We start from the raw sequence: 144,179 nt of genomic DNA, 5'->3' as shown, positions 1-144,179 counted from the left end.
AAATGTTAACTTGATATATCATCATCTTCTTCCTGGCGTTATCCCGGCATTTGCCACGGCTCATGGGAGCCTGGGGTCCGCTTTTACAACTAATCCCGAGATTTGGCGTAGGCACTAGTTTTTACGAAAGCGACTGCCATCTGACCTTCCAACCCGAAGGGTAACTAGGCCTTATTGGAATTAGTCCGGTTTCCTCACGATGTTTTCCTTCACCGTAAAGCGACTGCCAAATATCAAATGACATTTCGCACATAAGTTCAGAAAAACTCATTGGTACGAGCAAGGTTCGAACCCGCGACCTCCGGATCGAAAGTCGCACGCTCTTACCGCTAGGCCACCAGCGCGTTAACTTGATATATTCTAAGCTTTATCCTCATAGGCACCAAAGCTCTGAATAAAGAAGTGTATTGTCTAATAATGATTTCTTAAATGTAACACTTGCGCTCGCGACGCTCTAAAGGCCAGGGGGCCGATTTTTGAGTCTCACGGCGTTCGAATTCAGAAAATTGTCACTGAAAATAATAGGCAATTCACCGTTTTCAACCGGTATTTTAGTGACAGTGAGACTCAAAAATCGGCCCCCCAGGGTAAATAGTAAATACCCGGTGTCACACGCTTCGAACGTATCGTAGTTAGCTCTCCCCGCTCTTCTGTAGTGGCGTGACAGAGCCAGACAGCGTACGATCGCCACTTAGTGTCAACGATTGTCACTTCAGTTGGTCAGCGATGACCCTGGTGGTTGGAGCTTCAATACCGTGTTGACATCATATTGCGCAATAATAGGCTAGTTTCCTATACTTAAAATAAAATATTTTATGCAGTGTTCAAATCAAGAGTGAACAGGCATCTTCTGGGCGAGCTCACTCCATCGTAGGCCACGTCTTTGCCTTTGGCTAGTCTGTGGTCAAGAGTAAGCCCATTTATAATTTAAAAAAAAAAGTGTACGAAATAAAACACCACATAATTAATAAGAAGAATATGGACAGTACTTATTTTTAAACACAATTTCTATTTAATAAGTCAAAGATTAAAGTGAATGAATTGACCGTGACGCCACTCCTCAGTATTTCATAGTAATTCGATATTAGCAAATCGTTTTGACAGTTCTTAAAAAGAAGCTGATTTGACTAGTGAAACTAGTCTATTGTTGTAATTGCATGAAACAAAAGCACACCGTGAGCTTTTGTTTCCATGAATTACAAAAAATTAACGGCCGATCTGCAAAAATACAAAAGACTGATTTATTGGGAAATATATTTAAGCTTTAGTAGTTTCATGTGCTCTGCCTACCCCTTTATGGGATACAGGCGTGATTGTATGTTTGTATGTTGTTGTTATTTAAGTTCGCATCTGTAGGCATTCCCTAAGGGAAAGGCAGAGCACATAAAACTTCTCAAGTTTCAGTGAGTGTAATAATATATATGTTAGGTTGTTGAAAACAGGTCACTCCAAAATACAATGTAACCATTGTATATATGAAACAAAAATAATCACATTCTACTGTCCGATTAAGAATATCTTGTCCGCTTTGTAATCGACTGACATAATCGCTCCAAATCGATTGCAATCGCAGTTGTAAACATTATCGATCCACCTGTTCAAGACAACAATCAGAAGTCCGCCCACAGAATCCTTTCAAAACATATCTGAAGAGTCACAACTCAAAATTGATATTCGAAAATGATACCTATATTGTTTGCTTTTAAGCCAATAGTTTCCTAGTCTATTCAGTATCTTAATGCATTGTAAGGTTAGTAGATACTTATATAGATAGCAAAATCTAGTCTTTATTATTGTTCCAATTATGACAATGTATTGCATAATAGACCATACTTTCGTGAATAATAACGTTCTGCCGCTCACTAGATAGCCATCATGAGAGCAATAGAAATTCGGAAACAATTAAATGTCATAACGTTATTGTTTGAGGTAACATTTTGATCCTTAGCTTATCTGCAAATGGGGTGGTGAAATTCTTAACCCGTCACTACACCGACGCATGTTGTGTGTTTAAGATTCATAATATATATTATCTACAGTCAGCTGCAGAGAAAAGGACACTCCCTTGCATACAAATTTGTATGTAGGGGTGTATACTTTTCTCTGCAGCTGACTGTACTTAGCACAGTTAGGAAATTAGTGCCTAAATTAGTATAACCTAACCGCAAAATTAAAATTTTGAAAAAACCCCCGACCGCGACATAGTAGACCGATTTTCATGAAACTCCCGACTAACAGCTTTCAGACAAAAAAAAAGTAAATCTAAATCGGTTCATCCGTTCGGGAGCTACGATGCCACAGACAGACACACAGACAGACAGACAGACAGACAGACAGACAGAATAAAATAAAAACCTGTCATCTGATCTGACCTCCTTCAGTCTCTAGTACCTAGCCCAAGAAGACGGTACATCACAATGTAATTTGACCTAGATACGTCCGGGCCATTAAAACATACAAAACAATTAAGAACTTGTATAGCAATTAATTATTGTACATCTCAATGAACGTTATGTTATGTTATGACGTTACATAAGTTCATAGCGTCAGGATCTCATAGCATTTATATTGAATATAATGATAATGAGATATTCGATAGAATCGAGTTGTGCTTAAGAGGCCACAGTACTGGCTGTTGAAGGAATACTGTCATATTTTGTATTTGGTATAGCAACCGATTCTTTGATATGTTTGTTTACGTTTTGTAAGTCAGTCGGTCAATAACAGTTCTCATGTAAACATTGAATAAATTCCTGGTGTACACTTTCTTGGTTTCCTTGTGCTATAGAGATAAAATTAAAGGATATTCATGCTTCCAAAGGACCTGCGAAAAAGGCTACACTGTTGAAAGAGTTGTTGCTGCGTAAATTGGATGAAAACGGCGATTTGAGGGAACATGTTATGAGATTTTTCGAAGTAATAAGCCAATTATCTGACATGGACATTGAAATGCCTGACGATTTGACATCTATAATGCTTCTGTATAGTTTACCGTCCAGTTTTGACAATTTTAGATGTGCAATAGAATCTAGAGATGCATTGCCAAAGCCAGACGCACTGAAAGTGAAGATTTTAGAAGAGGAACATTCCAGAAATCAGAAAGAATGTGTAGATAAGGCACTTCTTGTAAGAGGAAAGAGATCTTCTAAGCCAAAGAGTGGCATAGAGCAACGTCAACGCGCATGTGATGCCCCAGAGCAGGCTAGTTCGAAATTCAATTATAAATGTTTCAAATGCCATTTACACGGACATAAAGCCTCGGATTGTACTCAAAAGAAGAAGGAACAACGTAATGACAGTGCAAAGTATGTGTCGAACTCAAGTGATTTACATGATGTTGATTCCAATTTTGTAACATTCAATTGTGTTTCAGATGTTAATGCTGTTGGGAACGAGAATGGAAATTGGATCGTTGACAGTGGGTGTACGTCACATTTGTGTAACGATGCAGATAAATTTGGTACTTCATTACTACCGTTGTCCGGTAAGCTAAATTTAGCAACGAATTCGAGCACAGACGTACAAGGTAAGGGGACAGTTAGATTTTCTTCATGTGATAATGGTTCTAAAACTGAAGTGCAATTGCCAAATACATTATTTGTTCCGGATTTGCGATGTAACCTGATTTCAGTAGCAAAAATTACCGATCAAGGTTATAGCATTACGTTTAACAAAAATATAGCTAGTGTTCAAGATAGCTATGGTAATACTAAACTGGTCGCAAATCGTAAAGGTAATTTATATTACGTCGAGGAACATTGTGGTGTAGTGTCAGCGATTTCTGAGCGAAAGGTTGACGTATGGTCGTGGCACGAACGTCTTGGTCATTTAAATGCGAAAGATCTTGTCCGAGTTTTAAATAAATCTGGCATGAATTTAAAGATGTCAGATGTAACAGAATTGTATGATTGTAAAATTTGTGCGAAAGGAAAAATAAGCAGGTTGCCATTTTCTAGCTCGAGTGGACTATGCAATGAAAAGTTAAAAATCAAACATAACGTGAAGATAAACGTGAAGAAAAGAAACGGATCGAGTTTTGAAATCGATAACAAAAGATCGGCAAATACTACAAATCAACCTTTATCGGTAGATGTAGAGTTCCATCCGGCTCAGACTAGTGGAAATCCGGTAGAACAGATCTCTGATCACGAGGATGTGAACATAAGGTCATCGAGTGGTCGTGATCCTGAACCCGAGAGAGAAGAGGATGTTCCTTTTGAAGCCCGTCAAATGACAGATGATCCAGGTACTGTCGCAGAACCATCTCAACATGATCATCATCAAGATGAAGTTCATGTTGATGGGGGGAGGATAGTGAAGAGAGGTCCAGGGCGACCGCGGCTGGAGAGAGGTCATGTTGGGCGTCCTCGGAAGATATACAACACAGTTATCGTAGAACCGGATCCTGTTATCGTAGAGCCAGAGGTTGTCGTAGAGCCAGAGATTGTCGCAGAGCCAGAAGTTGCCATAGAACCAGAGGTTTCTGCGGAAGAAGGCTTTGAGTCAACTGAGGAGTATGAAGACTGCGAAGATTTCGTTGGAGTTGCCGAAATTAGTCTGAAAGAGGCCTTATCAGGTAACGAGCGAAAAGGATGGAAGGATGCAATAATGTCAGAAGTCAAAAGTTTAATTAAAAACGACACTTTTGATATCGTCAAGAAACCTATGGGCCGAAACGTCGTTGGTTGCCGATATATTTTAACAACGAAGTTAAATGTCGACAAGACTGAGAAGAAGAAAGCTAGATTGGTGGCGAAAGGCTTTAGCCAACGTTACGGCGTAGATTACCAGAAAACCTTTGCGCCAGTCGCTAGGCTTGATTCGGTAAGATTATTAGTTGCACTTGCAGTGGAACTGGATCTTGAAATTCATCAGTTGGATATAAATACGGCATATTTAAATGGATTATTAGAAGAAGAGATATACATGAAGGTACCAGATCTTCTTGACGAATGTTTGCAAGATTTAACAAGATTGGAGCAGCCAGGTTCATTCATATATGAAAGAGCTAGCAAGTTGTTATGCGACCTGAGGTCTGGAGGCAATGTATGCAAGCTCAAGAGGTCGCTGTACGGCCTTAAACAAGCTGGTAGACAGTGGAACATCAGACTGGATGAACAGCTGAAGTGCATGGGATTGCAAGCATCTTTAAATGAGCCATGCCTTTATTTTAAAAATATAGACTCGCAAACTAAACTCTTTGTATTAATTTATGTGGATGACATACTCGTCGCATCGCAAAGAGGTGAATGCATCGAACATTTCAAAAAGGAACTGGCCGAAAAGTTTGAATTGAAAGATTATGGCATTGCGAAGTATATGTTAGGCATAGAGTTTGACAGATTTGACAATGGAATGAAATTGTCACAACAAAAATATATTGACGATTTGTTAATTAAATTTAATATGAATGAAAGTAAACCGATATCTACGCCTATGGAATTTAAGCAAAAGATAGAAAAACCGGTGAATAAGTGCAGTGCGCGTGAACAATACCCATATCGCGAAATTATAGGTTCGTTGATGTATCTTTCTACGGGAACGAGACCTGATATTACGAATACGGTGGCTGTATTGAGTCAATTCCTGGATTGCCCTAACGAGGAATGTTGGAATGCAGCAAAGCGTGTCTTGAGATACCTGAAGCATACGAAACAATATGGACTTATTTACAAAAAGACAGGTAAATCATTGCATGGTTATTCGGATGCTGATTGGGGAGGTTGTTTGATAGATAGGCGTTCTTATTCTGGTTATGTTTTTATGTTAGGAGCTGGTTGTGTAAGCTGGAGATCAGAAAAACAGAGATGTGTGAGCACTTCATCTTGTCAATCGGAGTATATAAGCTTGGCATCGGCAATGAAGGAAGCTATATACCTGAACAGTTTGCTTACTGAAATTGGGTTACGTAAGTATGCACCATTATCTTTACATGTAGATAATCAGGGGGCAATATGTCTTGCGAGCGATCCAATGTTTCATTCTCGGTCCAAACATATTGATATAAAGTATCACTTTGTGCGAAGTATATTAAAGGACAATAAGAGTATTGAGTTAAAGTACTTACCGACCGACTCAATGCTCGCCGACATATTAACGAAGGCTTTGCCTAGAGAAAAGCATTATACGTGCATGCGCGGTTTGGGCATTGCTTGTTAATTGTTTACATTTTTAATAGTTGTTCTTTGATATCACTTTGTTTGTATGTTTTATTGTGTTACAATTTATTTTGAATATGCACATTAAGGGGGCGTATTGAATATAATGATAATGAGATATTCGATAGAATCGAGTTGTGCTTAAGAGGCCACAGTACTGGCTGTTGAAGGAATACTGTCATATTTTGTATTTGGTATAGCAACCGATTCTTTGATATGTTTGTTTACGTTTTGTAAGTCAGTCGGTCAATAACAGTTCTCATGTAAACATTGAATAAATTCCTGGTGTACACTTTCTTGGTTTCCTTGTGCTATAGATCTCTGCTATATAGTGTTAGACCTGTGGGATATCCCCCACAATTTATGCATACTTAATAGTGGCGTAAATTATCATTCTTTGTTTTCACTCCTTACTTCAATTGCAAATTTTGCAATACCGTAAGCAGCAATATTGTTCTTATCAATATGTGGCTGATTAACACAGAAAGATTCTTATTCTGATTATATTGAAAATACCCGATATAGTGGATTGATTTTCATGAAACACGGCTTAGACCATTCCCGACTAACTCAGCTTTCAAACAAAACAACTAAATCTAAATCGGTTCAGCCGTTCCGGAGCTACGATGCCACAGACAGACACACACACAGACAGACAGACAGACATACAAACAGACAGACAAGCACGTCAAACTTATAACACCCCGTCGTTTTTGCGTCGGGGCTTAAAAATAGAAATACTAGTACTTACAATGGACTTTATTCTTTAAAGCTAAGCATAGGCATCAATTCTACATAGTGTGCCACATGTCCCGGTCTTGAAGTAATCTCTACAGATGCGACCCGAAATTTTCCAGGCATCGTCTACCCAACGAGCCAACGGATGCCAATTTTATCACTTATCCACGTGGATAAGACATCTGTCACTCTCACACTGACGTACTTGCTAAAGCGTGACGGATGCTTTATCCACGTGGATAAGTGATAAAATTGGCAGCATGATACGCCGGCAGGAGCTTCTTACATCCGAAATCAGCCACCATACTGTTAACATTTTAGTCCACCGAACACCTGCCATCACTCTGTTTGCCAACTTGTTCTGCCCCACTCCCATCTACAGTGGTACGACAACGGATCTCGGCACTTCTCAGTCGATCTTGAAATTTTATACCAAGTATGGCACGCTCTTTGACTCTAGAATTTTATGCACTGATTTCTTATGGACTAAGAGCCCAGAGCCACCAGACCTTCCTCATTTTCTCAAGGATGAAACTTTGGGTATCGACGTGTAATGTCTGCATATTACCTAGTTCGGCCCGTCGGCCATTTTTATGCCATAAGGTTTTTCTTAAGCACTAATTTGCCTTAAATTCTCAAAGCTGATTTTTATATAGGTATGTGTTAGAAAAGACTGTAATTGATAATCATCATTTCCTTACCATTTGCGCCGGCCTTAGCTTGAGAAATTGGGTTAAGTTAGAGAGACTTTCAAGCGTCTTCTGGTATATGGTATGCAAATAAAGAATTAAAAGTTCACTGAGAGAAATTTGCATTGTGAATTTAACAAGTTCGACTTGTTGCAGTTTATCCGTTTGAATCAGCCAAACGTATGTTTAAAACAATATGTGTCAGGTTGTTTTTATAAAATTGATTTGTTGATTCAAATATATTGCCGATTCAAATGACAAGTAGCTTGTAACTTTGCCGTTATTAATAAAATTCTGTATCTGTATCTGTATCTGTTGTTTGAACCAAAGAGCACGTAGGCGCTATTTTAACCAAAAAACTTGTTGAACGAACATGAAAACTGGTTGTATTTTCTCTCAGTGTTACGGCCGGACTAGGTAATATGCAGACATTAAAATTCGATACGCACTGCATTACCCCAAAGTTTCAACCTTGAGAAAATGAGAAAGGCCTGGCGTCTCTGGGCTCTTAGTCCATTGTTGTTATTGCTAATGAATCTCAGAGTACTATTAAATCATATAGGCAAAGGTCTTATGCGACCGATTATCATAATTATGAGACGTTTTCACTTTTCGCTTTGATTACCGTGAAAAATAAAACACGTAATAAAGGGAGGGCTAAAATAATATAATTACTGATTACGAAATTTAACTTACCTAATATGTATAATATTTAAAATTAATGAAAACGCATTCCTTCTTTTATTGTTATTTTACTATCTGTTTTTTTATTCTTATTTTTATAGTTTTTCACATATTCGTACTGCTTAATATAAATAATAATTATAATGTTGGTTCTTTCTAGGCCATTTCTTGTGAGGTCGAAACTTCAAAGGGCCATATGTACTGAAAAATGTCTATACCATACACGTGCGAAGAGCAATTTCGTAACTCGTGTAGATTTAAAACGCTCCCTTCGGTCGTGTTTCAATTTATCGCCACTCGCTTCGAACTTCCTCCTTTTCGCACGTGTATCGTACGACGTTTTTCAGTACAGATGAGCCTCCGAAGTTTCGACCTGGCATATAATGAACCACTTCTCGAACTAGTGCGTAAAAAAACGACCATGTGTACTGAAAATGTAATTTATTTACCAAAATTAACCGATTTCGAGTATTGTAAGCACAGTGAAAAGTTGTAAGGGAAAGATTGAAGGGCTTGAGGGAGAAGATGAAATATGTTCCGTATAATGAAGCACCACGGGCGTCTTTCCATGTTACCCCGCAAGAAAAACCCTTCAATCTTCTCCCACCTTACCTTACGACATCTCAGGCCGTATGTAGGCAGCACGACCAGAGTTTCAGCGGTTCAATTTTTATGGGAGCACCAAGTGATCATCGGTCACCTGTCATAAAAAATAAGCGTTCCTAGTTGACTATGGAACCCTAAAAAAATAATAAATGACAGTGATGACGTCACTCTAATGATGTTAACATTGGCAATAAGTGCGAGCGCGACACCGGCCCGAACTTTGCCCTCTCATGTGGACAAACTTTTTGGCCAATGTAGTCGATCTGGGGATCGATTTTTGAATATCGAACGCACGAATTCGCCGTTCGAAAGTCTGTGGAAAACGGCGTTGCTATTTTTGAAAAATGACGGCTAGTAATTTTAAAACTAGTGGTAATGACCACTCGTTTTCGATTCTGTTAGTAGAATTTAAATCGCTAGAGTGGAGATATTATTGAACGATTTCACGAAATCGAATCTAATGAAATAAAAGGCATATTATTTATGTTTGCGTTTTATTATTGATAAATACATGTTTTAGACATACACCGAAGCACGGAACGTTATAATATGCCACTTTATTTAATGAGTATTTCCGCAACACTACACGTTTCACATGAAAGCTTAACTACATCTCCCATGGATCTTCCAATTGTTAATTTACTATTTACTTCACAGTTTTAGTTCTAGCTAGATTAGCATGACACCTTTCCTCAGCGAAGCGAACCTTCAACAACCATTGACACATTGTATTGTGTAATAATGTGGAATTTACAGATTTACTGTGACCTCTTATTATAATTTTCACATGAAAAGAAGAAATACACAGCGATAATAACAATTTTCAATAAATTTTCAGATATCGATATTGACACATATGAATCAAAATATCAGTGGCCAGAAAGCTAGAAATAGGTTGCACAAAGGAGGTTATTAGCTAAAGCCGGGAGGCCGGACTTAAGTAACAGTTAGGAGAAAAAAAAAATTGTTATTCCTGGTATACACGGATTAGCAACCGATTACTACATGCGCATTACAAGGGGTCTCATCTTACTAAGAGAGTTAACAGGCCTTGATCTAACTCCACCTGACTTAATAACTCTTTCTGAAAAAAAGGATCGTTGATGTCTTTTGTACTATAAATTAGTTTTATCCGTTCACAACTTCACAAGAAAATTATCAACTTTAAAAAAAATATCCCGAAATTAATGTTGAGGAACAAATTAACTTAATAATTTACGATGTTATAGAGAAACTAGCTTTTTCCCGCGGCTTCGCTCCCATTAGAAAGAGACAAAAAGTAGCCTATGTCACTCTCCATCCCTTCAACTATCTCCACTTAAAAAATCACGTCAATTCGTCGCTCCGTTTTGCCGTGAAAGACGGACAAACAAACAGACACACACACTTTCCCATTTATAATATTAAGTATGGATTGCACTACGAGTAACCCGCAGTTACAATTAATTTAACCAAATTACCGTTTAACTGGTTATTTACATACATTCATCTCAGCTCCGGTCTGGTGGCTACGGCTGCTCTCATAAATATGTACACACATTCTATACTCATCGTTTGGAAGAAGTTAGAAAAGCGTATACATGTTTACGGTGCGGTGCGGTACCTTTCTAAACATTTGGACTTGAATAATCTCGCTGACATAATATTTAGGCCCATCTTGATATCAAGAATGTTTGTGTAGTGGTAGGCCTAGTACTGATAAAAAAATAAACTTATGAAAATAAGCGGACACTGAAGAACTAAATATGATAAGTACCTTTTAAGAATAAATTATATTTGCGATGAATAAAGTGTTTGGCAAATTTATGTATTTTCTCCACACCAACTGATAAAGGCGTTCTTTGCTATTCGAAAACTGATAGCAAAATTGCATTTTATCCACAAGAGTGCAAAGTAATTTCATACAAATTTTAACTTGATGTCTAAAGCTGGGTGTTGGTATTCACGTATAAATGATGATTTTGAATCATAAATGTTAAATAAATTGAAGTACTTTAATTATTTATTTTGATGTTTTACAGTTCATATTTTCATAATGTTGGTGTGGTGAAAAATTTTGTGTTTCTCTCGGTGGCAAAGTTTGTTTAACCTTCGTGCCTTGAAACCCTCGCAACGCTCAAGATTCCACTTTTTGAATAAAATATTGGAATCTTTCGCTTGCTCGGGTATCAACATTGGCACGTGCGGTTAAACAACAACTTTGCCCCCTTTTAAAACAAATAACTATTGACAAAAGAACTGGCCGCTTCCGCGCTCAACGAATAAGCATTGCGATTCAGCGAGGAAAAGCTACCAGGACCAGGATCATAGACTACATGCCTCAGGGGCCCTCATGACATTCAGATTTTTCATTGTTATATATTATGTACTTAATTACTTATTGTATGAAAATGTTATATATGAGTTATGCTAAATTTCATCGACATCTAACGGCTCAGCCACGACATTGGTCTAAGCGCGACAGCGGCGAGCGGCGGCCATACATTGAAGCGAGACACAGCGATGGGACTTTTCATTCGCACGTATGGCTGCCGCTCGCCGCTGTCGCGCTTAGACCAATGTCGTGGCTGGGCCGTAAGTCGTTTTCACATTATCCGATCCGATATCGGATGTAGGACCGATATCCCATATATTTAAGCCGCCATCTTTGATTTTTGCCTTTAAAATCTGATAACATATCGGATAATGTGAAAACGCACTAAGGCTAAATTTGCAAAAAGAAGATGGCTCGAAGAAAGGAGTTTAGCCATTATTAGATTAGGTAATTTCTTCCTTTTGTTTCCTCATCTCCTTATATCTAAGCGCACGGTAGTGCACAGGCCAAGTTCCAGCAACAGGCCGCGCGCATGCCGTGCACTTTTTACACGAACCGTTTCGACCCACTTTTAACCCCCCTGTAGCTCAGTGCCTATTACAAGTACAGAGGTAAAATTATACCTACGTAATCATATTCTAGTACTAAAATAGTAAGTACCAAATTTCATAGATATAGCTTCAGTAGATCCTGAAATATGACCCTGTGAAAACATTTAATTTTGGCACTGACTATTTTTAACCAAGTACCTACATTTTCACAACTATACCATATTTTTAGTTGAATCTAAACTTGGCATTGGATTGGATTTCAACACTTTTTTAGGGGAACAATTAGCGATAGGAACTTGGCCCCCTTTTTAACAGGTATATTTTTGGTGGGATAACAGTTTATACTCAATTGTTTTTCTTTTAAAAGTACATGTTGAAGGGTAAAATTAGGCAATAGGTGCTCACTGCTTACCAATGTCATGGTTATGGATGTAAGTTCAGATTATTATATTATTGAATATAATGAATTTGTTATAATTTTGCTTTTCTTTTAATTTAATATTAAATAAAACGGGTCACCCGTGTCCCGCATGTCCGTGGAAAAAAGCCGGGAACATAAACAATATGAGAATAATGTCTAAAAATGCTAGAAAACCAACGTAAGTATAATGAAAAAAAAAACACAGGACCTTTATTCGACTCGCATTAACTGTCAATGTCGCATCATTTTAAAATCAACGGTGGATATGATCGCATATTTATTCTTGATTCGATCAACTGTACAAACAAAACGTATTAATTAAAATGAATGTAACAAAATTCAACTTCGTTTTATTCATACTACATACTTATACGGGTTATTCCTAGTAAGTACTATAGGTACATAGTATGGTTTGGTTGTCACACTTGTCAGCTAATAATTGTGGATTGAAAATACCAAATTTTAACATTAACTTGCGATTTTATCCACATCGACGGAGAATCAACATGAAACGTCAATTTCAGCAAGTCATAATAAAGCTCCTATTAGAGAGCTCCTGAGAAAAGAGTAGGTAGTATATGTTATGTTATTGTCTTTTGAGTTACGGGTTCATACTTAGGCCGTTTTCACATTATCCGATCCGATATTGGATGTCGGACCGACAACCTACATCCGATAAACGCTTCCGATAATGTCTGATGTAGGTCCGATAAAACGCATTGTTCCAAATCAATGAAGTATGATTTTGTTTCAAAAAATATTTAAAAAATAATTTATATTTAATAATTATAAGCACTATATTCCAAATATTATATTGTAAAATTAAAATAACGAACACATGGCGCATCTTGCCATTAAACGTAACAGTTTGGCAAGTTAATTCATGTACAAAATTAGTTTAAGTTGTTTTTTTTTTTTTCAAAATAAATAAAAATAATAAAAAATATTCAGAGTGTCAGGCAAAATAAATAATTTTACATTCAACAAGCATTCAACTATATCTACTAAAAGATGAAAAAACTAGTATCCGCAATTCGGACCGATGCATTACAACCTTTTTTTTTTCAATGGAAATTGTCAACTAATTTGAATTTCGATCAATTAACAGCTGTTTAATAGACGCCATTTTTGTCACGCACACTACTACAAACGTATACCTACATTATATACGCACACAAACAAATATTATCGGCCGACAACTGGCGGGGGGTCCGGCATGCCAAAAATAGTCGGAAGCGTCCTGCCGATATCGGCAGTTCGATGGTGCCTCGGACAAAAACTGTTGTAGGAGAGTGCCATCGGCATTAAATCCGCAATTTTTGCGTTTTATATCGTTTTTTTAGTAATAATTATCTATTAAATACATAAATGAAGACCTGGAAGCGCATAAATCTTACATTTTACGTCCTTCCTACATCCGATATCGGATCGGATAATGTGAAAACGGCCTAGGCCGACAATGTATGTAGATGTGTGTCATAACACAACAATGTGTCACACAACAGTCAAACTGTAGCTACTTATAGCAATCCTCATTTTAAATCAAGAGACAACAGATACAATCGTGCTAACTTGCTAAATTACTGTGTGCTTTTAGTTTAGTAACCGACAATCTCTAATAGCCCAAACCCTGAACCGCAATTGACACCTCAAACTTAATTAAAGTCCAAGCTGAGATTAAGTTTTCCGTCCCATTGTCTTGTTCACCCAAAATCCTCTAATTGTTGCTTCTTCATTAATTCGCGTCATCACCCCCAAAAGACGCTCAAACTAACCATAATCAAAAGACCCCTTTCTATTCACTCACGATGTCTATACTAGAGGTCATGTCAAAACGGTACGCGCGCCATCTTAAGTAAAGCTACCGTAGATGTAGCGATGTTTGGGTGAGCGGGCCTATCTATGGTGGTGGTAGACGTAGCGAAAAGGTTAAAAGCGTGGTCTATGGTTCGCAATCGAGCACTTCAGTACCACACGCTGGCTGGATACTGTGTTCCTTTTTTAAACTTTTTTTTTCGGAAGTTGCAAAATTTGGTGACTAGTGTTGTGAATTGACGGCTTGTTTCTTCCGTGCTTTGAGTTTTGAAATAATAAGGTAAGTTTAGTGATTTTAGTTATGACCTTATGACTTAAGAATTACGTTATATGGATAGGTGAATAATTAATATTAATTTCTGCCAATATTTTTGTGCAATATTTGACATTTTATTGCATTATACGTTGGTAGGTAATTTAATCTTAATTGTTACTCATAATTTATTTTCCTAAAATGCAACTCTTTTATTCAATTTTAATAAATAATAAAAGAATCTAAAAACTTAATAATAAATTTACATTTTTTCCAATTTATTTTTGCAACTCGGATCGTACGAATGACATCTAAATTTGTTTATACGTAATTTAAACGTAAATATAAATACATAGCCTACTTATATCCTTATATTATATTTAAAATAAATTGTGTGTCGAAATGTTATTGTAGCACACATTTGTAGGTACTCGGATCTTTTTAGAACACCTTATATTGTTATTTTCTTATGCATAAATTATGTAAGTACCTGTTCAATGGTCATATTATGTACCTATGCAATAAACAGGATAACTGCTTACCACCACACAGATCGTATGCCTGTTAGCCACCAACGACGTAAAATATCTTGGTACCCAATAATACCGATTGATTTACGAGTGTATCGAGAATGCAATTAAAATCCACAATTACATAAATGTGTCTTCGGTACCATGAGAATGATAGCAACGAGGGCATGAGACACACACTTTTTGCCGTCCCGATCCCGGCCTAGCTGAATGACAATCGTTACGCTAGACGCCGATCAAAACGCAGTCTGGCTTTGTCGCCAATACAGAACTGCGATAGAGATAGCTACTACATTTAGACAGAACTTCCTTCAAAAAAGGAGTGTACAAGTTTCTAATGGGTCAGCAACGCGCGCGTGACACCCCTTAAGTTGCGGGCGTCCATAGGTTACGGTGACCGCTTTCCATCAGGCGGGCCGTATACCTGTTTGCCATCGACGTGGTATAAAAAAAAAACTAACTGTACAACACCGAGCGTCAACGATCTCACTCTTGGCTAGGTCCTGCGTGCGTAGCCGAATGCACAAACGCTCACGAAACGAAACGCGTGTATATCTATCTCTATCGCTCTTGCGTATTGGCGCGACAGAGCCAGACTACCTTTCACGGCATTTCGTTTTAGTTTCGCGTCGTGGAAATGCCATTCGGCTACGGGACCTTTTTATATTGAGTCGATCCGATAATTATCATAATCAGGCTTCGTCTTTCCCTATAATTAATTATAGTTTTCCAGTACCTATGTAACAACAATTTATTCTGTGGCAGAATTGACAAAAAAATAACATTTTTACAAAGGAGTACTTAATAAGTCGGGTATAAAACATACTAGAAGTTTTCTTCATCAAAAACAAATTTTAGATCAAAAGTTCAACATTGCCAAGATGTGAGTCTATAATATTTATAATCTTTCGTCAACTCCTCATTTTCATTGTGATACTTAATTTTGCAATCTAAGATTATTATATTATTTGAACATCTTATCTGTGTATGAATAATAAATAAATAATTCTTTATTTGCCAGACAAGAAGCCCAAAAATACAATAAAATGATCATAAGATACAAATAAAAAAATAGTAAAATATTTGCAAACTTATTCACTACAGATGGCCGTTCTAAGACCGATGCAATTTTCGCCAATGTATATTAAATTCGTCACTGTAGTCCCTATATGTCCCTATATGTGTGTATGTATGTATATACCAGTATATAGGCCCTATATACCAGTATGATATATATACTAACGATCCTGGCCGAATTTATGTTTTTGATGTTATTATTTTTCTATTCAGGGCGACCGTGGATTACCTACCACACCTACTTAATTGACATTTAAAAATAGCTAGTTATTTAAATTTTTACTACCTATTTCCCGATTAAATCTTCATTTTTGTTGTCACTATATTACTATTCGGACGACAGCGGATTACCATACCTACCTAATTGACATTTAATAACAACTAGTTATTTTACTTCCTACTATTTCCCGATTAAGACTTCAGTGTCACAGAAAACTTTAGAAAACGCAACTGTTCAAATTAAATATGTAAGGTACAGCGGGACAATTACGACTACTTCAACTACTCAATTATTTTCCATGTTTTACATTTTTTGGCTTATTAAATAAGTGTCCAATTGTCATGATGTTATTTTCCATGTTTTACTTTTTTTTTATTATTAAATAAGTGTCAACTATGGGCGTGTCATATGGCACGCGTTTTCAGTGGATACATATGGAGCTCAATAGTGTAAAACATGGAAAAAATAGTTGAGAATTGCCCCCCAGTCTTAATTGCCTAGCTGTTCCTTATAAAGTTAGGAATTATATTTTATTCGTTTTTTAAATCATGTTCATTTATTTTAAAACCAAAAACGGAGATGTTCTTGAGACTTTAGAAATGTGAATTATGTTTAAATGGAATGGTTGCACGTTTATCTAATAGTACAAACTATCGTATAAATGTCAACCGTTTTCCCCAACTCCCCAGAACCGTTTTAAAGCGACTCCATACATTACTTCAGTCACATATGCCTTTTCGTAAAACTGCAGAGATGGGGGTCATCCTAACGTCATTACCGTTGTCGCTAGACGCCGACCGGGGCCAGCTCTGTCGCGCCGATACAGAAGACCGATAGAGTTAGCTAGCTGAGCATTTCTTTTTTTTTTGCCAATAATTTTTTTTTATTGTTTTAGGGAATTTTAGGTCAATTGTACTCAGAATCACGAGTACGTTCAATCTCACTGGGAGACAAAAAGTGTCCCAGAATTTCCATATATTTTTTTTACTTCCCTCTTTTGTTACCGATTCAGATTCAGATTCAGATATATTTATTGATAAATGTACATCTCATTTACATGTCAAAAATAAGTTATTATAATTAAATTAAAATTAAAATAACAACAATATTACAATTAGAAATAAAATACAGTTATAAATACATTACATTTTTGTATCAACATTGTGATTATTATTTTTCCTCCTTTTACCCCATACAACACGTACGGAAAATGGTAACAAAATAAGAAAAAATCGTACCCCGGGACAATTTTTTTAACTACTAGGATTGAAAAGGCTAGTAATTCTGAGTAGAAATAGCATTTTTTTTTTCAAAAATATCACACTTCATAAAAGTGGCAAAAAAAAATGCTCAGCTACGATACTGAGGATAACGATATTATCGTGTTTGTGCATTTGGCTACGTAGGTACCAAGAGATGGGGGTCATTACTTCTGTGCAACACGCGCTTGCTAAGTTGCTACGACCACTTACGATTTCATTGAAGATTCACTGCCGATTATAGAAAATTATCGAATCGAAGAAAGTGAGATTGATAACCATGACTATTATCTACACCATTAGTAACTTATTGGTTATATTAAATACTAGCTTTTGCCCGCGGTTTTGCTCGCGTTAGAAAGAGACAAAAAGTAGCCTACGTCACAGTCCATCACTTCAACTATCTTCACTTAAAAAATCACGTCAATCCGTAGCTCCGTTTTGCCGTGAAACACGATCAAACAAACAGACACACTCTCTTTCCCATTTATAATATTAGTATGGATTGCATATTTAGGTAATCTAATGAGATTACTTAACTGCAAACGTCATCCACTTTTAGCTCCCAAGCTCCCATTGTTTTTTTATAGTTTTTTTATAGGGCATCGGAGGCAAATGTTCTAACTGTTTCTGTCCCATAGATAGTGGGACACCCGCAACACAAGAATAAGTTATTTGTTATACAGTCAAGTGTAAAAATATGGGTGTACACATCTTACTCAAAAATATGTCCCATAGCATCTTAGTCCGGTGTAATAAGAGCGTAGTACCATATTTATGAGACGATTATTTCGATACGTATTTTTGCACTTGACTGTACAAGGGGGCAAAGTTGTATTTTAACGCCGAGTGTGGAATTGAAAAACGAGCAAGTGAAAGGGTTCTATAGTTGAACCACGAGCGAAGCGAGTGGTTCGAGAATAGAATCCTGAACTTGCGAGTTTTTTAACACACGAGAAGTAAAATACATTTGCACCCGAGTGTAACACAAAACTTTTCCCCTCACTATAGCGAGGAAACTATAACGCAAAAAATGCGTTTATCACTGCTTCCAGTAGTTCCACAGGTGGTAAATCATCTTTATTACTAGATTCACCTACTTTTATCAATTTTTAAGCAGTTAATTTGACTTTATTCAAGGTCAAATTACTTTACCCACTAGTGGATAAAATGCGTTTTGTACCCGCTGGTATTAAAGGACAAAACACGTGTTTCCGAGCTAGTGAGGGGAAAAAGTTGTAAATGCAATGTCGACATTTCAAATCCTTTCTCGAAGGTTTGAAGATCAGTTTTGATATATCACAACAAAGGCATATAAAAGTATAGACCTTGCTTTCTAAATACCCACCCATACGAAAGAATATTTTTTACAGACAACAGAGACGGACGAACGGACTACCAATAAGAAATAGTATGGCACCAGACCGTTACCTTGCTTTATAACTCGGAAGTATTTCCATCAAATCGTAAAACGACTCATTTAACCCGTTTCTACCACGCGACTAGACGGAAAAACACGTCCTTCGCATTAAAGCATTATAAATTGCATAGTGCATCACGGATCAGCACTGCGGCTCCAGGTTTGCTTTCGCTGACCTCTCAACCCGACCCCACTTTCGATTTCACCTGGACTTACTCGGAAGGAAGCGCTGGTAGGTTGTTTCTAGCTCTGTGACTACAACTCGCACCAGGGTACGTACACTGAAAGAAAATACAACATTGTTCAAACAACAAGCTACTTGTCATTTGAATCGGCAATATATTTAAATCAACAAGTCGATTTTATAAAAACAACCTGACACATATTGTTTTAAACATACGTTTGGCTGATTCAAACGGATAAACCGCAACAAGTCGAACTTGTTAAATTCACAATGCAAATTTCTCTCAGTGTATCTATGTAAATGCACAAATTCTCGATAATATGTATGTATGTATGTATAAGCTTTATTGTACATAAAGGAAACAAAAGAGACACAGTTACAGAGTCAGTAATATACAATGTAGGCGGACTTATCCCTTAATGGGATCTCTTCCAGTCAACCTTTGAGGAAATGAGTAGAAGCGAATTAACGATGAGTGACCAATTTAAAAATGTACAACCACTAAAATAATTAAATGCAAATTTTGTATACACATGGTAACAAATATATACATATACAATTATACATATTACATTAATACACCTATATATACATATATAATAATAAATAAACAAATACTCATAAAATATATATTTATATACAGAGTGTATCAAAAATGGTGGTGATCCGTTTAAGGGCGTACTCAGTATCGTATTCTTATCAGGAAAAAGTAGAAGAAAATTTTTTTTTCGCTAAAAAAATTTTCACTTTTGTATGAGCCGGGCCGCGCGAATCGGTCGAATCCCCATACAAAAATAAAAAAAAATTTTTGCAAAAAAAAAATTTTATCCTACTTTTTCCTGATTGATTAAATTTTAATTGTAATAAAATAAATAAATATTGGAGACACCTGACACAGATCAACCTAGCCCCAAACTAAGCAAAACTTGTACTATGGGTGCTAAGCGACAATATAAATAAAATACTTAAATACATAGAAAACATCCATGACCCAAGAACAAAATATCTATGCTCATCACACAAATAAATGCCCTTACCGGGATTCGATCCCAGGACCGCGGCTTAGCAGGCAGGGTCACTACCGACTGAGCCAGACAGGTCGTCTGCATAATTAATTTTTCGTTATTAGCTAGTTTCCGCATATTGACTTACCATAACCCATTGTAAATTACGAATGACCTTCCCAGAGAATGCAGATTGGTTATTTAATAATCATAACAATAACAAAATACGCATTGTTACGAAACTTAATTTACGATTATCATTCATACTTCCATATCCATACTAATATTATAAATGGGGAAGTGTGTGTGTCTGTTTGTTTGTCTTTCACGGCAAAACGGAGCGACGGATTGTCGTGATTTTTTAAGTGGAGATACTTGAAGGGATGAAGCCTGACATAAACTAATTTTTGTCTCTTTCTGACCCGCCACTTCCCTAAGGGGGGGGGGGGGGGCATTTAGCAATTTTCGAATTTCATTCTTTCAATCCGATCCATAACAACTCAAACCCAGACCTCAAACCTTACACGATTGTGTTAAGTTTTTTTATCGAATAGTATTTCACCCATGTGCGAGATGAATTTATGATGATCTGTCGTAGGATGATAATGTACAAATTGCATAATGATCATGATGATTTGAGGTAATGATATACGAACTAACCTAACGTTTACTTCATTTGTTTGTTCTGAAGGCCAAGATATTGGGTCAAACGTGACACATTATAAAACACTTTCGACCAAGGATAATTTATATAGGATTTACGATCTTTATACTAAGAATCGTACCTCGGTTTTTTAGCGCCACCTATTAAATACTATCATAACTACACTGATGATGCCTACAAAATTATTTTTTTGAAAATGTTTATTGTATTGACATGATATCATGATATTAAGATACTGAAACTTTAGCAGTTTCATGTGCTCTTCCTACCCCTTTAAAAAATAAAAACAAGCAAAAATATTTGGGGAAAGTATGATTTTGGCCACTTCCAGGCTCCGAAACAGCGCCATCTAGTTTTAAGCCTAAAAGGCCAAAACTGTGTCAAAATTGTATGCAGCCTTCCGGTGACTGTAGGTACTTTAATATGGTATTATATTTTCGGTCTTTAATTTTTATGCCGAGAGGTGTTTTCGTCATCATCATTCTCTTGCCCTGTTCCCAATGTTCCCATTATTTGGGGTCGCAGCAGATTTTCTTTCTCCATTCCTCTCTATCAGCCGTCATTTCCATACTAACACCTTTCACTCTCATATCATTGTTCGCACATTCCATCCATCTTTTCTTAGGCCTTCCACTACCCTTGTAACCGTCCACCTTCATCTTTATGTCGTTTTATAACATTTATTTCATCCCTCCGCATTGTGTTGCTAATCTGCTTTCTCTCACCTTCTCTGTCACTAGCGCTACTCCCAGGCTTCCCCTTGCATACTCATTCCGAATTCTATCCCGTCTTATCACACCACACATCCATCGCATCCACACGGCCTGTGTGGTGACGGGTTAAGAATTTCACCACCCCCTTTCTTCCCGTGGGTGTCGTAGAAGGCGACTATGGGATATGGTTTAAATTGTGGCGTAGGCGAGAGGCTGGCAACCTGTCACTGCAATGTCACAGTTTCGTTTTTTTTTCAACCCCTTATATGCCAAGAGTGGTACTGAAGCTTTAGTAGTTTCATGTGTTCTGCCTACTCCTTTATGGGATACAGGCGTGATTGTATGTATGTATGTACATCCATCGCAACATTCTCATTGTATCGTAAAAAAAATGTCAAAATCACGTGTCAAGGTTCAAGGTTTTACCAACAGTTTCCTAAATGTCTTGCAGTCGATTTATATTATTGTGATGAGGTGAAGCAACTCAGAACTGTGGTCCAATGGGTACAATTATTAATGACCATTCTGATTGAGCAAGTGAGGCATTGTGATATTAAAGTTTTTTTTTTATGAATATCGTTATACCTGTTATATTGTTAATGATCAGACATGGTCTTTTATAAAGTATTTATTAAATATAAAATACAGAGAGCACGGACCGATTACATAGCGAGTCGGCATCCAAAGACAAGAGAGCAATTCAGTGTTGTTATATCTAATATCTTCCCTTTTTTGAAAAGAAGACTATAATCTATGAATCTAAGGTAAGAAACATTTTTTATTTATTTTTCGAAATATCGATCAAAACGGAACGCTTCTGTCAGTGACGGTGTACTAACAAAACGCATATTGACTGACAACTATGATAGCTTGTCATAATGAAATTAAATGAAATATTATAAGGCATATACATAAGATATTGTAAAGGCCAGGCTGTTGAGTGTCAGTTCTATACCGGGATAGGATATTATTTTATTAAAACGAAAACGATTTAATACTGGACTGACAAAGCCCATACAAAAAAGCGTACCCCTTAAATGTATGGGCCTTATAGGCTTAAAAGTAGATGGCGCTGTTCGCAGCCTGGAAATAGCCAAAATCATATTTTCCCCAAATATATTTTTTGCGTATTTTTATGTTTTATAAGAACAAATGACATATTGTTTTATTTTAAAATTATGATATCACGTCAATACTCATTTTGAAAAGTAAATAATTTTGTAGGCATCATCAGAGTAGTTATAGATAGTATTTAAGAGGTGGCGCTAAAAAATCGAGGTACCTAAGATTCTTAATATGAAGTATGTAAATTCATACTAATATTATAAATGGGAAAGTGTGTGTGTCTGTTTGTTTGTCCGTCTGTCACGACAAAACGGAGCGACGTATTGATGTGATTTTTTAAGTCGAGATAGTTGAAGGGATGGAGAGTGACATTAGGCTACTTTTTGTCTCTTTCTAAAGCGAGAGAAAGCCGCGGGCAAAAGCTAGTCCTATATAAATAATCCTTGATTGAAGACAGATTATTTATTTTCGAGACAAAGTGAGGGATACGTTTGTAATATGGCTATAGTTAAAAAAAATATACGGACTTTATTGACATTTTGCCTAAACTTCCGTTTCCATTATAGTTATCTGAATAACGCGATTCCCGAGAAAAAAAAAATATTTTTTATTATTTTGGGTGTACGTTAAGTAATAAGTAATCAACAGTAATAGCAAAGAGGATCGAGTATCATAGAGAGTTACTGTCGAAGTAAAATGTGTAATCACAGTGCATAGACTGCGTTTTGACAATTTGGCCCATATTCTTAGCTTGATGTGTTAAAATGTCAAATATTAATATTAGCGCCATCTAGCCGAGCGTTCCCAAAAGGTGTAACGCTATCTAGGCCACCGTACCTTTTTCTCTAGGGCTTTGAGGTACGTTTTTTCTTAGACTTTATCCGTCTATACGGAGTTATATATGTCTTTGGTAATAGTAAGTAGTCAATAAGTAATCAACAATCTTTACTAGGTCTAAGTCTTTGCAATTTTGACGTGTTGGGCTCTTAACGTTAATTTAGGTACTATTAAAGGCCTAAGGCTATTAATATTAAGTATAATATGCGTCTTACTGTAATGATACTTTTGATGTCTCTATACAGTAAGGTAAAACCAGTGTTCGACAGTGTACCAGTAGATGCATTATCAATCTTAAGTCGTTGTTAATAAAGGTGTAATCTATTGGGTAGCGTGACGAGCACTGGTACTTACCCGATGGCATTTCGTGCGCGTTAACAAGCTTTTACGTCTGACATTTTGTACATTACATCGTGCTAGAATTACTTTCCATATTGTGACATTAATGTTTCATTGTTATTGTCGAAGGTACACATTAATGGATAGAAAATAGTGTTTAGTACTTACTAAAATAGTACTTACTTAGCTAACAAAAAATATAAACTAAAAACCCTTTTAACTGAAATGCGTATCCTATAACTACATTACAAAATAGGTAGTACCTACATTGCAATACAAGTACGGAAAAGAGGAAGTTTCGAATTCCAGATGAATTAACAGGACTGAAGGGAGAATAAATGTGAACATTCGCGGTCAGAAATATCAAAGGTAATTTTTTTGGCATTTTCGCGAGAATAATCGCTAAAAAAGTGTCTTCTAATCATAGCTGTGCACCGTTAATCAAATAGTTAACTTCGTTAATCGCTAATCCGTTACTAAAAAAGTTAACTTCGTTAATCGTTAAAGCGATACATTTCGACAAATTTAACGTAAGTTAAAGTTAATCGTTAATCCGTTAACACGTGAAAAAAAAAACTTTTCTTTAAATATTTAGTTGCATCAGTATCCACTATAACGTATTATATTTCTGTAAAAGGCCGAAGTACAGCTAGCCTATTGAACTCTAGGCTGCACGTGGAAGGCAGTGATCGCCTGAGCTACTGCCAAGAGCTGTGTCAGGAGAGATGCTGGCGGTGACGGGACTATTGTGCCACTTTGGGCGGTAGAGGCTAGGGAAGCGAATGTGGTCGTAAATAGGGCTCGAATTTGCTGCCCTATCACTACAACAGTCGCCATGGTAAAGCTTAGGATTCACCGAATCAAAGTTAGTAAAAGCAAATCCACGTGAAGAATACTTTTTTAGGTAATATTTCGGACTTTTAGCAATCGACATCGGTAAAACCTAGGATTTACCGGCAAATCATAGGATTTGCCGTACTTCGGGCTTTTATAGTTCAGAACGTGTTTTTCGCAGCGCAGATGGCGCCTGTGCCCTACTAGATTAACGATTAACGGACTCGGAGAAATTTAACGGAAGTTAACGAGTCCGTTAACATTTTTTCAAGTTAACTTAAAAGTTAATCCGTAAATCGAAATGTTAACTTCGTTAATTAACGATTAACGGATTAACGAGTTAATGCCCAGCTATGCTTCTAATGTAGCTAAATTTTGTGTTTTCCTTTTCAGATGAGCCCTTTCAATCTTGGACAAAATACAGAGACAAAAAAATGGTTCCAAAATGTTCTATTCTTGTGTATACTGTTCACTTGGTACCCGCTGTACAAAATGTTTGAAAAATGCTAACGAAGTGGAAAAATTAAATTTGAGACGCCTTTTTTCCACCTAATAAGATCGAAAGGGCTCGTGATTCTGAGTAGGAAAAACATTAAATGTAGGTACAGTCAGCTGCAGAGAAAAGAAGACCCCCTTGCATACAAATTTGTATTCAGGGGGGTCTACTTTTCTCTGCAGCTGACTGTACCTACTTATTTTAGAAAAAAAGTTTTTGCATCTTCTCTTGCGAAAATGCCCTTTTTGTTAAACCGTTAAGGGATGGTCACTATAAAGCGTTATTTGATTCACTAATTTTGATGTTCTGTACGTTGACATACTTATGCGACCGTTTGTACCTCAACATTGCAGCAATGAGATAAAGTGGCCATCTCTTGTCAGCACATTGGATCATAAGGAAGAGTAACCATAACATAATATATCACATTGTGCACGCAAACATTATGTCACCGCCTGTTATGTTTTGAGTTATTACGATATGGAAGATGTGTACATTTGTTTGTTGTGCGGATAGTCATTATGGTCTATATTTGACCCACAGATTCGTAAATATGCTATTGCTGATCAGGTATACACCCTGTTTTTATATTTTCTGGTAATTTTAAGAAGCTTTTGACTCGAAGCTTCCCTCTTTTAGTTAAATTACAATTAATTTCTCTAATAGACACTATAGTGTCTTAATCTTTTTGAGTTGATTGTAAAAAAAATAATAGTAGTAGTAGTAGTAGTAACTCTTTATTGTACAAAAACACATTAAAAAAAAAACCGGCCAAGAGCGTGTCGGGCCACGCTCAGTGTAGGGTTCCGTAGTTTTCCGTATTTTTCTCAAAAACTACTGAACCTATCAAGTTCAAAACAATTTTCCTAGAAAGTCCTTATAAAGTTCTACTTTTGTGATTTTTTTTATATTTTTTAAACATATGGTTCAAAAGTTAGAGGGGGGGGACGCACTTTTTTTTCCTTTAGGAGCGATTATTTCCAAAAATATTAATATTATCAAAAAACGATCTTAGTAAACCCTTATTCATTTTTAAATACCTATCCAACAATATATCACACGTTGGGGTTGGAATGAAAAAAAATATCAGCCCCCACTTTACATGTAGGGGAGGTACCCTAATAAAACATTTTTTTCAATTTTTTATTTTTGCACTTTGTTGGCGTGATTGATTTACATATTGGTACCAAATTTTAGCTTTCTAGTGCTAACGGTTACTGAGATTATCCGCGGACGGACGGACGGACGGACGGACGGACGGACGGACGGACGGACAGACAGACATGGCGAAACTATAAGGGTTCCTAGTTGACTACGGAACCCTAAAAAGCATACATTGAGATGTGAAGTACAAAGGCGAACTTATCCCTTTGAGGGATAATTATGCCTGAACAAGTTGTACGTTATTACATTACATTCTAATATATATTATTATGTATTTTGATATTTGTCGTCAGACAATGACGCTAACTTAACTATTATGTTATTTTTAAAGCTTCTTACACACTTATTAATTCATTATTTACTTATAAAAACCATAAAAAAAAATCCCCATTTTAATAAAAATCGAATATAACAGGAAGCTTCTGTTAATGAGCTCGAATTTAACGAAAATAAAAACAGACACGGTGTATACTAGTCGTGTAACTATGCCAATAAACCCACAATTGCATGCGCAAGAGCATCTTAGATGAGTGGTTGTCTAACCTAATTTCCGATTGGACTGATTTCGAGTTGTTTGTGATTTCGCAACTTGGTACTTGGGTGGTCTATTGGGAATAAGGATCTGTGATTATGCAAGCTAATGCATATAAAGTGCATCGCTCTCGGATATGCAAACTATTGTCTTAAAGAGGGTTGGAAGTATGTAGGTACTTAATATCTAAATACATATGGATTGCCCGTGCGGTGACAGGTTAAGGAATTCACCACCCACTTTCTTCCCGTGCGTGTCGTAGAAGTCGACTATGGGATAAGGGTTAAATTGTGAGTTAGGCGAGAGGCTGGCAACCTGTCACAGCAATGTCACAGTTTCGTTTTCTTTCAGCCCCTTATTTGCCAAGAGTGGCACTGAAGCTTGAGTAGTTTCACGTGCTCTGCTAACCCTTTACCGGAAATATCTAAATAAATTTGTGAATATACTCTGTCAACCAAGTTTGTCAGTAAATAAGAACAAAGAAAACTATATGCATCCTTTTCTTTAGGGTGCTAGAGAAAAGGATACCTATAGTTTTCTTAGTTCTTATTTACTGACAGACTTGTTTGACAGAATATAGTTAGTGTATTAATCTTAATTTAATAGCTGTTAAATAATTTTATTGATGAACGTGTAATATTTATAGAGGTAATATTATTAATAAAATGTCTATCGCTCAAAATTAAAAATTTTAGGTAATGTTATTCGTCATTTAGGATCCTGCATAGATCTTTAAAACCCTACATAAAAGTCTATTCCCCAAAGCCAGCGTTCGCCGGCTTTCCGCGAAATCGAAAAAACTTAAAACGCATTGTTTGACTCTGTAACCATGGCAACGCATTGTTATAACGATACTGAGCGCATGCGCGGGAAGGCTTTGGGCACCTAAGCTGACAGTGCAAACCTTTGCGTCAAAATACAGGAAACATTGTGAATTTCACGAAAGTTATTCAAGAAAACTATTAAAAACTAAGTGCATGGTCGTAGAAAAAGTATTGTATCCAACGGTGTTTAACTGAGTCAAAATATACCCGTGGCGTCTTAATAACAATTTTCGGCTTCGCCTCAAATTGTTACCCACGCCACTCATCTTTTTCGACCTCCTTTAAACGCCTGGCCCCGTAGCCGAATGGCATTTCTCCGACGCCAAACGAAAGCGATACGCCGCTGGCTCTGTCGCGCCAATACGCAAGCGCGATAGAGATAGATATCTACTAGCGCTTCGTTTCGTGAGCGTTTCGTGAGCGATTGTGCCATTCGGCTAGCCACCCTGTTGCATAATAAAATACTATAACGCGACAATGTTGCACCAAAATTGCTTGAAAAGTGACGATGTCTGGTAAATACACCTTAATTAGTTTATTTGACCATGGTGTAACTCTATAACAATTGTCTTTGGCACATAATAGGTAATATATCTTCAATTGTTCTACTTTAGCCAACAACCTTATAACCCATGACCATTTAGTTCTCATAGCCCAAAAAAAGAACTTTTGACCTTTCACAGCTATTGTTACGTTATATCATATTCGGACATGCTTATTTTTGATCATAATCGCTTGTCGGATGATGATAACTATAATTATACATCTTGTTTAACTAGGTAACCCAGATCATAATTCAGAAGTTTATGTCACATTTATTTAATTGTACTTATTCGATTGTATTTTGTACAATTTGGATACAATAGGAAGTTTTTTAGCTCAGGGACTTGTTTAGGCAACGAAGCTTGCAGAGCTAGCACATGATTGGTGCGACGGTATGTCCTTGTATGCAGCTGGTAGTTAAAAGAGGTCAAAAAAGGCGAGTGGCGTGAATAACAATTCGAGGCGAAGCCAAAAATTGTTAATAAAGACGCCACGAGTATTTTTTTACTTAGTTATACACCGTTGCATACAATATTTTTTCTACGACCTTGCACTTAGTTTTTAATAGTTTTCTAGTGTAACTTTCGTGAAATATAAGTACACACTTTTTCCTTTATTTTGACGCAAAGGCCTATTTTCATCTCAATCCTGTCGCTTGCAAGCGCCCCCGCTATAGAACAAAAGATATCAACGAGCTTATTTATCATTAAAAAGGCGTGCTGACTAGTGTATTAAGATTAAGTTCCATGTACGATATATCTTTAAACCATTTAAAAGCCTAGTAATTAGTAAAATAGATCTCCCAATCTTTCATAAACGCTTGTTATCATTGACCAACCGCCGAGTTTAAAATTACGGGTTTCAAAACGTCAAATTTGAAACAATGGCGGATCCTTCCCAGATTTTGCATAACGTCTGTGAATGCGCACATTAATTGTATTTTTTTATCTTTCTATCTCACTTCAATAGGGTTATGACAACGCTGGTTAAGGAGGGCAATGTGTTTCTGCCAATCGGAGAGTTAATCAAAGTTTTTACTGACAAAAGAAGTTGATTGATTCGTATGAGTTTATAGTTCATATATAATAGGCTAGTTTCCTATACTTAAAATAATAGTACATTTCGATACAAGTGCGAAAAAGAGGAAGTTCGAAACGAGTGGTATCGCCAATTAAAACACGACCGAAGGGAGTGTTTTAAATCGACATGAGTTACGAATTTCTTTTTCGCACGTGTATCGTACGACGTTTTTCTCATCATCTCATCTGTATCTGTACTGAAAAACGTCGTACGATACACGTGCGAAAAGGAAATTCGTAACTCGTGTCGATTTAAAACACTCCCTTCGGTCGTGTTTTAATTTATCGCCACTCGTTTCGAACTTCCTGTTTTATGCACTTGTATCGTAATGTACTATTATGAACTAATTAAAAGCAGCTCATAATTAAAAGAAAAATATGGACAGTAGTTAGTACATAATTTCTATTTAGTAAGTCAAAGAGAAAGATATAAAGTAAATGAATTGACCGTGACGTCACTCCTCAGTATTTCATAGTAATTCCATATAATCAAATCGTTTTGACAGTTCTTAAAAAGAAGCTGATTTTACTAGTAGGAAACTAGCCTATTGCGTATGACCGCATTATTTTATGTCATTGTCATAGATGTTTCGAGATAGACGAGAAACTTGAGCCTTTTCATATGCTCTACCTACTCCTTTTTGGGAATACATACGTGAATTTATGCCTACTGTATGTGTTTCGCGACTTTTAACTGATTATTGATGTCTAAGGAAATACAATCCCTATAAAATAGAACCTAGGGTCATTGAGTAATTATTACTTCGTATAGAGGAGCTATAGCAAACAACGAACGTGTCACAGCCTGTAAGCTGAAGGCGGGGTGAGGGGGCGGGGTGTGAACCAATGGCCTGCTTCCGTAACGTCGCAAGCGCTACGATTTTACTCGGCGCTTACGACCTTTCGGTCGCGATGATGAGCCCTGCATAGAGTGCATAGATTAGAAGTCGTAGTATAGAAGTGACATGGGTTTACATGGGCATTTTTTAAATTTATGACTCTCAATTAGCGTGAGTTGTTAACAAAAAACATAAATCGCTGTTAGTTTTGTAATGATAATCAAGCTCGAAATCTGTATTTAAAACTTTTTTCACGTTCTAAATTTAGATTATAGCTTAGTATAATTCACGATGTTTTTATTGAAATTCCATGCTTAATTATCGTTGCAAAACTGACAGCGATTTAACTTTTTTTTAACAACTCTGTGAGTCCCAATTTTTTTAAATGCCCACATTTTTTAAAGCTGCATACGGACTGAGCGTACATGTGTACACGTAGCCGCAACTGGATATTAGTTATTTATGTGACATTTGCATAATGGTAGGCATTAAAACATGAGTGTTGTTTTTGTTGTGTTAATAAGATAACATGAGTGTTTTAATGCCTAATTATGTATAGTCGCACACATAACTTTATCTACATCCATGTATGTATGGGCGCGGGTTTATCGTCCCATATAAAATTTGAATTTTGCGCGTTTTTATACTCTCATAATTTGCTTGACCGTCTACCTACCCAAATTCATTCAGGCATGTTAGGTACTGCACTTACATTTACATACTCACATGAAATTCGACACGCGTATTGAGAATCTGTTATAGACCGACATGTCGGAAAACTGCAATTCTGACAATAATAATTAAATAACTTTTTTTGCGTCGATAAATGTATATAATTTAATGTATGATAGGAAACTTGAACTAACTTGCGATATTGTCACGTCTGCTTTTGTTGCATTTTTTACTCTTTGGTTTCAACGAAACATGGCCGCCGCAACATGGCGCTTCGGCATGAGTTTATATTGATACATTTTTTAAAAAGTAAGCGTGTTTAAACAAAAATGCAGTAAACCTACGTATGAAAAGTCACTCCTTGGCTTTTGTTACATTTTCCTGAGTTTGTACAGTACCTCACTACACATGACGGCATTATTTAGACGAAATATTTTTCATTGCGATACGTCAATCTACCACAGCCGTTCGGCACAGACTAAGCGCGTTTGTGCTGATCAGCTCTAAGTGTTGTTACACAAAATCAAGTTGAGGTGCCCTCTCTAGTTAACATAATTACTCAAAGCCTAGGGTAGACATGGCGCTAATCATAAGTACTTAAGTCACAAATACTGTATAATATTATTAGGCAACCGGTCTGGCTCAGTCGGTAGTGACCCTGCCTGCTGAGCCGCGGTCCTGGGTTCGAATCCCGGTAAGGGCATTTATTTGTGTGATGAGCACAGATATTTTTTCCTGAGTTATGGATGTTTTCTATGTATATAAGTATGTATTTATCTATTTAAGTATGTATATCGTCGCTTAGCACCCATAGTACAAGCTTTGCTTAGTTTGGGGCTAAGTTGATCTGTGTAAGGTGTTCCCAATATTTATTTATTTTTTCTACTCCCGTACTGTTATTCGTGAGTTACAAGGTCGTACATAGAACTTTAAAACCCTACATAAAAGATGTCAGGACAAGTCTATCTAGTCTATACCCTGAAAACATTTAGTAGCAGTAGCACGATATAGCTGTTACAGTTCAGTAAATACATTGCTACCAACTTAACAAACCAATTCGCAGAGTCGAGACTCCTTCGTTTTCTGCTGCGTTCATTGGCGACGCGTCGAATCGCATTCAAATGTATGAGAACTCGATTCAACTCGGCTCGATTCGTCTTAGTGGCCAGGCTTCAAAGAACCATACCATAGACAGTTTTATTTTCATGTTTGCACTCAAACTGCATTATTCAAAATGGTAGGCGGTCCTCCTAGATAACTAAGATGACTGAAAGTAGGTATTTGTTGAATTTATAATTTTCTTTCAAAATAAGTGCTTGGTCGTAGAAAAAGTATTGTGTGCAACGGTGTTTAACTGAGTCAAAAAATGCTCGTGGCGTCTTTATTAACAATTTTCGGCTTCGCCTCAAATTGTTACCCACGCCACTCACCTTTTTTGACCTCTTTTAACCACCAGTTGCATAAAATACTATATTTATTTATTAATATGTACTTGTTCAGTACAGATGATGCTTTTTTACACACTAGTGTGAGAAGTAGTTCATTTCTTGTTAGAAACTTTGGAGGGCCATCTGTACTGAAAAACGTCGTAAGACACACGTGCGACAAGGAAATTCGTAACTTGTGTCGATTTAAAACACTCCTTTTTTCGCACTTGTATCGTAATGTACTATTTAGACACTGCAAATATTTTTTTCATTGACAGGAGTGTAATAATTATAAAGCTACTGCTATTGATTTTTAACCACAGCTCTGATGGAAATACAGCTTTGCCAAGCGAGTAACATCCATACTAATATTATAAATGGGAAAGTGTGTGTGTCTGTTTGTTTTTCCGTCTTTCACGGCAAAACGGAGTCACAAATTGTCGTGATTTTTTAAGTGCAGATAGTTGAAGGGACGGAGAGTGACATAGGCTACTTTTTCTCTCTTTCTAACGCGATCGAAGCCGCGGGCAAAAGCTAGTTTAGTAATAAATGTAAAACAAGTATGCCAAATTATGACAACTCTGAACCACATCTCAGCCTCACAATTCACACTAAAATATGACAAAAACCTCAAATCACTCATAAATCAAACTTAATGTCTCATTAAATTAGAATTCTTAGCTTTGCTCTAAATAATTTACCTACATACACTTATTCCAATATTCTTACAAATGTCGCATCATAAATATGTGTACATATTCTTCACCTTAACTCGTTGTAATAAGGTAAAGAAATGTACATATAATTATGAACTCAACGTACAGATACTACAATCTTATGGGCACATACGGCCTTTTGACGGTTACGGTAGTTGCGCATGCGCACGCGATGGTATCGGTGGCAAAAAGTGTTCACACGCGTACAATAATGGTACGAACAATTTGCATAGGTATAGTGCTATAAAGTTAAAGGACATGAATTTCGTCATTATTATGGGTGTATCTATTATTAAAGACAATATAAAAAAAACCGGCCAAGAGCGTGTCGGTTCCGTAGTTTTCCGTATTTTTCTCGAAAACTACTGAATCTATCAAGTTCATAACAATTTTCCTAGAAAGTGTTTATAAAGTTCTACTTTTGTGATTTTTTTTTTCATATTTTTTAAACATATCGTTCAAAAGTTAGAGGGGGGGGGGGACACTTTTTTTTTCCTTTAGCAGCGATTATTTCCGAAAATATTAATATTATCAAAAATCGATTATGGTAAACCCTTATTCATTTTTTAAATACCTATCCAACAATATATCACACGTTGGGGTTGGAATGAAAAAAAAAATCAGTCCCCACTTTACATGTAGGGGGGCGTACCCTAACAAAGCACTTTTTTCCACTTTTTATTTTACCACTTTGTCGGCGTGATTGATATACATATATATAATGGTACCAAATTTCAGCTTTCTAGTGCTAACGGTCACTGAGATTATCCGCGGGCGGACGGACAGGCAGACATGGCGAGACTATAAGGGTTCCTAGTTGACTACGGATCCCTAAAAAAGACAATGTTTTAAAAAAATCCTCATCATCATCCTCCTTGCGTTATCCCGGCATTTGTCTGCTCATGGGGTCCGCTTTCAAAAATTGTTTCGTATATGGGCGGCAGTGATCGCTTACCATCAGGCGACCTGTCTGCTCATTTGCCTTCTATGGCATAAAAAAGATAAGGGGTCCATTTCTCAAAACTGAAACTTACAAAGTTAAAGTCTCTTTCCAACTTGTCATATAAGACATTGACAACCACTTGTAAATAGGCTGGTTTCCTATACTTAAAATAAATTATTTTATGCAGTGCACGAAATAAAGCACCACATAATTAGAAGAAAAATATGGACAGTGGTTATGTTTAAACATAATCCCAGTATCTTCATTCACAGTATGAATTTGACACAATACCCAGATTTTATAACAACCTTCCTGTTACTTCTGTCAACGTAGAAAGGTTATTTAGTTATTTAAAATTATTTTTTTCTAATCGACGTGAACGACTGACAGCCAAATCTGTTGAACAAATTTTAGTTATTTATATATAATGTTTTAAATACTTGTGTATTTGTTTTTTTGCCAACAATACTCTGCCACCAATACAGCACGCTGATAACGATCTTTAATTTAATTGTAACTTTAAGCTTCGAGAAAAGCGACCTAAGATGCAAACACCTTGAAAGTATTTCGCTGTTGATCAATCAAAGTCGAAACATCTATTTCGTCAAGTCATAATCTTCATAAATCCATCTTGATGTCTTTCCAATTTTATTCAGCCCTTAAAGCATTAAGGCCTTGCATTCATGTACGTTACTGATGATGCAATGAGTTCTAATGCTTTTTGAGGTCACTATAGTCATTTGTGCAGTGTAAAGACTTTGTATTGACATGAGCTTTCTGAGAATGCTTGACATTTACGAACGTAACAAGTGTTTTAGCCTTTTGCATGTATTTTTGATTACGTATTGAACAGTTTTTACATAATTACTTACACACATACATAAACTCGTGGCTGTATTCCAAGGGTAGGCAGAGAACATGAAACTGCACTAGTTTCAGTGAAACTACATATGTATTACTAGTTTTTTCCCGCGGCTTCGCCAGCGAACTAATCTGAATAATCTTCTGCGATGTATGCGAATAAACGCCGCAGAAATGTAGTCTGGCTCTGTCTCGGGGCTCTGTCGATGTCGCGATAGACAGCTACGAAAGAGATAATAATAATATAGGCTACGCACACTGGTCAGTTTATACTGTGTAATGGTGTAAGATGCTACTCTATCGCGTTGCTCAAATCGTGGTAATTTACCTACTAGCAAAATTACACATTGTCTGGTGACCAGGGGGCCGATTTTTAGGGTTCCGTAGTCAACTAGGAACCCTTATAGTTTCGCCATGTCTGTCTGTCCGTCCGTCCGTCCGTCCGTCCGTCCGTCCGTCCGTCCGCGGATAATCTCAGTAACCGTTAGCACTAGAAAGCTGAAATTTGGTACCAATATGTATATCAATCACGCCGACAAAGTGCAAAAATAAAAAATGGGAAAAAATGTTTTATTAGGGTACCCCCCATACATGTAAAGTGGGGGCTGTTTTTTTTTTCATTCGAACCCCAACGTGTGATATATTGTTGGATAGGTATTTAAAAATGAATAAGGGTTAACTAAGATCGTTTTTTGATAATATTAACATTTTCGGAAATAATCGCTCCTAAAGGAAAATAAATTTATAGTTTAAAAAACTCTAGAAAAACACGCTTTTATAAATGCACGTAAAAGCCAAAAATAAATTATGGATCGTTCAAGTTGTCTCTATTGCTGGGATGAAGAGTAAACTATGTGCTTTTAATTATAATATTTGATTGTAAAAGCGTGGGGCGCTGCAGTCGTGCTGCAAGTCCATTAGTCCAGTTAGCGCGCCAATCTGTGTAAACTGCTTCTCGTAATATAGCTTAACTTGATTTCTCAGCAAGTTATACAAAAAGTTTTTCCTGTTACAGCGCCCCACGCTTTTACAATCAAATATTATAATTAAAAGCACATAGTTTACTCTTCATCCCAGCAATAGAGACAACTTGAACGATCCATAATTTATTTTTGGCTTTTACGTGCATTTATAAAAGCGTGTTTTTCTAGAGTTTTTTAAACTATAAATTTATTTTATACTTTTTAGTCGTTAATAATGAAATATATTTAAAATTTAAACAAAAATATTATTTCAAGTAGGCGCATTTCGAAAAGCCATTTGTGGCTTAACACGTATTGCTACTTAATAAGAATTAATACCACCTGATGTATAGGTACCAAGTTTATCGCAATAAAGTCATTCATTTAAAAAAAATCATAGTGCTGCGCTAATTTGAAGATTAATGCAATACAGAACTAAAGGATTTCATCTTACAGAGTAGGAAAAAGACAAAAGATTGAATTTTCTCAGTCGCTCTCTAGTATATTTGCGTGGGGTTGAACCTGGATATGGAACGTGGACGCGACAGTTTGCTAAGCAACAAAAAGACTGATAGTGGCTCTGGGATCTGTAGACCTTCGCGACGTGCTTTAGCAGTGGCGTGGCGTGAAATTTTTCGTTGATAAAGCCCTTACTTTTGCCCCCCTTACTTTTGCTCTTAAGGGTCACAAGAAAGCCCTAACCCAACTTATTTTAAATATTACATTGATCTTTCTTTTATGCGGGGGGCTTCGCCCCCCGAGCCCCCCTTTCTTAGCTCTTAAGGGTCACAAGAAAACCCTAACCCAACTTATTTTAAATATTACGTTGATCTTTCTTTTATGCGGGGGCTTCGCCCCCCGAGCCCCCCCTACTTTTGCACTTAAGGATCACAAGAAAACCCTAATCTAATTTATTTTAAATATTACGTTGATCTTCTTTTATGCGGGGGGCTTTGCCCCCCGAGCCCCCCTTACTTTTGCTCTTAAGGGTCACAAGAAAATCCTAACCCAACTTATTTGAAATACTACGTTGATCTTCCTTTTATGCGGGGGGCTTCGCCCCCCGAGCCCCCCTTTTGTTTATATACTCTTGAGGGTCACAAGAAAACCCTAAACCAACTTATTTTGAATACTACGTTGATATTTTTTTATGCGGGGGGCTTCGCCCCCCGAACCCCCCTTAGTTTTGTTCTTCAAGGTCACAAGAAAACCCTTACCCAACTTATTTTACATACTACGTTGATACTTTTTTTTGGGGGGGTCTTCGCCCCCCGAGCCCCCCTTACTTTTGCTCTTAAGGGTCACAAGAAAACCCTAACCCAACTTATTTTAAATACTACGTTGATCTTTCTTTTATGCGGGGGCTTCGCCCCCCGAGCCCCCCTTTTGTTTATTTACTCTTGAAGGTCACAAGAAAACCCGAAACCAACTTATTTTGAATACGTTGATATTTTTTTTTGCGGGGGGCTTCGCCCCCCGAACCCCCCTTAGTTTTGTTCTTAAGGGTCACAAGAAAACCCTTACCCAACTTATTTTATATACTACGATGATCCTTTTTATTGCAGGGGGCTTCGCCCCCCGAGCCCCCCTTTCTTTGCTCTTAAGGGTCACAAGAAAACCCTAACCCAACTTATTTTAAATACTACGTTGATCTTCCTTTTATGCGGAGGGCTTCGCCCCCCGAGCCCCCCTTTTGTTTATATACTCTTGAGGGTCACAAAAAAACCCTAAGCCAACTTATTTTGAATACTAGGTTGATATTTTTTTTTTTGCGGGGGCTTCGCCCCCCGAACCCCCCTTAGTTTTGTTCTTAAGGGTCACAAGAAAACCCTAACCCAACTTATTTTACATACTACGATGATCCTTTTTATTGCGGGGGGCTTCGCCCCCCGAGCCCTCCTTTCTTTGATCTTAAGGGTCACAAGAAAACCCTAACCCAACTTATTTTAAATATTACGTTGATCTTTCTTTTATGCGGGGCTTCGCCCCCCAAGCCCCCCTTACTTTTGCACTTAAGGGTCACAAGAAAACCCTAACCTAATTTATTTTAAATATTACGTTGATCTTTTTTTTTTATGCGGGGGGCTTCGCCCCCCGAGCCCCCCTTTCTTAGCTCTTAAGGGTCACAAGAAAACCCTAACCCAACTTATTTTAAATATTACGTTGATCTTTCTTTTATGCGGGGGCTTCGCCCCCGAGCCCCCCTACTTTTGCACTTAAGGATCACAAGAAAACCCTAATCTAATTTATTTTAAATATTACGTTGATCTTCTTTTATGCGGGGGGCTTAGCCCCCCGAGCCCCCTTACTTTTGCTCTTAAGGGTCACAAGAAAATCCTAACCCAACTTATTTGAAATACTACGTTGATCTTCCTTTTATGCGGGGGCTTCGCCCCCGAGCCCCCCTTTGTTTATATACTCTTGAGGGTCACAAGAAAACCCTAAACCAACTTATTTTGAATACTACGTTGATATTTTTTTTTTGCGGGGGCTTCGCCCCCGAACCCCCCTTAGTTTTGTTCTTCAAGGTCACAAGAAAACCCTTACCCAACTTATTTTACATACTACGTTGATACTTTTTTTTGCGGGGGCTTCGCCCCCGAGCCCCCCTTTCTTTTGCTCTTAAGGGTCACAAGAAAACCCTAACCCAACTTATTTTAAATACTACGTTGATCTTTCTTTTATGCGGGGGCTTCGCCCCCGAGCCCCCTTTTTTGTTTATTTACTCTTGAAGGTCACAAGAAAACCCGAAACCAACTTATTTTGAATACGTTGATATTTTTTTTGCGGGGGCTTCGCCCCCCGAACCCCCCTTAGTTTTGTTCTTAAGGGTCACAAGAAAACCCTTACCCAACTTATTTTATATACTACGATGATCCTTTTTATTGCGGGGGGCTTCGCCCCCCGAGCCCCCCTTTCTTTGCTCTTAAGGGTCACAAGAAAACCCTAACCCAACTTATTTTAAATACTACGTTGATCTTCCTTTTATGCGGGGGCTTCGCCCCCGAGCCCCCCTTTTTTTATATACTCTTGAGGGTCACAAAAAAACCCTAAGCCAACTTATTTTGAATACGAGGTTGATATTTTTTTTTTTTGCGGGGGCTTCGCCCCCCGAACCCCCCTTAGTTTTGTTCTTAAGGGTCACAAGAAAACCCTAACCCAACTTATTTTACATACTACGATGATCCTTTTTATTGCGGGGGGCTTCGCCCCCCGAGCCCTCCTTTCTTTGATCTTAAGGGTCACAAGAAAACCCTAACCCAACTTATTTTAAATATTACGTTGATCTTTCTTTTATGCGGGGGGCTTCGCCCCCCAAGCCCCCCTTACTTTTGCACTTAAGGGTCACAAGAAAACCCTAACCTAATTTATTTTAAATATTACGTTGATCTTTTTTTATGCGGGGGGCTTCGCCCCCCGAGCCCCCCTTACTTTTGCTCTTAAGGGTCACAAGCCCTAACCCAACTTATTTTAAATATTACATTGATCTTTCTTTTATGCGGGGGGCTTCGCCGCCCGAACCCCCCTTAGTTTTGTTCTTCAGGGTCACAAGAAAACCCTAACCCAACTTATTTTAAATACTACGTTGATCTTTCTTTTATGCGGGGGGCTTCGCCCCCCAAGCCCCCCTTTTGTTTATTTACTCTTGAAGGTCACAAGAAAACCCGAAACCAACTTATTTTGAATACTATGTTGATTTTTTTTTTTTTGCGGGGGGCTTTGCCCCCCGAACCCCTTAGTTTTGTTCTTCAGGGTAACAAGAAAACCCTTACCCAACTTATTTTACATACTACGTTGATTTTTTTTTGCGGGGGGCTTCGCCCCCCGAGCCCCCCTTTTGTTTATTTACTCTTGAAGGTCACAAGAAAACCCGAAACCAACTTATTTTGAATACTACGTTGATATTTTTTTTTGCGGGGGGCTTCGCCCCCCGAGCCCCCCTTACTTTTGCTCTTAAGGGTCACAAGAAAACCCTAACCCAACTTATTTTAAATACTACGTTGATCTTTCTTTTATGCGGGGGGCTTCGCCCCCCGAGCCCCCTTTTGTTTGTTTACTCTTGAAGGTCACAAGAAAACCCGAAACCAACTTATTTTGAATACTACGTTGATTTTTTTTTTGCGGGGGGCTTCGCCCCCCGAACCCCCCTTAGTTTTGTTCTTCAGGGTCACAAGAAAACCCTAACCCAACTTATTTTACATACTACGTTGATACTTTTTTTGCGGGGGGCTTCGCCCCCCGAGCCCCCTTTATTTGCTCGTAACCCAACTTATTTTACGTACTACGTTGATCCTTTTTTTTACGGGGGGCTTCGCCCCCCGAACCCCCTTACTTTTGCTCTTAAGGGTCACAAGAAAACCCTAACCCAACTTATTTTAAATACTACGTTGATCTTTCTTTTAAGCGGGGGCTTCGCCCCCCGAGCCCCCCTTTTGTTTATTTACTCTTGGTCACAAGAAAACCCGAAACCAACTTATTTTGAATACTACGTTGATTTTTTTTTGCGGGGGGCTTCGCCCCCCGAGCTCCCCTTACTTTTGCTCTTAAGGGTCACAAGAAAACCCTAACCCAACTTATTTTAAATACTACGTTGATCTTTCTTTTATGCGGAGGGCTTCGCCCCCCGAGCCCCCCTTTTGTTTATTTACTCTTGAAGGTCACAAGAAAACCCGAAACCAACTTTTTTTGATACTACGTTGATTTTTTTTTTGCGGGGGGCTTCACCCCCCGAACCCCCCTTAGTTTTGTTCTTTAGGGTCACAAGAAAACCTTAACCCAACTTATTTTACATACTACGTTGATACTTTTTTTTGCGGGGGCTTCGCCCCCCGAGCCCCCCTTTATTTGCTCGTAAGGGTCACAAGAAAACCCTAACCCAACTTATTTTAAATATTACGTTGATCTTTCTTTTATGCGGGGGGCTTCGCCCCCCGAGCCCCCCTTACTTTTGCTCTTAAGGGTCAAGAAATCCCTAGCCTAACTTATTTTAAAAATTAGATTGATCTTCCTTTTATGCCGGGGCTTCGCCCCCCGAGGCCCCCTTTTGTTTATTTACTCTTGAAGGTCACAAGAAAACCCGAAACCAACTTTTTTTGATACTACGTTGATTTTTTTTTTGCGGGGGGCTTCACCCCCCGAACCCCCCTTAGTTTTGTTCTTTAGGGTCACAAGAAAACCTTAACCCAACTTATTTTACATACTACGTTGATACTTTTTTTTGCGGGGGGCTTCGCCCCCCGAGCCCCCCTTTATTTGCTCGTAAGGGTCACAAGAAAACCCTAACCCAACTTATTTTAAATATTACGTTGATCTTTCTTTTATGCGGGGGCTTCGCCCCCCGAGCCCCCCTTACTTTTGCTCTTAAGGGTCAAGAAATCCCTAGCCTAACTTATTTTAAAAATTAGATTGATCTTCCTTTTATGCCGGGGCTTCGCCCCCCGAGGCCCCCTTTCTTTCCTCTTATGGGTCACAAGAAAACCCCAGCTGCTCTTTGAAAACGCTTCAAAATGCTGTGGCTGTGCAGTCAGTTGTTATTTTTTTTCGCGAAAAATTACTAGTATGAACATGGCTCGTCCCAATTGGGAAATAATCAATAGTTTTATATGTTAATGCTTGCCCGAGCGGATCGATGGGTAACTCCGGTAAAAACTATATTTACGGAGAATAAGTGTAGGCTCGGGACTCTCAAGTTGACAAATAGGAAATTTCTAAAGATTTGATTTATGACATCCATCTGTCATTGTTTAGTGGATGCCGCTGCGGGTGGGTAGAGCCAAGCCAATATCAGTTGGCAACGATTTTGATAGACATCTGGGAATGTAGAGTATGTTTAGTTTTGTCTTTGACTTTATGGTTTCGTGTCTATGATTTAACAGTTGAATAAATCATTCTTAGACCAAGCTAGTCATGGTTGTTGTTTATTTTAAATACTATTATTACAGGGAAAGCATAAGTAAGCGTTTAAAATATGTAATACCCCTTACATTATATTGCTTCAATTGTTTATTTACTGTTGTTTATGTACTGTCTTTATCTAAATATATAAAAGAAGAAACTGACTGACTGACTGACATATCAACGCACAGCCGAAACCGCTGGTCCTAGAGTTTCCGAATTTGGCACATAGGTTCCTTATACGGTGTAGAAGAGCACTAAGAAAGGATTTTTAAAAATTCACCTCCTAAGGGGGTGAAATGGGGGTCCAAAATTCAACGTTTTAATAAGATTACTTTTGGCGAAGCTGCGGGAAAAAACTAGTCACAAAATAAAATAAAAATGTACTTAATTCATAATTCACAATATAAACACTCTGAATCGGTAAACTACTTTACACCACCGGCCCTACTGTGTTAACTAAACAATAGCCAATTCGGTCACATGTCACCTTTTTATACTCTTAACCGATAATAATTAGTCGTATCGTGCAAGCGATATGGTGAGAAAAATATGACACCTCACTGATCCGTGAAATGGTTTCATTGAAAACGAACCACCTACTACTGCATTCACCTGGGGGCCGATTTTTGAATCTCACGCCGTTCGAATTCAGAAAATTGTCACCGAAATTGCCTACGATTTTCAGTGACAATTTTCTGAATTCGAAAGCCGTGAGATTCAAAAATCGGCCCCCTGGACCTTTATTCGACTCACATTAACTGTCACAGCCTCATCATTTCATAATCAATAGTGGATGAATCAACATTGCGGTTTTTTTTTAAATTAAAGACAACTGTTTCAGCGATATTTCACTTCAACCCTCTTCCGGAAATTTTAGGAACAACAATAATTTGTTTAAAACAGTCGAGACCAAAATTTCTGATGGCGACATAAAAGGCGCAGCACGCCTGCTTTTTTCCGACGATGCAATAGCTCCCTATAACTCTGAAACACTCATAGCTTTACATAGTAAGCACCCACCTCCAGCTACAGACCTTCGCCTGCCCGATCCCCCATTACCTGCTGATCTGAATCTCGTTGCCACCCCACAGGATGTCCTTGGAGCCGTAATGTCTTTCCCCAATGGCTCTGCTGGAGGTCTGGATGGTCTGACACCTCAGCACCTGAAAGACCTCCTATGCAGCGGCTGTGGGGAAACGGGGGACACGCTGTTAAAGGATCTGACGGCCCTAGTTAATGTCATGCTGGCCGGTCAGGTTCCGGACGGCATTAGGGATATCCTGTACGGAGCCAACCTATGTGCTTTAAAAAAAAAAGATGGCGGTATCCGCCCCATAGCGGTTGGTACCACACTCCGACGCCTAGCCGCCAAGATCGCTTGCCGCTCCATCCTTTTGGAGCTTACCCCAGAACTTCAACCTATCCAACTGGGGTTCGGCTCCAAAAGCGGATGTGAAGTCGCGGTTCACGCCGTAAGAACATTCCTTGAGCAAAATTCAGGCGAAGTTCTGCTGAACGTGGATGTTTGCAACGCGTTCAATACCGTAGACAGGGGCGCCTTGTTGGCTCAATTAAAAAATAAAACCCCTTTGATATACAAATTTCTTTGGCAGTGTTATAGTTCTCCCTCCAAATTATTATATAAAAGTAACGTTCTGGCTTCATCCGTAGGATGCCAACAAGGCGACCCGCTCGGTCCAGCAATTTTCAGCCTCGCCATACATCCAATCATCAAAGAACTAAATTCAAAATTAAACGTGTGGTATTTAGACGACGGGACTCTCGGTGGTGAAGCGAACTGCGTCCTGGAAGATTTAAAAAAAAAATCATTGACATGAATACTATTGGCCTTTCACTAAATTTTTCGAAGTGCGAACTTTTTATCACAGACTCCTGCCCGGACAAGAATAACACTATCGACCTTTTTACACAACTAGCTCCGGGTATCAAAATTATAAACAAAGAGTCGCTTCACCTCCTTGGTTGTCCCATTTTGGACCAATCCTTTGAAACCTTCATTGACTCTAAGATTCAAAATTTTAAAACAACATCACACCGTTTGGCCAAAATTAATATTCATTCAGCCTATTCAATCATTAAGCACTGCCTTTTCGTCCCAAAATTTACGTACATACTCCGCGGAACTCATCTTTGGAAATACCCAACTTTGGTATCAAAATTAGATATGTTAGTCATTGAAACAATCACCTCCATCTTCAATATCCATTTTGACGACAGAACTTGGACCCAGGCTAGTCTTCCTATTAGGTTTGGCGGCCTGGGTATCCGCAAAATTTTTTGTGTTGCTCTACCTGCGTTCTTGTCCTCGGTGCATGGTGCTCAAAGCCTTATAGGTAAAATATTAGAACCTTCAATTGGATCTATAGAAGCCGCACACTGCTCCGAGGCCAAGAACGTTTGGTCCATAACCTGTCCAAACACGGACCCGCCTGCCAATCTCTGTTCGCAGAGGCAATGGGACGAGCCGCTCTGTCGACTAGTACGGGAAAACCTTTTAAATACGTCAACTAGTTCGACAGACCGAGCTCGTCTCCTTGCGACTGCGGAGTGGGAGTCGGTTCTGTGGCTACAGGCTTTACCCTCACCAAACATTGGGACTCTGCTGGATAACACCACCTTTTGCCTAGCAGCTAGCTTGCGATTGGGGGCATCAACAAACCAGCCTCATCGCTGTCAATGCGGTACCATGGTGGACACATTGGGTCACCATGGCCTCTCATGCTCCCGAAGCGCTGGAAGGATCCCGCGCCACGCCAGTATCAATGATGTTATCCGTCGGGCCCTTGTCAGCGCGAAAGTGCCAGCAGTCCTGGAGCCCACCGGCCTGGCTAGGGACGACGGCAAGAGGCCTGACGGTATGACACTGGTGCCTTGGAGCATGGGTCGGCCGCTAGTTTGGGACGCTACTTGCGTTGATACACTGGCGCCGTCCCATGTTCCAGTCACCAGCGTTGCTGCTGGCGCTGCGGCATCCTCAGCCGAAAGCATCAAACGCCGCAAATATGCCGCCCTAGGAACCAGCTACATATTTGCGGCGTTTGGCGTTGAGACCCTGGGGCCATGGGGGCCCAGTGCCCGTCATTTGTATAAACATTTGTCATCTCGCCTAATAGAGACCTCAGGCAACCAGAGGGCTGGCCAGTATTTTGCGCAACATATAAGTATCGCTATACAGCGTGGAAATGCTGCCAGCCTTCTGGGTACCTTGCCCATTGACGGCGATTTAGGCCAAATTTTTTATTTATAAGTAGGTTAGGTATTTAGTTTTAAGTAGTTTTATCATGTTTTTGTTTGTTTGATGTATTTATTAAATAAAAATTACATATAAACACATTTATTGCCAACATACAATTCGCCAAACTGCTAAACAGTTTGTTGGCGAATGAAAAACACCCGGACCATGAGAACTGATTCTATCTAGTTTTGATTCAATGAACTGTGCAATCAAACCGTGTTAATTGAAAAAAAAAAATAATGTAAGAAAAATCAAATTTGATTTAAGTATTTATAAAGGGATGTTACGGAGGTGGTTTTATCGGAGCCGAAGCCGGAACCGGAGATTTTAAATTTGCATTAACGGAACCGAAATCGGAACCGAAACCGAAACCGAAGCCGAAACCGGAACCGGAGATGTATGTTTAAGCCGCGGAGGGAGAGAAATTAGTACCTAATTTTTCTCCCTTCGCCTGCGTCAAGTAATAAAATAAAACAGTGGTATTATTATTTCGTATTTTTTATTGTTAATTAAAAAAGTACCTTCATACAAATCAGTACCTACCTAGGTGTGTAGGTATAGTCTCGACATTATCAAACAGGCATGGGAAATAAAAATGAACACCTTATTGTACGATTGAAAATGTTATAGCACAGGTATGTAATACATACATACAAGTCCAAACCTGTTTTCATAGCCAGGCACGCGCCGCGTACTGCGGCCATTAAGTTTCGGTTTCGGTATGACTTTCGCTTGAAATCAATCGGAACCGAAGCCGAAGCCGAAGGTGTGAAATCAACCGAAAGTTTCGGTATATCGGAACCGAAGCCGAAGCTCCGTAACATCCCTATTTATAACTATACAGAGAATCGACACGAAACGTCGTGGAAAGTCGAATATAGATCCTTGCTAAAACAAGGCACGCCAAGTTTTTGAAGACCAAGCAGGCAATTATGGTCGCGCGATAAATGATAAAACATCTGGCCGTCCCTATCGCACTTACTAATAGTGCGATAGGGACGGCCTGATATTTTATCGTCTATCGCGCGACCATGCTACCCGTGCAAGTATTTTTTTATTTTGTCATGCTCTCGAAATTATTTTTCTCACTGCACCCATTTTCATGAATTTCTGTTTTGCCCTTTTCTGTTTTGAACTGGTAGAAATTGCCTTAAGGCAATAAGTCTGCCATTTGTACTTTTGTATTGTTTAAGTGTAAATAAATAAATATTGACAAATATAGAGGTACTTTGAACAGTAATCAAAACGAATGTTACGAGGTTGAACCGATTAGGTTATGTTTATGTCTATTAAAATGTATAGGTACAACTTTTTTAATAGTTATTACTTTGGCACTATTACCAGCGAGGTTATGATTTATGATGCTATGCCAGATTTGCGGGATTACCTACATTAACTTGCATAAACTCACAAAAATATTAAAAGCTTCATAAGAAGAAGATTTTTTAAAGAATCGATCGTCTAAATGTAATTAGGTATATAAGCTAACATCACACGCTGAATTATAACTATGCTTTTTTTCATTTTTTACGTAACGAAACGTAAGTAGGTACTTAAATTAGTGTTATGATATGCTAATACAGGATGTAGTTTTTATAACCGGCAATGTTTAAGGAGGTAGGAGGAGGAGGTTAAGGAGGAATAAAAAAGTGTATTTTAATTTCCCAAAAATTTCCAAAATGTCCATTAAATGATGCCAACGCAGCATATATGCATCACTTAGAGCAAAAAATCGCTCGAATCGCCTGATCAACTCGCTCTGCGCATGACGACATTGACAACACTGCTGTGTGATGGCGTGTGCGCACGCGTTAGTGTTTTTGTGACAGAATGAAAGCGAATAAACTAGGACAAATCAAACTAAATAAGATACTTAAGGTTTTTGTCCTGCCCATCAAATCCAGCCGGCGTATCATGCTTCTAATTTTATCACTTATCCACGTGGATAAGACTTCTGTCACGCTTTGGCAAGTATGTCAATGTGAGAGTGACAGATGTCTTATCCACGTGGATAAGTGATAAAACTGGAAGCATGGTACGCCGGCTGAAAATATTTCCCGTCACAAAAATTACACCCCGTATAAGTTAGCGGAGCATCTCATATATCACCAAGCAATAAAATACATAACATATTACATACTTCTTCCGGAGCACACAACATTTAACCTCCAAATAATACGCCACATTCGTTTATGCAAAATTAACTGCTTTTAATTACTCAGAAAATACTACTGATGCTACGTTTACTTGAAACATTTTAATTGAGTGCAGATAAGTTAAATAATTACTGTTTTTAAAGACACTTACGTCATTTTTTTTTCGTTAAAAATGTATGCATAGGTTTACCTACTTTGCATTTCGCGCCTATTTGAAAGTTTGAAATTACATAAGCTACTACTAAAAAAAAATAACTTAGGCATTTTGATTTTTAAGCATTAACATTCTTTACCCTCTAGAAAGAGCGCTGATATCCTAGCACTTTCGCTACCAAGAACCCGACTGTCGGGCACACCGCTCGTAGAAGCGTAGCCGATTACATGGGGAAACCCGTATGTAGCGAAAATGTCGTAGCGCCGCGTAGAGCCCGGTTTCGAAAGTGCTAGCGGTAAGAGCGTGCGACTTTCGATCCAGTAGTCGCGGGTTCGAACCCCGGCTCGTATCAATGAGTTTTTCGAAAATTGTGCGAAATGGCTTTTGATGTTTTCCACTAAAGGCCAGTTGCTTTTCGGTGAAGGAAAACATCGCGAGGAAACCGGTCTAATCCCAATAAGGCCTAGTTATCCTTCGTGGTGGAACTTGGAAGGTCAGATTTTTTTTTTGTATGAATTTGAATAGGTAGACGTTTGACCACGATCACACCTGATGGTAAGTGATGATGCGGTCTAGATGGCAGTCGCTTTCGTAAAACTAGTGTCTAGGCCAAATCTTGGGATTAGTTGTCAAAGTGGACTCCAGGCTCTCATGAGCCGTGGCGAATGCCAGGATAATGCCAGGAGGATGATTCCTTGCCCTCGAGTCAGGAGTGTCTACTTGTCTGCTCCTCTCTATCGGTCTTCGTACCACACAGACACTTGCGTAGGTACCGTTCGCCTCGGAGCGATATAGATTTTGCTCTTAGCTACAGGGTACCTAGGCAACGTCACAGTCGCTTACGCTTCATAAGCGTATCGTAGCTAGCTCTCCCTATTGCTCTTCTGTAGCGCGACAGAGACAGACAGCGTTTCGATTGCCGCGTAGCGTCAGCGAAAGACACTTTTAGGCCGGCAGGTCCTAATAGTTATAAAGCTCTAATATTTCTATTTTCTATGCTGACCTAAGCGAGTTCATCAAAGTCAACACAAGCATGCGCGGATCCAAGGGGGGGGGGTCATGGGGGTCATGACCCCCCCCTGGAGCCTAGGTTGGCCATACAAATAGACCACGTGACCCCCCCCCCCTGGGGCCTGGGCTTTTACCACGTGACCCCCCCTGGGCACGAAGCTGGATCCGCGCTTGAACACAAGTGTCAAACTTAAGAAATAATAAGGTAATCGTACCAGTGCTCGACAGTGACCTAGTAGAAGCAACTTTCAATCTTAAGTCATTGTCCATGTGACAGAATGGTGTCATCCATTGGGTACAGATGTAATGCGAAAAGGGTTACCTTCGTATTTTTCCGAAAACGTTCGTATTTGTCATGCTAGTTCAGTCAATGTCAGTACATCTTGTACTGAAACTGACTGAAATAGCATGACGCGTTCGTCCTGTTCGTACGTTTCCGTAAGAATACGAAGGCAAATCTTTTCGCACTACATTTGTACTAGCATGACGAGCACTGGTACTTTTACATTATAAATCGTATACAGAATTGATGAATCGATTTAGCACAGACTACATTACCTCACAGCTTAAGAAACGCGACCACAATCGATCGGATAAGAATCGATCATGATCATTGTTCGATCGGTTACATCATGTGTCGATGGATGAGTTGTATTTGGGTCAATTGAGATGGCTACAGGTGTAATCGAGGAATTACTGTCATATCGAGTCGAGTCGAGAGTAGTCGATATTGAAGTCCCTGCCAACTTTAATCACAAAAAACTGCCAACAATGTCAGAATCGCTTACTCTAGTACACTACTCCATGCGAAGAATTACACGCTGTATAAAAATGCCTGTATACCTCTGCTAAATTTGATAATTAGGTATCAGGAAAATCAGGGAAGTATCTAAGAGGGGGAGTACCGGGTGTATACTTTAAGGTCGGAAGGGAGGAAGGTTATTATTATTTTGGTTTATAGGTTATAAGTACGTTTTCACATTATCCGATCCGATATCGTATGTCGGAAGGATTTCAATAGAAAAAATCCAAGATGGCGCCTGTAATGTATGGGATATCGGTCCGACATCCGATATCGGATCGGATAGTGTGAAAACGTACTTATAACCTATAAACCAAAATAATAATAACCTTCCTCCCTTAGGACATTTTTACACAGATTGACTGAGCCCCACGGTAAGCTCAAGAAGGCTTGTATTATGGGTACTCAGACAACGATGTGTAACATAATATAGAAATACATATATACAAAGAAAACATGACTCAGCAACAAATATCTGTGCTCATCAGTCTCATCACACAAATAAATACCCTTACCGGGAACCCAGGACCGCGGCATAGCAGGCAGGGTCACTAGTTCACTACCCGCTAGGCCAGATCAGTCGTCGCTTAGGACAGTTAGGACTCGACGGAGTCATCAAACCATATACGACGCTGACAGAAAAATGTCCCAACTTGTCCTTTCTCTGTATGATACATATCCCCAAATTGTGTATATGAAAAAAAATTCGTGCTTGCTAAGCTTGCGTTTGAATTTTTGTTCTGTATGGCCCATTTGACTAGAACTCTCACCTTGGATTTTCACTCGACTGCTAGAGAAAAATATTGATCATTCACCAGAATTCAATGCCTAAAATGTGTATAGGATCCCTATCGGCTCAGTTCCCAGACTGTTGGCAGTAACAAGCGACTCGTGACTTATTTGGCGACGCGGAGAAAGCTGGATTTATAGTTTATTCACGGTTCGAACATCCCGACATCCGTTTTTACCAAAACGGGAGAAATATATGTTACTATAAATTGAATTTTGAACGTTTAGTGCATTTTATTCTGGTCCCCACACTAGGCATAGTCTTTCCTCTGGTGGACATCCATACTTCCATACTAATATTATAAATGGGAAAGTGTGTGTGTCTGTTTGTTTGTCCGTCTTTCACGGCAAAACGGAGCGACGAATTGACGTAATTTTTTAAGTGCAGATAGATGAAGGGATGGAGAGTGACGTAGGCTACTTTTTGTCTCTTTCTGACCCCCCACTTCCCTAAAATAGGGGGTGCAATTTTGTATGGAGCATTCCGCAATTTTAGAATTTACCTAATGTGAGCGAAGCCGCGGGCAAAAGCTAGTATGTTATAATAAATCGAATTTAAATTTGAATGTTACGTGCAAAATGTCATGCAATGTAATAAGATTGGTAAGTAAAAGTCATACCACCACGCTAAGCAGGTTGGCAGTGATTTTGATAACCCGACCTTAACAAAGGAATAAGCGTCATATCTTCATTACATTTCACATTATTTACTCAAATACATACATTATTTATGCCTGTATTCCTAAAAAGGATAGTTTAGGTGCCACTCCTGGCAATAAACACGTTGAAAGAACAATCCGCACTGTAATTAAAATCGAACGACTAGTAAATAAGTCCTTTGTTTTTTGCTATTGTCTTGTGTTGCAGTTGCATCAATGCCAATATATTTAATTAGGAAACTGTTGTTAATTTTGGACTGGGATGGGATTCATTGTTATTTTACAAGCCTTAAAGTGCATGAGACCCATGCCTTAAGGTCACAGAGATGTTTAAAAATGTAGTTGAGTCTGACCGATTCCGGCCATATGGCGACCACTTCGGCCCCTATTGACTCATGCGCACGAAGATTGCTAATGTAGCATATCTATCTGTACTTCAAATGTACATGTCCAGATCTAAGGGTGGGTCCCTTGTGTGCAACAGGCCTTTCTTTTTATCTAATAGTAGGTACTTAATTTATCAGAATTTATGAACTTACACATTTTGTAAGCTCCAGCCCCTCTAGAACAACTTGCCTTGTCGCGCGTGAGTCGATACTTGAAGTCGCGCTTGATGTATGGACTCGCGCGCGACAAGGCAAGTTGTGCTAAAGGGCCAGGACCTTATACAATACCCACACAAAACATTGAATATTGTTGTTAGCGATACCTATAGAATTTCATTCTCACCTCAAGTTATGGCAGTCGTGTCAACGTTGCGAAAATAACTGTTAAGTTCTAGCGTAACGTAAACAAATAGAAGGTGGCAATTCTGTGCAATTCCTACTGTAAACTAAACACGGGTCGTGGGCGTAGGTCATTCGACATGCAAGTCAACTTTTATGCTAAACGCCTGGGCCTATGAAATTTTAAACTATTTGAACTCTTCACCTAAAGACCTAAGTAATTAGGAAGTGTCCATTGTTCAAAACAGTGAGCACATGTAAATCCATGCATAATTTAAAGTCTCAAGTCATCTTGCGAAAACTAAGCGATTTTTTTTTCCATTAATGAGGAGGCACACTGACATTTTATCCCGTCAGGCGGCGCCTGTGCAAGTGCCTAGGCATGTCACTGTTTGTGCGTTTTCACATTATCCGATCCGATATCGGATGTCGGACCGATATCCCATACATAACAGGCGCCTTCTTGGATTTTTTCTATTGAGATCCTTCTGACATCCGATATCGGATCGGATAATGTGAAAACGGCCTTATTATGTGTGAGAGAGAAAAAATACTATCTTCTCGCTCTCACGTATGAAATTCTTTATTTGACTTCTGAGGTGGCGCCATCTGTCATAACCTTTGAGTGTGCCTCCTCATTAGTACTTATAGCAAATTTTATAATTTAGATTTATTAAAAGAAGTTCTAAATTAACATTAATGTTAATATTATAAACAACAGTCGTGAATTGGCCTTCTATTGACCTCGTCCATTAACATTTTATTGCGAATTACAAAATGTTATTAGAACTTAAGTTCAATATCCTATTACGAATACCAATAAACATCAATGAGCAGAGATTGCAGAGAACGTTAATACCTATCACAAAATAATTGCAATCCAATGTCGCTATTGAGTATAACTATGAAGGTTTATAAAAGTTCACAAAAGTCTAGCAGAAAAACGACCATGAAACGTGCTAATATAACTGTACTACAGCATGCTAACTTCAGTATTATATCTAAATGAATAAAGTTGATGATTGCTACACATTGAAAGGCCGCTGTGATTTTTTTACGCGATGCGTACGCGTTGCGAATGTTATATTGTTTTGGATACTTTTGAGATGACCTCTGCTGTTGTGTAATAAAACGAATGAAATGTCAAAGTTGAGACACTCTATGTAGTCAGATTCAAGTGTCACTTTAAATAGATTTTAAATTCTTATACCTATTTACGAATTCTCAATAGGAAGGTTCTGCAGCAGATTCCGTGTGACTTGGGCAATTTTTTTCTTTTCAAAGTTGTTCACCCTACTTTTTTTGTAACATGGGTATTTTTTACGCTACGACTACTCATAATCGCGAGGTATTTCGATCCTGATAGGAGAAAAAATTGTCCCAAGATTTCCATACATTTTTCAAACCTTCCATTCCGCTACCGCCATACAAAATGTATGAAAAAATGGTAACGGAATGGAAAAAAAACCTTGGGACACTTTTTTTCTCCTATTAGGATTGAAAGAGCTCGCGATTCTGAGTGGAAACCACATACAAATTTCAAAATCTTAAAAAGAACTGGGGTGGACTGGAGTAGTTGTATTGAGATAAAAAAAAACCGTTTACAAAACTTAAAACAGTCTAGTTTTTTTATATCTAAAATAAAAATGTTTGCATCTGAATTAATTTGCATGTTTTTAAGAATATGAAAGGAAACAAGTAGGTTATTGACCTAATCGTCTGTAGGTATAATACACTCGTGTATGCGTATTAGAGAGGGGTCATACGAATAGATAAGTGCCAGTCATAATTACATAAACTCACCTAATGCATAAGTATTTTATGTTTTACATAATAACGGTTACTGGAAATGGTAAGCGATGTAACTACAGAGCAGGTCAAAGGCAACCCACGTTTATTTACGTTTAAGTTCGCTTTCGAGTGCAATTTTATATGTAATTGTGGTATTGTGTTCCAAAATAACGTTCATGGTATCAATAGCAAAATGGGGCCATTTTTTCTCAAAGTTGCCCCCCCTCCCTTTTTTTTATATGGTTTTCACTCAGAATCACGAGCTTTCTCAATCATTACAAGAGAAAAACCGGCCAAGAGCGTGTCGGGCCACGCTCAGTGTAGGGTTCCGTAGTTTTCCGTATTTTTCTCAAAAACTACTGAACCTATCAAGTTCGAAACAATTTTCCTAGAAAGTATTTATAAAGTTCTACTTTTGTGATTTTTTTCATATTTTTTAAACTTATGGTTCAAAAGTTAGAGGGGGGGGGACGCACTTTTTTTTCCTTTAGGAGCGATTATTTCCGAAAATATAAATATTATCAAAAAACGATCTTAATAAACCCTTATTCATTTTTAAATACCTATCCAACAATATATCACACGTTGGGGTTGGAATGAAAAAAAATATCAGCCTCCACTTTACATGTAGGGGGGGGTACCCTAATAAAACATTTTTTTCCATTTTTTATTTTTGCACTTTGTTGGCGTGATTGATATACATATTGGTACCAAATTTCAGCTTTCTAGTGCTTACGGTTACTGAGATTATCCGCGGACGGACGGACGGACGGACGGACGGACGGACAGACAGACATGGCGAAACTATAAGGGTTCCTAGTTGACTACGGAACCCTAAAAAAGTGTCCCAAGGTTTTTTTTCCCATTTCATACATTTCATGATTTTTCATACATTTTGTATGGCGGTAACGGAATGGAAGGTTTGAAAAATGTATGGAAATCTTGGGGCATTTTTTTTCTCCTATGAGGATCGAAAGACCTCGCGATTCTGAGTATGAATCGCGTAAAAAATATCCATGTTACAAAAAAAATGGGGTGGACAACATTGAAAAAATGGCCCAATTGTACATTAAGCTACAAGTGCGAAAAAGAGGCAATTCGAAACGAGTCGCAATAAATTAAAACACGACCGAAGGGAGTTAAATTGACACGAGTTACGAATTCCCTCTTCGCACGTGTATCGTACGTCGTTTACATTGCCTAACTAGTGCGGTAATATATCGCAGATATTTTTGTGACAATACATGCTTAGAATTATATGAAAAAACTGGTGTGACGTATTTGTGTATTTTCTCCAGCTTAAATAATTTTGAAAAATATTAGTATATAGAGGTACAATTATGAGTTTTTAGATGCTTAGATATATAATTTGTGAGAGTTGCTCAGTTTAATATAAAAGATGATTTGTGAACATATTTTGAATGATTAATCTGTTCAGATAAAAATGTACCTTTCTATGCGCATTTATTTTTGAAGCCTTGGATTTGTTCATATATTTATGAACTCGACTGTGCTGTAAATATATTATCGGAGCGGAAGATAATAACTTAAGTAAATAGGTACGTCTTTTTCTCGTTTTTTTACAAATGTGAATAATATATCTCAAGTAGGGATGTTACGGAGGTGGTTTTATCGGAGCCGAAGCCGGAACCGGAGATTTTAAATTTGCATTAACGGAACCGAAATCGGAACCGAAACCGAAACCGAAGCCGAAACCGGAACCGGAGATGTATGTTATGTATGTATAAACTAACGGTAACAAATAAGTATAATACAAAAAGCGTCAGAGAAAAACGATTAATACAGCCGAAGGTAAATAATTATTATGGAGAGAGAATGTCCCAATACGTAGTACCTAGCACTTTTAATAAAATTAGTATATTGAGACAAACGCCTAAATTGTCTAAAACAATGCTTAAGTCGAAACTGAGGTCTTCTCTCCTCGATAACAAGCCAAGGTCAACAGGTGCAAGCTATTAGTAACGTAAACATAACAGCCGACGAGAACGCCGCACGCATGTTATCGAGGAGTGAGTACCTACCTTATCATTATTTAATTGATTTAGCCTACGCGTAAGTTCCTATAGTATGTATGTAATGATGTAAATAGGTTAAGATATACAATTTAAGATTGTTTAAAAAATGAGCGCATCTTGCCATTAAACGTAACAGTTTGGCAAGTTAATTCATGTACAAAATTAGTTTAAGTTGTTTTTTTCAAAAAAAAAAAAAAAAAAAAAAAAAAAAAAAAAAAAAAAGCCGCGGAGGGAGAGAAATTCGTACCTAATTTTTCTCCCTTCGCCTGCGTCAAGTAATAAAATAAAACAGTGGTATTATTTTAACTTCTGATTAGCAGAAACGTCTGCAATCGATGCCACTAGGCTTAGAATAAATTTAAAAGTGGAAAATGTCTGCCTTGGGTGAGACTTGAACTCACCCAAGAACTCACTCAGTGGTATTATTATTTCGTATTTTTTATTGTTAATTAAAAAAGTACCTTCATACAAATCAGTACCTACCTAGGTGTGTAGGTATAGTCTCGACATTATCAAACTGGCATGGGAAATAAAAATGAACACCTTATTGTACGATTGAAAATGTTATAGCACAGTAGGCCTAGCACATGATGGCCGCGGGAGTATGTCGCCGCGAGATAGATGCCACGTCTTCTTCTAACTGTATTAATGACATAAGGACGGGTAGTCTATCTCGCGGCGACATACTCCCGCGGCCATCATGTGCTAGGCCTACAGGTATGTAATACATACATACAAGTCCAAACCTGTTTTCATAGCCAGGCACGCGCCGCGTACTGCGGCCATTAAGTTTCGGTTTCGGTATGACTTTCGCTTGAAATCAATCGGAACCGAAGCCGAAGCCGAAGGTGTGAAATCAACCGAAAGTTTCGGTATATCGGAACCGAAGCCGAAGCTCCGTAACATCCCTAATCTCAAGCACTTTGTATTTCAAACGAAATGAATTTGTTTTGATGAATGTGCCGTGAAATGCACTTCAGGTAATGAGAAAGATATTTATGTAAGCAGTCATGACTTTACAATTTATACAGGCTGTTATTTTTATAACAGGCAATAGCTTATGGGCATGACGGCAAAAAAGGTACCTATGTAAAAAATAATGAAACAAAAAATATAATGTTTTGTTAAATTTTACATAGACTGTACATCTTTTATTCTGTCTCAAAAACACGCAGCGCAATTGGTTTTACTTAATACTTAGTGAAAAATTAGGAAAAGTCTGGTTAAAATTAAAGTACACTTTTTTCGTATCAGCTATAATCACTTCCTTGAATATTGTCTGTTATAAAAATTACACGCTGTATATTCTGCAGCCTACTGTTTGCAGATCCTAGGAAACTCTAATGATGGAAAGCGCATTGTTAGAAGCATGCACATGTTTTACTTAACACTTAGAAATACAATGTAATATTCGAGTTACATATTATATTTGTTTCTTTTGTTATGAACTTGCAGTAAAGAAGTATGTTTGGCTTTTACCAACCAATTGGGAACACATATAAGTGTGGGTTTTTGAGGTTTATCAGTTTAGGTGAGCTGGGAGATTACGTAAGATGGTACCACGATGTATTCAGTCAAAGGAAATAGTAAATCCGATGTACTTGGATATGTTTAGGGAAATTAACGATAGAGGGCGTGAAAAACAATTTAACGCAAACTGACGCGTACAAATATACCGTAGTGCAAATTGTCGCTAGATGTCACTATTACCCCTGTAAACTGGCTAACAACTTGGCGTCGTAAAATGTATAAGTATTTTTGATGTCCAAATTTTTCGCTAGATGTCGCTGTACCACCTGCAAACTAGCGAACGATATTCTATGGTTAATTATACGTAATTAAATTGTAAATTTTGATAATTATATTGGAATTTGGAAAATTAGTTCGTTTTTATGCTCAGATACATAATGAAAACCTTTAGGCATGCAAAGTCACATGAAAAGTTATCGTAACTTAATAATAGATGGCGCTGCATTCGAAAATCTTGACTGATAACTCTATACCATACTATTCAATATACTCTATGGATGGCACCTACCTACTCGTACTACCTACGTACGGCAAAGAGGAGGAGAGTTACTGTCAAAGTCTAATGTGTAATCTTAGTGCATAGACTGCCATCTCACGACACAGGCTTAAAACTTTTGAACCTCAATTTTGACGATTTGGCCCATATTATTAGCTTGATATGCGTTAAAATGTCAAATATTATCGCCATCTAGCCCAGCGTTCTCCAAAGGTGTAACGCCATCTAGGCCACCGTACCTTTTTCTCTAGGGCTTTGAGGTACGTTTTTTCTTTATCCGTCTTTACGGAGTTACATTTGTCTTTGATAACAGACCTTATATATTAGACGAAAGCTTACAAGCCATGAGAGGTAGTTAAATTAACGACGTATTGTTTGTATGGGGCAATTGGGACACACACGAAATGTGGAAAAAGGTCCAATACTGTGTCAAGGTTCCTTAGATATTAGCATAATTATTTGTAGGTAAATATTTTTCACCACACCAACTGTTAAAGGCTTACTTTGCTATTTGAAAACAGATAGCAAAATTGCATTTTATCCACAAGAGTGCAAAGTAATTTCATATAAATTTTTACTTGACGTCTTAAGCTCGCTGGTAGAATTTACCAATAAATGATGATTTTGAATCATAAATATTGAATAAATTTATAGATTTAATTTGATGTTTTATAGTTAGTATTTTGTTCGTGTTAGTGTGATGAAAAATTTTGTATTTCACTCGGTGGCAAAGTTTGTTTAACCTTCGTGCCTTGAAACCCTCGCAACGCTCAAGATTACACTTTTTGAACCACTCGCTACTCTCGCATGCAAAATTGGAATCTTTCGCTTGCTCGGGTATCAATACTACTTTTTGTCTCTTTCTAACGCGAGCGAAGCCGCGAGCAAAAGCTAGTAAATACATAAACTCGCTCCTTTATCCTTAAAAGTGGTAGGCAGAACTTTCTAGCCTTAATTGTTAAATTTCACATTGGAACTTAGCAGTTTCATGCGCTCTTCCTACCCCTTTTGGTGAGACAAACGTGACTTTATGTATATATTAACAACAATGATATTACTGTTGTGTCAGTGACACCTGTCACAGTGACAGTCGACCATCTTTAGATTTTTTTTTTATTGCAGTTTCTAGTATCTAAGCAAATGTCCCTGACTAGCCAAGTGTGATCACACTACGAGACGAGAAGATAAACTCCATTGTGTCCACGATAGATCAAACCTGGGAATCGAACCCACAATGCACAATGCGTGCAACCTTACGCAACTACTTTGTGCTTAATTTAGAATTTTAAGCAAATTAATTTGTCTAGCATTAGGAGGTGAAATTGGTGTGGGAAAAAATGCAGAAATTGGCTAGACAGATAGACTAGGTTATTTCCTGTCCCTCTTATGCGAAAATTACATAAATGATTAATACAGCGTGTGGATTCCATACGGGCGAATAATGTATCCAGTTATATTATTACGTCGTCGCCTAAATAGAATATTGTTTTTTTTTTTGTCTGATTTTTACTGTTTTATGTGCTATACCTATTGTTTTTATTTTTTAGTTTCACAGTGCTTTGGTTTTACTGTTATGCTGTGTAACTTATTTGAATAATAAATAAATAAATAAATAAATTATCTGATCATACGAATCGCATAAGATAATCAGATTTTGTTAAAAAGTGTTATTAATTAAGAGTAATTAATTTCTTAAATCAATGTACGCCGTCCAACTTAATTTGACATGACATAAACGTCATGTCGTAATGACGTTTAGGTAGGTACGCTAATTGATATGGACATAATACATTGCGTGCTGAATTATTATGTATGAAAAAAGCTCATCTATTTTTAAAAAAACCATGTAGTTAGGTTCATGCTTAAGACCGATACTAATCGTTATTAAGATATTCACCCGTATGGAATACACACGCTGTATATTTAAGTATAAAGTGCAGAGGTCAATCTCGACTGGCTGTTTTACACTCATTAAAGCACCCTAAGAGCGTCTTCACATTATCCGATCGCGCCATCTTTGACATCGTCTTTTGTCCTATATCCCATAAATTGAAAACACTGTAAGTTAGTAAACATGAAAAATGTCTCGATTACTTGAAATTACCACATTTCGTTTGTGGTAGATAATTTCAAGATGACGTGAGGTTATTTAGGAACGTCCCGTCTACAGGGTGGAAAGATAAGCGGGTTTCAGAAAATGAATGATGCAGTTTGGGTTCTTTTAAAAAATAAAGGAATGTCTTCTTTAAGTAAAATGAGCCAGCTTAAAGAGTTAAGGTAGTTTCCCTCCAAGGCCTTACTTATCTTTCCACACTGTATATCATGTTTATGGAGCCATTAGTAACATAGTTCCATTTTTGAATTCCAGATGGCGCGTTGGTGCGCTATACTAGCACTGTGCGCGTTGGCGGCGGCGGCGTGTACTAACGCATCTGAAGCGCAGTCGGCTCAGGCGAGACTACGTAAGTCCATTCATTCATTCGTTTAGTCATTCATTGAATGAATTTATTCGTTTTTCTGATGAATTTGAAATTTGGCTCAGAATTTAGAAATAAATTGTGCTGTTCTCAATCAAAACGTACCACATCTAAATAAAAGCAGAAACTGACTGACTGAATGACTGACTGACTGACATATTAACGCACAGCAGAAACCGCTAGTCCTAGAGATTTCAAATTTGGCACTTAAGTTCCTTATAAGGTGTAGAGGAACACTAAGAAAAGATTTTTCAAAATTCACCTCTTAAGGGGGTGAAATGGGGGTCCAAAGTTCGAATGGAAAAACAAGATTAGATTAGTACGCGGGCGAAGCCGCGGGAAAAAGCTAGTTGGAGCTTAAAAACGGGGAGAGCTACTGGTAATGGAAAACAGACATACCTACATTCATAATAATGTTTATTGCGCCACGTTAAATATTCAAAAACTAAGAATTTGACTAAATTACATATACAGCGTGTGTATTCCATACGGGCGAATATCTTAATGACGATTAGTATCGGATCTAAGGAACCCAACTACATGATTTTTTTTTTAATAGATGAGATATATTTTTTCATACATAATAATTCAGCACGCAGTGTATTATGTCCACATTAATTAGCGTACCTACCTAAACGTCATTACGACATGACGTTCATGTCATGTCAAATTAATTGGATGGTGTACATTGGTGCTTGGCCAGATTTCAAAAATTAATTACTCTTAATTAATAACACTTTTAAACAAAATGATTATCCTACACGTATCGTACCATCATATACTATAACTGGGTACATTATTCGCCCGTATGGAATTCACACGCTGTAGACAGTTTACATATAAATATAGATAGTACAAATCCTGACATGACATCGACTGTGAAAAGTTGGTTGAAAGTACATCAATGCTGATATTTATATATTTCACCTTATCGTCATTTTAAGCATTTACTTAACATTCAATGGTAGTAAACAATAACACAGAAATGGGATTTTATAGTAGGTAAAATAGTGAGGAAAATGAAAAATCTTACAGAAAATAGTTCTTTTTAATTCAATAATTTTTGTTTTTCATTATTTGGGGGAATCAACTTTTTCTTGCCTGTTATTTCCATGGTTACGGTCCCCTGAGTCACGCTGGTTTTATGCAAAATTATGCTACTGAAATTGTGCAAGCATGCATGTAGTCCATGTTTGTAGGCGGCAAATTAAGAAAAGGGCTTGTTAACAGTAGAAAAATGCATGTTTGCATAGTTTAAGTAGCATAATTTTGCTTAAAACCAGCGTGACTCAGGAGACCGTAACCATGGCAATAACAGGCAAGAAAAAGTCGATTCACCCATTTATACCTACCTACATGAAAAAGGAATACCTACTTATTACAAAGAAGATGAAGGTTACAAATCTACCACTTTCTATTCATATTTAGAACAAACATAAATAATGACTCATGACATGACATTTAGTAAACACAATGCTATTTTTCCAGAACATATACGCAAACGCGCTAGGAGTGGTACGTACACAACATTTGCCACTAATACACCCCCTTCCACCACTTCCACCAACCACCAACCACCATTCAATTCAACCCACTACCTCACTTCACAATACTGGTACTTTCATCACACGGACGATATTTCGATTACTATAAATCACAAAACATTCCACACATGAATTGAAATAGATATCATACACGAAAGAAAAAACTACAAGGCCCACTGGTGGTCATTACCACTAGACGGCACTTGGCGGGCGGGTGGTCTAGTGGTAATGACGTTAGCCGCGTAAGCTAAAGACCCGGGTTCGATTCCTGGCTCGGCCACCAGTGGGCCTTGTCGTTTTTTCTTTCGTGTCTGATACCTATTTCAATTTATAATTTATATATAGTAGTGTGACTACTTGAAAAAGAACAAATCAAAAAATATTCAATAATATTTTATTAAGATTATTATCTGATTTGTTCCCTGGTTGTATTCTGCACATGATTTGCACTAATCCTTCAAAATACGAGAACTCCCTGATATTTTTTAATATCGTTGTGTGACTATAATCCATCTCATCTCAATCGCTGAAGACTTTGAACTTTGTCCTTAAGACAAATCACATAGCTTTTTGCTTTACACAACCAATTTTCCTTTTTTAAGATGGAGATCTATTCGCTTCGCTATATCTGTATCTTGATCTTCATCTTTATATATTGATTATTATCCTGATCTCTAGTCCTTCTTATTGATCTTCTAATTCCTTCTTATAATTTTTCAAAATTAGTGACATGAAAAGTTTCTACTTGTGTAAATACATTTATTCCTACTTATTTTTGTACATATTCAATTATTTGTATTGTAGGTACATTTAAGTTTACTGATGTGTAAATATTTCAATGTATTATATTTTAATGGTTTTAGGTTAGTATTACTATTAGGTACTATGAATATTATTTTTTACTTTCCTTTTATCATTCTTAACCATCACTTGGTTGTTCTATAGATATTTACAGTCCTGTATTTATACCTATTTTATGTAATACCTACCTTCTTTTTTAATACGTACGGTGTTGAATGATCCTTTAGTACCTATTTTCCTTATCTCCTTTTCTATTTCGAATTATATTATTACAAGTACCTAAGTACCTTAACTGATCCAATCTACATATTAATATTCTGAACCTTCTTCTATTACATCTTTAGTAATTCTCCTAACTCTTCAAACGAAACGAGTGCTCTATTAATTTATGACTGCATTATATCTTTTTGGTCCTTCAACGACCACTTTTTTTTTCTCCATTTAACATGGCATGTTGATCCAATCTAACCAGCCTTCGTCATCGTTTTTCGGTAGTGGCCCTACTGTCAAATTCAATCACCTTAACCTCGAATAGCAATGCAAAAGACATGAAGTCTCAAGATGCCTTGATTGCCTGCCGAATTTTTCAATTTTTTTTATAGTACATTATTAGCAAACACTTTATTGCACAGAACAAATACAAATTAATAACAATCAAGTGACATGATTAATAAATAATTACAATAATCTTACATTAACATGCACAAACTTAAAAACTAGATCTAACCTAACAATACACACACAAGTAAGTTTTCAAATTGAAGAATTCTAAGAATGTTTTTTCTTTGAGAATGTCAAAAACATTGCTAGTCTTGAAACTCTTCTTATAATTTTCTGGTCTGAACCATGACTAAACTTAAATTTATGGTGATCTGGTGTCTTCTCATCATTACTGATGACTCCTGGTCTTGCAGCCGACCTGTCTCCGGCCAAGCAGGCGGAAGTCGATGAGATGGTCAGCAACCTTCTCCAATGGATTCAGGGCTTTTATCAACAGAGGAACAGAAAAGGTTCGACAATGACTAAACCAGTTTAAACTTACCCTAGGCTTAGGATTTGTCTTAACAAGTAAAATAGGGCACTGTACAGATTTACTTATGTATTAAACAGGTGCTGTGATGGTTGCAGTTATCTACGTGACATTTAGGTAATTGCAGTGCCTTCCTCCGTTAATTGAACAGTGTTAAAAAAGATTTTGCGGTTATCACGTAGATAATGCCTTCCATCATACCACTGCTGTACGATAATAAATAAAACAATCGTTATAAGATTCTTTGTATGCTTTCAGCTCGCCAGTACTTCGGGGGAAAACCCGAAAGACCAAGGCCATTCGAACCAGCTAGCTACCTGCCGCCATATCCACCAGCAGGCCAGCGACCGACACCTTCATACAACGAAGGGCCCTCGCCGTCCTACCAGCCCAGCCAACCATCACCGAGCCCGTCATTCCCGTCGCCAACTCAACCAGAACAGCCATCCTACCAACCCAGCCAACCTCCCTACCAGCCAAGCCAGCCTACCCAACCACCATACCAACCAAGTCAACCGAGCCAGCCTAGCCAACCGTCTCAACCTTCATACCAGCCTAGTCAGCCCACTCAACCGAGTTACCAGCCTAGCCAACCAGGGTATCAACCTAGTCAGCCCACCTCGCCCCCGTATCAGCCCAGCCGACCGAACAAACCCGATGACACCACTCTCCCAACCTATGAAGAACCCGAGCAGCCTCAGGAACCCCAACAGCCACAGCGACCCCAAGAGCCGCAGCAACCGCAGCAGCCTCAACAGCCTGACACTGGCAGCGACGGTTCATCATCATCCCAAACTCCTGCAGTGCCCGATGATGAGGACCGCCACCCTCCGCACATCCACGCTATCACTGTCGACTGCGGTAAAGAAATGATGACCATTAACATTGAATTCAACAAAGTTTACAACGGAATAATCTACTCCCAAGACCATTATAATGAGCCTGAATGCGTATACGTTAGAGAAAACTCGGGTCAAATAAAATACTCCTTCACGGTCAGCTTAAACACCTGTGGAACTAGGTTCTTCAGCGACTTTGAGAACGAAGGTCAGGCATACTTGGAAAACGTGCTGGTGCTACAAAACGAACCTGGCATTCAAGAAGTTTGGGACCACATTCGCCGCGTCAGGTGCCTATGGGAGGGCAACCTTACCAAGCAGCTGGTATCTTCATTAAGCGTCGGTATGCTGAACCAGATTACGAGCAACTTCAGTGGCGATACTGCCATGGCCCGTCTAGACATCCAGATAGGACGTGGTCCATTCGCGCCTGAAGCCAACGGCTTGGTCAAGATTGGAGAAATCATGACACTAGTCGTCACAGTAACTGGTGATGCCGGCTTTGACATATTCGTCCGAGAGTGCGTGGCTCGCGATTCCGAGAACCGCCACGTGGTTCCGTTGACTGACAGCAACGGCTGTGTGCTGAAGCCTAAGATATTCGGTGCCTTCCAGAAGACTAGAGATACTGGGAATACTGGAGCGTCGATTATAGCGTACGCATTCTTCAACGCGTTCAAGTTCCCTGATGAAATGGATTTGATCATCCAGTGCGATGTGGAGCTGTGTAAGACGGATTGCGACGCGTGCCCCAACCCTGGTAGTATCGAGCCCAGGAGGCGAAGAAGAGATATCATTCATTTCGGAAACAGGACATATGAGCCTTCGACTACCATCGCAAAGGGCTTGAGAGTAGTATTTGCGGAGGATTTGCCAAAGGACAACGACAATTTCTGTATATCCCCCACGGCTGCCATGTGGGGTAGCGTGTTGGTACTCTTCGGTTCATTAATGACTAGCTTAGCAGTATCCTACCTCTGGCAGAGAGCTCGGGGTTCAAGCAAGTTTTTATAAAAACCGCCAAGTTTAGAAATCTAATTTAATTATAATGCGAGCGTTTTAGTCTGCGTTGCTATAACTTGTTTCTTAATTTATTTGATCCATAATAATGTCATCTTTTATGTGAGACAACGATTCTGAAGTATTATTGTGATTTTTTTTTTTTACGATTTTTTTACGTACCTAACACGTTAAATAGGTCTGCTGTACAGATGTAGGGTTTTAAAAATATTTTAAGTTTAGGAAGGCTTATACTAAAACATATTATTTAACACTGCCATTAAATAAGATTTCCTATGTAAATCAACTAACAATATCACAAAAAACTTGCGTGTGATTATGTCATTCAAATTTTCTTCTATTTTCGTACTTAATATTGTAAATATTAGATAGGTCTTTACAAAACATAAAGTATATAAAAAATAAAAAAATGTTTTATTTTCCGGTATTTATTTACGGTAAGACGAGTTCAAAAGATTCCTTTCCAATATTTTTCTCTTATCTCAATGACATACATAATCCATACTAAAAATATTAATAGGAATTGTGTGTCTGTTTGTCTGTCCGTCTTTCACGACAAAACGGAGCCAAGAATTGAAATGTGTTTTGAGTGGAGATAGTTGAAGGGATATCGAATAGGGATAGGGGGGGGATAGGGATAGGGGTTGAGGGGTATCATTGTGTGGGTACCTGCAACACAAGCCATCTTGAGCTTACTGCGGGACTCAGTCAATCTGTGTAAGAATGTCCTATAATATTTATTTATCAAAAGTGACATAGGCTACTTTTTGTCTCACTCTAATCACCTACATCCTTAAAATAAAGGGGAAGGGGGGAAGTAGGTATGTATGGAGCAATTATCGAATTAAACGCGACCGCCGCTGGCAAAAGCTAATTTGAAATAAATTTAAATATTAAGACGCTACAGGAGCGAAAATGCTAAAATGGAAAGAAGCCTTTCAATTTGGGAATTTTAGTTAATTATGTAGTAATATTAACTAGATTTATATTTAAAAAAAAAGTTTCCATTCAGAACAACTCAGTTAAAAGATATCCTCCTTCAAAACTTAATCAATCGTAACGAAATTTGAGAATCTGAATACCAATAAAATTATCTGTGTCGGATCGTTTAGTTTTTTTGGTTAATTGTTACCAATTTTGAATACCACACCTTTTTTCGCCATATTCAATAAGGCCGTTTTTGAAATTTTTTGATAAGCTCTAGCGTCTTTAAAAATAAGAATATCAAAAAAATCAAAACGGTCCGACACAGATAAAAATAATTATAATTTGTGTTGAAAAAATCAGTGCTCTATCTTCAAAAACCAGGGAGGAAATAGTCGAGAGCGTTTGTATGGAGAATTGACCCCTCCTGTATCGTCTTAAAGAAAACTATCCAATGTTGCTAGACATAGAGAGATATTAGTTATTTGTTATACAAGGGGGCAAAATTGTATTTTAACGCCGAGTGTGGAATTGAAAAACGAGCGAGTGAAAGGATTCTCTAGTTGAACCACGAGCGAAGCGAGTGGTTCGAGAATAGAATCCTGAACTTGCGAGTTTTTAACACACGAGAAGTAAAATACATTTGCACCCGAGTGTAACACAAAACTTTTCCCCTCACTATAGCGAGGAAACTACAACGCAAAAAATGCGTTTATCACTGCTTCCAGTAGTTCCACAGGTGGTAAATCATCTTTATTACTAGATTCACCTATTTTTATCAATATTAAAGCAGTTAATTTGACTTTATTCGAGGTTAAATTACTTTACCCACTAGTGGATAAAATGCGTTTTTACCCGCTGGTATTAAAGGACAAAACATGTGTTTGCGAGCTAGTGAGGGGAAAAATTATTTACATACGCCTCAACGATATCAGGCACAATCTAGCCAAAAGCAAACGAACAGTTGGAAATACACACGTGGCAATGAACGAGTAAGGTAAACGTTCCTAAACACGAACAAAATAAAAAAAAACTAGACGGTCAACCAAATCTTGTCACTAAAAAAACAGCGCGAAATTCAAATTTTAACTATCCTCATCAACGAACCTTTTAACAAAAAAAATACTGAAGAGGTAGGATGATTAAAATTTATCCTCCATATACACGGTGTTTCCGGTATCACTCAAAACCTCAGACACCCCAACTGATTTTTATTTTTTTAAACTCATCTAGAGTATTCATCTTTTAATCTGATCGTTACTTTTTTTTAAATTGAATTTTTAATTTTCTGTACAGCTCTACTTGACTTTTAGCTCTACACTCAATAAAATAATTGCTAACTACCATCATAAACCATAAGACTATTTATTTGTGTACGTTACTGCAACGACATAAGGTTTACCAATAGACAGCTAAGATGTCACTGTAAAACACTTTAAATCTTTGTCACAGTAAACTTCAAATTGGACAGGTAATCGCAGTAAGCAAATAAACTCAATATTCAAAATGACAAGGTTGTAATTAGGTACGAGTTCAATTTGTTATGACTTATGATAAACATTAAGATTAAACTGACAAACAACGTCAAACTAGTAGCGGAAAAAATAATCGTCCAAGTAACCAGCCAGTATTAATACCCCTAAATACTGAAAAAAGGTAAACAACCTCTAGCAATGCGATATACACAATGTTGTATTACGAGTAGAATAGAATGGGCACGTAAAAAATAACTACGGTGTGCTGTTTTCAGGTTTTTAGTGTTAAGTGAAACACGGTGTACACCGTGTTTCACTTAACACTAAAAACCTGAAAACAGTTTGTTCAGAATCGAGAGTAGAATCGATTGAGCTATATCTTGATGGGGGTAATATTTTTATTTAAATTAGTATTATTAGTTATTTTTTACGTGCCCATTCTATTCTACTCGTAATACAACATTGTGTATATCGCATTGCTAGAGGTTGTTTACCTTTTTTCAGTATTTAGGGGTATTAATACTGGCTGGTTACTTGGACGATTATTTTTTCCGCTACTAGTTTGACGTTGTTTGTCAGTTTAATCTTAATGTTTATCATAAGTCATAACAAATTGAACTCGTACCTAATTACAACCTTGTCATTTTGAATATTGAGTTTATTTGCTTACTGCGATTACCTGTCCAATTTGAAGTTTACTGTGACAAAGATTTAAAGTGTTTTACAGTGACATCTTAGCTGTCTATTGGTAAACCTTATGTCGTTGCAGTAACGTACACAAATAAATAGTCTTATGGTTTATGATGGTAGTTAGCAATTATTTTATTGAGTGTAGAGCTAAAAGTCAAGTAGAGCTGTACAGAAAATTAAAAATTCAATTTAAAAAAAAGTAACGATCAGATTAAAAGATGAATACTCTAGATGAGTTTAAAAAAATAAAAATCAGTTGGGGTGTCTGAGGTTTTGAGTGATACCGGAAACACCGTGTATAATAAAACTTGAATTTCTGGGCTTTTTTTATTAGTGAAATTCTTTTTATTATTGAGTCTATACATTGTTAACCAAGGAATGAAATGCAAAATGCACCCATTTTCTGACAATGAAGTTTGACGCGGCTGAGTGACTCTTCTGCAGTACCTATGTATGGTAAGTACTTAGAGCAAAATCGTATTACTTTATATGTACATATATATAAATATAATCACGCCTCTATCCCATAAAGGGGTAGGCAGAGCACATGAACTACAAGTTTCAGTGCCACTCTTGGCAAAATGGGGTTGAAAGAAATCCAAATTGTGACATTGCAGTGACAGGTTGCCTCTCGCCTACGCCACAATTTAACCCATATCCCACAGTCGACTTCTACGACACTCACGGGAAGAAAGGGGGTGGTGAAATTCTTAACCCGTCATGTACCTATCTTTATAGAACAACAATTATTTACCGAAGTCTATTTTGCTACATTCTTTTTCTTATTTAATTTATTAATAATTAAATTTTAAATAACAATGTAAGCGAAAGTTAGTGTGTTAGAAAATATTAGTTTAGGAAAGCCGAATATAAACCTATTTACCCTAATATTATACATATTAAGCTGTTAAATAAGTAAATAGAAGTGATTGCAGTTTATAGTTTCCGTCATATAAACATGAATCAAAATAAAACAATTCAGTCATAATGAAACAATGACTATTCTGTGATAAATGTGATTAATAATTAAGTATTATTTAAAAGTGTTCAAGTGCTTAACAAAATGAGAAAATCTTTAATAATACAAATTTTGTCAACTGCTGTGGGTTAGTATATTTGCTATCCGAAAGTCGAAGGACCTTATTTGTATACTGATTGGTGATTGACCCTAGTCACACCTAATGAAATGAAATGAAATATTTATTTTCCAAGTAGGCATATTACAAATATTACAATGCGCATATGAACGTCAAATACAGCTACGCCGGCTCTAACCCTACGCCTCAGCATCGAGAAGATTTCAGTCCCCCCTCAGTTGGAGGGGGGTATCCACATCCACTATGGGACCGGCAAGAAACTCGGCGGGCCACTTCTTTTCAAAACATTACATCTTATAATTAACATGCATTAAAAAACAAGATACAATTTAACATGAAAAAGTATTCATCAAAAAATATTAACAGACTATTAGGTATTCTATAGAAATTCATTTCAATAAATTATACAAAGTACCATGCTACTATGATTAATAAGAGATGTTAGAGATGTATAGAGTCTCTAAGTGTTAAAGTACATCTAAAAAAAAGAAAAATAGAAAGAGAAAGATGGAAAGTGAAGACAGAGTCTAAAATGGAGCTCACCGATTCAGTAAATAGCCTATTCACTCTTGCTTTAAAAGGTGTATTTTTAGGGAACACCGATGGTGGGAGCGCATTCTATACCTTTGCGGTAGCAAACACAAAATGTTTTCGAGCGCAACGCCACAAAAATACCTAAGTATATCTAAATATAATCAGAACAAGCAAAGACTAAGTGGCATTTGCAATGACAAAGTGAGGAAATTTCATAATTCAATGGCTCGATTTTTGAATTTCGAATGCCGTTCGAAAGGAAAACGGCGTAATGCTATTTTTGAAAAAAGACGACTACTTAGTAATTTTAAAACTAGTGGTAATTACTTACCACTCGTTTTCGATTTTGTTAGTAGAATTCAATTCGCTAGTAGTGGAGATATTATTGAACGAATTTCACTAAATCGAATGGCCGAGATTCAAAAATCGGCCCCTAGGTCAATTATTATTTGTGCTATTCAAGTTACTGCAAATGAAGATTAATGTATAATTGGAAACGCATTGGAACAGTATAGCAGCAATCGAAGGATACTTATGTGTTTGAGTCCTGTTGCCCAAAATAGATTTTTTGGTTGCAACTTGCAACTGATTTCTGCATTTTAAAAGTTATTGAGTGAGAGTAATTCTCTTCTCTACTACATAAAAAAACCCTTAACCATTTCAGTTGCCTTTCAAGCCAGTATGACTGGTGCTGCCATGAGCTGGCCCTCCGTGACAGTAGACATATTCAAGTCAAACTCCACAGTTCTATATAGACCCATGACACTGCTTGAGACATCGTTGTTCGGAAGTCTCATCAATGTAGGAGGCTTGGTCACGGCACCGTTCTGTGGAACAGTTTTCAATATGTTGGGGCGGAAGTATGGGTGCGTGTTTTTCGGTATACCATTCATGGTGAGTATTTCGTTAGCTAGTAAAAGTCAATAGTGTGTAAGTAATCAGAGCAAATCATCCACTGAGAGGCTATGTTCATTTGTTACGATTAAAGTTAGATTTCTGATCTAACCAATGAGTTTTTCGGGATTTATATGCGAAATGTCATTTGATATTTGCCAGTCGCTTTTCGGCGAAGGAAAACATCGTGAGGAAACCGGACTAATTCCAATAAGGTCTAGTTTACCCTTCGGGTTGGAAGGTCAGACGGCGGTCGCTTTCGTAAAAACTAGTGCCTACGACAAATCTTAGGATTAGTTGTCAAAGCGGACCTCGGGCTCCCATGATCCGTGGCAAATTCCGGGATAACACAAGGAAGATGATGATGAAGTCGTGATTTGGTTTATCTCGGAAACGCGACTTTTCAGAATTACCATAAAACAAACCTAAACTCACCTATCTATAGATGACCTGAATGAAATCTGAAAAGTTAACCGTTTCTTACGAGTATAGCTAATGATAATCTGGCAATCATTAGATTATGACTTTCAATCATTGTTCCGCCTTAAAATATATCCCCCAATGGTATTACCTCACATTACAATATTTGCTAATACATTTCAGCTAGGCTGGGCTATAATCTCCATCACATCCGACGTAAACTGGGTGTTAGTAGCCATGGCGTTCTCAGGGATCGGTGCTGGTGGTCAAGCTGTTTCTCCCATCTTCATAGCAGAGCTGGCTGAAGACTCTGTCCGGGGCGGACTGTCGGCTTGCTCAGGTAATCAGTGTAACCACATTGGAACAGTGTAACCAATTTGGTAACTAATCACTTTGGAACAGTGTAACCAATTTGGTAATGACGTCAGCCGCGTAAAGACTTGGATTCGATTCGTGGACTTGGACACGTTTTCTTCCGTTTACATACATACATACATACATACAATCACGCCTGTATCCCATAAAGGGGTAGGCATAGCACATGAAACTACTCAAGTTTCAGTGCCACTCTTGGCAAAAAGGGGTTGAAAGAAATCGAAAATATGACATTGCAGTGACAGGTTGCCAGCCTCTCGCCTACGTCACTATTTAACCCATATCCCACAATCGCCTTCTACGACACCCACGGGAAGAAAGGGGGTGGTGAAATTCTTAACCCGTCACCACACGAGTGACAACATTGGAACAGTGTAACCAATTTGGTAACTAATCACTTTGGAACAGTGTAACCAATTTGGTAATGACGTGAGCCGCGTAAAGACTTGGATTCGATTCGTGGACTTGGTCACGTTTTCTTCCGTTTACATACATACATACAATCACGCCTGTATCCCATAAAGGGGTAGGCAGAGCACATGAAACTACTCAAGTTTCAGTGCCACTCTTGGCAAAAAGGGGTTGAAAGAAATCGAAAATATGACATTGCAGTGACAGGTTGCCAGCCTCTCGCCTACGTCACTATTTAACCCATATCCCACAATCGCCTTCTACGACACCCACGGGAAGAAAGGGGGTGGTGAAATTCTTAACCCGTCACCACACGAGTGACAACATTGGAACAGTGTAACCAATTTGGTAACTAATCACTTTGGAACAGTGTAACCAATTTGGTAATGACGTGAGCCGCGTAAAGACTTGGATTCGATTCGTGGACTTGGTCACGTTTTCTTCCGTTTAAGATATGTTTTTCAGTTTATAATTTTATTCATATATCTATAATAGTGTGGATAGTTAAAAAAAATATTGAGTAGGTATAGGTACAATAATTTATTTTTTTCTCTAAGTTGTGGCACTTTTTTAGAAATGTCTGGATGCATTACAAATTCATTTTATACGGTATAATCCGTGTCCAGTTTTACATTTCATAAATAACCATCGCACTAAAAAGAGAACAGTCTGACAATTTAAGAGTTTTTGACTAACTAGTACATAATAGACAATTCTGATGGTTCTGTAGTGGTTTGACTGGTGATGGTAGTGACTTTAAGGATGTTGATGGTTGGTGGTGAAGCGCTGGTAGCCTAGTGGTAAGTACATGCGACTTTCGTTCCGGAGGTCGCGGGTTCGAACTAGGGTTTGCAATCCGGATATTCGAATATCCGAATTATTCGAATATCCGCCAATATTTTTATCCGAAAGACCTGCGTGACCTTCAAGTGACTGAGTGGCATCAGATTGCACAGGATAGAAGCGAATGGCGGAATCTAGTGTCGGAGGCCAAGATCCACTTCGGGTCGCTGAGCCATCGCAGCAGCAGCAGCATTTTTATCCGAAAATATTCGAATAATCCAAGTGAAATTATCCGGATAAACGGATAATTTCTATAAACATTATTTTTTATTTATAAGTAATATATTTAATAGATAGACGTTACTGAAACCAATTTTGATCAATTCTTAATACGGACAATGTTATTGCTAACAAGTTAACACCTATTTATCTTCAAAATCAAACTAATATTTACAAAACAAAGAAAGCATTCGTGGACAAGAAGTAAGCAGAATGCCTCACCCCACGCACTCAGTTCTTATCAAATATTCGATTAATTGGATGATTAAAAAAAACAGAAAAACGTTCAAGTATTATTTTTTAATATGAAAACGTTACCCCAACCTACTTTCATTACTGCTAATAGCTAACGTGAAGTTATCTGTAAAACCGTACTTAATAAGGGAGATTTATACCTAGATTTCCTGGTCCCTTGTTTTTTTGAAATTGAAATTTAGCGCCTCACTCCGAATTTAGCTGTTATCAGTTCCATGGCAATTTAGTACGCCAGAATTCCCTCCACTTCACTAATAAATATAAGGCATTTTTCTTTTAAGTCCTTAGTTACATGAATACACAAAAATCGGTCTAATTACACAGATAGAAAATATCTCTTCAACCAAAGAAACCTATTTGAACCAAGAGATATCCAGTTTCCCATATCAGGAAGATTTTAATTACTTGATATAAAACATAAAATGTCTCGGTGTTTAACCATTTTATATCTTAACATGATTAGCAAAACAATCTTTTTTTAAAAACTTAATCATTTATTCCAAGAGCGTAAACGTTTTGTTCAGTGATAATTATTACTCAGAAGCAAATCAGCAAGTTCTTAAAAACAAGTATAATATTTCTTGGTTCTAAGTAATAAAATTGTTGTATTAAGAGTTATGACGGTTTTCGGTTAAGAGTTATGCATAATTAAAGTAAAAGTTAATGTTTCTTGGGGTGAAACAATTAGTTACTTACACCAAATATATACATTTTTCATTTTAAAAGTTCTGACGGTATTAGATGAAGATTTACATGTTTGAAGTTAGATTTAATGTTTCTTGGGGTGAAACAGTAAGTATCTTAAACCAAATATACTTACTTCTTGGATGTAATTTATCTTATTTCATTTAAAATATATAATTTCGAGTTCCCCAGCCAGTTAGAGAGAGAGAGAGAACTGGAGCGGAAGCACGTTTAGGATAGTCCTCAATAATAGCGCGTAGTTCCCAGAGGGAAGCAGGGGGCTATTATGTCGGAATTTGTATTCCTATGATTCGATACATATCAAGTTCCAACCGGCGAGCCTAACCAAATCGGGAAAAATCTTAACACCGCGATGTACGAATTCTATGGGCTGGGGTCAGCGCCATCTAGCGGGTTTTTTGGTAACTAAACCGGTGTCGCCGCTCGGCGCGCGAACTAAATCTTGAAGCAAAACTTTATTATTTTTCGATCTAAACGTGTTGATTCTCAAATGGAACTTGTAGGCATTAAATCAAGAATTTGTGATATGAAGCCAAGAATGTAATAAATCTTGACCTAAGTCCGTGTTGATTTTTTATTTAAAACCTGCTCGAATTATGAATGAAGTCTATAAGCATCAAACCAAGAATTATTATAATCAAGCCAAGATTGTTCTAAATCTTGAAGTAAAACCTTGATATTTTTTGATTTGAACTTGTTGATTCTCAAATGGAGCTTGTAGACATTAAATCAAGAATTTGTGACACAAAGCCAAGAACTTAATAAATCTTGACATAAATCTGTGTTTATTTTTGTTTTAAGTTATTCTGGAACTTTGAATGGAGTTGCAAAGCATCAAATCAAGAACTATTAAAATCAAGCCAAGATTGAACTAAATCTTGACGTAAAACCGTGTATTTTTTATTTAAACTTTTATGTCTTGACTGTAGAACGTAAAAGTTAAATTAAGAAATTATGATTTCCTATTAAAAACGCAGAATTCTTGTAGTTAAATTGTGGTGAATCTTCTTTTAACAGGTTTTTATTTTTGCTTTGATAAAGGTTACTTGAACCAAAGACGTTTTTTAAGAACTAGCATATTCAAACTAAAACGGTGTAATATTTTGTTGCAAATAAATACTTCTTTGATTCAAATCTGTCCTATTTGTACCAAATGTATATAAAGTTACGACTGAACAATTTTGATTCTTCTTTGAAAAAGGAATATCCCTTTAGGTTAAGACCATGTTATTAGATGAAGAATTATATTATTCCTTTTAAATAACAGTGTTTGAGAGAGTTTTCCGTCTTAAATTAAAATATCTTTTCTATCTGTGTACTACTTATACTTTGAAATCTTAGTCGATCTACTGATCAGCTTGGAAACTAAAACCCATAAAATCGCTGCCGAGCAATTTGAGGCGTTTTGGATTTGAATATTTAAATAAGTTCGCCTCGTTCCTCCTCCTTCTTCATTCTTTTAAATTTTATGTCTTGTATATTTTATGTTGGTGGTACAATAAAGAATTTACTTACTTACTTATTTATCACCTCTCCCCTTCCATTGGTACTTTGGTACCAGCCACTGTGCAACTAAGGTCTAAAATGATCCACACCTGGATAGGAAGTGTCTTCGACTAATTGGTCTTCTCTTTTTTTGGTTATTCTGTTTTGAACGAGTACCTATATCTTTCCTCATTCCTGTTCTAAGACCCTAACTAGGACGCTTTTGTTTAGAGCCTACGAAAAGAGTTTTCAACTTTTTATATTAAGTATCCGATCCGGTCCAAGATGGCATCTGGTACGGGCGTAGGCATTTATGCAAATGACTAGTGACTACAGTGGTAGTATCAGCATGGGCAATTATGCCACTGTCTTTCAAGCCGAGACATACGCAATAATTGCCTGTGTACATAAGAATATAGTTAGACAAACCCAAGAAAAGAATATCTATATACTCAGCGACAGTCTTCTTAAAGCCTTCAGAAAGCCTTCACATCGCCCAGAGTTGACTCTAGACTGATATTAAACGGCATCCAAGCTCTTAACAAGCTTGGAAGGCAAAACAAGGTGCAACTGGTATGGATACCGGGGCACGAAGGCTTCATTGGCAATGAAAATGCTGATGAACTTGCCAAGGCCAGGTCTGAAGACAACGTCACAAGGAACCATTAAAACGGCTATGAAAGACCATACAAAGGCTAATCACCAAAAAGAGTGGGATGCCCTGGTAGGTCTGAAGCATTCAAAGCTCTTTATGCGGAGGGTAGAATCTGGATGCAGCAAAAAGCTAGGAAAGCTAGGCAAAAGACAACTACCCATGAGCCTCATCATCCGATACGTGGAGATGGTCGAGAAGGTCCTGAATAGCTGAAGGATCTTAAGATCGAAGGGGTAATTGCACAAAAGATCCCGATGGGTCGAAGTGTATCCGGAAGGGCCCCCGCAGATTTAAGATAAGATGAGTATCCGATCCGATCGAGCGAAGGACCGACTCCTATACATTCTCGAAATCATTCAAGGCGCCATCTTTGATTTTTGCCTTTTGACATCCTTCCTATATCCGATATCGGATCGGATAATATGACAACCCTATAACCATCATCATATCCAATGATGTTGTCTCACGTTCCACTCTACAGAAGCCATCCTCTCTACCATCCATTTCCAAGGTAAAGGTGTTGTCAGAAAAACTTCTCGTTATACCTAACACCTAACTAATCACTACTACTAACTGTCTTATATCAACAGCTCACTATCTGATTGCAAGATTCTAGTCATAGAACTAAAGATAGAGAGCTAGGCGTGTTTTAATTTCTACAGTTTGCTGATTTACGCAAAAAATAAATAAAAATGTAGATAAATTTCGCATTATGGCGCTCATCTATCTCAGCCGTTATCAATTCCACGCTTATACGCACCTGTAACATTAATTTTGTTCCCTTTAATAAATTATCCGAAATTATCCGAATTATTCGAATATTCGAATAATAAAAATTGTATTATCCGAATTATTCGAATATTAAAAATCCGTCGGATAATGCAAACTCTAGTTCGAACCCCGGCTCGCACCAATGAGTTTTTCGGAATTTATGTGCGAAATGTCATTTGATATTTGCCAGTCGCTTTTCGGTGAAGGAAAACATCGTGAGGAAACTGGACTAATTCCAATAAGGTCTAGTTTACCCTTCGGGTTGGAAGGTCAGATGGCAGTCGCTTTCGTAAAACTAGCGCCTACGCCAAATCTTGGGATTAGTTGTCAAAGCGGACCCCAAGCTCCCGTGAGTCGTGGCAAATGCCGGGATAACGCAAGGAGGATGATGATGATGGTTGGTGGTAAATACCGAAAAGTTGTCACATCGAGCTGATCAAGTTGTGGTAATTTATTTTTCCCCTCACTAGCTCGGAAACACGTGTTTTGTCCTTTAATACCAGCGGGTAAAAACGCATTTTATCCACTAGTGGGTAAAGTAATTTCACTAAGGCTTTCGATTTATCTAAGGCTTTCGATTGCGTCTGTCATGAAACACTGATCAGGAAATTGCACTACTATGGAGTGCGAGGATCGGCACTGAATTTAGTCAAATCTTACTTACACGATAGAATACAAAGGGTCGACGTGAATGGACAGCGCTCACCGGGGTCACTAGTCTCTATGGGTGTACCGCAGGGATCAATATTGGGGCCTTTCCTGTTCCTTATCTACATTAATGACCTGCCATATCTTGTAAAGACCCACCATGATATAGTATTGTTTGCAGATGATACTTCCCTTATTTTCAAAGTCAAACGTCAGCAACAAACTTGTGAAAATGTAAACAATGCTATTTCCGAAGTAGTTAATTGGTTTAGTGTTAATAACTTATTGTTAAATGAGAAAAAGACTAAATGTATTAAGTTTGTAACGAGTAATGCTAAAAATGAACAAGCAAGTGTCGTTGTGAAGGATGAGGAATTGGAACTGGTAGATAGTACAGTTTTTCTTGGCATAACTTTAGATACTAAACTTCAGTGGGGTCCCCATATTGCTACCCTCTCGAATAGACTGAGCTCTGCAGCATTTGCAGTGAGCAAGATCCGTCAGTTAACAGACGTGGAAACAGCTCGATTAGTTTATTTTAGTTACTTTCACAGCATTATGTCATATGGTATTTTACTATGGGGCAGTGCTTCAGAGATAAATACCATATTTGTTCTGCAGAAGAGGGCTATTCGAGCAATATACAAAATGAACCATAGAGACTCACTTAGAGATAAGTTTAAGGACATTAATATAATGACAGTGCATTGTCAATATATTTATGAGAATATTGTGTATGTACATAAAAACATTTATAAATTTAAGAAAAACTGTGATGTACATAATATAAACACTAGAAATAAGCATAAGCTTGCAGTGCCCTTCACTCGGCTCCATAAAATTAAAAAATCATTCATGGGTAATTGTGTAAGATTTTATAACAAACTTCCTAATGCCATCACTGAACTGTCTTTTAATCGATTTAAACATTATGTAAAGCGTATACTGATCTCTAAAGCCTACTACAGCACACAAGACTACATGAATGATGAAACACCGTGGGATACAAGTATTGTTGAAAACCATTAATTATATAGATTATTAATGATGATAATTATTGATAATTCAATGTATTTTTATACAATTTTTTTGACATTTAGAATTTATTCTAGAAGTTTTTATACTAGTATTTTTTTATACAATTTAGATTGATATCATTTTATTAAATCAATGTAGTTTTAAAACAATATTGTTTATTGCACCAATAAATTGCTCTGATATTTAGAATAAGATGAATATTGTACACTGTTGACAATTTAAAAGTGCTTATTGTAAGCCTATTTGAATAAAGAATATTTTGATTTTGATTGATTGATTGATCACCTTGAATAAAGTCAAATTAACTGCTTTAAATTGATAAAAGTAGGTGAATCTAGTAATAAAGATGATTTACCACCTGTGGAACTACTGGAAGCAGTGATAAACTCATTTTTTGCGTTATAGTTTCCTCGCAATAGTGAGGGGAAAAGTTTTGTGTTACACTCGGGTGCAAATGTATTTTACTTCTCGTGTGTTAAAGAACTCGCAAGTTCAGGATTCTATTCTCGAACCACTCGCTTCGCTCGTGGTTCAACTATAGAATCCTTTCACTTGCTCGTTTTTCAATTCCACACTCGGCGTTAAAATACAACTTTGCCCCCTTGTATAACAAATAACTATAAAATATCTGGGCGACCGAGCTTCGCTCGGTTCTATCTTAATATATCACGTCTTTAGATAAAAAATACTCAATATAAATACAAAAACAAAAAAAAAAGACAAAAAACAAAAACTTAATTTTTGGCCGGGATTCGAAACCCTGACACCTACGATCTATCTGCGTACATTAGACCGACCTCGTACGACTGAGCTAAGCGGAATCGATGCGCGCGCGGCGAAATTAACGACCATATTTTACGTTTACTAACGCGAAAGAAAAACTCATGAAAACTCAAAAATTCGCGTTTTCCGGGATCTAAGGCTACGCTAGATCGATTTTTCACCCCCGAAAACCCCCACATAACAAATTTCAGCGAAATCGTTAGAGCGGTTTCCGAGATCGTCGGTATATATAAATAAATAAATAAATAAATAAATATACAAGAATTGCTCGTTTAAAAGTATAAGATAATTCAATGATTTTCCAGGAACTGGGTACTTTTTTGGCATCTTGCTGTGCTATATTATCGGCGGATACTTCTCTTACCGGACGATGGTTCTTCTGCAGCTTTCGATGTCAATCTTGAGCATTGCTCTTTTCATGACTCTCAAAGAATCGCCAGTGTATTTAGTCCTTACTGGGAAATATGAGGTGAGATTCTGTTTTTATTAATTTAATGTCAGATAAATTATACAAGAAATATTACTTAGCACCTCGTATACCTAGTCATCTAAAGATAAAGGAAAGTATTTAATCGCCGGCCAAATGGTTCGACATATTTTTGCACTGTATATTTGCACTTTTATGCTAAATGGTGGCTAGTCCAGAGGTTACCCGTTTCTTTTATTTATTTGATTCTCTTGGCAAACTACGAAACGTTACAATCTTTTTGATGAGCCATTATCAAAGCCACACTTGTATTTCCAGGAGGCGGCAAAATCCTTAGCTTTTTACAGATGGACCGATGTTACATCGAAAGAAATTCAAACTGAACTAGCGAAGATCAAACGAGATGTGGACCCGAGCCTTGACTTGCTCGTACAGGATAACAAAGGTATTCAAAGTCTTATATTGTCCGATCCGAGAAATTGAATATCCGATAGAGAAAACAATTTCTAAAGACGCCATCAAGTGCTTTCAATAATGTAATAAAACATACATTTTTTCCGAGTAGTATTCGACGCTTTATGGACAATTTATCAATAATTATTCCATCACGTGCTTTAAACAATTTAATAAAACACAATTTATTCCGAGTAATATTCGACGCCTCATGAGCAAATCATCAAAATTACATGGATTTTGCGAATTTGTAATGCAGAACTTGCAGAATCTATTTTCACTGTTTGAAATTGGGTAGACATTCAGATATTTTGGAACTTTTGGGCTGTTCTCACTACCTCTTTATGCTTGACTTATTTTCCAGAATCTCAGCCAGCTACAGCTGTTGCTCTAAAAGAAAATGCTCAAAAGTCAAGTGGAAAAAATACTCAAGATAGTTTAATATCGCAAATCAAATTCTTATGTAAGTTTGGATACAATATTAACTCCCTGGTGAATAATACTCCGATTACTCCGTCAACCAACATTTTGATAAAACATTTTTCCGCAGGTAATTCACGATCCTCAAAACTGGCGTTGTTCAAAACTTCAACCCTGGTATTCATGTCGATTATGATGGGATCACTGGCTGTTCAAGTTTATGCTGAACCCTTATTCAAGCTGGCAGTGCCTATGTTGCCGTCCAATATGTGTGCTATTTTCTTGGCTATCCTGTTTCTGGTAACCAGCATACTTTGCGTGTTGCTGGTGGATAGATGCGGGAGGAAGGTAAGTCGGGTATGAGAAAATGAGATTCGTGTCGGTCGCAATGTGCAACTGGCAAATTTCTATTTCAAATGCGCCAAAGGAATCAAACGCCTACATTCGAAATACAGTGACTGTCACTGTATTTCGAATGTAGGCGTTTGATTCCTTTGGCGCAGTGTTTGCTTTTTTGTGTAAAATATATATTTATCAATTTTCTCCAGAGTGGCGATGAAAAATAGCTAAACCTGAGCTAATAAAGAGTCTCTGTGTTCCGTGTAATAGATTCTTTAAACTATTTCTTCAAAAACTCATCCAATTTGTTGGCCCCCGTTTCAAATTTACTGAATTTTCTCACAAACTTACAATACACTGAGGAATACAATGTAATCTAAGACCAACTGGCCAGTCAGAATCTTGATTCGTGTTCGTTCGTTAATTATACCCTCCCATCCACAGATGCTGATCATCGTCTCATCTCTAGGCTCAGGGCTATGCACCCTCTTGCTAGGCACGCAGCTGCAACTAAGCTGGGCTCCACACTGGTTCTCAGCGTTACTCATATACGCATACAGTTTCGTTTACACACTCGGGGCTGCCGTCGTCCCGTTCATCATTATGTCTGAAGTCTTCTTGCCCGAGGTAACTATTAAATGCAAGTTGTTCTTTCATAACTGGCTCTTTTATGGTGATCCCCCATAAAATCACAGCTCTTAAAACAAAGTTTAGAACCAATCGCCCTTGATTGGTAAAGTACGAGCAACTTTTGTTGAGTTAGTAATTCAATTTTCGTGCGTTCTGAATCCAGATCCCTACTTTGGTTTTCCAGTAGCTTTGAAACTAATGGCGTAATTTTATTGTGTTTGCTATAATCCATACTAATATTATAAATGGGAAAGTGTGTGTGTCTGTTTGTTTGTCCGTCCTTCACGGCAAAACGGAGCGACGAATTGTCGTGATATTTTAAGTGGAGATAGTTGAAGGGATGGAGAGTGACTAAGCTACTTTTTGGCTTTTTCTAACGCGAGCGAAGCCGCGGGCAAAAGCTAGTTTAGATATAAATGCCCTTACCAGGCTTCAAACCCTGAACCGCCGCTTAGCAGGCAGGGTTACTACCGACTAGGCCACACCGGTCGACCATTTCAAAACGAGTATCAGCATCAAGAAATCTTCACATTTCCAGGTCCGCGGCCTCTGCAACAGCCTCGTGACCCTCATCCAATGGAGCATGAGCTTCATCGGCCTCATGTTGTTTGAGATGCTTCAACCGGTCCTGGGTCCCGGCCCCATCTTCTACGGTTTCAGTGTCATCTGTTTCTCCTGCGTTCTGTTCACGTGGCGACTTGTACCTGAAATCAAGGGATTGTCTGTGGATCAGATCCAAGAAGCGTTTTTGAAGAATAAATGAATGAAAAATGTTGTTATTTCTATTTCAGTTATTAACAAATGGGTGCAGGGTTTTATAAAAGACACAGAAATCGATTCCTGACGGTTTTTAGGAAACGTGAATTCGTTTTATGTCAAACAGTGTGTATATGTCTCTTCGAAAAACTGCAGTCCCTCGTGGATCCCATCTTCCATGCGTTCAGCGCCGTTTGCTTCTCCTGTGTTCTGTTCACATGGCGACTTTTGCCAGAAACCAAGGGATTATCTATGGATCAGATACAAGAAGCGTTTTTGAAGAATAAATAAATGAATAATGTTGTAGTTCCTATTTTATTAACCTTCTACAGGGTGTTTCAATGAACGTAATACAAAATATGAATAGTCTTCCTATTGCTAAAACACTAATATGTTAGGTCGCGTATTGTTAAACTAGTTAAGTAATAATCATTAACAGTATCATTGTCTTCCTAAATCCTTTTATGTTGGTCAGAACATGGTTACCCTGCCTAGGTTGTTAAAAGAAAATAGTTCGAACCACAGATGTCATATAAACCATAGATCAAGCAAACGTATCTGCTTAGCGTGTCAAATGAACTCAGTGAAATCCACTGAGTTGTCCGTCTTTAATCGCAGCTTGCAGCTTTCGGGCGTCAATTTTTGTAAGTTGAAGTCAACAAAAACATTAAAAATGCCTCGTCACATGATATTTAATTGCAACAACATAAAACTAATCAACACTCAAGGGCCTGAGACATATTTAAAATCACAGGCAAGTAACAACTTCAGTACAAAATCTGACACGCTCGGCCGCCATACAAATAAATGAACTCGTTTCTTCTATCTAAATTTAATTCTGTGGTATGAACCTAGTTTTGTAGTATAAACTCACCTTTTTGTTTATCTAGACTGACATTTTTATGAATAAAATGCATTCTGACTGAATATTTAATTGGAAATAATCGCTCCTAAAGTTAAAAAAATGTGCCCCCCCCCCCCACACCAACTTTTGAACCATAAGTTTAAAAAATATGAAAAAATCACTAAAGTAGAACTTTATTAAAGACTTTCTAGGAAAATCTTTTTGAACTTGATCGGTTGAACAGTTTTTGAAAAAATCACGGGAAACTACGGAACCCTACACTGAGCGTGGCGTTTTTTTTGCCGCGTATTTACAAAACCGCGTATTTACACCTGATAATACGTTTGATTGCACCAGTTGCTTTTTTTTTGTAAAAAAGCATATTCATTCTACACGGTAAGTCATCAATTAATTAAATTTAATACACAGACAAACAGAAATTCCGTGTTATCTCGGTCGTATTAGTTAATAGTGCCACACGTAAGCTAGTGCTCAGGGTAAATGCTTCTGTAAAATAACACAAACATAATCTTCTACGTCACTCGCTCGCGGTTGCGCATTAAGTACCTACACGCTAGACGTTCATTCGAATGAACAGGTGGCCGAGGGCTGGACTGCCTGTCTGTGTAGTCGCGAGGCACGTACTTACCTAGTATTCTTCCGAGTATTACGTATTAACTTATTAGCATTTGTCGTTAACGTAAGTTATTAATAATCTGTGCTTCTACGAACAGATAGAATATTTCCTAACTCCGTGATCCTGCAGATTATGTATTATTGTTTCTTTTTGTTCCAATGTATACTCGTACTTGTGGTATGTATTATGGCAAACAAATAAATGGTTATCTACATATGTGGGCTACAAGCCGTCGGTTTGTCCCAAATAAACTAACTATTTTGGCTCAGTGATCCAAAGTGAATCTTGGCCTCCGAAACGAGAAATCGCCACCTGTCCCGATCCTGCGCAGCCTCTAGCCAGTCACTGACTTGAAGCCGACGCAGATCCGCCACCACACTGTCCTCCCAGCGATACCTGGGTCGACCCGCCGGACGGTCACCAGCCGGTCGACCCAAGAACGCTCTCATGACAGCCCGATCGTTTCCCATTCTAAGTACCTAAGTGACCGAACCAGCGAAGTCTGTTGGGCTTTCGTTACGCCGAAGATATTGGGTTCGGCGGCTAACTCCTCGATCTCGGCATTTTTTCGGATCCTCCAGGTGCCATCGTCTCTCTGACTAGGTCCCAGGATCTTGCGAAAAATCTGTCTCTCCGCTACCCGGAGCGGACTTTCTTCTTTCAGTGTTAGTGACCAGGCCTCACAGCCACACATGAGGATAAGCCGTATGACGGTTTGATATATCCGTAGCTTAGTATGTTTGCTGAGAAGCCTGGACACTAACTTATACTTATTCTTTTTTATAACATCTCTATAGGTTGGTATCGATCACCAACTTTCACGCTTGTGTCCTGGGTTATCGCAATTTGCTATCGGCTGGCTTTCTATATTTAACACGCATTCACATGTCATAGGAGATTATTTATATGGTTCTGCATCATTCCAGGGTAGACTACTTGCCTTAAAAAAAAACGTGGTGACGGGTTAAGACGCTAACAGGAGCGAAAATGCTAAAATGGAAAGGAGCCCCCCTTTCAATTTGGGAATTTTAGTAAAATATTTATCGAAAAAAAAATGTCCATTCAGGACAACTCAGTTAAAAGATATTGCGAAAAAATCTTTAAAATCGAGGACCGCTCTCGACTGTTTCCTCCTTCAAAACTTAATCAATTGTAACGAAATTTGAGAATCTGAATAACAATGAAATAATCTGTGTCGGACCGTTTAGTTTTTTTGGCTAATTGTTACCAATTTTGAACCTTTTTTTCGTCCATAAGGCCGTTTTTGGAAATTTTTATGGGCTCTAGCGTCTTTTTTTTTATGAAATAGGCAGCAAACGAGCAGACGAGCCGCCTGATGGTAAGCAGTCATCGCCGTCCATGGACATAAGCAACATCAGGGGAGCCACTTATGCGTTGCCGACCTTTGAGAACCCTGACCCTGTCTTTGAAAATAAGAATATCAAAGAAATCAAAACGGTCCGACACAGATAAAAATAATGAAAATCTGTGTTGAAAAAATCATTACTCTATCAAAAATCAGGGAGGAAATAGTTGAGACCGTTTGTATGGAGAATTGACCCCTCCTGTATGGTCATAAGAATTTCACCACCCCATTTTGCCTCCGTGATTGTCGTAGATTGTGGCATTTGAGTTAAATTGTGGTGTGGGCGATGGGCTGACAACCTGACAGTGCAATATAATATATGCAATAGGCACTGAAACTTGGGTAATTCCATACTCTGCAAACCATTTTAGAGAATAGAGATACTGTACGTGATTTTAGATATATCGCCCATTAAATACAAAAGCGACACAAGTCAAAAATGTACTTTTATACAGGGGAGCCGTTTAAAGATTTTATATTCATACTTACATACATACATACAATCACGCCTGTATCCCATAAAGGGGTAGGCAGACCACATCAACTACTAATTTTCAGTGCCACTCTTGGCAAAAAGAGGTTGAAAGAAATCCAAATTGTGACACTGCAGTGACAGGTTGCCAGCCTCTCGCGTGCTACAATTCGACCCATATCCCACAGTCGACTTTTACGGCACCCACGGGAAGATGAAATTCTTAACCCGTCACCACACTGGATTTTGTATTCGTTTTTTGTTAATAAAATTTTATTTAGTACATTAATATTATATTATGCTTTAACGTCCGTTTAGCATAAAAAATAACATAACTCTAATTTTAGTTACAATTAAAATTACATAATAACATTGCACAATATCAATGCTTTTTTTCTCGGTACTTAACATAGAGGAGGGCAGAGTTGTAACTCCATACATCAGTAAATGCGGGTTATTTGTATAGGCATAGTTAAGTGACATCTAGCGACAATCACGCGTGAACTAGCGTAAATTATCAGTACTACTACTTGTCAATAGATGTCACGACGAACGAAAAGTCTAAATGCTCACCAATTTTTAGCTAATATTACAATAGTATTAATCAGTATATTCTGTTTTCAATTCACGCTATTTGACGCGTGATTGACGCGTGATTGTCGCTAGATGTCACTTAACTATGCCTATACAAATAACCCGCATTTACTGATGTATGGAGTTACAACAGAACTCCTCCCTTACTTATACCTCTATGGCAGCCATTCTCAAAGTGTGCTCCGCGGACCCCTAGGCTAGGGCTCCGCAAAGTCTCTCTGGGAGCTCCGTGTGAATTTTGGTTACCTGATATGCAACTTCAACTCTCTTCCATAAAACCAAATATTCACCAATTGTTAAAAAAAAAAAACAGTTTCATGTAATAACCTCATCACATTAGAATCTAATCATTAGATTTTACTACCTATGATTACTTATAGTTTATTTATAAACAATTTTTTTTATTTTTAATTTAAGGGTTCCGTCAGATATTTTGCTATCTAAAAGGGTTCCATGGGAAAATAAGTTTGAGAACCGCTGCTCTATGGTACTTAATAATGTTTGCCCTTACTTCCTTTAGGCAATAAACTATAAGATAAATACGAATCAACTGATGTGTGAGTATAATTATTCACTTTAGTCAATAATACTTATGGTGTATGGTGGGTTAAGAATTTCACCACCCCTTTTCTTCCCGTGGGTGTCGTAGAAGGCGACTATGGGATATGGGTTAAATTGTGGCGTAGGCGAGAGGCTGGCAACCTGTCACTGCAATGTCACAGTTTCGTTTTCTTTCAACCCCTTATTTGCCAAGAGTGGCACTGAAACCTGAGTAGTTTCATGTGCTCTGCCTACCCCTTTATGGGATACAGGCGTGATTGCATGTTGTATGTATGTATGTACTTAATTACTTATGGTGTTTGTTTCTGTGTTCAGTGAACGATTTTGTAAAATAATATGTAGATTGTAGGTTGTGTGTCGCTTAGCACCCATAGTACAAGCTTTGCTTAGTTTGGGGCTAAGTTGATCTGTGTAAGGTGTCCCCAATATTTATTTATTATTTTTATTTATTTTATTTCGGTGTAACCGGACTTTTTTTCTTATTTACCACTAAAACATTTGCTTAATAGTGAATTAAATAGGTTATGAGTGTCAAGTGTCTTATAGCTGCTGAGAGTTACATTATGTTAAGTTTTAACGCTATGCATTTGAATGTGTCAAAAACTGGCGACGTTACCCTACACCACTAATTTGATCTCATGTGAACAAAATAATGATAATCTAATAACTAAATTATCTTTATATAAGGGGTTTATAGTTAGCAGGAGTTATATAGCTGCATTACAACTTATCATTTAGTTAAGATACATATTAGGTACTCATCGGTTGTGTTAATTGTGTTGACAGTTGTCAAGAAAAAGTTACATTTAATATACAGGGTGGGGCCTGTAACAAAGGCGAAGAATTGAACTCTAGGCTATTCTCCTTATACTGATCAACATTTGTTCGGCGACTTTTAAAAATAACTTGTATTTTGATTTTTATCACCATTGAAAGTTTTTTCTAAGAGGTAATGTATTGCGAATTCTGTTAAGTCTAAAGTGTGACAGACAACGTCAATGACAACAATAATGGCGTACATTGAAGCTAATATTTATTTTTTATGAAAAATTAAAAATTTAAAGACTTCATAATTTTTAAAAGTCACTGAACAAATGTTGATCAGTATAAGGAGAATAGTACTACAGTTCAATTATTCGCCTTTGTTACAGGCCCCACTCTGTAAATACAAAATGGAGAATACGAGGGAAAAAGTGTCATGGAAGGCATTTTTCATCCAATTGCTGGCGACTATATCAAGTTAGTATTATTAGTATAAGGTACAACGGGGCGAATCTCGACTGGGGGCAATTGTAACTGATCCATTTTTTCCATTATTACACTATGATGTTGAGTTCGATATGTATCCACTGAACACGCCTGCCATATATAACCGGTGGACACTCTATTTAATAATGCAAACATTGTAAAACAGAAAAAATGGACCAGTTACATTTTCCCCCCAGTTGAAATCAAAATCAAAAAAAAATCAAAAATAATTTATTTAGCAAATAGGCCACTTTTACACGTCACATGTACATATTTAGAAAATATTTAAAATTGAATTGAAATTACAATTGATACTATTATATACTAATTTTAAGTTCTAACTAAAGTTAACTCTATACAATTAATTAGAGATGTAGAAGGTCTCTAAATGTCGAATTACAACCAAGAACTACACTAAATATAAAAAATACATATATAAAAAAAAAGTCTAAAATTACTTTAGAGGTGCAAATGACTCTAAATGTCACAACTAAAAAAAAATAAAATGTATACTTAATGTATTTCTCCTTAGAGATGTATATGGTCTCCAAGAGTCAAAATCATATATTTAAAATATTCACTAATCTTTCTGGTTTAGCCCATTGGTTGACTGGTAGAGAGAATGCCTTGAGGCATTAAGTCCGCCATTTGTACCTTATTTTGTTGTGCAGTAAAGATTAAATAAATAAATAAATAATAAAAGAAAGGAAACAAACGACAACCGAACAAAGTGTCCTAATTTAATAAAAATTAGAATTAAAGTTACTAAGTTATAACAGCCCCAGTAAGCTTAAACAGACCGGTCTTCACAAATACCGCTGTACCTTACCTACTTACCTATAGGCTAGGTAATTTTCTACTATCGCGGTGCCTTTTCCACAATCAGCCACAAACCCAAATGTCTGCATTGGGACCTCAGTGGCTAGATTTAGCGTAGATCTATCCTAGTACTAATTTTCTATTCGTCAAATCAGTATTTTTTTAAACTGTCAAAACTATTAGGTACCTTTTCTTCTCACCAACAGGTAAAGGATCGCTTGATTATTCGAAAACGGATAGCAAAATCGCATTTTATCCACAAGAGTGCAAAGTAATCTCATTAATATTTTAGGTGCCAGTATAAAAGCCAAAGTTGGTTATCTTGGCAAATCTAAACGCCTACAAGAATATTTATAACAAAAGTCAGAAACGGTATTATGTGTCTTTTCAGGCGACTTTTTTAGCTTTAAAATTGCGTGTTAAAAAGCTCCTCCAAAATATCTGTCTACAAATATGTTACCTCTTTATCATTAACATACGCATACGCTGCTTAAATAACTAAATTGTGATATACACCGTGTTTTTATTTATTTCCGTTAAATTCGACACGTCGTTACGCTTATACGAAAAGTAACACTTTTGCCAAATACTACTGCCAAACTGCCAAATGCAGATCCATTTGCGGATAAAAGCAAGTAGGTATTTAAATCGGGAAATATTCCGATAACAGAGATAAGCTTGTTATCGTGCTTTTAATGATTATCAGATAATAGGGTACTTACTATGATGAGCCAACTCGTATCTGCATATCATCATCATCCTCCTTGCGTTATCCCGGCATTTGCCACGGCTCATGGAGTGCCTGGAGTCCGCTTTAACAACTAACTCTTATCTGCATATGTTTTAACAAGTCATAACAGTAAGGAGGTACCTATATTACCTATAGTACCAAATATATACATAACAACATACATAATAACAAATATAAACATTGATAACTTTTTACAAGGTGAACTTTATGAATAGTCTAATCTTGGCAGCATTTTACATGAACATGTTTTTTGTGGGATTCCACTTTGTAAGGCTTATGACCACGTTGGGTTGGGACCATTAATAGGAAGTTACATAGCAAATTCCATATATGTTGGACTTAAGGAAATACCCTAGCATAGGCTAGTTTCCTATACATAAAATAAAATATTTTATGCAGTGCACGAAATAAAGCACCACATAATTAGAAGAAAAATATGGACAGTAGATATTTTGAAACATAATTTCTATAAGAGAAAGATATAAAGTAGATACCTAAATGAATTGACCGGGACGTCACTCCTCAGTATTTCATAGTAATTCCACAATTAGCAAATCGTTTTGACAGTTCTTAAAAAGAAGCTGATTTGAGTAGTAGGAAACTGATCATCAAAGAGTTATTTGTTTTTAATATCAATAAAATCTATTAAAGTAGGTACTTATAAGAACTACCTAATCTCATCTTCTATGTATTTTTTTTAATTCTTCTTTTCCTAATTTCACGCTCAGTTTGGATTCTGTCTGAGATGTTAGGGCTCGACATACCAGCGATGAACACCCAGTTAGCGAAATGACAGGTCTGTGTGCACTTGATAACCTTTGCAAGTGCTAACGTCTCTCTTATAAAGATGTCACAGTCTGTTGAATTACTTGATAAACATCGTGTTCAACACTTGGAACAAAAGGCATTATAATTATATTTCATATCTTGGCCTATATTTTAACTTTTTGACGAACAGAAACGTCTGAAATCGTCCCTTTGACCAATTCGATGAAAAAAGGTCGTTGGCTTGGTTGAAGCCTTGATGGCTCAGTTGGCAGAACGCTGGAGTATCAATCCAGATGCCGTGAGTTCGTCTCACCCAAAGCAGTAATAAAATAAAAGTTTATCGTCTCAAAGAAAATTTGAATTTCGAGCCATTTCTAGACAACAGCTAGGTTCATCATCGGGAACCACCTTGTATATCGCTTTTTGTTAAATTCGAAAAAAAATTTTTTTTCGTTTTCTTACATAATAAATGGATTCATTAGTGTGAGAGCTAGGACCTTAATCATAACATTAAAGTCATTGTCAAGTGTTTGACGGCACATGTCAAAACAAATATCATTAGGAAGTGGTAAGGGATGTCACACACGTGTTCAGCAATTAAATTACATACATACATACATACAATCACGCCTGTGTCCCATGAAGGGGTAGGCAGAGCACATGAAACTACTCAGGTTTCAGTGCCACTCTTGGCAAATAAAGGGTTGAAAGAAAACGAAACTGTGACATTGCAGTGACAGGTTGCCAGCCTCTCGCCTACGCCACACTTTAACCCATATCCCACAGTCGCCTTCTACGACACCCACGGGAAGAAATGGGGTAGTGAAATTCTTAACCCGTCACCACACGGGCTTTTAGCAATTAAATTAACTTTTTTAATAATTCGATAACCGTAATATAAGAGTTAAGAGCCTAGTTTCTTAGGGCCACTTGCACCAACCACTTAACTCAGGGTTAGTGGGCTGTCATCTGTCAAATTCCATGTAAAATGGTTAACCATCCATTTTCGGTGGTGCAAGTAGCCCTTAGAGAAATTGATTGTATTTGAACTAAAGAATCATCCCTTAAAGTTAACCAAAGACATATGTAACAATAGACGTCCGTACAGACGGATAAAGTCTAAGAAAAAACGCCCAAAGCCCTAGAGAAAAACGTACGATGGTATAGATGTCGTTACACCTTTTTTGAAGTCGGCTAAAAAGAGTGTCCACCGGTTATATATGATAGGCGTGTTCAGTGGATACATTAACACCATAGTGCAATAATGGAACAAATGGATCAGTTACAATTGCCCCCCAGTCGAGATTTGCCTCGCTGTACCTTACTTGTTTTTATTAAACATTTTTTTGCAGTTGCCTTCCTGACTTCTCTCACTGGCTTCACCTACGCATGGCCTTCGGGAGTGATAGAAAACTTCCGCTCAAACGAAACTGTCTTGTCACACCCCATGTCCTCACTGGAAATCTCACTGCTGGGCAGCCTGACTAATGTGGGGGGGCTGGCGGCCACACCCTTCTGTGGGTATGCTGTGAATAAGTTTGGAAGGAAGTATACGGCTATGCTGTATGGTCTGCCATTTGTGGTGAGTAGCGTCCTAAGTCATTTCCTTAAAAAAAAAATCCAAATTTTGAACTAGATACAATAGGATTAAACAAAGGTCCAACAACTGCAAACGATTGCTACTAAGCTTCAAGATAAATTATAAATGGAATAATTCGCTGTCTTGGGTCTTGAACCATGAACCACTGTATCGCTAGCGCTAACGCTTTTCATCTGAGCTACTAGGACGCTAACGGCCTAGCCACGACAATGGTCTAAGGCGGCGAGCGGGGCGGCTGGGCTGCGCGGAAAACGCGCGCGGGCGCTAGCCATGCCACGTACTTTTAGAAGCGGCGGCAGGGCCTAAGAACGTTTTCATATTTAAAAACATGTTTTTTACTGTCGAATATGACTCTAAAGTGCATAGAATGCTTTAATTAGTCAATTACGTCTTGTACAAGAGAATATGTGTGATGACTAAGTACATGGAATTTATTTTATGGCTAGTTAAATGATACTTAATATAAATAAACACAGAAAAAAATGAAGATTAAATACGAATAAATACTATACAAAAATATGTTTGAAAACATTATTACATACTACATACGCGAAAGTACAATTCAATTTTCATTAAATAAAGGTTTCGGGTTCAAGACGCTCATAATAAAAACAAAATGTTTTGTTTCGCGCGGAATCGCTAGCCCCATCTAGCCGCCTAGGCCGGTCGCGCCACAGAACTATATCAAGATAGAAGGAAAATGCTCGGCGATTAACAGCGAAACCGAGCGTGTAACGTTTTGTGTCGAGCCTATGACGTCACGAGTGTACTTTAGTGATGGGAACGTTGTCGCCGCGTAACCCATTCGATCGATTGTGGAGGTTGCTTGCGGGATGCCCACCGAAGTTAAAAATATCGGATGTTCATCTTCGTTGTGAAATGAAGTAAGTATATAACTGTATTCGTGTGATGACAAACAATTCACTAGTAGGTATATAATTTGCCTAAGGCCAGGAACAAAGATTTTAGTAGGTAGGTATTAATACTAGTTGATATTTCGTAATATTTTTAAGAAAATCGACCATGTACTCACTTCATTATCCTCATGTTATTTGTTACAACTTTTAGTAATATATAAATATAATTAACCATTAACACATTTTTAGAGTTATTTTTATTCATAATAAATATAGAGCGTATTATGTTTGTATTTGTTTTTCTGCCGACCACAAATTCAACGTTAATACCGTAACTGTAACCTATTTTAAAGTTAAATTTACTTTTCACTCGTACTTTATATGTATAGGTTCATAACAATATAAAAACATAATTATAATTTCCACTGCTTCGCAAAATCGATTTAAATCGAATAAGGAAATCGCAGCATACATGACGATTTAGTTCCGTGGTGCACCACTATTCTTAAGTTCGACGTGAGTTCGACGGACAAAAAAACAAATCTACCTTCACTTTGTCTCGACAGTTTGAATAGCCTATTTTTATATCGCTTGTTTTAAACGCACGCCAAGTCGGACTCGTCAAATTAAAGCCGCAATGGAAAACTAGTTTGACGGCCGTACGTCAGCTAATGTTTTGATGATAAAAATAGGAAAATCGTGTTTTTTATTATAAAAAAATATTTTAGGACAAATGGTACTTACCGATGATAGGAAACACTTTGTTTAACACTCTTGCTTTTATTGGTGGTGTTTGAACAGTTAATTATCGAATACCGACCCATTTTGTATTTTTCACTGTATGTCACTCGCGGGCAGCGGTCGAGAGCAGACTGACTTGCGCGGCGAACAATGTCGCTCGCTATTTAACTTTTCCGCACGCGAAGTAGATACACTTTTTCCTTCTATCTTGATTTAGTTCTGTGGGTCGCGCCGCTGTAATGTCGTGGCGGTGCGGGCGCGGCGCGCTACAGTTGTTTGAGTCGCGCGCCGCCCCGCGCGCCGCCCCGCGCGCCGCTCCCGCGGGTAGGCCCGTAAAAACCCGCGCGCGATTTCGAACAGTGGCAAGGTCGTGGCATGCCTCGCGCGCGCTGCGTTTTTGTTTTGTGACGCCTTAGACCATTGTCGTGGCTAGGCCGTAACGGCCTAGCCACGACAATGGTCTAAGGCGTCTTGCGGCAGCGGCAAGCGGTAAGTCACAAAAACAAAAACGCAGCGCGCGCGAGGCATGCCACGACCTTGCCGCTGTTCGAAATCGCGCGCGGGTTTTTACGGGCCTACCCGCGGGAGCGGCGCGCGGGCGGCGCGCGACTCAAACAACTGTAGCGCGCCGCGCCCGCACCGCCACGACATTACAGCGGCGCGACCGGCCTAGGCGGCTAGATGGGGCTAGCGATTCCGCGCGAAACAAAATATTTTGTTTTTATTATGAGCGTCTTGAACCCAAAACCTTTATTTAATGAAAATTGAATTGTACTTTCGCGTATGTAGTATGTAATAATGTTTTAAAACATATTTTTGTATAGTATTTATTCGTATTTATTGTTAATTTTTTTCTAAGTGTTTATTTATATTAAGTATCATTTAACTAGCCATAAAATAAATTCCATGTACTTAGTCATCACACATATTCTCTTGTACAAGACGTAATTGACTAATTAAAGCATTCTATGCACGTTAGAGTCATATTCGACAGTAAAAAACATGTTTTTAAATATGAAAACGTTCTGGCCGCTCCTAGGCCCTGCCGCCGCTTCTAAAAGTACGTGGCATGGCTAGCGCCCGCGCGCGTTTCCCGCGCAGCCCAGCCGCCCCGCTCGCCGCCTTAGACCATTGTCGTGGCTAGGCCGTCTCTCTATTAATACACGATCCTTTTAGCCTATGCCTAATAGTTTTACAGCATTTCTGAAAACACTTTTTTAGTGAATAAGTAGTTGATCTTTGTCAACTTTTTCTTTTTCACAGCTCTCCTGGACGATAATCTCTCTCACCAACTACGTGCCTCTGATCTTAGCAGCCATGTGCGTAGCTGGCTTCGGAGCCGCCGGCCAAATAGTCTCCGGAGTATACGTGTCTGAAATAGCCCAGGACTCCATCCGAGGAGCCCTCACCTCAAGTGTGGTCACAGGGTTCTTCCTTGGTTTACTCTTCTCGTACATCTTGGGAGGGTATTTGACGTACAACCAAGTTGTTTACACGTTTTTGACGCTGTCAGTGTTGTACATTGTGTTGCTGACGTTCTTGAGGGAGTCGCCAGTTTTTTTGATGCAGCAAGGGAAGGAAAAGGTAAAGTACCAAATAAACATTCTAATACCTTAAAGGTAAAGTACCAAATAAATAATCTACTTATCTTAATAAATCTTTAGCCTTCTAGAATACGAAAAAACTTTTCCGCTTTTTATTATTTGTCTTTTATTAACCACCGACGCAAAAACGACGGGGTGTTATAAGTTTGACGTGTATGTCTGTCTGTCTGTTTGTCTGTCTGTCTGTGTGTGTGTCTGTCTGTGGCATCGTAGCTCCCGTACGGATGAACCGATTTAGATTGAGTTTTTTTTGTCTGAAAGCTGAGTAAGTCGGGAGTGTTCTTAGCCATGTTTCATGAAAATCGGTCACTATGTCGTGGTCGGGGGTTTTTTTTACTGAGACTTCTTGATTGCTGTTGCTGACTAGCAATGAATGGAAGAGCAGTTTCCACAATTGCGAATGCTCTCATGGAAAGTGCTTGGTACAGATGCAGTGCGAAAAGATTTGCCTTCAAATTGTTACGGAAACGTACGAACATCTCATGTTATCATTATTTTTAAAATCGGGACTTAATCGCGTATAACTACATATTAAACTGACCTCCAACGTTTCAAGGACGGCGTTGTCCCCGTGGTCTCGGAGAAGACTGGCTTGAAATGACATCAACACCTTCTGACAGCCGCGCGAGTTTTTCGAACTACCCGCACTTGGTTTTGATTATCAACTTGAACTGTTTGCGCACTAGGGATGTTACTCTGTCGACATACAACACTGACGATATTTGATTTAACGACTGTCGATATTATTTTCGGCTTACACTTATTAATGACAGGATTCCATGTGCGATTAAGTCCCGATTTTAAAAATAATGATGTGTAATAATCGTGAAAGTTTAAATCAGTGTGTATCTCATGTTATTTCAGTCAGTCTTAGTACAAGATGTACTGACATTGATTGAACTAACATGACAAATACGAACGATTCCGGAGAAATACGAAGGAAACCATTTCCGCACTAGGTCTGCATTGTTTTTCGCACTTTTATTGACTTTAGGTTCAATTTTTATGGAATTTGATGAGAATGATGAGTTGCTAATAAACGCCAGTGTATAATTTCAACATCATAAAGCAATCGCCAATTGATGAAAATATTATACGATACATCCTAATTTTAAAAATGTTTTGAATTATATCCTCCTGGCCGGTTTCGGCCACAGCGATTGTAGGTTCTGGTGCTAGCAATTTTTAATTTGGGTCCCAATGTTTTGAATAGCAACGTGCATAAAGAACTTTTTCATGCAAAATTTCTAGTAATTTACGGAAATTTTAAAAACCTTCTGCAACTTATAAATTTCTATTTCTAACAGTTTCATTGTATCTATTCTCAGCACGAACGTTCTTGCGACCCTCATGGGTACTAAAGTAAAATCCATAAACCTACGGACCAAATTGACAAGTAAGTGTGAAGGAATGTTGCCACAGTTTGGCCAGTGTCGTTCTTATCGATATTAAAATTATTATTACATCGTAGATTTAAGGTGCACCCAGACGGGACAATGAAATTGGCAATTTGATCGGCTAATCAATATACCAACTTTTTCTGTGATTTCGACAGATCAAAAGGTCTGTAGACCGCTAATTAGAGATATTTTTTTTATTTCGAAGCAGCAATAATATTATTCGAAAATTATATAGATATTTATGATATACTTGCCATAGCGTGACAGATAATTTATTATCGTCGGACATGGTACTTTATTTTTTACCTACAGGCTCGGAAACCTTTTGATGTTTTAAAACTAGTGGGTAAAAATGCATGGTATTCATCCACTACCTCGAAGATACATAGAACAAACCAAAATGTGTACCTCTTATTTGAAACTCATATACTTATTCTTGATTTAAACTTGTCTGTTGTATGTACTTTACAACTTGTCTTGTCGATATATTGTTATCGACATATACCCTTCCCTATTTTAATTTTGCTGTTCCTGGTATCATTTTACCTGTCAGTCATTTGTCAATTTAGTCCGTAGGATTATGAATTTTACTTTATAAAGTCACTATTTAAATATAGTTCCTTTATTGCACTTGATATTTATATAAAGTTTATTTGTAGGAAGCAGCCGAAGCGATAGCGTTCTACAGACGCGTCCCAGTGACGTCTAAAGAGGTGGAGATCGAGATAACGAAAATAAGAATACAACTGGATCCGAGAATAAACGAAGTGTTGCAGTGTGAGAATGGTAAATTTTATTTTATTATGTATTAGGATATTACACGTAATTTATGATGGATGATGAAGGTTAGAATGGAAGGACGTCACAATCTCTAAGGTTTTTTGAAGTTTAAGTACCTACCTACAAATTGAAAAAATGATGTAATGATAATGATGATAATGATGATGAGATGACGGGTTATAGAGATGTAAGTATGGAAAAGGAAAACATGCTGCGCCGACCCTAAGCGACTAGAATAAGGCCAAGAGGATGATGAAATTGAAAAAAAAATCATAAACGAAAGAATAAGTCAATGGCCAATATGTCCTGTACCCAAGGTGGGAATCGAAACATCATCATCAACATCCTCTGAAATTGCAAGTACTTCAAAAGATTCCCATATCGTCATGGGTCGTATTGCAATTTCTTAAAAAACAAAAGACAGTAAATTTACGCTACTGGAACCCAGAAAGAACTGTAAGCGTATAAAGCGTATTGCAATGAAAAGAAGGTCTTATGAATCGATATTAATAATCTCGGAACTGGATTAGAGCGTTTTCACATTACCAGATCCGAGTAATCTAATATTTCATATTTAAAATTAACTATGTATAGGTACCAAGTTGATGGTTATTTGAAGCCAGAGATTTTTTTTTTGGAAGCTTTTCTGACGTTTTAATAAAAATGTATTTCTGTTCAAAAAGTTTTGTCGACGAAAAATTATTATTGGATCTTCTGCACTGGGGAAGCAAACGAATCATTACACATTTTATGACTTTGTTTAATAAAGTGCATACAATGTGACGCTAATACTTTCGACTAATATTTTTTACAAACCTTCCGAGATTAATAGCTTTATTAGTGAATTTTAAAAATGTTTTTATTTATTTTTTTATTCATGAAACAAAAATCCAAAAAGTTCTAATAATATTAGCTAGTAACTAATAACTAATATTTTACTAGCTTCGAGATTTTAGTAGCTTCGAGAAACGTACACTAGTAAACTTGTAAAGAATATTAGTTCATGGACTAATATTATTAGTCTAATAAGTTTCGAGAAATAGGGCCCAGGAACCGATTTTTGAATCTCGGTCATTCGATTTCGTGAAATTCGTTCAATAATATCTCCACTACTAGCGATTTAAATTCTACTAACAGAATCGTAAACGAGTGGTCATTATCACTAGTTTTAATATTACTAGCCGTCCTTTTTCAAAAATAGCATTAAGTACGTCGTTTTCCACAAACTTTCGAACGACGAATTCGTGCGTTCGAAATTCAAAAATCGATACCCTGAAACAGAATCAACGAAATAATTTAAAAAGTAAATTCCTCCGACGGCTGATGGTGATGAGCGTAGGTATACAAACACGATTATATTTTCCTGTAATATTTAGCATAAAACCAATGTTTACTAAAATTTTCATAATTTTTCGTTGGTAAACTTCGGAAATAAGGGGGGGGGGAACGATATTTTTTTTTACATTTTCCTTCAAAATTCATTTTTTTCCACAACAAAAAAAATTATAAAAAATAGCTTATTTACGTTCAATTTGAGCTCTTTCCAACGATACCCCACTTGACCTAGTAGCTTGAAATTTACAGTTTGCCCCCCTTTCATTTTGGCCATTTTCTACAATTAAAATTAATATATTAAAAAAAAACCGGCCAAGAGCGTGTCGGGCCACGCTCAGTGTAGGGTTCCGTAGTTTTCCGTTTTTTTCTCAAAAACTACTGAACCTATCAAGTTCAAAATAATTTTCCTAGGAAGTCCTTATAAAGTTCTACTTTTGTGATTTTTTTCATATTTTTTAAACATATGGTTCAAAAGTTAGAGGGGGGGGGGACGCACTTTTTTTTCCTTTAGGAGCGATTATTTCCGAAAATATTAATATTATCAAAAAACAATCTTAGCAAACCCTTATTCATTTTTAAATACCTATCCAACAATATATCACACGTTGGGGTTGGAATGAAAAAAAATATCAGCCCCCACTTTACATGTAGGGGGGGTACCCTAATAAAACATTTTTTTCCACTTTTTGTTTTCGCACTTTGTTGGCGTGATTGATATACATATTGGTACCAAATTTCAGCTTTCTAGTGCTAACGGTTATTGAGATTATCCGCGGACGGACGGACGGACGGACGGACGGACGGACGGACGGACGGACAGACAGACATGGCGAAACTATAAGGGTTCCTAGTTGACTACGGAACCCTAAAAATATACTTTCTATTTGTAGATGTTTACAATTGAAAATGAAAAATGAAAAATGATTTATTGGTTACACTTTAACACATAACTAAGGTAACTGTACACTATTCCGGGATAGTAAAATGTCGTACATTATTCCGGGATACTTTGGTTTTTGCCGCAAAATAAGAAAACTATCAGTAAAATCTTAATTTAATGTAGTATTTCATTATCTATAGATCAAATAGAACCGAAAAAGTCGATTTTCGGATATGTATCATATCTTTTGAAGCCGCGAGGTACCTCCAAACGCGTCAGTCGCAACCACGCAGTGGTTTCTATAGGCGTGTTTGACGGTGAGCTTAACGCGGCAGCGGAACTTCTTAAGAGTTTACTGTGATGCGGGTAAGTTTATTTATATTAAATTTGTATCAGAATTGTCTTACAGTTATTAAAAGACATTTATATTATCGTTTCAAATTAATTTAAAGCATATTTTAATTAAAATACCCGCTCCCGGAATTATGTACACCACTTTGACGCGGTGTACATAATTGCGGGAGTATCACGGAATAACGGAAACACAGTCCGTAATGTTTTTATGTTTTATTACTATTTGTGGTGAAGTATATTTATATATTTGATGTAAATATATTGAGTAAATATTACAGATTATAGTGACATAATTACGGTATATATATTTTTTAGATTTTAATCTCATTATCGAGTACGAAATGTATACTCGTTGAGTAATACGTGCGAAATATTGGAGTGTGGTATCGATATTAAATTTGTGTTATTTCGTAAAATTAAGGCACAAAGGTTATTTATTTTGATGTTTTGAGTATAATTGTTATATAATCTTCCAATGTACTATGAAAAAAAAAATCTTGTTTGTCTTTTAATATAGCCTTTGTTTTGACTGCCGTAATTAAGTACACGACTTTATATGAGTGTATCTTATTCCGGTATGCCTATATAAAGTATATTAAAATAAAAATAAAAACATAAAATAAGGTATAGAGACCCGGGTATGTTTTTAAACTTCCTTAGTTACCTAAAAATATTTATACCGCATATTGATTTGTCCGTCAGTCAGTCTGTCCGCCTACGATTTAGCTCAATCATTATTGGTACTAGAAAGCTAAAATTTACATGAGGATAATACATAATAGGATAGACATATATATATAAATATAAAATAGTACAAATTCGTCAGACAGTCAATCTGTGTAAGAACGGCCTGTAATATTTATTTATTTATCTATTGAGTACTATTTATTTATATATACATATCTTGAATAACGTATCACCACCATATATATTATGTATACGGTGTAGCTCAGTGATCATTAGTATCAAAAAATTGAAATTTTCACGAGTACCATGCAATTTTTATAACCAGCAATAGCTTCTGGATTAAAATTAAATTTTGAAAAAAACCCCGACACTGTAAACCGATTTTCATCAAACATGGCTAAGAACACTCTTGACTAATGCGGCTTTCAAACGAAAAAACTAATCCTAAATCGGTTTATCCATTCGAAAGCCATGCCTTAGACAGACATACAGTAAAACTTATAACACCCTGTCATTATATCATACAATCGTTATACCGTAAAATATCAAATTTCCCATCCCACCCCAACCCATCAAAACATTGCCAATTATAAAAAATACACTCTGTATAAGCATCTATCAAACGATATGTGCATTATATATTTATATAAACAATATTTTAATTCGTTTTTTTACATTATGCTTCAACAACGTGAACTTTAAAGGTATCCCGTAATAACGTGCAACGACTCCCGGAATTGAAGCCATACCCAAATTGTATCCCGGAATAATGGGCAAACTAAGGGTTTAGTAAAACAACGGTAATTTCTATAAATTAGAAGTTACGATGTAAAATAGTGTCTTAAATCTATCGTAGAAGACTTATCCTTAAAATAAAATAGTTAACACGACTAGAAACTTCGCATTTTTTTTACAATCCTGACTCAAAGTAGGAAGCGTCTTAAGTTCCCGTAATATGGTACAGTTACCTTAGAAACAAACAGAAGACTTCTTTTAAGTAAGATATTTACTTGTGCTAGAAGCCTCCGCTCTTCAATACAATTTGAGGGTTACAAACCAATTTATACTTATGTTTAATGTACATAATCTTAATTTTATTTTACTACAATTAACTTAATTAACATGCTTATACATGCGTATAAGGCAGAAAAGTTATACATTTTAAATTTTTTTAAGGTATAGCGATAGCGATCCGAGCTATACAAAACGAAAGAGCTATATTATGAAATATGCCCACGAATATCAAATAGGTAAAACTTTATTTAAATACGTCTACAATAAAGTAAATATGCACGAGGTTGTTATCTTGCCAATCATTTGTTTGACATTAATAAGCCTCAGGGCATTGAACAACGTTTTACATCTGATAGCGATGATACTATTTATACTACATAATTATTCGTGCAAATTACATCACATAAATTCGTATGACATAAATGTTTATTTTCATGTAATCTTATATAATAATAAATTCTTTATTTCGAGTAACAGTATGACTCATAGTATTATGGTTAGTCTGCACTTAAGAGCTATTTTAGTACTTATTTTATTTACATTAATACTAGACTACTAGGGCAATGTTTCTAGGAGCACGTAATTAGTGGTTAAACATAATACATACTTCTAGAAACATGCAAGTTCTCACAATGCCTTAAATATGGGCAGTCCAACCTCTCGGCTATCAAACACATGAGGGGGTTGGTACGCACCCGGCGCACCAGGGTGGCTAGCCGAATGGCACAATCGCTCACGAAACGCTCACGAAACGAAGCGCTAGTAGATATCTATCTCTATCGCGCTTGCGTATTGGCGCGACAGAGCCAGCGGCGTATCGCTTTCGTTTGGCGTCGGAGAAATGCCATTCGGCTACGGGGCCTGATTATTTTAGTTTAGCAGATAGTGATATTAGTGACTTGCATTCACTAAAAACTTACGATGAACTGGTTTAAGGTTAAAATTACCTCGTTTACAATTTTCAAAAGAACAAAATTTAAATTACATATTTTCAAATACTTTAGCTAAACGAATGGAAATCTGAATGCAAAATGCTCTTGTTATATAAATATGGTGTAATAATATAAAGCAAGCCTAATATTTGCGTAACGCAGACGGTAAAATCTATATTAATATGGCATGTTTGAGACAATTGAGACATTTGAGACGTAAATAATTCTTGTTCACAATATTTTTGCCAATCGTTCTGCAATGGGTCTGCTGGGTCCATAATATAGAAACGGCGAGTCCCACACATCGTGCGTAAATGTATTCCCACTCGGTCAAAAAAAGGGTAATTAATTATATACAATTATAGACGATTCGTGGCGAACAATTTTTTTTTATTATTGATTTGAGAAACATACAGCATTATACATATGTCTTACAAATTAAAGGTAGTTCACAAGCCACATCAGTTTCCACTTTAAAGTTAGAGGTATACATGAGAAAGCTCTGAAATCTAAGGTATGGTATATTAATCTGGAGGAATTCATCGTTTGTAAAGAATACCCACGTAGCGCAAAAACAATGTATCAGAGCAGTCTGCAATATGCCTCGTAGAACTTCCTGTGTGTATCCTTTTATCAACCTAAAATTGTTAACAGTGCACTCAATTTATATATACGAAGTTTGTGTTTTTGTTAAATCGCACCCTGTCATGTTTATCGTGAAAAAAGATATAACGCACTTTAATACTAGATATCCTGACAGACTAGTGCTCCCAAGTATGAACACAGTTATGAAAAACAAAAATTGTTACGCTATGTGTGTCAAAATATTTAACAAACTGCCTAATGAACTTAAAGAACTACCACTCAACATTAAAAGTTTAATTTCTCTCCAGTCAAGCCTACCCGTAGACGAAATAACGCTTCTTCCTCAGTTCCTCATGGCTGAGGGTCGCGACCACATGAGATCGTTATTTTTCGCACCAGGGTGGCTAGCCGAATGGCACAATCGCTCACGAAACGCTCACGAAACGAAGCGCTAGTAGATATCTATCTCTATCGCGCTTGCGTATTGGCGCGACAGAGCCAGCGGCGTATCGCTTTCGTTTGGCGTCGGAGAAATGCCATTCGGCTCGAGCACGAGAAGCTCTCTATTCCGCACGGTCTTCTGCAGTCTTTATAATAGGCGCCTGTGTTAATCCCAGGCAGGCCTTCTAACGCTGTCCACCCAGCGGGGTGGTGGATGGCCACTTCCTCGTCCTCCATGACGCCAACCATAATGCGTTTCTCAAGGTTTTCCGGCTCCCGTCTGGCCACGTGTCCAAAGTAGTAAAGGACAAAAAGCGCGAAATATCGCTAACCCGCTTAAAATATTGTAAATACGTTTGAGTCTAGTTAAGGTTAAGTTTATAGTTAAAACAGCCAGAACTTGTATATAATATCTGAATGCTCTTCCTTAACCCCTCGAACGCCTTGTTCCAGATCTGTCACAGACAATTTAAACTGTAATTTACAAATTAAATAAGGTTATTAATTCAGTACCAAATTTTTGACATCGGCATTCCAGGGGTTAATTCAATAATTTCTTCTTCATTTCAGAGCCAGATTTAACCAACACACTCTTAAAAGACAAGCCTCCAGCACCAGCTCCGCAAAAACCGGAATCGGCATGGCAGTTCTTGCGTAAGTACCTTCATAAATTACCTATAGCATAGTAATTAAAGTCGACTTCTACGATACCCATGGGAGGAAAGGGGGTGGTGAAATGTTTAACCTGTCACCACACGGGGAGCTGGGATTTCATTTCTCATGCTCTCTGAACCTGATTTGATTGTCCTTACTTCTGACTTCTAAGACGAGAGTGAATTTCCAGTTCAAAATAAAGCTTTTGCCCACGGCGCCCACTTTAAATTCTAAGATTGCGGAAGGCGCCATAAGAACTTCCTCCGCATTTTAGGGAAGTGGGGGGTTGAAAAGAGACAAAAAGTAACCTATACCACTCTCCATCCCTTCAGCTATCTCCACTTTAAAAATCACGACAAACAAACAGACACACACTTTCCCATTTATAATACATTTATTTATTTATCAGAAAAGTCAGAGTCCTCCAAGCGTGCACTAATGGCTGTGCTCATCGTCATGGCAACGACCATCCTGATGGGATCCATTGTCATCCAGGTGTATGCAGAGGAGATGTTCCGAATGGCGGTGCCTTCGATGCCACCTAACATGTGTGCCATCGTGTTAGCTGTCATCTTCGTGTGCGCTTGCTTCGTGTGTTCTGCTGTGGTCGACAAACTTGGGAGAAAGGTATTCAGTTAAACAAAATAATTTAAAATAGCTTTTTTTCTGTCTAGGATTTATTACACTAACAATTTCGATGGCTTCGTTTAATATAAGGAGGCTAAGTTTTTGTATAACTTCTCGTGCTTGATACCTGAGGAAGTAAAAACTTCCAATATTCCAATACGAAAAAATGTACTTAAAGCGCTACATAACACAGATTTAATAAACAAACTTTGCAACGGATAAAAGACATATTTTACCGCACTAATACACGACGAAAATACTAGCTGTCGTGACTGGCCCCGTAGCCGAATGGCATTTCTACGCCGCGAAAGGTAGTCTGGCTCTGTCGCGCCAATGCGCAAGAGCGATAGAGATAGATATCTACGAGCGTTTCGTTTCGTTAGTGTTTGTGCATTCGGCTACGCACGCTGACGTTATTAGATGTGGCAATCTTTCAAAGGTCTTTCTCTATCTATCACCACAAGTTAGATCAACTGACTTCCAAACTTCCAATGTGATTTTGTATAATGACTGCGCATTATTCTGTGTCTTACCAGATGCTTTTAACAAGCACGTCAGCAGTTTCCGGGATATTCACACTACTGCTGGGAACACAGCTGGAGTGCGGCTGGGCGCCACACTGGGTCACAGCGCTCCTCATCTACTTATACTGTTTCATCTATACCATCGGCGCAGCTTGTGTACCTTTCATACTTACTGCTGAGGTTTTCCTGCCGGAGGTTAGTTTCTAATGCTCATAGTGCTGCTGTTTGGGACAAACTTTGTCAGAACCCTACTCATCTCTAGTACTCATCTACTTCCTCAGTCTGCGTGCCTCTATGATCACTTCTGTGACAGCATTCCTCGTCTAGTTATACTGCTTTATCTACACAATCGGCGCAGCCTGCGTACCATTCATACTGACTGCTGAAGTATTCCTACCAGAGGTTAGTGTCTAGTGTCTAATGCTCACAGTGCTGCTGTCTGGGACAAACTTTGTCACAACGCTACTCATCTCTAGTTCCTTAATCTACCTCCTCAGTCTGCGTGCCTCTATAATCACTTCTGAAGGGACTTACTGCTTACCTACACAATCACAATCGGCGCAGCCTGCGTGCCGTTCTTATTTACTGCTGAAGTGTTCTAATGCTTATACTGCTGCTGTTTGGGACACACTCTGCTCTTGAAATTGCTTCACTGGGTCAAAAAAGTTGACGTCTTTAACCCGAGATAAGTAATTTAATTTCAGACTGTCACTGCCATGTCTCATTTTCATTTCCTAGTCGAGTGACGCTGACACTTGAGCAGTTTCATGTGCTCTGCCTACTGGATTACTACGACTTCTAAATTCTTATTTTTCTTCCAGGTCCGCGGCCTCGGCAACACATTGACCATGGGTTGCATGTGGATCTTCAATTTCATCACTCTCATGATCTTCAATCCACTAGTGGAGGTACTGTTTAATCATTACTATTTACACTGCACTTAAGGTAACGGACCCAATCATGGACAAGATTTTTTTTTGCCTATTTTTGATATTTCACTGATATATGTAAAAATTCTACCGCTAAGCGTGTTAAATCTTGAATGTCCTATCCTTATTTAACATTTTAAGCGTATTGCAAAATAGATATTGCTATTGGTTTCCTCATACTTAGTTAACAAATGAAAACGAGGTGTTTTTTCTCCAGTCATGGACGGCAGTTCTCCAGTAATGGATCCCCCATTATGGACAGTGAAATAAGTTTAAAATTTTACTTTATGGCCAACTGATGATAAGTACTCAATGAGTCAATTTTATATATACCAAATAAAATTAGTTTACGTTATTTTAACATAGCATTAGTTCTTGTAAATTTTGGTTTCGTAAATTGTTCCTTGTTCATCATAGGAGGTATGCAGTTTTCCGGTTCCAGTTATGGACACTCGCAAAATAACACTATTTCTTTAAATCTTTGGAGTAACAAACTAGTATGTTTTATACCTTACCTCATGGCCAATGCAGTAAGTAAAACCAAAGACCTATATAGCTTCTAGACGTACAAGGTCTAAGAAAAAAACGTACCCCGGTTAAAAGCTACGCTCAACCAGAGGGCGCCACACCCTTTGGGGTGCGCTCACCTAGATGGCGACTCTGATTGAGACTTAAAACATGTCAGTTTAAGGCCATGGGTTTGACCTAAATTTTTAGGTTACATACCGTGCTAAAAGTTATAACCCCGTGTCAATAGATGGCAGTAAATTGTATAAATGCACAACTCTGTCGTGGTAATTATTAAAATGTCGATAGATGGCAATTAAATCAATCAGTATATTATAGGTATATAACCTGTTTCTTATCGTGGTCTTTAAAAAGTATGAAAACAGAAAAAGGTTACCGATATAATTAGAATTGTTTGAGTGGTGAGAGTAAGTGCGTTTTTACATTATCCGATCCGATATCGGATGTAGGAAGGTTTTCGAAGAAAAAAAAATCAAAGATGGCGGCGTAAATATATGGGATATTGGTCCGACATCCAATATTGAAACGGATAATGTGAAAACGCACTAAGACAAGGGACAAACTATCAGAGCTCTACTTAAATAAGCTGTTTTTTTAACGTTTATAAATTTAACTACCGATAATTTTTTTGAAGATTGGCAAATAATATATTTTTCTGATAGCACGTTATAACGATCACGAAAAGGTGGCTCTTTTATTATTATTTCGTATCATTTATTTATTATCTTATTACATGACCGAAATGACCTTTGCGAAATTTAATAGCAGATGAGGTGACCAATGCCTTTGCGTCTGCTCAATATATGAAATTAGAAAAAAAAGCGATGTCAATTGTCAGTGTCACTTAGAGCTAAGTATCACCACATCACTGACAGCTTTGTCACTAGTATTTTTTTTTCTTACAATTCAACACGAGCAAAGGCATTCACGTATTTTCACCTCAACTGCTATTACATTTTATTTCAGTTACTTAAAAAAGATAATAAATAAATAATACGAAATATAAGAGCCACCTTTGCGTAATCGTTATAACGTATTATATCAGAAATAAATATTATTTGCCTATCTTCAAAAATCTTTAGGTTTAGCCAATGAGGAGGCACACTCAAAGGTTATGACAGATAGCGCCACCCTATTAGTCCGAAAATAATAATCCTTAGTCTATGTCTGTCTCTGTCTACCATACCACCATAGTACTATACGAGAGAGCGATAAGACGATATATTATGTTTTTTCTCTCTTACACATATGAATGACAGTGACATGCCTAGACACTTGCACAGGCACCGCCTGGCGGGATAAACAGTGTGCCTCCTCATTATGTTCCATAACACCTATTTCGTTTTGATACCTGCATTTTTTTGAATACTTACAAAAAATCTTGCACTATTCAATTAATTTACTTTACCTTATAATTTTATTACCGTCGTCCTCACTCTCCACGCTTAGAGAACGTGCAAGTTTCATTCATGAAAAAAAACCGACAAACAACAACAAACACATTCCACACGTTCGTGTTTGTTGCTTGTGTTCGCTGTTTGTTGAAAATGAGGGCCTTTATTTTATTGTATTTATTACCTACCCACTCGTAGACTTCTCTCTTCAAAAATTAACGTCACGTTTGAGGAAGGAAAGAATCACATCCAAACATGCATGGATATTAAACGTTGGCAAAAAAGTTATATTAAAATGTGGCGACATCATAGTGTCGTCCATTTCAAATCAGTAGTAAGAAAACGGGACGACACTGATGTTGCCATTTTTCAATTTCTACTCTTGCTGGCTGTTGACTTAACTGCGTTGGTAGAGTCAGTCCAAGGTAAGTTAGCAACGATTTTGATAGCCTCGCCGATGAAAATGATATTTAAACATCAAAATGCGATTCAATTCCTTAAATTGCAGAGGCAGGGCGAACAAAATAATTATATAGGTACTCATTTGGCCCACACTATCAAAGTCGCCAATTGCCACTACCGATATTGTATTTAGGAGTATTTGGGAGAGTAAACTTGTTTGCTGCCAACAAACTGTACCTAATGCAATTTGACAAATTAAGAACCTAAATGAAACTTATTGTAATCTTTACTTTTTTAATGAATCGATAAGATAATTGACCATTATAGCAACACGAATTAGTTTATTTCTGCCACACCGGACTGTAGCTCCGGTTAGGAAACTAGACTATAATAACTTTGAAGTCGACACTGCTCCTGCATTTTGACACAAAGTTTGACGGCTTGAAAAAACACGTCTATGGTTCACATGTTTGTTCCTGGATTGTTAAGTAAATAAGTATGGAATTAAACACTTTATTGTACCACCAAAATGAAACAGACAACAACAGAACAATTATATAAAGCGTAGCTAACATAGTACATTCCTACTATCTAAATAAGTTGATCACAATTTACAATGTAATGTCCTTCATAGGTACGTTAAAATCCAAAAACACAATACGTATTTGGGAAATTAACTATAGACTTATCGTGGCATATTTAATGTAGGGTTTTGAAGAACTTTGCACGACCTTGTAAATGACAAATAACAGGTGCCGTAGCCGAATGGCATTTCTGTAACGCGAAATGAAAACGAAACGCCGCGAAAGGTTGTCTGGCTCTGTCGCGCCAATACGTAAGAACGATAGAGATAGCTACCATAGAAACTAAGACTAAAAATTAACCTGCACTTTTTTGACAAGGTGTGCATCAGAATGACTGACCAAAGTGGCAGATCGATGTTGGAGTACCATCAGCATTTACTACCTATTTGCTACTATTTACTACCTATATTGACATATTTGCTACCAAAGTTAAAAAAAAGATTTTCCAAAAATAATGTGGGCAGTCATTCTGACGTCAGGATGACTGCCCAAACTGAGTATGTCGGGGTTGGACCCCCTAATTTGCAACAATGTATATACTATGATTTACTACCTATTTGCTACCTACACATATATTTTTTTCAAATTTTTTAGGTAAAAAATAACGATTTTATGAGCAAAGTATTATTTTTAGAGATTTCTTCCATAAAGTGGGCAGTCATTCTGACGTCAGGATGACTGCCCAAACTGAGTATGTCGAGGTTGGACCCCCTAATTTGCAACAATGAATGTACTATGATTTACTACCTATTTGCTACCTGCACATATATTTTTTCGGATTTTTTAGGCCAAGATTAACGGTTTTATAAGCAAAATAGTTTTTTTGTAGAAATGTGTTTCATAAAGTGGGCAGTCATTCATACTTCAAGTTGGACCCCTAATTTGCAACATTCTATATCCTATGATTTACTACCCATTTGCCTACTTACATAATATATGTATGTTTTCAGATTTTTTTAAATATGAAAAATTTAATAAAATGAAATAAATATAGGCCCGAAGGCCCCATTTGCCTACCTACATAATATTATATGTATGTTTTCAGATTTTATTTATAAACAAATAAAATGAAAATATATAGATATTATATGTAGGTAGCAAAGGTAGTAAATCATAGGACATAGAATGTTGCAAATTAGGGGTCCAACTTGAAGTATGAACGACTGCCCACTTTATGAAACATATTTCTACAAAAAAACTAATTGCTTATAAAATCGTTATTCTTTGCCTAAAAAATCCGAAAAAAATATATGTGCAGGTAGCAAATAGGTAGTAAATCATAGTACATACATTGTTGCAAATTAGGGGGTCCAACCTCGACATACTCAGTTTGGGCAGTCATCCTGACGTCAGAATGACTGCCCACTTTATGGAAGAAATCTCTAAAAATAATACTTTGCTCATAAAATCGTTATTTTTTACCTAAAAAATCTGAAAAAAATATATGTGTAGGTAGCAAATAGGTAGTAAATCATAGTATATACATTGTTGCAAATTAGGGGGTCCAACCCCGACATACTCAGTTTGGGCAGTCATCCTGACGTCAGAATGACTGCCCACATTATTTTTGGAAAATCTTTTTTCTAACTTAGGTAGCAAATATGTCAATATAGGTAGTAAATAGTAGCAAATAGGTAGTAAATGCTGATGGTACTCCAACATCGATCTGCCACTTTGGTCAGTCATTCTGATGCACACTTTGACAAGATAATCCATGATGTCCCAGTTGGTCCACGTTCCACGTCTGTGCCACAAGAGCATACTTATACATATGTATGGCACACACTCAGAGCAAAAAATTATTTTTCTTGAATCTATGGGCATACCCATCCAAACTCCGAGTCGCAAGCCAGTCGCCAGTATAAGGGAGGTCGAATCCAAGAAAATACCAGTATTGGGTGCGAGATGGGCATGTAGCCAGTAACCGTCTTCCCGGGCTCCAACCTCCAAAAACCTCGCGAGTCGCGTGTTCTGGAGCTGTAAAATTGTTCAGAAGAGTATTGTAAGATAAATCACAGTAAACATTATCCCAACAACTTTTTGACTTTAGATTGTCTGGAATTGTCCAGGGTAAATCACAATAAACATTATCCCAACAACTTTTTGATTTTTAGATTGTCTGGAATTGTCCAGGGTAAATCACAATAAACATTATCCCAACAACTTTTTGACTTTAGATTGTCTGGAATTGTCCAGGGTAAATCACAATAAACATTATCCCAACCACTTTTTGATTTTAGATTGTCAGGAATTGTCCAGGGTAAATCACAATAAACATTATCCCAACCACTTTTTGACTTTAGATTGTCTGGAATTGTCCAGGGTAAATCACAATAAACATTATCCCAACCACTTTTTGATTTTAGATTGTCAGGAATTGTCCAGGGTAAATCACAATAAACATTATCCCAACAACTTTTTGATTTTAGATTGTCAGGAATTGTCCAGGGTAAATCACAATAAACATTATCCCAACCACTTTTTGACTTTAGATTGTCTGGAATTGTCCAGGGTAAATCACAATAAACATTATCCCAACCACTTTTTGACTTTAGATTGTCTGGAATTGTCCAGGGTAAATCACAATTAAACATTATCCCAACCACTTTTTGATTTTAGATTGTCAGGAATTGTCCAGGGTAAATCACAATAAACATTATCCCAACAACTTTTTGATTTTAGATTGTCAGGAATTGTCCAGGGTGAATCACAATAAACATTATCCCAACAACTTTTTGATTTTAGATTGTCAGGAATTGTCCAGGGTAAATCACAATAAACATTATCCCAACAACTTTTTGATTTTATATTGTCAGGAATTGTCCAGGGTAAATCACAATAAACATTATCCCAACAACTTTTTGACTTTAGATTGTGGACCAAGAAGGCGGCACATCTCCCCGTTAAGCAAGCAGAACTTGCGGTAACATTGCTCAATGCTACATCTGGGAGCTTGAAACTTACAATTGCAAGCTTGCAACGTTTGAGCAACGTTTGAGGTATATTGATGTTAAACGAATTCGGCCGCGCTGTAGATAAACCCTGTAAGTTTCCCAGATCGGATTTTTACAACTTTCTATAACTTTGAATAGCAATGTTGCTGATACATTGAAATATAAACTTACTGGAAAGTTATGACGAAAACTTTTAATAAGTTCATTTTTCTACATTGCAACAATAGCACAATATGAAACTTGTACGTAACTTACACGCTATTCATTACGGCAATGTTACATTTACAATACACCAATAAGTTTGAAGTTTTATATTGTATTAACTTTTCACAGATACCTTTTAATAAGTTACAAATGTAACATTGCTTTAAATAACTATTGTGAAGTTCCTTGCAAGTTTCATTTTTGTACATTGCAACAATAGCACATTATGCAACTTGTACGTAACTTACACGCTATTCATTACGGCAATGTTACATTTACAATACACCAATAAGTTTAAAGTTTTATATTGTATTAACTTTTCACAGATACCTTTTAATAATTTACTAATGTAACATTGCTTTAATAACTCTTGTGAAGTTCCTTGCAAGTTACACTTGTAATGTACCTAAAAGTAGCTCTCATAATGTTTCATTTGAAACTTCTGCTATGGTTATATTTGGTATGTTGTGTCAACGAATCACTGGCAGTTTATTCGTTTAGTGAAATAATAATATTGCTGCAATTTACTAGATGCACGTTTTGTGCAAGTCACTCGTGAACCGTTCACACAATATTTCATAGGGATATTTCAGGGAACGTGATTTTTGTGGTTGGTAGGACGTCGCAAATATAACTGCACGCAAGGTGCTCTGCAATCTGCGTGAGCCTGAGCGAGCCTCGTGCGGCTGCCAGCTGCCGGTTCAAAGAGATCTCGCTTGATTCGATCGCGATTCGATTGAAACAAGCTAGATTCTCTCCAAAAGCCGACAGCCAAAGGCTCGCGCGCGAGTATGCTCGACAGGTTCGGATCCGTGCGCAGCTTTTACAGATACTTCCCAGCATAATTTTAATGATTATGTATGATCAAAATAACTAGAAACGAAAAAGTCAAACTTAAAAACTACCTCACACAAAAATCATTGATTGTAAAACAAAAACATGGATATACAGACAACATAATTATTTTATTTGAAGTTTTTTCTTCAGACCGCAAAAACAGCACCATACTAATGAAAAATGATATGTATACTTATGTAGTGTTAGACATTTGAATTGAACATATGTTATCATAATACACACAAACACTATTTTAAAACACTGCGTGAATACTACGACGGTTAAGAGCCCGCAGGACCCGAGCTCCTTCTCATATTTGAGAATACACCCGTCGCGCTGAAGATGCGTCACTAAGGCCGTTCGCACACGCACCTACTCCTCGCCTCAGGTGACATACCTGCAAAAAATTAAATTCATTAAATCTATAATTCTGATTGTACACGTGAAACATGAGTTTGCCGCTGATGAGATGAAGGATTTATGATATTTTGTATGATTTAACTTTATTGATTATTATTATTATTTGCCTGAGCGCTTTTGGAGCTCGCATCCTGCACAGTCTCCAATACGTCTGCACGATTTCTTAGAAACTGATAAGTCTTCAAGAGGAGACTTTGCAATTGTGGTTTTGTACATGGAATTTTCCTGTACTTAAAATATTTTATACCATACAAAATTACAAATGAAGCATTAGATAATTATAAGAAACACATTCGCAAAAGTTATTTTTAAATCAAATTTCTATTGAATATGTCTGATAGCGTGCATTAGGGTAATTTCGAAAGTCACAGAAAAATCACCATTATTTCCATCATCATATCAATATTCCCCTTTCGAAATTACCCGAGCATTTCTGTGCTTCGAAATTACCCCAATGCACCATGCTAAAAGAGTTGACCGTGACGTCACTAAACACGAATTCCTACTATTTCCATAATTAGCAAACTTAAAAAGAAGCTGATTTGTGTGCTACTCTGCGGAGGCCAATGACCGAAATGAACTGAATCTTTCCGTGCTCTGAGAATCGGTCTTTGCTCATTTAGTTCAGTACAGGATCGGCGAACACGAGCGGTTTGGATCGAGAACGAATGTCTGACTGCGCCGACCGAGAGTGAGAGCAGAGCAACAAAAAAGTCAAGTTTTCATATTAAACTTCGGTTACTTACAACCTTTCGGCCCGGAATGTTACTATCTGTAGACTATTCGTATCATTTTGACACTACTCGGTCCCATTCGTTCTGATCTTTCCGACCGCAACGGTCGCTGGTCTGGCTGAACTAAATGAGCAAAAGACCTAAAAGAGCGAACTAGTTCGTGGGGGCGACTGAACGAGATCGGAGCGCTCCGATCAACGAACGAAACGGCACAAGCCTAATGGCGACTCTGCGGATGCCAGAACCATAGCGAGCATCCAAAAGTCCCAAGCCTAATAATGAAATGCAACTAAATGTACATATTATGTTTATGACTGTACCTATACTGCCCCGCTAAGCCGAGTGGCGCTATCTCAAAACCAAATGATTTTGGAAATGGAACTGTCAGTTATAGATCCATACTAATATTATAAATGGGAAAGTGTGTGTGTCTGTTTGTTTGTCCGTCTTTCACGGCAAAACGGAGCAACGAATTCGAACGAATTGACGTGAACGAGTTGACGATTTGACGTGGTGATTGATTTTTAAGTGGATATAATTGAAGGGATGGAGAGTGACATAGGCTACTTTCTGTCTCTTTCTAACGCGAGCGAAGCAGCGGGCAAAAGCTAGTACTTTATAAGTTAGCTGTGGATTTCCGTTTGAGATAGCGCTTTTCGGCTTTAGGAGGCCAGTATAGGGGGCAACGAAATAATGGGCTTTGAGCGTGGAAGGGACATATCTCCGTCTCACTTACCTGTACACCTCCTGACATAATAGCTCATAAGCAGGGAGCGTACTTTTCATGCCGATGACATTAATCTGACATCACGCTCCAAATTGGGTGATCCCAAATAGTTTTATTGTAAATTATTAATCATTAATCGTCAATTATTTTAATCATATACAAATTACTTCAAATACAGTAGTCCATTTACATGTGGCATAAATAATACCTACTTGAAATGTGAAACGTGAATAAAATTATTTGATTTGTTTTTATAAATAAATTTAAATAGTATTGTTAACAACACATTACAATAAATACGTAGAAAAGAGAATTTCTCTCTAACGTAAAGCACACCATCCTTCTTGCATTCATTACCATGCAAATAAATTCATAACTTAAAATGATATTGATGACTAATGATTAATAATTAACAATGATACAATTTGTGATCATCCTATATGGAGCGTGACGTCAAATTGATGTAATCGGCACGAAAAGTACGCTCCCTGCTCATAAGGTTCAGGTGGAATGCGGAATTACTGAAAGTACATAAATTTACTAAGTTGTAATGATTTTTTCAATACGTACATAATAAAAGGCATTTGTACGTCAATTTCCATAAGAAAAAAGTAGATAATGTAGATTCTATCTATGAGTACCGATACAATCAAAGCCCATTATTTCGTTTCCCCCTATAGGTGCAGTCATAAACATCATACGTACATATTGTACGTTATACGTAATTACGTACATCATTTTACCATAGTTAGTTGAAGTTCATTATGAAGGCATCGCCGCCGCGCCGCAGAATAGCACACGCTGAATTGACTAAAAGGAAAGTAGACTTCCCACTTAATGCTAGTTAGTTACACTGTCCAGTTTTTGGACAACTATATATATTATAAGAGTGACCCACATGTCAGTGCGCTCCCTAAGCGTATGATTCAAGACTCTCAAATTTGTTGAAACATGGTCTACAATAAATTTAATTGACTTACGAGATTTGTTATTAAGAGTAAAGTTTAAAAAAAACCGGCCAACAGCGTGTCGGGCCACGCTTTCCGGCCGTAGTTTTCCGTATTTTTCTCAAAAACTACTGAACCTATCAAGTTCAAAACAAATTTTCCTAGAAAGTCTTTATAAAGATCTACTTTAGTATTTTTTTTTTTATATTAGGGTTCCGTAGTCGTAGTTTCGCCATGTCTGTCTGTCCGTCCGTCCGCGGATAATCTCAGTAACCGTTAGCACTAGAAAGCTGAAATTTGGTACCAATATGTATATCAATCACGCCGACAAAGTGCAAGAATAAAAAATGGAAAAAAATGTTTTTTTAGGGTAACCCCCTACATGTAAAGTGGGGGCTGATATTTTTTTTTCAAACCAACCCCAACGTGTGATATATTGTTGGATAGGTATTTAAAAATTAGTAAGGGTTTACTAAGATCGTTTTTTGATAATATTGATATTTTCGGAAATAATCGCTCCTGAAGGAAAAAAAAGTGCTTCCCCCCCCTCTAACTTTTGAACCATATGGTTAAAAAACATGAAATTTTGAACTTGATAGGTTCAGTAGTTTTTGAGAAAAATACGGAAAACTACGGAACCCTACACTGAGCGTGGCCCGACACGCTCTTGGCCGGTTTTTAGGGTTCCGTAGTCAACTAGGAACCCTTATAGTTTCGCCATGTCTGTCTGTCCGTCCGTCCGTCCGTCCGCGGATAATCTCAGTAACCGTAAGCACTAGAAAGCTGAAATTTGGTACCAATATATATATCAATCACGCCAACAAAGTGCAAAAATAAAAAATGGAAAAAAATGCTTTATTAGGGCACCCCCCCTATATAGTCTTTATAAAGTTCTACTTTTGTTATTTTTTTTTCATATTTTTTTAAGTTGATAGGTTCAGAAGTTTTTGAGAAAAATACGAAAAACTACGGAACCCTACACTGAGCGTGGCCCGACACGCTCTTGGCCGGTTTTTTTTTTTAAACATATGGTTCAAAAGTTAGAGTTAGAGAGTCTTTTTTTCCTGTAGGAGCGATTATTTCCGAAAATATTAATATTATCAAAAAACGATTTTAGTAAGCCCGTATTGATTTTTAAATACTTATCCAACAATATATCACACGTTGGGGTTGGAATGAAAAAAAAATCTGTCCCCACTTTTACATGTACCCTAACAAAACACTTTTTTTCCACTTTTTATTTTACCACTTTGTCGGCGTAATTGATATACATATTGGTACCAAATTTCAGCTTTCTAGTGCTAACGGTTACTGAGATTATCCGCGGACGGACGGACGGACAGACAGACATGGCGAAACTATAAGGGTTCCTAGTTGACTACAGCACCTTAAAAATGATGTGAGATTGAGATGATTATTTATCAATACATTCTTATTATAGGCTACTTTCCTTCTAGTCAAATCAGCTTCTTTTTAAAAACTCTCAAAACGAATTTGAATGATTTGCTGATATGGAAATTAAATGAAAACGTGTCGACTGACATCAAGGTCAACTCATATGGTCATTATAAATTTCAATGAGACTTCTTAAATAGAAATTGGGTTTAAAAATATGGCAGATTATTTTTAAAGGCAATTTCTATTTAAGTTTTGCTTCGTCAATCTCCTTGCTCTCGTTATCACTACTGTCATTGTCCGACATTTTGTATTACTGAATAAAAATACAGAAATAAATAAATGAAGAGAAGGGTAAAATGTGCAAGCTAACCAAATTCCATCGGGCCAAACAAGGTGAGTGCACTGTCGCGTTGACACATGGATCTGCAGTTGGAGAATGGCCTGGCACGAAGTAGCGGGGCGCTGGGCCACAACCATCTGAAATGTCCGGTACGTGGGCTATATAAAGCAAGTGCAAATAACAGGGAGGGAGGTGCAGAAACAGTTAATGAGAAAACCCAGGAATATTTATGAACACACACAAATAATTTGCAATTAAATGCACCCAAATATCAAATGCTACGCAAACGCTACACATCTCTTAGGTTAATTAAGCTGAGCTCGGACTATCAAAGGGTCATGTTGGACTATTTACATGACGTTTTTATACTTGGTACACAATAAAATACAAATATAAATGTTGTAGACAAGATACAAATATTGTACTCTCGACGGCTTTTTATTGTCAAGTTGTAATATCAAGCAATCACAACTGACTACATACCTAAGGGTCACTTGCACCACCGAAAATGGAGGGTTAACCCGAGGCTAACCCACCATTTCATATGGAATTTGACAGTCGAAAAGGGAATCAAAATAGACGTATAAATGCGCAACTACCTTTCTAAGCTTGAGAAAGATCCGCCGCGTCATTTGCACCCGACGAGTCCGACGACGAATGCGTGATGACTTGATGACGTGGCACTGGGATAGACTTCACTGGCCATTGCTCGCAGGCCGGGTCCTGTCCTGTTGTTGATCGCCGACTTGTCCAGGATGGCGGCAGATGATGGGGCATGGGGCAACAAAAAGAACCCTGAACCTGAAGACAGTGAAAAATTATATTGAATTAGAATGTTTAAAATAAATCGCGTAATGCGCCATGTCGGTCGTCCGGTGGCGAGCCTTTTTTCTGTAATATGATATCTTGGGGATTCACGCCGCCTCAGTGCGCGCCCCGAGACACGCAACGCTTAAGTGGGAACGCTACCACAATAAACTCAATAAGCTATCGAATAGTTAACTGCCACATAGGCTGTAAATGGGTAATTAAATAGCAAATCTCACCATTTTTCCGATCCGGTCAGCTAGCTTCAGCTAGCGGATTTATTTTCAAGTTCACACAGGCACGCACGACACGATAGAAGATGGCGGCATTGCATTGGCGTCCGCCGTCACGCTCCAGGCGTCGCGGCTTTTTTTTAATTTATTTCCTGACCATGGATACAAGTCCTTCAGTCGCTCGCGGCGCGTCGCGGTCCGGGGTTGCCAACTCTAAAACCGTTCTCAGAAACAGAGGGAAAATTATATTTATAATATTCAGAGCCCGTAACTTTCATAATAATATTATTTAGTTCCGTCACCGTCAGTGGCGAAAATGCATATCGTGATTTCGCTAGGACGGGTATATACATATAAGTTGTATTTAATAAGAAACCCCGTTAGTAATTAGTCTCTGGCATATAATTTATAAGTGTAGGTATTCAAAGAAGAAAATATTAATTTACGTGAAATGATCAATGAAGGATTTAGAAATAACTGACAAATATTATTTTGTATGTTTTAATGTTTATCTTTTAATATTTATTGTGATTTATTTTCAACACGGAATAAAAGTATAACAGCATCTCAAATAAAATAATTATAATGTATTAAATGATAATGCAAGTTTGAATATACTATACTTATGACGTTTTTCAGTACAAAATCGTGCTTCGAAGTTTCGACCCAGCATAATATAATTCGCTTCTCGCAGTGCGTAAAAAAAGACGATCTGTACTGAAAATGTTTATTAACAAAAACAAATGAGACAAAACAGAGAGAATGTCCTATATAATATTTATTTATTTATATCCGCCAGTGACCAAACTCGGCTGAGCCTGTATCTTGGCTAACTGCGAGTGTGATTAACATTTGTAATCACAAAATTTTTAGGGTTCTGTAGTCAACTAGGAACCCTTATAATTTCGCCATGTCTGTCCGTCCGTCCGCCCACCCGCGGATAATCTCAGTGAGACGTTATCACTAGAGATCTGAAATGTGGTACCAATATGTATATCAAACACGCCGACAATGTGGTAAAATTAAAAGTGAAAAAAATATAATATATATTAGAATACCCCCCCTACATGTAAACTGGGGAGTGATTATTTTTTTTTTCAATCCTAACGTGTGATAAGTATATTGTTCGATAGGTATTTAAAAATTAATAGGGGTTTACAAAAATATATTTTTTTGATATTGTTAATATTTTCGGAAGTAATGGCTCAAAAAATAAAAAATAAATGTGCCCCCGCCCCCTCTAACTTTTGAGCCACAACTTAAAAAAATATGAAAAAAAAATCACAAAAGTAGAACTTTATAAAGACTTCCTAGTAAAATTATTTTGAACTTGATAGGTAGAACAGGTTTTGAAAAAAAAATTACGGGAAACTACGGAACCCAATACTGAGCGTGACCCGACCCGACACGCTCTTGGTCGGTTTTTAGGATCGGTGATCCCATTTGTGTGCGCCCAGTAAGCTAGCAAGCCAATCCAATACAACCCACCGAACACCGAATCCCCCAATGTTTTAGCTTTTTGAGTAGGATGGTAAGGTAACTGAGACAGAGTATATCCTAAATCTCTTTTATACACTGTGGGAGTGAATAGGCCGAAATATATTTAACCATCCCTTTTTTGTGTAAATCAAACAAAAAATATTACATGAATTTAGTTTCTGAATGTATTTCCATGTAAAAAGTAAATGTTTTTCATGAAACGAGTTTTAACTTTTTTTTTTCTAAAAACATGATTCTTGAAACGAGTTTTAACTTTTTTTTCTAAAAACATAATTCTTGAAAGATTTTACTTTTCACTTTTTGACATTTATCAATGAGGATAGTGAAACTTCAGTGAAACTAATCTCCATAGTGGCATCAACTCCCTTAAAAAGATCTTTTTTACTGAGTAACAATTAGATTTTTTTTCAATTGATAGTAACTCTGAAGCTAGGCGATGTCCAAAAAAGTATAAGTAGGTACATGACAATATAGTCTCTAAAAGTGGTCAGAAATACACTGTTAAAATCTTTTGACGACGTTAAAAATATTTAGGGTCTGTTTAACAATGTCTAACTAAAGTATAGCTAATCAATAAATAAAGATAAAACATCCCACAGTTTGCGTTTTGGTCCAAGAGCTGGCAGGATTTTTGAGCAGGTCCTTGAGGCAACCTGGAAAGGTGCTCAGATGCTTCTCTAATCATAACCCACATCAGGTCTGCAAGTCTGGCAGCTGGGGAGTGGGGCTTTATCGAGCTATGAATTTTTAAAGATTTAATTTTTTGGGCCCAAAAAAGGTGTTTGAGGCAACCTGGAATTATTAAAAAGTGAAAGTAGAGTTCCTCAGAAGTCGCATAGTGTTCATGCCAGATAATTTGGCCGGGTTCTTCACCGTGCCAGAACCGTGCAAAGTGGTAAAAAAAAAATCCAAAGAAGGTTCTTGAGGCAATCTGTCATTTTTACCAGTAAAACATGAGGGTCTAAATAGCCATGAAAAAATAATGCCATGACATGAGGTGGGTGGGTGGGTGCCATGACGTACCCTGCCATTCGATCTTGAAAGTCAATTTTTTAGTTTTTCGTAAATAACTCGTAAACGGTGGCCCATAGCAAAAAAATATGTTAAACAGAAAATATCTATATAAAATTTCCTACAAGAAAGGTTATGTACGTTTTTTCGATACGATCAATATATAAATGGACTAGTTTTTTAAAGGTGCGCGGGGCCCGAGGGCATTTGATTTTTCCAAAAAAATTTTTTCTCATTCCTATTTTTGGACCCCGTTCTTACCACGTGAAAAATTTTAGCGCGCTCGGACCGAAGATAAAAAAATAACAATTCAAAGTCGGCCATTTTGAAATTTTTTAAATGCTATTCGATGGACCTCAGATAACTACATACAACATTAGTTTAAGTACTTTTAACCTTTTTCCTACCGTTACGGAGCTATGGGGATTAAAAAAAACCTCCATACAAATTTCAATCGGTCTTCAAAGGCCGCCATTTTGAATTTTTCAAAATTTTGTTTTTGTATACTAATCTTTGGGCGACTGTACACGCGTCTGCCAAATTTCAGTGCGCTCGGACCATTTTGAAATTTTTCAAAAAAAAAGTCAGCCATTTTGATTTTTTAAAAATGCTATTTAGTGGACCTGAGGTGACTGTATAACATTTGTTTGAGCACTTTTCACTTCTTTGTACCGTTACGGAGCTGTGGTAATTAAAAGAAAAACCTCCATACAAATTTCAATTGGCCCTCAAAGGCCGCCATTTTGAATTTTTCAAGATTTTCTTTTTGAATATAAATTTTGAGGCAACCTTCCACCCGTGTGCCAAATCTCAGCGCACTAGGACCATTTTGAAATTATTAAAAAAAAAAGGTCGGCCATTTTGATTTTTTTTAATGCAACTTTTTTCTACTCCGAGACCTGTATGACATTTGGTCGAGCACCCCCGGCTATCTCTTACGGTTTAAAAGTTGCCATACAAAATAAAAGTGGCCAATTTTCTCACACTCGTAGCATTTTTAATTTTTTTTTAATTTCATTCGAATCAAGGCCGCTTAGAGATTCAACGACCAAAATTTGAGCACTCTACGAAAAGTCGGCCATTTAAAAAAAAAAAAAAATGGCGGCGTCAAAAATTTCCCAGGGTCCTCACTGCCAAGAATAATGTTATACAGAATTAATCTACATAAACTTTTTTAATATTATGTAGATTAATTCTGTGTAACATTATTTTTGGCTGTGAGCCACCGTTTTTGAGTTATCAACAAAAAACGGCCCATGTAATCTATTTAAAAATACTTTCCAACTAAAAAAATTATCCTAGCGTAAAAACCTATATAACATTTCTTATAGGAAATTTTATGTAGATATTATCTGTTTAACATATTTTTTTGCTGTGGGCCACCGTTTACGAGGTATTGACGAAAAACGGAGCATGTAATCGAAACACTTTCGAAACCGGGCTCTACGCGGCGCTACGACATTTTCGCTACATACGGGGAAACCCATGTAATCGGCTACGCTTCTACGAGCGGTGTGCCCGACAGTCGGGTTCTTGGTAGCGAAAGTGTTAAAAAAAACTTTCTTACTAAATTATCCATTTATATATTGATCCTATCCAAAAAACGTACACAACCTTTCTTGTAGGAAATTTTATGTAGATATTTTTTGTTCAACATATTTTTTTGTTGTGGGCCACCGTTTACGAGTTATTTACGAAAAACTAAAAAAAATGACTTTCAAGATCGAATGGAAGGGTACGGCTACGGACCCCACCTCATGTCATGGCATTATTTTTTCATGGCTATTTAGACCCTCATCTTTTACTGGTAAAAATGACAGATTGCAACCGAACCCTAATAAAACTTATTATATTATATTATTATGTATTTTTTCCACTTTTTATTTTTGCATCTCAGCAAAAGCAAATTTCAGCGGTTTCCAGTCCAGGACGGACGGGCGGATGGACACACAGACAGACAAATATGGCGAAACTATAAGGATTCCTAGTTGACTACGAAATACTAAAATAAGCGCCAAATTTGAAACATGGGCGAAGGTTTATTGTGCCATAGAAAATTTGAATTAGGCGCCTTTTTTAAACGACAGTATTTGCTTGGCCATAATTTTCTTTAAATAATTTTATTAATGTAAATGTTGCAAATAATTGTGAAAATAAAGTTATCGAATAATAATACTAAAGCCTGACCAGAAATATATGACTATTAAGAGTTTTGAATGATTCACGGTTATTTTCATTAGACTTATATTGACCGGGATATAGACCGTGATTACCTTTTTGATTTTTGTCGAGCTCCCGATATTTCGACGCAGTTGCATGCATCATGATCACGGAAAACTGACGAAGGCGGGTGGATGTTAAAGTTGTATAGACAGCGCGCGATCTACCCTCCTTCGCGCGCGTCGGCTGCGTTCACTTTCAGCGTTACCACTGGTCGCGCGGTAAGGTAATCACGGTCTATATCCCGGTCAATATAAGTCTAATATATGACTATTATTGTCAAGAGGGCGCTGTTTATTCTGATGTATGGGGTGACATTGCAGTTTAGTATGAAGAATAGTTCTCATATTATATTTCTGGTCAAGCTCTCAGGCTTTATCAATCTATGACTTTCGAGCCAATTCATCACTACTTTTAAAAAATTTCGTATCTCACGCTGTTCCTCAAAGTTAAAACGCAGTAAGTCTATATGCATTCCATACATACTTACTACAATTTTCTTTTCATTGATAGACGAAGATATGAGTTTTTTTTAAAGTAGTGACGAATTATTTATGTCTCCTGATTTTTAGGACGTGTCTTCTGATTTTATTCAAATTGGACCTGGCAACACTGAAATAATGTCAGAATCTTTTCTTTGACATTATTTACAATTTATATTATTATACATAATTGGTGTTTTCACTATTCTTAAGCTAAAAAAAAAAACACCTGTTTGTCCTCCAAAGAATACCTTATGTACGTATGAAACATATTCTTTCTTCTAGTATGAATTGTACGCATATTGCCAAACTTCAGGTTTAATTAATATAATATTGTTAATCAAACTACCTCTTTTATTTTGCAGTGGATTCACAGGATGATTGAGGATTTGAGGGAAGCATGTTAAGACTGTGACAATATGGTCTTAAGGCAGCCGGCCTCATTGAGAACAAGAAAATACCCTGCTTTATGTAGCGGTTGTTATTTGTTAATATGACATGTCTCGGCAGTGTAGTGACCCTGTGCTTAATTAAGGCTTCAGGTTCAAATCATGGTGAGGGCATTTTTTTATATGATAAACACTGACATTTGTTTCTCAATAAATGTATTATTATACACGGTCAGAGTATAGCAAAAGGACTTAGAAAAATTTGTGAACAATTTTTTTATTGTTTTTATGCAGTACTATTCTAAAACATTACTTTGTTATAGGTAAACCAAAATGAAAGCGGCCGGTTGAAAAAGTAGCAGAGTCGAAAATGGAAATTAATGAGCTGCAGAAGTAAATTTTAGAAGAATAATTCTCTTCTTCTTTGTTGTATCCTTGTGGCTGAGGGACATGACGAATGAGGCCATTCTTTACCAGTGTTCTTCACGCCACTCAATCCTGGGCCCGGTGCATGCTAGCCTGCAGTGGTCTTTGTCAGAGACGTTATTGTGTCTGCCCAATGTGTGCCCATGCTGCCACTTCTTCACTTCCTTGCCGTGTCCTGTGATTATGGGAAGAATAATATGCAAATAAAAACCAACAATGGGCCATCGAAGAACAGGAGAGGGCATGTGGGCCTTAGAGAAAGAGTTGTTAATGTGAAGACTAAATAAATTCAACAAATAAAATCTCAACTATAATACTGTCTTTGGTACACCCGCTACCATCGCGTCAAATAGTGAAAGTGCAGTTCAGTGTAAGCAAAGACAGTGTACAAGATATACCACTCACCTATGGCATTAGTGTTACTAGACCACATTAATACATAAAGACTATTTTTCTAAACTTGTGTATAGCTCTGTGTTGTCTTAATAAATCCTATTGGAAACACTGTTGTTATTCTGATTAGCCAGGCCTGAACATTACACTTCACCATCTTATAAGAGTGCCGACTATTGGGAACCTGAACCTAAATGACAGTAAGGGTCACTTGCACCACCGAAAATCCGAGGTTAACCTTAACCCACCATTTTATATGGAATTTGACAGTCCACTAACCTTGACAAGCGGGTGGTACAAGTGGCCCTAAGGGAACGCCATCACACAATGAAGCTAGGAATATATTGCGCTGACGTCCGCGATCGCACGTGCACGACCGACAACCGATAGTTTGCACAATTCAATCTAGGAACATACTATGCGGACGTCCGTCGTAAATCGACCGCGGACGGGGATCTGGACTGGACAATGAATATACACTAAAGCTAGGAACATACTACGCGGACGTCCGTCGTAAATCGACCGCGGACGGGAATCTGGACAATGAAATTACACATAGCCGTGCAAACTATCGGTCGACGGACGTGGACGTGGCCTTGAGCGCATGGACGTCCGATCGAAATCTGGCTCGCTGGATGTTTTGTTCCGTGCACACTGATCGGTCGCGGTCGCGGTCGATTTACGACGGACGTCCGCGTAGTGTGTTCCTAGCTTTAACCGTGCAAACTATCGGTCGACGGACGTGGACATGGCCTTGAGCGCATGGACGTCCGATCGAAATCTGGCTCGCTGGATGTTTTGGTGACCGTGCACACTGATCGGTCGCGGTCGCGGTCGATTTACGACGGACGTCCGCGTAGTGTGTTCCTAGCTTCATGAATATACACTGAAGCTAGGAACATACTACGCGGACGTCCGTCGTAAATCGACCGCGGACGGGGATCTGGACAGTGAATATACACCTCACCGTGCAAACTATCGGTCGACGGACGTGGACGTGGCCTTGAGCGCATGGACGTCCGATCGAAACCTGGATCGCTGGATGTTTTGTTCCGTGCACACTGATCGGTCGCGGTCGCGGTCGATTTACGACGGACGTCCGCGTAGTATGTTCCTAGCTTTATCCAGATCGCGTCCGCGGTCGAGACCCATAATATGTTCCTAGCTTTACCAGTTCCACAATATAATATATAATATTATGTGGTCTGTACGTGGCTTGGCCCGAACCCCACTGATGTACACGCCGCTACGGTGGGGAGGCAAGTATGGTCGCGCGATAAATGATAAAAAACATCATCGTTTACCGCTCGACTATACTTAATGCCTGCCAGGGAGCACACGTAAGGCCGTTTTCACATTATCCGATCCGAATATCGGATGTCGGAAGGATTTTAATGGAAAAAATCCAAGATGTCGCCAGTAATGAATGGAATAGCGGTTCAATACATCCGATATCGGATCGGATAATGTGAAAACGCACTAACGTCGTTATACTCGTACCTACAGCGTCAAGCTAGGAACATACTACGCGGACGTCCGTCGTAAATCGACCGCGACCGCGACCGATCAGTGTGCCCGGAACAAAACATCCAGCGAGCCAGATTTCGATCGGACGTCCATGCGCTCAAGGCCACGTCCACGTCCGTCGACCGATAGTTTGCACGGTTATGTGTAATTTCATTGTCCAGATTCCCGTCCGCGGTCGATTTACGACGGACGTCCACGTAGTATGTTCCTAGCTTCACCCTCGGATTAGGCTGGTTTTACGTCACGCGGACCGACCGCGCGGAGCGATCCGCACTGGATTTATGTGTTAACTTCAGGGAGCGGTTTAGATTTAAGCTAGGAACATACTACGCGGACGTCCGTCGTAAAACGACCGCGACCGCGACCGATCAGTGTGCACGGAACAAAACATCCGGCGAGCCAGATTTCGATCAGACGTCCACGCGCTCAAGGTCACGTCCACGTCCGTCGACCGATAGTTTGCACGGTTATGTGTAATGTCATTGTCCAGATTCCCGTCCGCGGTCGATTCAAGACGGACGTCCGCGTAGTGTATTCCTAGCTTTAGAGTGGCATGGATGGGTCCGCGCGGACGACAACATCATCATATAAATTGGTCGCGATCCGCGCGGACGGGCCGCGTGAGACTAGTAAACTGCATGCTGGGGATGAATCTATTGAGTGGTTCGTGATGGAGTCGTTGGATATCCAACATTAGGTCTTTCTAAACGTATAGGGGTTTCGAAATGAAATTCGTCCTTGATGTAACTTACCCTAATACCTACCCACCGAGCAGTAAAAAAACAATCTGAAAAATCTAATATACTTAGCTTAAAACATCTATTGTGTTTATAATTTGCCCTGATGTTATGCTATTTTGATACGGGTAATATTTATAGATTCTAAAATAGATTCATTAAAGGAAATATCAATTTGTGATAACGCAGCAAAATTATAAAAAATATATTTAAAACGGTCAATGACTGTAATATTGATGTTAAATGTTTAATAAACGTTATTATTTAAAATTGGTGCAACATTGAGAAATTAATTCTTAAAAAAAACAATTGCTGTGACATTGTATTTATAATTACCTGTAATGTTACAAAATAAATATACCGGTTATATCAAAAGGTTTTATTGAAGTAAATCTTAATTTGTGATATTGCAGCAACTGCATAAAACCAATATTTCAAGTGGTCAGTTGCAGTAATATTGATTTTGAACATTTGGGAAACTTTAAATTTAGACATTGAAGTAACATTGAAAACTTGATGTTTAAAAGTTAATGTTGCTGTAACGTTGCATATGTAATATAGCTAATACCTTGTTGCAGCAATGTAATAAATGAACATTTAAATAACTTGTAATCAAAACATCCTTGCAATATTATAATATTAGTTTTCATTTGTCATGTTACAATAATATAGCACTACTAATTTTCTGAAAGTTTCAAATTACCAATAAGTTGAATGTTGTTGTCATATTTCTCCGACCTTACATTCTAAACTTACAAATGTGAGGTATGTAAACTTACTGCAAGTTATTGTAAGTTTCATGCTCAGTGGGTCGTTTCCTTTGGCTATTTGGAGAGGATGGAAATGAGCAGCACATATAAATCTATGGCTCAATTCCTTTTTTGTTAGGGAGTGCAGGGCGGAATTTCCTAAAAACAAAAATATGATCAATAAATAAGAATAAATAATGAACGGTTGGAACTTATGGAGAGACTTTCTTATCTCTAATTACCAACAATATTTTTTCAAGATTCGGCAGTTTTGCCGTCTCCGTTTGCAGCATTTTCACGCGATTAATAAAAAATAAATTGATATAACATCAGGCCGCCCCGTCGCACTATTTGTAAGTGTGATAGGGACATTAGGGACGGCCTAATGTTTTACCGTTAATCGCGCGACCATGCTATCGGTGCGAGTAACACTTTTAACATGGTCACATCAAGGCACTTCATCCACATACACACACACACGCACACGCACACGCACACGCACACGCACACGCACACACACACACACACACACACACACACACACACACACACACACGCGCGCATTTATGTTTTTGATGGGATGTATACTCACATAAACACACATACAAATAGATTCAAATTAGACTACAACTAAACCATCTGCATTATAATGTTAACCTACATAAGCTCTCATACAATAGTATAGTCAAGTATGTCATTCTCCTGCATCTTTTCAGCTATATCTACCTACTTAAAAAATCACGTCAATTCGTCGTCACCTTGAAAGACTGACAAACAATCAGACACAACACTTTCACATTTATAATATTAGTATGGATTTAACAGACACTTTTTAAGGTTCCGTAGTCAACTAGGAACGCTTATAGTTTCGCCATGTCTGTCTGTACGTCCGTCCGTCCGTCCGCGGATAATCTTAGTGACCGTTAACACTAGAAAGCTGAAATTTGGTACCAATATGTAAATCAATCACGCTGACAAAGGGCATAAGCTTGTATAATATATAATCAAATAATTATATATAAGACAAGCTTATGCCCGCGGCTTCGTTCGCGTTATAGAGATAAAATAATTTTTAAGAAAAAAAAACCGTCGCCTTTCGGGTTCTGGTGAAAGCTACTTGCGAATGTTGGATTATGTAGAAATGTGTAGGTATTTTTTAAAACTGCTTTGAATGCTTTAATTATTAGATGGCAACACAAATGAATATACGTATAACGTTAAGGTTTGAGGAGTTTCCTCAATTCCTCATGAATCCGATTATCAGAAATTGAAGCTTGACAAACTTTGACTTGAAAACTCAATATGCTTAACAAACATAACTAAATAAATGTCACTGTTCTGAACTTAAAGGCATGCTTTTCTTACAAAAATACCAAAGTCACTATGAGTGTGCCGTTCAGATTTTAGGAGTTCGGTTCTGACCATCATCAGCAGTTCTACTGCACCAAATATCGCTGTTCTGGACGTAAGTGCATGCTGTTCTTATAAGAATACCAAAGTCACTGTAAGCACATATCCTGGTAGCACATCCGACCCCACTAATTTTAGACCGATATCAGTGTTACCGACATTCAGCAAAATTTTTGAAAAGTTAGTGTTATTTCAGCTATTGCAACATTTTAACATCAATAATCTAATGCACAATAAACAATTTGGTTTTACACGGGGTCGCTCAACAACCGACGCTGGTGTTGAGCTAATCAAACAGATTTTCGATGCCTGGGAGGAGTCACAGGATGCCTTGGGTATCTTCTGTGATTTATCTAAGGCTTTCGATTGCGTCTGTCATGAAACACTGATCAGGAAATTGCACTACTATGGAGTGAGAGGATCGGCACTGAATTTAGTCAAATCTTACTTACACGATAGAATACAAAGGGTCGACGTGAATGGACAGCGCTCACCGGGGTCACTAGTCTCTATGGGTGTACCGCAGGGATCAATATTGGGGCCTTTCCTGTTCCTTATCTACATTAATGACCTGCCATATCTTGTAAAGACCCACCATGATATAGTATTGTTTGCAGATGATACTTCCCTTATTTTCAAAGTCAAACGTCAGCAACAAACTTGTGAAAATGTAAACAATGCTATTTCCGAAGTAGTTAATTGGTTTAGTGTTAATAACTTATTGTTAAATGAGAAAAAGACTAAATGTATTAAGTTTGTAACGAGTAATGCTAAAAATGAACAAGCAAGTGTCGTTGTGAAGGATGAGGAATTGGAACTGGTAGATAGTACAGTTTTTCTTGGCATAACTTTAGATTCTAAACTTCAGTGTGTGATACTATACAGCACGACCACGGATGATTTTATTAATTCTGATGCGGTACAAATTCACGAAAAAAAATGTACTTTTTTGTACTGACGTTTAAAAAAAATGTACCCTTATGATTTTGAAGTTTCGACATAGGGCCCGGGGTCGTGCTAGGTAGGTACTCCCTGGCACGACCACACTATATTTAATGAGATTTTAAATTTCTGTTGCAGTACAAATTCACGAAAAAAAATGTACTTTTTTGTACTTACCTTTTAAAAAAAAATACCCTCATGGTTTCGGAGTTTTGACATGGGGTGTGGTCGTGCTAGATAGGTGGTACTTCCTGGCACGACCACACTATATTTATGTTTAATTTGATGGTCAAATGAATACTAAACAAGTGTTTTGAAATTGTACTATGTAAATTACTTCAAAAACTTAGTGCGGTCGTGCCAGGGAGTACCTATCTAGCACGACCACAACCCATGTCGAAACTCCGAAACCATGAGGGTACTTTTTATAAAAAGGTAAGTACAGAAAAGTACATTTTTTTTCGTGAATTTGTACTGCAACAGAAATTTAAAATCTCATTAAATATAGTGTGGTCGTGCCAGGGAGTACCTACCTAGCACGACCACGGGCCCTATGTCAAAACTCCAAAATCATAAGGGTACATTTTTTTTAAACGTCAGTACAAAAAAGTACATTTTTTTTCGTGAATTTGTACCGCATCAGAATTAATAAAATCATCCGTGGTCGTGCTGTATAGTATCACACACTTCAGTGGGGTCCCCATATTGCTACCCTCTCGAATAGACTGAGCTCTGCAGCATTTGCAGTGAGCAAGATCCGTCAGTTAACAGACGTGGAAACAGCTCGATTAGTTTATTTTAGTTACTTTCACAGCATTATGTCATATGGTATTTTACTATGGGGCAGTGCTTCAGAGATAAATACCATATTTGTTCTGCAGAAGAGGGCTATTCGAGCAATATACAAAATGAACCATAGAGACTCACTTAGAGATAAGTTTAAGGACATTAATATAATGACAGTGCATTGTCAATATATTTATGAGAATATTATGTATGTACATAAAAACATTTGTAAATTTAAGAAAAACTGTGATGTACATAATATAAACACTAGAAATAAGCATAAGCTTGCAGTGCCCTTCACTCGGCTCCATAAAATTAAAAAATCATTCATGGGTAATTGTGTAAGATTTTATAACAAACTTCCTAATGCCATCACTGAACTGTCTTTTAATCGATTTAAACATTATGTAAAGCGTATACTGATCTCTAAAGCCTACTATAGCACACAAGACTACATGAATGATGAAACTAGGGATGTTACGGAGGTGGTTTTATCGGAGCCGAAGCCGGAACCGGAGATTTTAAATTTGCATTAACGGAACCGAAATCGGAACCGAAACCGAAACCGAAGCCGAAACCGGAACCGGAGATGTATGTTATGTATGTATAAACTAACGGTAACAAATAAGTATAATACAAAAAGCGTCAGAGAAAAACGATTAATACAGCCGAAGGTAAATAATTATTATGGAGAGAGAATGTCCCAATACGTAGTACCTAGCACTTTTAATAAAATTAGTATATTGAGACAAACGCCTAAATTGTCTAAAACAATGCTTAAGTCGAAACTGAGGTCTTCTCTCCTCGATAACAAGCCAAGGTCAACAGGTGCAAGCTATTAGTAACGTAAACATAACAGCCGACGAGAACGCCGCACGCATGTTATCGAGGAGTGAGTACCTACCTTATCATTATTTAATTGATTTAGCCTACGCGTAAGTTCCTATAGTATGTATGTAATGATGTAAATAGGTTAAGATATACAATTTAAGATTGTTTAAAAAATGAGCGCATCTTGCCATTAAACGTAACAGTTTGGCAAGTTAATTCATGTACAAAATTAGTTTAAGTTGTTTTTTTCAAAAAAAAAAAAAAAAAAAAGCCGCGGAGGGAGAGAAATTCGTACCTAATTTTTCTCCCTTCGCCTGCGTCAAGTAATAAAATAAAACAGTGGTATTATTTTAACTTCTGATTAGCAGAAACGTCTGCAATCGATGCCACTAGGCTTAGAATAAATTTAAAAGTGGAAAATGTCTGCCTTGGGTGAGACTTGAACTCACCCAAGAACTCACTCAGTGGTATTATTATTTCGTATTTTTTATTGTTAATTAAAAAAGTACCTTCATACAAATCAGTACCTACCTAGGTGTGTAGGTATAGTCTCGACATTATCAAACTGGCATGGGAAATAAAAATGAACACCTTATTGTACGATTGAAAATGTTATAGCACAGTAGGCCTAGCACATGATGGCCGCGGGAGTATGTCGCCGCGAGATAGATGCCACGTCTTCTTCTAACTGTATTAATGACATAAGGACGGGTAGTCTATCTCGCGGCGACATACTCCCGCGGCCATCATGTGCTAGGCCTACAGGTATGTAATACATACATACAAGTCCAAACCTGTTTTCATAGCCAGGCACGCGCCGCGTACTGCGGCCATTAAGTTTCGGTTTCGGTATGACTTTCGCTTGAAATCAATCGGAACCGAAGCCGAAGCCGAAGGTGTGAAATCAACCGAAAGTTTCGGTATATCGGAACCGAAGCCGAAGCTCCGTAACATCCCTAGATGAAACACTGTGGGATACAAGTATTGCTGAAAACCATTAATTATATAGCTTATTAATGATGATATTGATAATTCAATGTATTTTTACACAATTTTTTTGACATTTAGAATTTATTCTAGAAGTTTTTATACTAGTATTTTTTTATACAATTTAGATTGATATCATTTTATTAAATCAATGTAGTTTTAAAACAATATTGTTTATTGCACCAATAAATTGCTCTGATATTTAGAATAAGATGAATATTGTACACTGTTGACAATTTAAAAGTGCTTATTGTAAGCCTATTTGAATAAAGAATATTTTGATTGATTGATTGATAAGTGTGCCATTCAGATTTGAGGAGTTTGGTTCTGACCATGATCAGAAAATCCACTGCACCAAATATCACTGTTCTAGACGTAAGTGCATGCTGTTCTTATAAAAATACCAAAGTAACTACAAGCGTGCCGTTTAGATTTGAGGAGTTCGGTTCTGACCATCATCAGCAGTTCCACTGCACCAAATGTCACTATTCTGGACGTAAGTGCATGCTGTTCTTATAAAAATACCAAAGTAACTACAACCGTGCCGTTCAGATTTGAGGAGTTCGGTTGTAACCATCATCAGCAGTTCCACTGCACCAAATGTCACTGTTCTGGACGTAAGTGCATGCTGTTCCTATAAAAATACCAAAGTCACTATAAGCGTGCCGTTCAGATTTCAGGAGTTCGATTCTGACCATCATCAACAGTCCCATTGCACCAAATGTCACTGTTCTGGACGAAAGTGCATGCTATTCTTATAAAAATACCAAGTCACTATAAGTGTGCCGTTCAGATTTGAGTTCGGTTCAAACCATCATCAGCAGTTCCACTGCACCAAATGTCACTGTTCTGGACGAAAGTGCATGCTGTTCTTATAAAAATACCAAAGTAACTACAAGCGTGCCATTTAGATTTGAGGAGTTCGGTTCTAACCATCATCAGCAGTTCCACTGCACCAAATGTCACTATTCTGGACGTAAGTGCATGCTGTTCTTATAAAAATACCAAAGTAACTACAAGCGTGCCGTTTAAATTTGAGGAGTTCGGTTCTGACCATCATCAGCAGTTCCACTGCACCAAATGTCACTATTCTGGACGTAAGTGCATGCTGTTCTTATAAAAATACCAAAGTAACTACAAGCGTGCCGTTTAGATTTGAGGAGTTCGGTTGTGACCATCATCCTGTTCCACTGCACCAAATTAGCACACTCAATGAAGCCTATCTCGCGGGAAATAATTCGTGTATAGGCGAATTTTGGCATAGTTGTAGGGAATGGTGTTCTAATCCACATACTCAAAGTACTGATGGGTAGGGGAGGAGCTAACGGGTGGAGGGGGGTGTAAAGGTCCCTTTTTTTAGTTTTTCGCGAATAACTCTTAAACTGTGGCACATAGCAAAAAATGTTCTGAAACACAAGTAATCTTCATAAAATTCTCTACAAAAAAGTCTTATACACTTTTTATCTGGGACTAATCGTTCATGAGATATGGAAGGGAAAAGATGGACAATAAAGGAATAAACTCATTTGTTTATGAACAATACGTTTATTCTTATAGAGACGCGGTAGCGTGTCAAGCCAGGTTCAAGTAACAAAAGTAGCAAGCAGCACCGTGTGTAATATTACACAAACCGTTTGGGGCCACATTTGACCCCCTTCTAATTCAAAAACTATATCACATAAACGTGTTATAATGCAACGTAAAAAGAAACCAACGCGCGTAGTAAAAGTATGAGCTATAAGCGCTCCTCAATAAGCCCGGTACTAGCAGCCCGCCTTAGTGCGTTTTCACATTATCCGATCCTATATCGGATGTCGGAAGGATTTCAAAGGCAAAAATCCAAGACGGCGCCTTAAATGTACGGGATATCGGTCCTACTTCCGATATCGGATCGGATAATGTGAAAACGCACTTACCCCGCGCGCGCGCGCAGCCCTTTATAAGCCACCGCGCGGCCGGCGCTCGCTCATCCCAGTCGTCCTCAAAACGTCGACGTAAGACCGCCCCACAAGGATGGGGCGCGACCAGATACAGCCCTCACAGCGCCCAGCGCGGAAGGGGCTACTCACACCCCAGCAGGGGTGTTGAACGACATTACAGCAGCGCTCGCTCAGTTTGTCTCGCGCAGCGATCCGATCACATTGTAGCTGACTTGACGAGCAAAGCATTACAACCGCCCGGTATTGCTTTGATGGGATAAATTCATAAATAAAATTCCTAACTATCTTCCGTCTCTACTTCGATGGGAGCTCCGTTAGTGCATGCTCCCGAGCATACACCACAGACACTGGAGCAGGCAATTCCTGCTTTTCGGCAGCCGCATCGCACCCCACACCCAGTCTTGCATCGGCAAAATATAGTTTTGAGAATGGAGTCAGGTGCCACTGGGTCGTTGGTTGTCACTGGCTTTAATATGCCATCGCCTCTTCTAGTTCATCCCCATTCAGTAGGTGGTAAATAAATTGTACGTTAAATACAAAATATTTGTGCGCCTGCTTGAATATTGAATGCACGTGCTAAACTTACCTCTTAGGAAAATTTTACTTATTGAATCCGAAAAAAAAGGCGTACAAATATTTTTGTATTTAACGTACAATTTATTTACCACCTACTGAATGGGGATGAACTAGAAGAGGCGATGACATATTAAAGCCAGTGACAACCAACGACCCAGTGGCACCTGACTCCATTCTCAAAACTATATTTTGCCGATGCAAGACTGGGTGTGGGGTGCGATGCGGCTGCCGAAAAGCAGGAATTGCCTGCTCCAGTGTCTGTGGTGTACGCTCGGGAGTATGCAATAACGGAGCTCCCATCGAAGTAGAGACCGAAGATAGTTAGGAATTTTATTTATGAATTTATCCCATCAAAGCAATACTGGGCGGTCGTGATGCTTTGCTCGTCAAGTCAGCTACAATGTGATCGGATCGCTGCGCGAGACAAACTGAGCGAGCGCTGCTGTAATGTCGTTCAACACCCCTGCTGGGGTGTGAGTAGCCCCTTCCGCGCTGGGCGCTGTGAGGGCTGTATCTGGTCGCGCCCCATCCTTGTGGGGCGGTCTTACGTCGACGTTTTGAGGACGACTGGGATGAGCGAGCGCTGGCCGCGCGGTGGCTTATAAAGGGCAGCGCGCGCGCGCGGGATAAGTGCGTTTTCACATTATCCGATCCGATATCGGAAGTAGGACCGATATCCCGTACATTTAAGGCGCCGTCTTGGATTTTTGCCTTTGAAATCCTTCCGACATCCGATATCGGATCGGATAATGTGAAAACGCACTAAGGCGGGCTGCTAGTACCGGGCTTATTGAGGAGCGCTTATAGCTCATACTTTTACTACGCGCGTTGGTTTCTTTTTACGTTGCATTATAACACGTTTATGTGAAATAGTTTTTGAGTTAGAAGGGGGTCAAATGTGGCCCCAAACGGTTCGTGTAATATTACACACGGTGCTGCTTGCTACTTTTGTTACTTGAACCTGGCTTGACACGCTACCGCGTTTCTATAAGAATAAACGTATTGTTCATAAACAAATGAGTTTATTCCTTTATTGTCCATCTTTTCCCTTCCATATCTCATGAACAATTGGTCCCAGATAAAAAGTGTATAAGACTTTATTGTAGAGAATTTTATAAAGATTACTTGTGTTTCAGAACATTTTTTGCTATGTGCCACAGTTTAAGAGTTATTCGCGAAAAACTAAAAAAAGGGACCTTTACACCCCCCTCCACCCGTTAGCTCTTACCCTACCCATCAGTACTTTGAGTATGTGGATTAGAACACCATTCCCTACAACTATGCCAAAATTCGCCTATACACGAATTATTTCCGCCGACGGACAGTTAAATGTCTTCGTTATGCGTGCTAAATGTCACTGTTCTGGACGTAAGTGCATGATTTTCTTACAAAAATACCAAAGTCACTATAAGCGTGCCGTTCAGATTTGAGGAGTTCGATTCTGACCATCATCAGCAGTCCCATTGCACCAAATGTCACTGTTCTGGACGAAAGTGCATGCTATTTTTATAAAAATACCAAAGTCACTATAAGTGTGCCGTTCAGATTTGAGTTCGGTTCAAACCATCATCAGCAGTTCCACTGCACCAAATGTCACTGTTCTGGACGAAAGTGCATGCTGTTCTTATAAAAATACCAAAGTAACTACAAGCGTGCCGTTTAGATTTGAGGAGTTCGGTTCTAACCATCATCAGCAGTTCCACTGCACCAAATGTCACTATTCTGGACGTAAGTGCATGCTGTTCTTATAAAAATACCAAAGTAACTACGCGCATGTGACAAGAATGTACTTGAGTTGCAGGCGTCCATAGGTTATGATGACCGCTTTCCATCAGGCGGACCGTACGCTTGTTTGCCACCGACGTAGTATAAAAAAAATTGTATTATGAAATAAATGAATCTTGTCTAAATGTGCCTAAGATGTTAAAAAAAACCGGCCAAGAGCGTGTCGGGCCACGCTCAGTGTAGGGTTCCGTAGTTTTCCGTATTTTTCTCAAAAACTAATGAACCTATCAAGTTCAAAACAATTTTCCTAGAAAGTCTTTATAATGTTCTACTTTAGTGATTTTTTTCATATTTTTTTAACTTATGGTTCAAAAGTTAGAGGGGGGGGGGGGACGCACTTTTTTTTCCTTTAGGAACGATTATTTCCGAAAATATTAATATTTTTAAAAAACGATCTTAGTAAACTCTTATTAATTTTTAAATACCTATCCAACGATATACGAGTATCACACGTTGGGGTTGGAATGAAAAAAAATAACAGGCCCCACTTTACGTGTAGGGGGGGGGGGGTACCCTAATAAAACATTTTTTTCCATTTTTTATTTTTGTACTTTGTTGGCGTGATTGATATACATATTAGTACCAAATTTCTGCTTTCTAGTGCTAATGGTTACTGAGATTATCCGCGGACGGACGGATGGACAGACGGACGGACGGACGGACGGACGGACGGACGGACGGACGGACGGACGGACGGACGGACGGACGGACAGACGGACAGACAGACATGGCGAAACTATAAGGGTTCCTAGTTGACTACGGAACCCTAAAAACGGCCAAGTGCGAGTTGTACTCGCGTTGCAAGGGTTCCGTACACTACAAGAAGGGCTTCCCGCTTCGAGTCCCAAGCATCTATATGTACCTATTTTATTTACTTATATTTTACTGACATCATATGATGTCGCTGGGACTCGAATGGTTAAAAAATTATTTAAAAACATATTTTTGAAACTTAGTATCTCGCTCACGCTCTTTCATTTGATATGTAACACAATAGGTACCTACGTATACTTCAAAAAACTTCAGTTTTTAATTTTCAATTTTAAATTACATGTCCATCTTTGGCTCACAGGTTAACATACCTGTGCCAAAATTTCAAGTTGATCGGTTGAGTAGTTTTGGAGAAAATTAGCTGTTACAGACGGACAGACAGACGCACGAGTGATCCTATAAGGGTTCCGTTTTTCCTTTATGAGGTACGGAACCCTAAAAACTGAGTTATTGAATTATGGAATAGTTTCTTATTAGATATTCACGTAATCATTTGTGTACCTACACAAACACTGAAACTAAACATTGTACCCGTTTGAAATTATGAAATTTCCAGAATTAAGTGTACTATAATTATTTGAATTAGAAGAAACGTAACTTATTGCTGGATATAACTTTCCTCAGATGTTAATTTAATATTATAGTTCAACTTAAAACATCGAAGTGCTGGGCGTCCTAGCCGTGTGATTCAAATTTAAAAACATGGTTCTTCAGCACTCGCTCGCTTGATAAAATGTTAAAAATAACACCGGTACCTGCCCCTAATGTATCACGTCTAATGACTCGAGACAGGAAGTGTTTCGGGTTTCATGCTCAACCATTTAAGTATTTGCTTACCAACTTAATCTTTTTTTTATGAAGCTGTAGGTACCTGAATTTTCCACCCATAACGCTAACCTATCTTCTTCGTTAACCGGGAATCGGAACACTAAAATTTCTCCGGATAGATTTTTGCAGTTCACGTATGCACATGTACACGGCATTTTTACAATTTATGTCAAGTTGAAAACCAGAATGACAATTATTGTCACTGTGTCAAATTGAACAAAACTTATTTAATCTATGAAATCTGTCGACAACCCAAGTCCAGCGCCATCTGATGTGACATTTTAACAATAATTAGTTGGCTATAAAGCTATCGCAACTTAATGAATGCTTGTGAATTCCGAAACTGTCAAAGCAGCAGAAACTCAAAATGATTTGAGGCAAAAGGACGTAACTCCATGAAAAAGAACTGCTAGAGTCATCTAGCGACAGCCAAGCAATTCACGTAGTCCGTTACACAATTGACTTAGACCGTAGCGCTCTAGAAGACTATATTCTCTTTGGTAAAACTCATTCAAGTTTACACCGAGTATTATTTTTTTATTATTTTATACATGAACTCAATTCTCTTAGCAGAATTACTAAGAATTCGTCCTGATATTTTTTTCAGTAAACTGATGACTTTTATCTGACCGCCAAATCTTTCAGAAATAACAGAATTAAATGAAATTTCAAAATTAAACAGCTCTATGACTCTTGTTTATGGTACAATGCAGTCAGTTTTTGTAAACAAATTTTAGACACTTATTTTTAAGGATTTGTGTTTATTTTTCATAATGGCATCACCGTCCATTATAGGGTATTTTACATTAATACTATTCGAAGCTATTCCCGTTTTCTGAAAATTTTGGAAGAAGAGAAGCTTTCTGGTTTTCGAATGTTTATACGACTTATTAACGACGTCATTGTCGGATAATAATACAATAAAATGGTCGAGTTTACTTGATGAAGACGACAGGAGGTGGCTGCAGAAACAATTGTGATAAATAAAACAACGCAATCTAAGAAAACATTGTTGTGGCTGTTGTAAATTATCTTTGAGTACAATCGAACAGTGAAAGAGACGAAGAAAGAGACAACAATCAGTGGTAAAAGATCGTATGCCAAAAAAACTACATACTACATTCGACTGTGGGATATGGGTTAAATTGTGGCGTAGGTGAGAGGCTGGCAAGCTGTCACTGCATTGTCACAATATCCGTTATCTTTCAATCCCTTGTTTGCCAAGAACGGCACTAAAACCTAAGTAGTTTCATGTGCTCTGCCACCCTTTTGTGGAATACAGGCGTGATTGTATGAATGTATGTTTGTAAATTTTAAAATATTGCTATATTTAACAGGTGCTGAGTCTCGGCATCGTGTTCTGCGGGTTTTCAGCCACCTGCTTCCTCGGTGCTCTCTACAGCCACTACTGCCTGCCCGAGACTACGGGACTACCGGCTGACGAGATCCAGCTACTCTTCCTTAAAAAGAAAACGAAGAATAATAAAGTCTAGTGTTTTAAAAACTGTCTTTTAATTACGGTTCCGTAGTTCATAAAAAACAATATGTTTTTACTTTTTACCCGACTACGGCAACGCAAAAGGAGGGTTATTACCCGACTACGGCAACGCAAAAGGAGGGTTATGATTTTGACCGGTATGTATGTGGGTATGTATGTATGTATGTATGTTCATCTGTTCCCTCATATCTTCTAAAGTACTCGTTAGAATTTGACAAACGATATGTCATTCGAATCGTCTTAATCGTCCGCTGGTTATAGGCTATATGACGTCACCGCAAACGAAACATGGCGCCCTCTAGAGGTCATAAAGTAACGAAGCAAAAAAATAAAATGAAGTTACGCACGCGGTCCTACACCGGGCGCCTTTGGCGCCCTCAAACTCAAAGTGTCGGGCGAAGCCCGACGCACGCGATCCTAAGCCGGGCGCCTTCGGCGCCCTCAAACTCAAAGTGTCCTTCGGCGCCCTCTAACTTTAAGTGTTGGGCGAAGCCAGACGCACGCAGTCCTAAGCCGGGCCCCTTCGGCGCCCTCAAACTTGAAGTGTCGGGCGAAGCCAGACGCACGAAGTCCTAAGCCGGGCGCCTTCGGCGCCCACTAACTTTAAGTGTCGGGCGAAGCCAGACGCACGCAGTCCTAAGCCGGGCCCCTTCGGCGCCCTCAAACTTGAAGTGTCGAGCGAAGCCCGACGCACGTGGTCTTAAGCCGGGCCCCTTCAAACTTAAAGTGTCGGGCGAAGCCCGACGCACGCGGTCCTAAGCCGGGCGCCGAAGGCGCCCCCTCTAACTTAAGGTGTCGGGCGAAGCCCGACGCACGCGGTCCTAAGCCGGGCGCCGAAGGCGCCCTCTAACTTAAAGTGTCGGGCGGGCTAAGCCGGGCGCCCTCGGCGCCCTCTAACTTAAAGTATCGGGCGAAGCCCGACGCACTTGGACCTAAGCCGGGCGCCTTCGGCGCCCTTTAACTTTAAGTGCCGAGCGTAGGCCGACGCACTCGGTCCTAAGCCGGGCGCCTTCGGCGCCCTAGCTCTAACTTAAAGTGTCTCTAAAATATACGACCAAAGTAAGTTAAATAAAAAATAAGTTCAAAAACTAAAACCCGACTTATATAAAATGTGCTCTAAAAAGTATGAAACAAGATAGAACTATTTTATGAAATTATCATTCATGAAATTCACAGCTGCTTATTCTTTTCAATACATAAATTCAATGTTATAATAAGTTTGTAAATTGTATAAATACTTGCAGAGATTCCGAAGATAACCGTGGTCGTATGCCACAATTATAAACCATAAGTACATAAGTGGCATACGACCACGGCTATCTTCTGAATCTCTGCAAGTATTTATACAATTTACAAACTTATTATAACATTGAATTTATGTATTGAAAAGAATAAACAGCTGTGAATTTCATGAATGATAATTTCATAAAATAGTTCTATCTTGTTTCATACTTTTTAGAGCACATATAAGTCGGGTTTTAGTTTTTGAACTTATTTTTTTCAACGAAGGAAAACGTGAGGAAACCAGACCAATTCCATGAAATGAATGTATGTACTTAATTATTTTTTATATAAATATTTTTTTTTTATAAATACAGGGGACACCTTACACAGATCAACTTAGCCCCAAACTAAGCAAAGCTTGTACTATGGGTGCTAAGCGACGATATACATACTTAGATAGATAAATACATACTTATATACATAGAAAACATCCATGACTCAGGAACAAATATCTGTGCTCATCACACAAATAAATACCCTTACCGGGATTCGAACCCAGGACCGCGGCTTAGCAGGCAGGGTCACTACCGACTGAGCCAGACCAGTCGTCAAAACTATAGTATCGTCAAAACTATAGATCTGCAAACCATCGGAGTCTTAGAGCCGGTTGCATCAAACCGTCTGTCACCGTTAAAGCATTCGTTAAATTTTATTGTATGGAAAGTTCCATAGACGTCTACTGCGTGACGATGATGTGTCTTTCAAATGTAGTTACTTGTAATTAAACTACCTTTGAATTCCACGAATATAATATCTATGTAGGGAACAAATCAAATTATTTTATTATTATTATTTTTTTTCAGTTTATAATATAATATCTACTCGACGACGACCGGTCTGGCCTAGCGGGTAGTGACCCTGCCTGCTAAGCCGCGGCACAGTATAATAAAGAGTACCCATACAACCATTTCAGTCGCAAAATCTTCAAATCAGTAACTAACTGTCAAATGTGACATAACGCGTGGTAACGTCGTGCAAACAATGCGACCGTATTGATACAATAACAAAATGTAGTCGTCGTGTGCACTCGTTACGGTAACAAAATGTGTACGAATTTGTGGCTGTCAATGTCACTGTAGAATGACTTTTAACGACACTTTATTAGTCGACGTTTGCACACATAACGGTAACAACATGTGGACGAATTTGTGGCTGTCATTGTCACTGTCAGAACGGTTTCTGACAGTGACATTGACAGAATTTGTACACACATGTGTAGGTCTGATTACCGAACTGCTCCTAAATCACTGTATCCGCAAATGACAATCTAAAATACGAAGGTTTCTCAAACTGTCTTGTGAAGTTGTGGACTGGTTGCTTTGAATAATTTAAATATGAGCGAATTAAATAATAATAAACGACGACGACCATTTAAGCACTCTTCGACATTTTATAGAAATGTGGGAAAGTTAAGAAAAGTGCAGAATAATAATACAAATGGATAAGCACTTTATAGTTACTTAATGTATTAAATATATACTGTTTTTTACATGGAATATTACCGATTTAATCCATATTTTAACAACTTTATTGGTTTTCTAGGCATTATTTTTATTATTTCAGTATAGTATATGCACCGGAGCACTAAAACTTCACCAATCAATATACATAACACGCAAACACCGAGTAGTCAATAATATTATTACTGGTTAAACTGAGGTAAATTGATGGCGTGTTGATAAATTTAGACTTATTTTATGAAATCACTCGAGCAATTTAATTGGCCATGGTAATTAGCCCACATTATATTACAAATGCAAACAATATTTATCTTTAACAAATTCTTACGCCATTACATTTTAATGTCAAATGATTTTATTTCTTTTTTACTTTGACGTCTCTGACAGTCGCCATTTGAAAAGAATGAAATGAACGAATGATTTTGGGAAAGTAGTCGCCAAACGGTAACAATGTGTGCACGCGTAGTGCACACTTCTGTCACTTCTGTGACCATTTGTGCCTGTTACCAATCGTCCCCATTTGGGTCGCCGCGACTAAACGTCGACCGTACTGCGACTAAGCATTGAGACCCGAAGACCTGTGTGCGACCGATTATGGTTATATGGGTACTATCGTACAGTATGGCCACTCCCGCTCCCCGCTGAAAGTGCCGCCCACCCCCTCTCGGTTACCTCACAGTTACCGCCTGTCAAAATCGCGAACAGTCGACGTGTCATATTTCACTCATACAAGCATAGTACACGTTCACCTACACGAGCTTAGACTGTGTGCTAGGAATGCGCCTCTTTCAATATATTTGATCGCCAGTGTCCGAGGTGTGGCCACGGTCCCGGGTTCGAATCCCAGTAAGGGCATTTATTTGTGTGATGAGCACATATATTTGTTCCTGAATCATGGATGTTTTCTATGTATTTGTATATTATACTAGCTTTTGCCCGCGGCTTCGCACGCGTTAGAAAGAGACAAAAAGTACCCTATGTCACTCTCTATCCCTTCAACTATCTCCACTTAAAAAATCACGTCAATTCGTCGCTCCGTTTTGCCGTGAAAGACGGACAAACAAACAGACACACACACTTTCCCATTTATAATATTAGTATGGGTATACCGTTGTCTGAGTACCCACAACACAAGCCTTCTTGAGCTTACCGTGGGACTCAGTCAATCTGTGTAAGAATGTTCTATAATATTTATTTATTTACTCAATTACTAAAGGGGGGTCGAGTCCAAAACAAAGTCGACGAATCGCATAACATGGACTATGTTTTGTTTATGAACAAATTGATGAGTGCTGCTTTATCCATCTTGTAGTTCCACTCCTTAAAAATATCACTGTTTACTGAAAATTCTTGATTTTGTAAATAAAAATACGAAAAATACAATGTTAGGCCTTTAAGATTTGAGGACTTCCCTCAATCCCTCATGGATCCCATCATCAG

General features: G+C 37.9%; 2 protein-coding genes and 3 long non-coding RNA genes across 10 annotated transcripts; 3 read left to right on the top strand and 2 right to left on the bottom strand.

Annotated features, from left to right (window-relative positions):
- Positions 1 to 14,129: 14,129 nt before the first annotated feature.
- LOC125242132 (mastermind-like protein 2) lies at positions 14,130 to 64,851 on the top strand. Of its 6 annotated transcripts, none has more exons than XM_048150836.1 (5): positions 14,130 to 14,256; positions 59,105 to 59,198; positions 60,702 to 60,728; positions 62,473 to 62,568; positions 62,847 to 64,850. In XM_048150836.1, exons 2-5 carry the CDS (start codon positions 59,105 to 59,107, stop codon positions 64,439 to 64,441), a joined length of 1,812 nt encoding a protein of 603 aa, XP_048006793.1. In that variant the 5' UTR covers positions 14,130 to 14,256; the 3' UTR covers positions 64,442 to 64,850. The 6 variants fall into 6 exon arrangements, with proteins under 6 accessions (XP_048006793.1, XP_048006797.1, XP_048006796.1 ...); XM_048150837.1 differs by lacking the exon at positions 14,130 to 14,256 and adding an exon at positions 48,109 to 48,113; XM_048150840.1 differs by lacking the exon at positions 62,473 to 62,568 and having other exon boundaries at positions 62,847 to 64,851.
- A 3,654-nt stretch (positions 64,852 to 68,505) lies between these two features.
- Positions 68,506 to 139,990, top strand: LOC125242115 (facilitated trehalose transporter Tret1-like). Its single transcript, XM_048150820.1, has 11 exons — positions 68,506 to 68,642; positions 69,832 to 70,061; positions 70,665 to 70,821; positions 91,107 to 91,336; positions 94,216 to 94,536; positions 96,616 to 96,742; positions 103,535 to 103,618; positions 104,028 to 104,245; positions 104,782 to 104,964; positions 105,591 to 105,677; positions 139,835 to 139,990. Exons 1-11 carry the CDS (start codon positions 68,600 to 68,602, stop codon positions 139,988 to 139,990), a joined length of 1,836 nt encoding a protein of 611 aa, XP_048006777.1. The 5' UTR covers positions 68,506 to 68,599.
- On the bottom strand, positions 112,711 to 118,348 carry LOC125242124. Its single transcript, XR_007178826.1, has 4 exons — positions 118,214 to 118,348; positions 117,767 to 117,968; positions 117,198 to 117,304; positions 112,711 to 112,998 (listed from the first exon to the last, which is right to left on the bottom strand). It is a non-coding gene; the product is annotated as an uncharacterized LOC125242124 (long non-coding RNA).
- Positions 123,246 to 124,740, top strand: LOC125242125. Its single transcript, XR_007178827.1, has 3 exons — positions 123,246 to 123,676; positions 123,786 to 123,974; positions 124,133 to 124,740. It is a non-coding gene; the product is annotated as an uncharacterized LOC125242125 (long non-coding RNA).
- On the bottom strand, positions 124,134 to 125,111 carry LOC125242126. The gene is made up of 2 exons (XR_007178828.1): positions 124,908 to 125,111; positions 124,134 to 124,818 (listed from the first exon to the last, which is right to left on the bottom strand). It is a non-coding gene; the product is annotated as an uncharacterized LOC125242126 (long non-coding RNA).
- Positions 139,991 to 144,179: the final 4,189 nt, after the last annotated feature.

Source organism: Leguminivora glycinivorella, unplaced genomic scaffold, assembly GCF_023078275.1.
Source record: "Leguminivora glycinivorella isolate SPB_JAAS2020 unplaced genomic scaffold, LegGlyc_1.1 Scaffold8, whole genome shotgun sequence".
Taxonomy (NCBI): domain Eukaryota; kingdom Metazoa; phylum Arthropoda; class Insecta; order Lepidoptera; family Tortricidae; genus Leguminivora; species Leguminivora glycinivorella.
Note: the sequence above shows the minus strand (reverse complement) of the source record. Positions and strands in the feature narration are given on the sequence as shown.

What these genes read in the sequence shown, in the direction of transcription:
- LOC125242132 (XM_048150836.1), top strand. Translation starts at nt 59,105, where the DNA reads ATGGCGCGTTGGTGCGCTATACTAGCACTGTGCGCGTTGGCGGCGGCG. An exon ending in ACGCAAACGCGCTAGGAGTG is followed by an intron (nt 60,729 to 62,472) that starts GTACGTACACAA and finishes CTGGTCTTGCAG; the next exon opens with CCGACCTGTCTCCGGCCAAG. An exon ending in TCAACAGAGGAACAGAAAAG is followed by an intron (nt 62,569 to 62,846) that starts GTTCGACAATGA and finishes GTATGCTTTCAG; the next exon opens with CTCGCCAGTACTTCGGGGGA.
- LOC125242115 (XM_048150820.1), top strand. Translation starts at nt 68,600, where the DNA reads ATGAGAAAATCTTTAATAATACAAATTTTGTCAACTGCTGTGG. An exon ending in TGTATGGTCTGCCATTTGTG is followed by an intron (nt 91,337 to 94,215) that starts GTGAGTAGCGTC and finishes TCTTTTTCACAG; the next exon opens with CTCTCCTGGACGATAATCTC. An exon ending in AGTGTTGCAGTGTGAGAATG is followed by an intron (nt 96,743 to 103,534) that starts GTAAATTTTATT and finishes TCTTCATTTCAG; the next exon opens with AGCCAGATTTAACCAACACA.